The 144,179-nt window shown below is 36.3% G+C and overlaps 1 protein-coding gene across 7 annotated transcripts; it reads left to right on the top strand.

Moving 5' to 3' along the window:
* Positions 1-39,113: 39,113 nt before the first annotated feature.
* On the top strand, positions 39,114-113,300 carry USP25 (ubiquitin specific peptidase 25). Of its 7 annotated transcripts, none has more exons than XM_088144590.1 (26): positions 39,114-39,343; positions 58,732-58,825; positions 60,609-60,753; positions 64,479-64,602; positions 66,969-67,131; positions 71,913-71,999; positions 75,883-76,020; positions 79,703-79,779; positions 80,469-80,542; positions 81,218-81,366; positions 86,238-86,365; positions 91,449-91,544; positions 93,571-93,732; positions 94,248-94,453; positions 95,252-95,322; positions 96,181-96,409; positions 97,138-97,332; positions 97,644-97,774; positions 100,138-100,251; positions 102,418-102,513; positions 104,951-105,129; positions 108,795-108,873; positions 109,314-109,393; positions 110,651-110,774; positions 112,032-112,227; positions 112,984-113,300. In XM_088144590.1, exons 1-26 carry the CDS (start codon positions 39,315-39,317, stop codon positions 113,154-113,156), a joined length of 3,339 nt encoding a protein of 1,112 aa, XP_088000716.1. In that variant the 5' UTR covers positions 39,114-39,314; the 3' UTR covers positions 113,157-113,300. The 7 variants fall into 7 exon arrangements, with proteins under 7 accessions (XP_088000716.1, XP_015744305.1, XP_088000717.1 ...); XM_015888819.3 differs by having other exon boundaries at positions 58,748-58,825; XM_015888821.3 differs by having other exon boundaries at positions 39,118-39,343; positions 58,748-58,825; positions 97,647-97,774.
* Positions 113,301-144,179: the final 30,879 nt, after the last annotated feature.

The raw sequence follows: 144,179 nt of genomic DNA on the forward strand, positions 1-144,179 counted from the left end.
TTTTCAAATATTGATACAGATATTCAAAATACTGTTTCTTGTTGTGCTAGAAAGAACCTTATCTATTCGGTTTATGTTACAGGATGATAGATTTTGATGGAACATTAGGAGAAACTTGGAAATAGATTATTCTTGGATAGAGGTCTTCAAACAAGGATTGGAGAGTCATCTTTTGCAGCCTGAAAGAAGCTGGACAAAGTGATCTATAATATTCCCTCCAACTCTTACAATTCTATTCTATGGTTACCTTTATTCATCTACGCACTTCAGCCATGTTAAAATAGTTCACGGTGCCAATCTGTGTAGAGTAAACTATTAATCTTCTTTGCTTTGCTCAGCCCAGGGGGGTGGGGAATGGCCATCTTGCTTTTATTTATACCAGGGTCCACAAACTCCTCAGCTCTTCAACCCCTTCATGAAGTTTCAGATTGTTTATTGAGTCCCAAACATTTGTTATACGAAAAAAATGTAGTAAATACTACTTTAATAGTATTATGAATAATTATAATAGATAATAGATAATAATGACTTCATAAAAATAGGTAATATTTAAAATATGAAAAATATAAGATTTAACATACTTTTTACTGAAATTATTGATATTATTAATGGGAAGGATGCATCTTATGGGCATCAAGGGCACTGATCTTTGGCTGGAGATTGGTGAGTTTCAGTTGTAAGTCACCACACTCTTCCAGGTTCAGTCTGTTCCTATTGACCCCCAGACTTTACTGACCCCCTTTTGACCCCATTTATTGATCCCTTGGATAGTCCCACTGACCCTTGGGGATCAATATTGACCACTTTGGTGAACCCTGATTACACTAAATTAGGAGCTCCAGTGATGCTACTTTTAGAATAGAATGTTGCTTCACTGTGGAAAGAGAAGTAGTGTAGTTTGGAACTGTTGAAATCACCTTTTCCAAGCAGCCCAGAGAATAAAGATCAAGTACTCTTTTATTATTGTAGAATAATCTAATGCTAATGTGCTGATCAAGTAGGGTGTAAAGCAAAGTAGCAGTAAAGTATCAGGGAAATGCATTTTTAATATTTACTTTTTAACACAATTTCTCTTACATAGTAGATGTTGTTATGAGTACCCATATCATCAGACATCTGGCTTTTCTTTTTTCCATTTCCAACTTCTTATTTGATAATATTTGCTGAAAATCTCCTGAAGTTTTCTTAATCTCTAAACATTTCCTTTAAATTATTTGCTAGTAATAGAATTATCAAATTTGAAAAGAAAAGCTTCTTGGCTTCTTACTGTTGATATCTACTGTGTCTGTGTCAGCTGAACAACAAACCTTTTAGAGGTGTGCAAGTGATTATAAAGGGTTCAGCATAATCTTAAAGCCAATATTACCTCAGATCATGGTTTGGCAGGGAAGTCAATTTTTTTTTTCTTCCTAGCATTTTTCCTGCACGTGTAGGGTCCACTTTTTTTTTTTCCCCCAGATCAACCAAATGTTGACCTCTTGGTTGTTACAGGATTTGACTGACTGGCTTGTTGCCCAAGCCTCACCTAGGGGCTGAGAGAGAGTGGCTGACCCAAAGTCACTCAGCTAGCTTTCATGCCTAAGGTGGGATTAGAACTCAGAGTCTCCTGGTTTCTAGCCTGGAGCCTTAACCACTAGATCAAACTGGTTCTCTTTTGGCAGGGAAGTCAAATATGAAATTAGACTTCTTGGTACTAAAAATACTTTCCCACCTTTTGATAAGACCAAGCAAAAGATTTCTAGTCATATTAGACATCCTACATTCCCATTAATATTTGTGCTAGATAGTACAAAGTGGATGCTACCTTTTTCATTTTAATTGCTTAATAATGTGTTTTAAACCTGGTGTTCTTAGCCAGAATTGCACAGTCTCTTGCATCAGACAATAAGCTTGCAACCTTGCAGAAAATACTGGTAACTGGCCTTACCAAAATACAGGTTTATTTCTGAGACGGAATAGACACATGGAAAGAAGAAGGTTTGTTTGTTTGTTTGTTTATGTCAGTGTCAATTCATTCAAAATAATTACAATTGGCAAAAAGCAGGAGAATAATTTAATATCTTGAGTAGCTAACCATTATGAAAAGTTAAAAGGATATGCAGCAACAGCTCATAGGGTGAAAGTTAAGAAGTCTCAGCCCTTCTTTCCCCAAAGCCCATTGGTTTTCAGATTCCCTGGCCTGCCTTCCTCCTTTGTATAGCTGCTTTGTAACTGCCATCACCAATCTTCTTGAGGAATACTTTACTTAGTGTTCTCTCTCTTAATCTTGGTGTATGAGAGAGCTATAATTCCCATAGCCTACATTCTTTCTTGTGAGGAAAAAGGAAAATAAAAGGATGGTTAAAAAAAAAAAATAATAACTCTAGGTAGACTCGTGTAAGAAATAATCAGTGGGGATATAAAAATACAGAATTGCTCCAAATCACAGCAATTTTAAAAAGAATTTCCCATATAAACATATAAAGAACAATATAAGATGCTAAAGAAACCCTGAGATTATGCTGGTTTTCTCCTCTGTGAAAGCACTCTGGTGTAAAAATGTTTAATTTGCATAAATCATGCAAGGATTCAGCATGTACAGAGAACATCAGAGACAAGAAATTAACCTTAAACATATAGAGAACCAAAGAATAACCTCAGTGGAATGTTAACTAGACATTTATCTCTGCCTAGCCAAGTAGTAGTTCCTGGAATCTGAACTCCCTTTCTGATTCAGTTTTATCTACACTTGCTTTCTGGAAATTTAAAGCTAGAATCTGAGGTTAGAGAAGTATCTTGTCTCTCTGTCTTTCTCCCCCACCTCAGCACTCAGCTTCTTCCCTCTTTCTCCAAGTTATCTCTTTGTAAGGCTTGAGTTTAAAAGGACCAAAAACCTATTTACCTAGAGAGGGGTGTAAGGGATCTTCCTGTAGAGGCACAGCAGAGCAAGCATCCTCTTTTCCTCTCAATGATGTACATTCAAGCCTAGTGGGTGAATGTGGATTTCCTATCTGGGATGCAACTGTTAATCTTGTGATTGCCAGGTGTCATTATACCAGTTGATTTTTTTTAAAAGAAAGAAAGGAAAAATAGGTATCTTGTGTGTCTGCTCTATCTGCTATGCAGCTGTGAAGAATTGATGCATAACTTCAAAGCCTCTACTCTCCTTCCAGAAATCTTTTACATTTAAATTTGATTGGACTAGACAAATTTTGCAATACAGGAATATCCTCTGATCTCATTTAAAATAAAGTACTATTTTTATAGAGCAAGTCATCATAATGAGAGCTAGACAAGCTATTAAATTAAAAGTTGTAACTTTTATGGCATAGAGAATAATGGACACGTACTTTTTGATCATTTTTATTAAAGAAGTTTTCAACAGAATAAAAACAATACAAATTTTGAACTGAAGAAAAGAATAAAAAAAGAGAAAAATAATACAAAAGTGAAAAAGGAATAAAGCAAAAGAAATAGAAAAGAAAGAAAAAGAAAAAAAAAGAAAAAATAATAAAGGAGTGGCTTCCAATCTTCTAACAGCAATTATAATATTTACATTTACATTTTACTCTTTTTCTCTAAGGTTACATCATAATTACCGTATTTTTCCGACTATAAGACGATACTTTTTTCTAAAATCCTTACCCTAAAAATTGAAGGGCGTCTTATTGAAGGAAGTCAGCCAAGAATCGCGCGGTTCCAAACTGCCCGTACTTTGTTTCTGCAGAGAGGCTTCCTCCTATTGCTAGCCTCCAATCACGAGTGAAATAGCTTGTCTCCCAAACAGACTTCCTCCAATCACGAGCCTGATGTAATTGACGTCAGCTGATGCTGAACAAACCAATTAGGGGAAGGCTGTTTGCAGAGACAAGCTATCTGCAGTTTCACTCGTGCTTGAATGTAATCAGTTATGCAAAAGAGCCTGGAAATAGAGCTGCAGAGAGATGGTTTGGGCCTCCTCCCACCGAGTGTATCAGGTAAATGTTAACTAATTACTAAATAAAAATGTGTTCTGCACTATCTTTAAAATATTGATTTCTTAATTTTGGGCTGGAAAAGTGGGGGTCATCTTGTACATGGGGGCGTCTTATTGTCGGAAAAATACGGTACCTTCTTTCTATAATCTACCCTTTTTAATCATCAGATCCATAAATCACCAGTTCATTTTTTTTCTCCCTTTTTTTCAGCAAAAAGTCCATAAGGGGTTTCCAATCACATGATACTTTTTTAAGGAATTCACAAAATGATTCTCAATATCTGACCTACAGTTCCTGCAAAAGCTACAAGATCTCAGGTAACATATTTCCATAAACAGTACCAGGGGGATAAATGTATGGATATATGGATTTCTAGGTCTAATCTAAAATTTATAAATTTTATATTCTATTTATAACTTTTCAAACTATAAATATTCCAAATTATTTATAAATTTTCTATCATTAGAGGAGATGCAGAGGAGGAGATGCAGAGCCATTGTTTAAAAATGAGTTGAGACCAAGATTATCAAGCAGCTATGTGTATTTTTGGATAAGGAAATAGAAGTTTCAATTAATTTCAGTAGAGATTTTATACCAGATATGAAGATATCTGGTTAGGCTATGAAAGTTAAACATGTTTGTCAGTTTGTCTATAATACATAGATCTACTATTAAAAGTTCTTAGGTTGGTACAATTCAATACTGCATACTTCTGTATGCAAACATTGGTGACATACAATGAAGAATTTTTAATTAAATTACATTATTACTGTTATTGTTAATCAGGTTTTATTCACTGTATTAGGATGCCTTCAGAAGTTGCAACACACTAGAGATTACTGTGACTCATACTTTTATTTTTGTATTTCTAACTGAATCTAAATAAATAAATAAATAAATAAATAAATAAATAAATAAATAATCCTCACATCTGTAGTGCTCCCATGAAAATAGCTTGTACATCTCCATTTATAATATAACATAGTCCAATGTAATTTTATGTAATACAAAGCAGAGGACTAACTGTCACAACATTCTGGGAGTTTTTGTCAGCCCATTTCACAGAAATGAAACAAAATCCAGAGTGTTTTGCCTATTTCAAACTTGAGCAGAAATAAAAGCCTGAAATCATTTTGAAGGTTTCAGCCATGTTTTTATTTTCCAAGCCTCTATACTATTTCAGTACCTCAGTTTTCTGCTTTAGAAGAGGTTTTATTTTCCAACTCTTATTGTTGTACTATCTGTAAATAGAAACCCAAGCAAAAATATTTTGAAACTCATTCTGCTCCTCAGATCCTGCAGAGGCAGGTGTAAAAAGAAAATACAACACATATGCCTGCCCATGGGAAATTAATAATGCAAACACAGGACAAATATGGAAAATCAGGAGAGTTTAAATTCCTTCTGATTGCTCATGAGCTGTTAATCCAATTTGCACATGACTATGACAATGTAATGAATGCACAATTACTTTTTTTCCAGATCTGCACTGCAGCAGAGTTTGCAATTTTTGATGACTGAAAGTTTCAGTAAATTGGCAGTTACTTCTCACTGGTTATTTGGACGTATTTCTTTGTTGGCTTTATAGAAACACTTGTTTCCATAATGGGTAACACTGCCTTAGATTCTATTATTCATGTCTTCCTCTGAGGGAACTCTTCTCTCAGTGCCTGAAAGAGAGAATGTATGGAATGTATGCAAGGGAGGATAAATAAATAATAAAGTGTGTACCACATGAAGAACTGCTGCATGATCAGAATGTGCTGGTGTACGTAGAGGCCACTAATAATTTCTCAAGTCTAGGAACATATGACATCATCCTCTACCCATCCCCGGCCTACTTGGAAGGCAATTTCTGCCTATTTGTTATTGCCACAGATCAAAAGTTGTGTTTTCTGGCTAGTGCTGACTATAAGCAGTGCTGTTTGGCTGTGGTCTACTGCACTATTTCACCATAGGCAGAGATCTCTTCAGTTAACTATAGTGCACTGTGGCAGGAATCATCTCCAATCATTGATTGCTGTCTTCTGTGGTCATTTCATTCTGTGGCTGGGCTGCCTGCCTCATTCTGAAGGGATCTTGACTGGTGAACCTTTTCCCCTCCCTCCCACCATCTTTTTTTTCAAGTTTCCTGATGGAACAATAAAAGGTTGTTCTGATTAAAAAAAACAAAACAAAACAGGTAAAATTGACAGGAGCTCTGTTAGTTTCCCTCCTCTCTAGCTCAAGTGATATGAAGAATAGTGGTATATCTTTCTTTTTTGGTCTACCAGTGAACCAAAAGTCATAAGTTTAAGGGAGAGTTAATGAAAAAGGATTATACAAAAAGTCAGTCAGTGGAAACCATGTGTCCTCAAAGACCTGTTCAGAGAAAGAGAAGTGATTAGTGCTTGCGTTGCCAGCATGGATGGAGTTTTTAAAGCTATCTTTATTTCCAGACAGTTTACATATGGGAGTCAAGCAGTTTAAAGTTGCAGTGCATAAAAAGCCATAGTTTGATATATTGAATAAATCACAGGATTGACAAATTATAGCAGCAATCCATAATAGTAACCAAACACCAAAATCATAAATAGCTCATTGTAGTGCTGCATGCAAGTCAAATAGCAATAGAAGAGCTGGCTTTCTAAGCAGGTGTTGTAGCATTTTATCCTAGCACTAATTTTGAGTTGATTAAGAATTTAAAAACCCTATAAGAAGATGAATTTCCCAAGCCCACTTAATTACAAAAATGCTTGGGATTAAAGAACCTATGGCCATACTTTGATCACTTTTGGGCAAGCATATGTCCTACAACTCTTGAAGTTATTGGAGATGCCCTTATTGATTGAAAATTAACCTTATGAAGGATAATCAAATCAAATAATGTATGCTGGGCCACTTTGCAATGAGCAGAAGATTTGGGTGACATGATCAGATGGATTGCTGTTACAGCTACTTCTTGACATACTGTAAGGGATGAACCCAGTGTTCTTCTGTGTCTTTGGATCTTTGAAGCCTGCAGGTTCCCCTGTAGCTCCCGCTTCCCCATACTATTATGCGTGTTAAAGGGAAAAAAGGTTCTTTCAGTTTGGGATTGCTTTTATTGGACTGGAACAATAATTGTGAGAGAATGCAGCATTTTAAATTTTACTTGTCTAGTCGCCTAAATAGCAGTGTTACATACACAGAGTGCATTTAAGAACGCCACAATTCCTTACAAGAGTATATTTCATAATTAAGTGACATTCAGGTTTAATTTGAAAGCTAATCTCTATATAGCTAAATTAGAAGAACTGCTGTTAGGCATAGTAAAAAAATTAGAGTTGATTATATACCTCACTGATATCTGATTAACATTTGCTTTCTGTGAATGGCAAATATTGCATATTTCAATTGCTATGAATTTTTTATTCATTTCATAAGTGTTCCTGCTTTTTCTTATATAAGTCTTATTTCCTACACAAAATTGAGGTGTTAACTGTGTTCTCAAATAGTACAGAGGTGAAACATACTTTGTTTAAAACATTATAATGACATCACAAAAATAGTATTTCTTTATAGATCATTTTAATTTTATTTTTCCAGTTTCATCCATTGCCTTGCCATAATGAGGCATTCGAAAGCAAATAATTAAGTACAATAATAACACAAAATATATTAAGGAAGAATGAATGGATCAAGAGAAAGGGAAAGATTGAGAAAATCATGGTTGCTTAGAGTTAATAAGATCCCCAAAAAGAGAAAAGTGAAACATTTTGAAGAACAAAAAATAATGTATGAAATGGTATATGGACATGGTGAAAGCAAGGATAGAAAGGTATGGAGAGGTACAGTGAATAGTATTGATATAAATTATTTGTAACTATGCTTCATTTTCTCTTTCTTAAGCCTTTAATTTCTCTGGCTTAGTGTGTTCTACATATTTTCTGTACTCTGCAGAAACTTGCTTATTCTGAAGGGAAACCGTAGAATCAGTATGTCTGTGTGTGAGTCAACTGCAAAATATTAATTAATTGGATCATCATCATCATTATTTTCTAATTTGCAAAATGTACTTTAAAAAAAGATAAACATTTGGTGTTTTTTTAAAAAAATAGTGCTGTGCAAAAAAAAAACAAAAAAAAAACCCTATTGCTTTTTTCCAAAGTAGTTGTCATTCAATTAGGGAAAAGATAATTTGTTTCAAAATGTTTCAAAAAAGAACAGAGAATCACTGTGGACTACAATGTTCTTGCATTTATTTAATTGTAAAGTGGGCAAGAGGTGCATGTCTTCTTATCCACAGCAGAATTATCTTGTGAGCAGTCCGCAGTCTCCTTGATTTTTCATACTTCTGCTTAGTCCTGCAGAAAGACATCGTACAGTAAAGAACCCCTCTCACTGGGCTTTGTCTGTCTAAGAAGTGTGAGTAGCCACTGACTTAAATGTGATCAAAAGATGTTCAACACAAAACAATAGCAGCAGAAGTGTTTTCTGCCATCTCTAACAATAATATAAATTCAAGGCTACCACAAAGAGAAATAAACTGTCAGGCACATTTCCCAAAAGACTTTTTCACATGAGGCGGGGGGAAAGGGTAGATTTTGACACAGCATTGAAAAGAATTAGTGCATTGTAGGAGAAATGTTTAATTTTGTTAAAACCTGCAATTAATAATTCATTATATCTTTAGGAAATTTGGATTTTTTTTCGCCAGACGTTCCAAAATGTGGTCTGCATTCATACAGTTTTGTAAAGGGATTCATATTTCATTCGTAACAGGGAAATCACATATATGAAGAATTAGAATATAATGAGAGCTATAGCAAATTGCTTTGCTCTATCTTTTAGCAATGAAAGATAAAAGAAAATGGGGAGGATGGTAGATGGTCAGCAAGACACCACTTTGGCATGAAACAGGAGACATGAGTCTACAGAATCACTGGGCCATTCCAGCGTGGCTCAAGCTTTGTGTGTTCCCATGATATCAGCTTATTTCATATCAGCTGAGTTACCATTTTTCTGGCTCGGTGCTGGTTTATCTAAAATCACTGCAGTGAAGCTTGTAGGCAGTTTGTTTTTCTATTGGCTTTGTTTTTGCTTTGCGGTATCTCCCAGCTCCTGGGTGCAGTCCAACTCTTGGTCAGTGTCGGCTGCAACCTAACAATGTTAGGGAAGGAATACAAGAAACCCTGTTGCCAAACCTGATCTTAATTCATCTAGTCAGTTTCATTATCTATGTAAAAACTGCTGGGTTGGATTTTCACTGCTAATATAAGCAGCATTTATCAACAAACTCAACCTTAATCCTCTTAGTAAATTTCTAATAGGTCAGTGCAAACCATTACAGGAGCGACTTTACTTCAGCAATAATGCTGGTAGAAGTGTGTTCTGTGCATGCACACACATACAGTGTGTGAAAGCACTTATGGGTGCCATGCTGAGTCTTTGAAAGGATGTGACATCTCAGTATGTTTAGTAGTGGATTGGGAGTGCTGCTTTTTTTGCTTCATAAAGCACCCCTCTGAATGCCTTGAACAGCATTAAGTTCTAGTCAGTTTCATAATGCCTATAATAACACCTGCCTTGCTTGATTTTCCTACTTATATAAACACCATATACCAAAAATTTGCCTCACCGCACCTTCCAGCTTCAATGAACTGTTACTCTTCTCCCCACTGCATTGCAGCCTAGAACTACTGGTTACAGCTATTGTGAAAATGTTGCAAGAATATTGCCACACTACCATTCCAGCATCATAGCTAGTAGAAGCTTCTCCAGAGAAACAAATGAAAGGCACCCTCAAGGCAGGTTAACTTTCCCTTGTAACATCTATTATTGAAATTTTGTTTCACTTTGTTTTTGCAACTGGACAGATTCATACATACCATACAATCTGAAAATGATATGTATGGATAATGAAGGCTAAGAATAAATTAAGAATTAGGGACTTGTGTTACTTCATGAACTGTGTTGGCTCAAGTGGTAGACCACTGTTTGGTGTTCTAAATGTTCATCAGTTGGAAGGAGAACTGATCAGCAGATGCTGTTTCCTTCCTGATCTCAGTGTTTTGAGACCAACAGAAATAAAGATAATTGAAAACTGGTTTGTGAGATATGGGGATAATGGTGGAACAAGTAAAAACTGTGTCATGTGTAAGAGATTCCAGTTCATTAATCTAATGCCAAAATAGGTACTCCTACCTGAAAAACCAGCCTTGAGTGAGTAACACTCAGGGATTGCATTTGGCTTTATTCCCTAAATAAAGGCTTTATTCCCTAAAATACCTCAAAAGAAAAATACCCAGTCTACACAAATCAAGATGGAGTGATAACCATATTTTAACCCTGCTAGTTTCTACAAGAAAATTTATCAGTTTGCGAGGTAAACCTACTCTCACAATTAGACAAAAATGCTTACTCAGATCAGGGACTTCTTTTACCTTATGCTTTTTCTTGAGTTATTTCTACTAAGTATATATGAGCTGAACTTTTCAAAAATATATATTTCCACTAAATGGTCAAGAGGATAAACATGTTCATACAAGCATAAGATTTTGTTTCTGAGATTTCTCTAGAGATAGAGAATACTCCTTGGCTGATTATCATATATTTCAGATGTTGCCTCAATAGCATATCCTTTTCTTTGTCGTGTGACAAATGCTGGATCCAGATGTGTTGCTTGCAGAGGAGAAAACGGTGGCATTACTGGTACCCATTTTGCCTTGCAAAAACCCAAATCAGATTAGCAATTCAGTCTCCAGCACTGGCAGCATGATGCATGAAAGACCACAGGGCTAGTGTTGGCAATGTCAGCTGGCACACAGAACCCTCCAAAACACTTTACGCTGCCCCTAAATCTGCTGTCTGCAGCAGGCACTTCACTCTAGGTAATGAAAGAGACTGGCTGCTTTTGCAGATTACTGTCTATTGTACAATTAGAACTCCTGCATTAGTCCACTGGACAGAATGGATTAAGTACTGAGATTATTTGCTGGTAGTGTGTGCCAATGTATTCTAACAAACTGAATAAACAAATCTTGGTGAATAAGTGAGAGTTCCAGATAAGTAATACGAGGTTACGACACAGTGCTAATGTAGCATTGTTCTTAAAGTATACTCTGTCCCTCTCCCTCCCTCTCTCTCCATACACAGATACAAACACCAACCTGTGGTCAGATTCAAATTTATGGAGGAAAAGTCATCTGAAGCCGCATTTTTACAATATTCTGGCAAGAGGAAGATAGTTTTCCTTTAAAATATTGAATTATAGTGACACCAATGATCTATTTTTAAAATACCATTTATTTTGGATGCAGCTCCATTTAAAAATCCATATGGAAAAGTATTTTTTTTAAAGTATTTACTGGAATATATTGAAGAATATAAAAATATTTGAACTATTCTCTTTTATAAACGCTTCCAGTTCTGTAATCAGGAAATGCAGTAGGAATGTTTTATTATTGGCTAGATTTGCTGGAGATCTCTATTTAAGGTTCATGTATGAACAAGAATTGTTGTGTTCCAAATATTTATTATATGTGTCCTGATAAGAATCAGTAATTCACATAAGTGACTGAAATGATGTTTGTCCACTCACGAGTAGGTTACTTTTTATATCTACCTTTATCAAAGACATTGCCTTGAAACTGAACAGCCCAAAATTTAGAGCATGAGTTGGGCAAAGCAGACTATGTGATAACATTTAAATGTCTTTGATAAAGGTAGATATAAAAACTTACACACTCATAACAGAGGTGTAAGTCCTGTTCCCAAAAGTCCAAACCAGAATGGCTAATGGTGGTGGAAGCTGGGATCTGAAGTTCAACAGCCTGTGGGTCACAGGCCTGCTCTCTGCTATAAAAGCCTTGAAGTTAAGGTTTTTCTTTACCCTAGGTTCCTTATTCCTTTGCACAAACAAGATTTGGGCAATGGGTTTTTGTGCCCAATGAGTAGAGGAGGTCATCAAATAAAGAGAAAAGTCCATTCAGCAACAATTGTTGGATCTTTCCTGTAGAGTAGATACCAGGATTGAAATGGTTATAACAGACAAGCAGAACACAATAGGCCTATTTCTTATTGGCTTACACTAAGCTTATGCCTTATGTGGTTAAACTTTACATTTTTTTTGCACATACAAAGGTTATTTGTTCCCTATATGGTCTTTTAAAATATTGATGTCACCCATCCTAGAATGTCCTGCATATTGATTTATGCCTTGGTGCCCTTCTATGTGACCTACCCAGTGACCTACCAACTTCCAGATCCCAGTGAAGAGGGGCCTTTATTTGTCCATACAGCTTTCAGCTTCAGTTTGACCTCCCTGGGTGTGGAAGGAAATTCATGGCTACTATGGCAACCAAGAACCTGACTAAAATCATCAAGGGCCTGATATACAGTGGAAGTCATGGGTTGGATGTCATTTTTGTCTCTAGGCACTGGCAAGGTGATCTGGAGTTAGAGGAATAAGTTTATTTGTCCCTTGTCATGCACAGACCATTGGAATGAGAAGGTGGCTCCAGCCTTGGATCAGATTGTGCCTGTGCAGATTCTCATGGTATACAGATCCCAGAAAGTCACCTGGTTTTCAGAGGAACTTTGAGAGATAAACTGCAGAAGAAACATATATAGCACCACTGGAGGAAGGTAAAGAGTGAATCTGGCTAAACATTATACCATAATGTAGGTATTTTTCTGCTCTTATTGTATCCATGAACTGTTATCTTGTAGCCCTGCTTAAGGGTACCTATTCCCTTCCAGGGATAAATGAGTCAAGAGGGTCTTTTGAAGGACCTGCTGTGAGAATTTTCCAAGGCATCTGTTGGATAAAATCCTTTTTATTTGCTTTGAGTTGGACTCTAGGTATTTGGGTCCTTTTGAGCTGAATGCAGCATGATCTGGCCTAGTTATTTGGGTAGAGTTTGACCTTGACCCTGTTGGACCAGAGGAAGTATACATGGTCCTTGGTTCTGTAAGCATGACCACCTGTTTATTAGATCCAGGTCTATATTGGCTGGTTATGGCTTCCAAGGAATGAAGTTGGGGGGGGGGGCGCAGTGGCGTAAGGGCTTAATGACGCTGGAGCTTGCCAGCCAGAAATGGTCGGCACTCCAGCGGTTCGAGCCCAACTCCACATGACAGTGTAAGCTCCCGTCATTTGTCCCTAGCTCCTGCCCACCTAGCAGTTCGAAAGCATACCATCTGCGAGTAGATAAATAGGTACTCCCATTTCGGTGGGAGGAAACGCTGGTGGCACTTTACTCAGGGAGCAGAAACCAGTGCTGGACCCAGCCAGATGCTGGATGCAACTGATGCAATTGGCAGAAAAGATCAACAGAGGAAGAAAAGCCCAGATGTGCCGACCCCCTTGCGACTGCTGCTGGCCATATAGAATAGGTTGTAAAATGTTAGATAGTTAAATGTTGTGAACTGTTAAGTTGTAAAATGTTAGAATGTTGTACTATGTGAGCCACCCAGAGTCCCCCATCAGGGGAGATGGGCAGAGATAAATCTAATGTAATAATAATAATAATAATAATAATAATAATAATAATAATAACAACAACAACAACAACAACAACAACAACAATAATAATAAGTAGTGTGGCTGGGTCCATGTAGTGGTGAATTCATCCTTGAGAGAGGGAGTAGTTCCATATGCACTTAAGGAAGCAGTCCATCATCTCCTCAAAAAGGCATCACTGGACCTGACAGTGTTAGATAATTTCTAACCTGGTCCAACCTTCTCTTTCAGGGGAAGTTTGTGGAGAATATTGTGGATAAGGGAGTTGGACTGCAGCTTTAGAGGGTTTGGAAAAAATGAATAACTCCAATCCTTTCAATAAGGTTTTAGGCCTGCGCCTAAAGACTTAAGGTCTTAAGGGCCTAAAAGCCAAGACAGAATTGATTGTGCTTATGAATGATTTGTGACAGGACAGGTATTAGGGTGGTGCATCCACCCTAGCTATGTTTGGCAGCTTTTGATACCAGCAATCATGGTATTTTTCTAGATCAGCTCAAGGGTGGAAATGGGAGGTATGGTGTTGTAGCAGTTCTTCTCCTTCTTCTAGGGCCAGTTCTAGTAGTTATTGATAGTATGGGAGAGATCCAAACCTTTGCTTTGTGGGGGCCTCAGAGCTTAATTTTCTCCCTGTCCCTGTTTAACATTTCTATAAGGCCATTGAGTGAAGTCTGTTTTCAGCACAGGGTTTGTATCATCAACCCTTATGATGTAAAATGTATCATCAACCCTTATCATCAACACTTATATATCTCATCCCGGGCTGCCCAAGCAATCTGTCAAAGTTCTGATTCTATGTCTTGAAGTTGTGGGGATCTAGATATGGGGGAACAGACTCAGTGTCAATCTTAGCAAGACTGAGTGGCTGTTGATTTTGAGACCTCCTGGATACAGTGATATTCCATCTTTGGTTCTGAATGGAGTTGCCTTCCCCCAGACAAATCCAATGCACAATTTGGAGGTTCTCCTATAGTTATAACTCCTGCTTGAAAAGCAGGTAGCAGCCATGGCTCAGAATAGCCTTTGCACGAATCTATCTTGTGGGCTAATTACATTCCTGGTTTGAGAGGCCCTAGTCACAGTCACTCATGCCTTGGTCATATATCATTGGAATTACTGCAATGAGCTCTACATGGGGCTGCCCATGAAGACAATTCCAAAGCACTGGTCCAGAATCCAATGAAGGTAATTATGGCCACTACTTGGAATGCCCATGTAACACCACTACTTTGTGAACTTTTGCATGCAGTTCAAGATGCTGGTTACCCCTTTAAAGCATACACAGGGACTGATGATTTGGAGGGCTACCTGTTTCTGATTATCTCTATCCAATTGATAATATCTGACATGTTGGCATACTCCAGGTATCATCACTCTGCAGTGTCATGTGGTGGGATCAGAAGAGGTGTCTTCTCATTGCTGTCTATGTCTGCTGTTTACTCTCCTATGGATTAGTATTCCCCTGGTATTTGGATGGCCTGACTCTGCCTGTGTCTCTTAAGGTTTTGAAGACCTGGCTGTTTCTCCAGGCATTCAGCCAGGAGATCTTGTGAACCTATCTGGATTTATTGTTTTTGGTTGTTGAATTGTTTCTGGAATAATATGCATTATGTCTTCTTACATGTTATGATATTTTATTTTTTATATTCTTATATGCTGTTTTAATTGTATGTCACCCTGAGTAATACATCAAGTGGGTGGATATATAAACTGACTAAATAAATAAATCTGACTACAGTACTAAAAAGAGAGTTTTCAGGAGCAATTTCTAGCAATCATTTCCTTTCTTTTAATGCATTCTCTTATAATGAGTTTTATCACATTCTTTTTTTAACAAGATTATTTTAGGTCTTATCTCATTGCCACCTCTTTGTTTGACATGTCTACTAATAAATGTGATAATGAGTGAGAGCATCTATTCGAGGTATGTGTGAAAGTAGGTCTGAAATGACATTATTTCTATCTGGAAAATGTGCCTTAGCACAGAGTCATACTCAATAACAACAACAACAACAACAAACCTACCCAAATCTTATAAACAGAAAATCTCTCTCTTTTCTTGATAATCTATTCCTATCCTGAACATAGCTGGCTGTGCATTCTAAGTGAAGATGCTAGAACGAAAAACTAAGGCAGAAGAGTCAAATATCCAGAGACATATTTGGTCCATTACTGGCAGGGCAAAGTATGGAAAGGTGATGTTTTTCCACTTTTGAAAACCAGCTATTTCTTCATTCTAGGGCTTACATACTCTCCCTGTCCCATTGTGGGAACTTACCAGGTAAATGGAAGCATTTGGAATCTTTCATTCCTAAGATAGGTACCAGTCCCTGATCCAAGAGCCACATAAGTATGCCCTGTTTTTGTCTGTCAGAGCACCTGGTAGCCTAGAAATTTCAGTATCCCCCAACCAAGTATCTTGGGAACTGTAATTCACAATATATCTGGAGGGCTCTAGATTGGACATGTGTTGCTTGCCTCAGAGACACCTTTCCAGAGACCTGTGGGTTTAGTGGCTAGACTGGCGGCTGCTGAACTGGTGTGACTCAGGAGATGAAGAAAAAATGGCAAGCAGCAGCTGAGGCATGGCCTTGGAGTGCAGCTGTGCTGTCAGGAGGGTAGATGAGCTGTCCTGGCAGCTGGCCAAGCCTGTTGGGGCATGGATGGAGGCAGCATTTTGATTGGCCAAACCTAGTATATAGATATTGGGGTCTTAATCTGCCATATTTAACTCTTCCTCCCAGAAAGAGGTTCATGAATAAAAAGAAACACTGCAATGAGACTGCTTAGTAAATGCTTCCTGGTGCTCTAGTGCATGACCTTCACAAAGGCAAAAAAGACAAAGTATGTGGTTATCCAAGGGCAAACATTTGCTCTTGCATTGTTGGCATTTCCAAAGTGGGAGCCTTAGAATCATCAGGCTGAAAGCCAAATGCTTGAAACAGGAGGATAAAGTGTCCTGACAAACAATTCTGAGGAGTTGTGAAAACGAGAGAGGTTGAAACAAGATTTAAAAAAAGAAAAATAAAGAGTTTTAATAAAGCAGAAAGACAGTCAGCTTATGAGTCAATGCACCAATGCTGCGGAAGTGGAAAATAAACTGAAGGGGGTTGCCAGGAGCTGTACTTAGTTGTATAATATTTGTAGAGGGGGAAGGGCTCCCACAAAATAATCATAATCCTGAAGCTGTAGTGCCTATTTCAGTTGAAGTTCTGACTGCACATTCATAAAAGGTGAACATACATGAAATTATTTTTCCTTAGTTAAAAAGGTGGATTTATTAAATGCCTACCATGTCTGTCAATATTTATGGATTCAGTTCACAACTCTCTTAAAACTACCTTGACTCTGATGGTGTTTTGAGTATCTGGTGGAGAAATTGATATTTTTCTTTTTCAGTCAAACACTGAAAGGCAAGCTTTCTCTGGAATTCCTCTCTAGTACTAGATAATTTTACCTTTGAAATAAACTTTTCATTAGTCATCTTAGAACCTTTTCACTATATGTCATCTGATTATTTTAGGCTTCTCTTCTTTTTCGCTTAAATTGTTGGATAAGGCACAAATACTTTAGAGATAGTGTGGGATGGCAAGTGCAAAGGCTCTGCTTACATTCATGTTGCTAGTTCTTTGCTCTGCAGAGCAAAGCCAAGAGCACTAGATTTTGAAATGAATACCCCTTCCCTTGGGCAAGCATGATCTAATAGTTGATCTTTTAGATAGCTGTATCCAAGACTAAAACAGATAGCACAAAAACATATGGCATAGACACAGATGGTCTCAATTCCATTAGTCAAGAAGTACGATTGTGTCCTCTGGCTTGTAGTTCCTGTTCTCTGCTTTCCAAGTAAAGATAGAGTGTTCTGTTCTTTAGACAAATATTTTGTATGCTACTTCAAAAAGATACAATTATATGAACATTCATCTAAACAAGAAATCTTTCTGTACTCTGAAACAGCACAATTTGAATGAACTATTAGTTGAGCCTTCCCCAAACTGAAACCCTTCAGATATGTTGGGACTACAGTTCCTGGAACTGCAAGCCAGCATGTTGGCCAGGAGTTATAGTTCCATCATATTTAGATGGTAACAAGCGTAGTCTATTTTATAGTAAACCATATTATTTTTGGTTGCATAGTCAGCCAGATGTTTAGACTAGATTTGGCGTTTTTATCCACTTATCAAGTCCTTCCCAAGGATCTGAGATAGGCAGATGTTGTTGTTTGACAGCGTTAAAGGTATTGTTGTAGGATGTAAGCTGTTCCAAGTAAAGCTGCCTTTTGCAATTGACTGATGGTGATTTTGTCAATGCTGATGGTGTTCAAGTGGTGCTCCAAATGTTTTGGAATTGCACCCAAGGTGCCTATTCATTATTATTATTAGTAGTATTATCACTAAGATTTATTATAGCCTTCCCATTCATCCCAGATTTTGTTGCTGGCAAAAAGATTTTGTAATTCCTTCCACCCTGTTATCATATTTAGTTTATTTTGCCAAGTTAAAAGAACACACACACATCTGCCAACCAAATATTTTAACCTGATCCTACGATATTTGCCACAAAGAAAGATAAACAAATGACAAATTACTGATATGTGCATCACAATATTATACCACTCTTTGCTATTACTGTCTTATAAAATCATTACTTTCTACATTTCATTACTCATCTGATATTCTGAGCCATTCTAATTTTTATATTTCCTTTCTGAAGGTTTACATACAGTACATAATTTTATCACATTTAAAGCCCTATATGGCAGGGGGCCAGGTTATTTGCAGGACATGACTTTCCCTGATGGTGTCTGCCCAACCCACTAGGTCAGATAGGGTGGACACACCCCTTCCCTTAATATTGTCATTGTGCAGGACCTAGGGAGTGTGACTTCTCTGCCCTCTTGAGATCCAGTAGGTCCTATCTTTCAACCTTCTGGAAAGCTTTAAAGATCTGGCTCTTCCACCAAGCAATGGGCTAAAGTGAAGTTAGAGCCAGTAAATGTAAATATTCAGGTATGGGGGAGTCTTGTTTTGGGGTGCCAAGAGTTGTTTTTACATTGATTGTATGGGTATGTTTTATGTTTCATTGTGTCCTTGTGAACCATCCAGGTTTACTCTGTATAAGATGGGCAATCATATAAGTCTTTCAAAACAAACAAACAAACAAACAAACAAACAAACAAACTGAACAATATATTCTAACATATAGGGAAAATGCCCATTTTATCAGACATTTTCTTTCTCTCACACTGTTGTTTTGCTTATAGTAGCTAATAAGGGTTATATTTATGGCTGTGTAGAACAGCATAAGAATCAAATCACTTTCCTTCATTAATATCCATGTTACACTGATGATGAGAAATAAAATCTTACTTCTTAGCAAGCCTTCACATTCAGAAAAATCAGCTTCTAGAAATGATTAGTGGAACAATGTTACCTCCGGCGGGGGAGGGGGGGACTGTAGTATAATATAAGAAAAGAGGTAAGGGACCATCAGTGAAGTTGTAATCCTATTCTCCCCATGTGTTGAACTTCCTTCTCCAATAAAACAAACAAACATATAAAAGAGGGATTGTTGATTAAAAATAAGCCATTAACGTGAGTGCATAAACAGTGCATATAGAAAAGCAGAGAGAAAAAAGTTCATATCTCATGTAATTCTCTAATGAAAGTTTTTTGCCTGCTTATTTAAGTATCTCAAGACTGCAGGGCACTCCAGTACCTATTACCATTCCCTGGAACATGTTGTGTTGTTTCTTAGAGAGTTCTTAGCATAGACTCCAAAGTAAGTTGCAAATTAGAACTCTTTATTATAAAATAAAATTAGACATAACACTTTCACAGTTCTTCATTTTTGACTGACACTCCATTCCTCTCCTAAATCCTTCCTCTTATCATCTGCTTCAATCTCTCCTAAGACTTGTAATCCTACACTACACTATATAATAGCTTAACTAACACATATATGTAGCTCCATATATATTTGTAGAACATTTTCATTCAATTACTGTATTGCTGCGAGAATATAATGTGTGCTTACCTATATTGAACTAGAATAACAACAAAAAAATTGGTTCTACAAATAAAGTACAGTGATACCTTTAGTTACGAACTTAATCCGTTCCATGACTCTGGTTGCAACTCAAGTTGGTCTCAAGTCGAGGTAAAGTTTCCCATAAGGTTCAATGTAAATACGGTTAATCCGTTCCGCCCTCCGAATTTGGTCGCACCATGAGGCAAATTTCCCCATAAGGTTCAGTGTAAATACGGCCAATCCGCCCTCTGAATTTGGTCGCACCCCGAGGTAAATTTCCCCTATAAGGTTCAATGTAAATACGGCTAAACAGTTCTGAAACATACGCATTTTATTTTTAAACCTCAAAAACCTTCCAAACGCCACAAAAACCTTCCAAACGCCACAAAACGCACCACAAGCCTCACCGAATGTCTCTTTGCTACCGCGATCTCGCCCACAGGAAGCCGTGACCGCGTGGCAGCAGGGAAAATGGCCATGGATCCGGTTCGTAAGTAGAGGCGGAGTTCGCAAGTAGAGGTAAATTTTTGGGGCTGGAGCTGGTCGTATCTTGAAAAATTCGTAAGGAGGGGCGTTCGTAACTAGAGGTACCACTGTACTACTAAAGTTTCTATAGTTAAAATCTGACCAAATTTATTATCAGTAATAGTTATTAATTGTTGTTTCAGACTTTCTTTTAAACTGCTATCTAGTGCCAATAAAATTAAAATGAAACTCCAGATAGACAAAGCTTTAACAACTATTATGAGAAATGAGCGTTTGAATGAAGAAGCCAGAATAACCCTAAAGTTAATTTCTTACAGTATTTTCTGTGTAATTCAATCTTGCCACATTCAACTTTTTTTTTTTAAAGTAACATTATCAGTGCATAAATGTTTGGTAATACAGATTAGTTAATTCAACCAGAAACACCCACGTTCAAATTCATTAAGAAATGCATTAATTCAGATCTGCCCATATTTAAATGGTTTAACATACCTTTTTTCTTTCCACAACAGTTTTGAAATTGTTTTAAATACCTAACATTTCTTCCTAAAAATCTTGTTTTTCTTTTACTCTTTTAAGATGAGGGGGACATCTAGTGGTGAATTGCATATGTATTTTTGATATGTGGGAAAAATATAAATAAAAGATAATTGGATTAGTTTCATGTCAGAGTTATTTATCTTTGCTAATTGTAGTTTTAATAGTTCCTTTAATTTCAGTGAATATAGAGTCATACATTTTGGAGCTGAAGAGCTAGTCCTGGACTTCGTTTTCCATAATAAAATTCCATATACTTTTAAGAACTTCTTTCAAATTTGTATGACTTCATTTTTTAGTAAAAGATATGCCGTATCATTATACCATATTATTGTTATGTCTACTGTTTCTGTAATGTTCGGTGGTGAACAAAAGGATTTTTGAACCTCTATTTTTTTCAAATCACATAGAGGCCATACTATTGCTGAATGTCCAGAAGATGTCAGCATTCACCTAAAAACAGACCTTTTAATATTTAATCATGCCATGCTAATGATTTTGTTTTGTTGTGTTTTTTTTTTTTTTGAGCAAAAGTCTTTGTTTGCCAATCTATCCTAACCTGATGCTTCCAAAAGATCTGAGACTGCAAGTCTGAGGATTTCTAGCTAATGTGCTGGAAGTCCTAACACATGTGAAAAATGCCAAGGTGGGGAAGACTACATACCAAAAACAATTTCTCAATTTTGCTCTTGCACTTTAAAATTGCTCCTTATAGCATCCCATGGAAGATAGTTTAAAAAACAACAACACAACAACAACAGTGTGTTTGTGGGTCCTGAAAAGATCTTAGGTGGCATTCAGCCTTGGTAGCACTGCTCACCTTAGTCAAAAGACAAAATTTCAGGGACACAGGATTCTCAATAACATGAAACGGGAAAAGCAAGATTGGGAAAGCTATAGCTTTCAAAACTTTCCTAAACTACAATTTTTCTGAGCATCATGATTAATAGTGACAAAATGTGTAGACCATAGCTTTCTCCCCTGTTATAGCTATTAAGGCTACCCAGATAGTTTGTTTACCGGCTTGATGTATCAGATTTTCTTTCTCTATGTTAAAGTATCTTTCTATCTTTTCACTCCCCTTTCTCATCCACCCACTCTCTCTTACCTCCCACAACTGGACCTGAAAATGTCTGGTTCAAGTAGGATGTCCTTAGAAAATTCAGTTTTAGAAGATGGCTTCAAACATAGTTTTACTGATATTTCAATAGATTTTCCTTATACCTAATTATTTCTGTAAACAATAGAATCTTGCTGATTTTGCCATTGAATGTCATTTACTGAAAAGTCCTCTTCCTGGATTACATATATAATTAACAGTTTGAAAATGTTCCATTGTCTTACAATTATGGAATTACAAAATAACACCAACTTTATAGTGTAGTAAGCATATTTAATTGTACAAATGTTTACAAACTCTAAATGCAAATGCTTCAGAATATTATCTTACTAGCTTGATGAGCAGGAACTCCAGCATATCTTTTCAACTGGTTGTGAAATCACACATTGCTTTTAATCTAAGAATAGCTGGGGTTGTAAATACTGCTGAAACCCAATAACCATAATATGTCAGCCCTCTATAACAACTTTGCCAAGTAATCTGTCTCCTCTAAGCTTCCTAGACTAAGGAACAAATCACCAATGATAAACTAACAAAAGCAGAGAAAAATATTAAACAATATTAATTAAATAATAAAACTTCAAACTTAATAATAGTTATAAATAAAATTTCAAACCACAATAATAGTTTTAAGTGAGGAGAGATATAAAAGGAAAAAGATCAGGAAAATTATGTTATAAACAGAACTCCGAAATCATATGTTTGAAAGTCTCCTTCCTTGATCCTTTGCCAAAAACACATAACAGTCCTTTGCTGAAAATCAGATTTTTTTAAATAAGAAGTTTATTATATTATATTAGGAATACAATTAAAACCAAAAAAGAGAATAAGTAAAGATAGAAAATAGAACTAAAAGAAAAAAGACAAACTAAAATAGTGAAGGTAGATAGAATAGAATGGAAAGCAACTTCTGACTATCTCCCATACAGATATAAATACAAATTTTAAAAAAGTTAATCTCTTACCATAATTAGTCCAAATTCACATTATTTCTATCAACACAAACCACCTAATTATTAAAACCCACAATCAACACTTTCATTCCCCCCCACACACACACACAAGCATGTAATCTAAGAAGGGCTGCTATAAGGAGACAAATTTAAAAAACAATATCTCTTATTAATACTATTAATTGTGTCATTGAAGCCAAGTCCATTAGTTTAATAATCCATTCGTCTGCTGTGGGTATTTGTGGGACCTTCCATCTTTCTTGGCTTGTTCATCTTCCAGATTCATCTATAACAACATATTATACATTTTAACAATAACATATTCATCATTTATACAAAACCATTTAAACAGTTGCATTTAAGTAGATCACTAAGATATAAAGCCTTCTAACTCCAACTATTATAGTTGCAAATAGAAGTTGAACAATTATGGCAAAAGAAATCAAAGATAGTACCAATAGTTATAGGTGGCTTAGGTACAATCCCAAAACATCTGGAGCACCACTTGAACACCATCAGCATTGATAAAATCACCATCAATCAATTGTAAAAGGCAGCTTTATCTGGAACAGCTTATATCCTGCGACAATACCTTTAACACCATCAAACAGCATCTGCCTATCCCAGGTCCTTAGTAAGGACTCAACAGGTGGAAAAAAATGCCAAATCCAGTCTAAACATTTGGCTGACTGCGCGACCAACAATAATAATACCAGCAACTTGAATTACAGAGCTCTTCACATGTTAAAGGTGAAAAGATGGAAATAAGGCTAACCATGGAAGAATTTCTTCTATTTGGGAAATGAAAGGGAAGAGATCAAGTTATAGGCATTATGGGAAATTTGGGTCTGAAGGAAGCAGAAGTAACTACCTTATAAACCCCAAAAGAAAATAGTTTGAGAAGAAAGGGTATAACCATGACATGGGCAGCAAGAATTCAATCAGTCTCATGAAGAATACTGTTTGTAAGATATATAAAGGGATCTACATCATGAATCATTTTAAAAATAAAGATGAAGTATTTGTGCTGTATATGGAAATGGTCCAGAAGGCAGGGCTTTAAGAGGTAAAAGGACTGAAATAGTCTGAATATCCTCATGAAAGGAAATTGGCACATTGTGGTAAAAGGAAAACACTAGCCTTTGCAGGGACTAAGCCTCATAATCAAGGACTGAATATTTTCAGATTTGGTTCCTGAAGGCTGTGAGAAGAGGACTTTTGAGAAGTGCTATGCTGGTCTTTGACTGTAATAAAGATTTGATTGATTGATTTTGAAAAGTGGGAAAAGGAAGGACAAAGGTGGTCGCAAATACAAGCTGATAGTAGAGAAAGCAAAAGATAGAAGAAACTCCTGCTAGACCTTGCTACTTAGGCTTGTAAAACTCCCCCAACCCTTCCAAGAAAACTGAGCTTTTACTTAAGGGAGAATTGAACAGTTCCTTCTAAGAGGAGTGCCATGTGGGAAGTAAAGGAGCTAGTCACAGTAAAGGAAAAGGTCTGTCTACAGTACATTTCCTCAGCTGAGGCTGGTAATCCAGATTTGCCTGTGGGACAGGGAAAGATAACAGAATATAAATTGCTGCTGCCAAGACAGCTTATCTTTTTAGTTGGACATGATACTAGCTTGAGAGACTGAAGCATCAAAGGAGACTGTATTTGTTTTATAGGCTTGTCCCTGGGACCTTAAAGAGACAGGTGTAAATAAATTAATTAGTCGCCCTATTCCTTTGGCATCCAGTCTTTGCCTTCTGACACTGCAAGACTGTCTGCACTCTACTTTTTTTCATAAAAGCGTCACTCCCATACTGATTCAAGAAAAGAGTGTGTTTATTGTTGTTTCTGTGTATCTTTGTCCTTTGGAAAGTTTGCTCAGCCCAGTCTGCTTGGGCACTTAAAGAGCTAAATAACTTTTTATTTTGCAATGGCTTTCCTTCACAGCCTTTAAATTCTTTCTCAATTGTATATTTATATTCCATCTTAATGTGTGTACATGTGCATGTAGGTATGATTTTTGTGTGCTTTTCACATTTTATTATTTCCGAGGACCAGGATTGTGTTGAAAAGCCAGACTTGGAATTTAAAAATAAAGGCTATTTGAAACAGATGAAAGCTATCAAAACTGACAAAACATTGTGTTTTCAGAAAACTTTGTAAAGTACAACATTCATAAAAACAGATTCTTAGTAATGAATTAGAAATAACAGTTAAGAATAGTTTAGCTTTATTGCAAAATATTAAATGCTATGAACATTATCAACCCTTCATTGATTAAATCCTTGACCACCTAGTTTTACATTCTGAGGGAAGACATATTACATTTGCTTAAATTATAAATTACATTGTAAAACAAATATGATTGAACAGCTGTGGAAAACATTTCAAATGTGTTGGCTTCTACTAAAGAAATTATTTGCTTCTAAAGAAGTTATGGATGTACCTATGTGCATGTAACCAATCTTGAGAAATAATACTGTTAGCATAGAAATATCAGAAAATGTCTAGACATAATCTAAATAATTCAGAATACTGCTATATATTTTTGCAAATGAGAATGTATGACCGTAATGTTTCAAAAAGTTCTTTGGTGGGCAAAAAAAGGATATTATTTATAGTATAAATGAATTTTAAAATGCATTTCTAGGCCCTAGAGTTATTGAGCAATAAACTTCCTGACACTTTCCTTTGACATCTTTTCTCAGGATGCCATAAGTTTGGATGTTGCTATTTTTGTCTGAAATTATATTCTCCAGCCTTGCTAATTGTGCAAATAGCCAGGATTAACCTCGAAAATCCAAGGGCCAGTGGTAGCAGTGTCCTAGAAATTAAAATTGAAGGCAAAAGAATTATGCATGCTTGTGTACATGTGGAGATAAAGGGAGAAAAGACTTAAAAAGAAATCAGAAGAAAGTTCTATGAAAGCTACATTCTAGATTTTAGTGTTACATTTATTTTATTTGGGAAAAATATGGGTATGTTAAGCAGCATTTCTTAATGGGATATCCTAGATTCCAATTACTGGAACTCTCCATTTTGAAGCAGTGCCTTCATGAAAAAGAACAAGGTGCTTTGCTTTGAAATCTGAATTTGGAAGCAACTGACCTTTCTACAACTGAAATGTCTTCTGTACATCCATACAAGCCTAAAAGTGAAATTGTGTTTGTTTTGCAGAGCAGCATCAAAGGTGCACTTCATCAAAGCTTCATTAAGGCTTCAAGGATTTGCACAAGCCTAATTATTATACCATAAGGATATGCTAGTCTGAAAGGAGGAATAAATGCTCAGGAAGAGGATTTCAGCAAGACACAGATAGGTTTCTAGTAGGTGCATCTTCAGATGGCTACTGGCTTTAAACTGGAAAGCATAATCAGTCGATTCAAGAGCCAGAACTTTTATTGTCCAATCATGTTCACCATTTTGAATTCAGTGACCATTGTTGCAGCCTCCTGGTTGACGGGAATCTTGTGTGAGTGAAAAATGAAGAAAAACTCTATCCACATCTTCAAGATGGAAAGAAACCTATGAAAGTACAGAAGTGTGACATAGCATTCCTGTGACCAGATGTGTATATTGTATGAAATGTTGCTAAAGATGATAAATAAAAGTTGTGTATATATGTTCATACCAGTATGTGTGTTTATACTCACATACTTTGGGGGTAGAGTCAGGTTTGAATTATATAGGATTTTTTTCGGAGTATATCTTTATATAGGATTAGGAAGTTAACATCCAATCAGATACTGCACCTTATCCACAAGAATGTGACCTGACACCATTGCATATATTTGCACAAGCCAGGAACAATTTCCCCACAGAAAATCCTATATTCAATTATCTCACCCATTGCTTAATAAAATATAATGAAAATTTGCTCCATTTTAATGTAAGCATAGCTTTTCTCCCTGAGTCAGAGGGCAGAAATACCCAATGCAAAATGCTTAAGTGAGCTCTCATTTGAAATCCAAGGGAAAAGATGATTAATTAAGCTAAGGGTATAAATAGACCTCTCTTTTTCATACACCTATTACTGTTAATTTAACTTTTCTAGGAAATTAATATCAAGCTTAAGAATGCAATTGTTAATGAACGGGGAAAGATTTTCACTCCAAAGATGTGTTAAAAAATACATACATCCTGAGTCTCTAACATAGGGCTAATGTACTGAATAACACTCTTCTTGGTACACACCATGCCCAGCTTTTTTAAAAGCATAAATAAATTAAATAGGATGATAGAATGTGAAAAGCAAAAGAGAATGCTCAACTATTATATTTATTTCCAGGAGAGCTTCTGGACTCCTGATTGTATTTGGGGGGGAAATGGTAAAGGCTCTAACTCAATGTTTTCTTTGGAACTATGTCCACTTAATCAGAAAAAAAAAAAGATAATCTTCAGATGAGGTAATAAAAGAGTAGGGATGTGCAACATTCTTTGGATGCTTAGTGAATGGGGTGGAAAGTTTGAGAACAAAATGTAAGAATTCATTCTGGGTCTGGGTCTGTTGTTAGTGAGATACTGAACAAAGACCAGGAATGATGCACCTAAGACACAACCGTTGCTGTTTAGTATATACCTGGCTGCCTGCAAAGAAGATTGCATATTTATTTAGTGAGTGTTTTATGCCTATGTATGCCCATATGTCTTCTTGATTTTGACTTTAAGGATGCATGAACGAAACTACATAACCTATATGTGTTGATTTGGATACTGGTGGTACCCATTTGCTTATTATTATTTTTTTAATCAACTGGTGTATTGTTGACAGAAGCTGTCAAAATAGTAACAGTGATGGTAGGTGTTTTTGATTTTTGTTCTATTGTAATGTAAATTATTGCTTCATGCAATTGATCAATGCCAGCCACTTTTTATAACCAGCACAAACAACATTATATAAGACTTGGAAGTATTTAAAGAACTCCATAATGTAATAGCAGATGGAACATTCAAGCTTGGAAGTGCTTGAATTCCTAATTAAAGAACAGTGATAAAAAGACTAGTTGTTGTGACCAGCATTTCAGGCTAAGAATAGAGGTTGTTTGTTTTGTCAATTAAAGGTGTCTGTCATTGAATAATAAATATTCACCATTTGCCAATTTTTTCTAAGTTAGCTGGCTGGTAGCTGTCACTCTTCACTGCCACCCTATCTACTCTTATATGTAGTGTTGGGATGAAAAATAAGAGTAAAGAACTGATACCAGTGCCTATTGTTTCCTAAGGCCAAAAAGTCAGAATATGTTAGTTTCGACAGAACATGTACTACTTGAACTATTTGCTCCATTGCAATGTAGCCCGTGGAAAATTCTAGATGGGGGTACATTATTCTAAGCTCAAAATAAAACACTTCTATTTTTATCATTCATGAACAAACATCGCAAAGAATACTTTGGGAGATTGAAGGGAAATAATGTTAGCAGTTTGCGTTCCAGTAAATTAGGGCAAATTAGAGTAAATTAGGTCACAAAAATCTGGGCAACCATTACATGACAGCAAAGAGATGTGGCAGCCCAGATTTGATGGCCCTAAGTAAAGAGCGTTTTGTGAGTAACAAGATCTTCTATGGTAATTAATTTGTGTATCTGTCTCCAAACTTTGTGACTCCTGACAATTAATATTGGTTTTATGCCAGATTTTATCTCTGTATCATAAGGATAAAAAGCCAGTTTGGTGCAGTGGTTAAGGCATCAGGCTAGAATCCAGAAGACCATGAGTTCTAGCCCTGTCTAAGGCACAAAGCCAGCTGGGTGACCTTGGGCGAGTCATTCTCTGTCAGGCTTAGGAAGAAGGCAATGGGAAACCACTTCTGAAATCTTGCCAAGAACAGTGCAGGGACATGTCCAGGCAGTTGTCAGGAGTCAACACTGACTCAAAGGCAAATAATAATAATAATAATAATAACAACAACAACAACGACAAAAAAGTCTGGATACTGGACATTGCAATACCTGGAGATAGCAGAATAGAAGAGAAATAACTAAAGGAAATCACAATTTATAAAGACCTGCAAATAGAAGTAGAATAGTACCAATAGTAATAGGTGCCTTGAGTGCAATCCTAAAACATCTGGAGCACTACTTAAAGACCATCAGCATTGACAAAATCACCATCAGTCAATTGCAAAAGGCAGTTTTACTTGGATACTTTACAGCAAACAACAACATCTGCCTATCCCAGTTCCTTGGTCAGGACTCGTTAGGTGGATAAAAATGCCAAATCCAGTCTAAACATCTGGATGACTGTGTGACCAACCATAATAATAATACATATAGTACATATGATAACTCCTGATCTCATATGGTGAGACATAATTTATAGAAACCTATACTGGTTTGGTCATTGCCCGGGTCAACAAGGACTGTGGTAGGTGTTCTGGTTCATGGACATCTAGTGATAAATGGGCTACAGGACTTAGGACTGTTGGCTGAGCAACCAGGGCCAGCAGCTGCAGGACTACTGGAAGAAAACTTGTTTACCTGTCACAAATATACAAAGACTGAAAACAAAGAAACAATGATCTGCTACTATAAATCAAGTCTAACAAGAAGAGAATATCTAAAAAGAATGCACCAGTTCTGGAAAGAACAACATCCAGAATCAGAAATAACAGAACAGAAGCTAGTAGATCAATGTTGATTTACAATACGAAATAAAGTATTTACAGAAGTAGAATTGGAAGGACTGCAAAGGTCTACCCAGGGCAAAGAAATCAAAGCCTTGCCAGAAGTAGCTCAGACTGTAGAGGCAAACCAGGGGTAGTTGGCAATAGAGGAAGCCAGCATATCTATTGAATCATTTTCATTCCCAAATCAAGCACTCTCTCCTCTGTTTTCTCCTCAGAAAGAACAAAGCCCTCTTACTAAAAAACAAGAGGAATCAAAACAAAGAATAACTGAGCATCTAGAAGAACAGAAAAAGAATAGAATAAGGTTGCTTGCATTGAAGCTTCTTACAAAGAAACAGCTACCCAAGTATTAAAAGATGCCAATACTGTAATATCAAATATAAGCACCAGCTCACTGCAAGAAGCAAACCAACTAATGTACGGCATGGCTACAGTTATAATTGAATACCTTGGATGCAAAATCAACAAACAAGAAAAAAAGCCAAACAGTGAATTACCAAAATGGAAGATCAGATTGGAAAATAAGATTAGTGTGCTAAGATCATACGCAAGCAAGCTAGAACAAATGAAAAAAGAAAAAGCTTAAGAACAAGAAGACCAAAGAATACCTCACAAAGAAATATCACTTAGAAACAAGGAATATCAAGGAAGCACTTGAAATGATAAAGTAGCAAATAACAGCCATAGCCAAAAAGATCAGCACATACAAAACTCAAATTGCACACTATTGGCAGAATCTCCAATTTCAGTCAAATCAGAAACATTTTTACCAATCCATCAATGGCAAGACTGCAATGAACCAGTCAACAACTGACAAAGAAGAAACAGTGCAGTTCTGGATGCAGCTATGGGACAATCCAAAGAACTACAACAAGAATGCAGCTTGGATAAAGGAGGTTGATAAGAATACAAAAGAAGCTGAAATGAAAGAACTTGTAATAACAGCAGAAATGATGGAGAAAAGGGCAAGGAAGATCAAGAACTGGTCAGCATCAGGTGAAGATGAACTGCATGGTTTTTGGTTGAAATGTCTGATTGTTCTGCACCCACTCCTTGCCAAGCAGTTTATCAACATACTGCAAGGAGATGAAATTGAAGATTGGTTAACATCCAGCAAAACCTGCCTGATAATGAAAGATCCAACAAAAGGGGCAGCACCAGCAACTACATGCCAATTATCTGCTTACCAACAACTTTCAAATTGCTAACTAGTGTAATGGTTGATGCAGTCCAACAGCATCTAGTTGAAAACAAGCTCTTTCCATCTGAGCAGAAAGGAAACCACCCAAACAGCAAAGGAACAAAAGATCAGCTCCTAGCTGACAAGATGATTCTGGAAAACTGCAAGAGAAGGGAGACCGATTTGAATGTGGCTTGGATTGATTGCAAGAAGGTATTCAATTCCTTTCCACATGACTGGATAATCAAGTTCCTAGAATAAACAGGAGTCAGTAGAAACATCAGAAGCTTTGTGCAAACATCAATGGCACAATGGAAGACACAGTTGCTGGCCAATGGTGATAGACTGGGAGAGGTTTATATGAAGAGAGGAATCTTTCAAGAAGACTCACTATCACCACTACTATTTGTCGTGGCATTGATTCCTCTGTCAATTAATACTGAAAAAGTCAGGCCATGGCTATCAAACATAAAAAATATCTGACAGCTATCCTACCTCCTTTACATGGACAACCTGAAGCTGTATGGAAAAACACCATCTGAAATAGAAGTGCTACTCAACACTGTCCAAGTATACAGTCAAGATATTGCAATGGAGTTTGGACTGGACAAATGTGCCACCATTACCATCAACAGGGGAAAAATAGTGAAAACTGAAGGAATCAAGATGCCCAATGAAAATAACATCAGGAGTCTGGATGAAGAAGATCACAACAAATACCTGGGCATCCTTCAGGCTGACAACATCAAGCACACTGAAGTCAAGAAAAAGGTTAGTAGTGAATACATCAGAAGAGTGAAGATCTTAAAGTCCAAACTCAGTGGAAGAAATACCATCAAGGCAATTAACACCTGGACAATTCCAGTCATTAGATGCACAGCTGGAATAGTGGACTGGACTCAAGCAGAACTAGAAGCCCTGGATTGGAAGAGCAGGAAAAATAACAACAATGACTCATACCCTTCATCCACACAGTGACGTTGACAGACTCTACTTACCAAGGAGCATAGGTGGGTGTGGAATGTTGCAAGTACACCAGACAATTGAAGAAGAAAAAAGAGCAGTAGAAGAATATTTGAAGGACATTAAAGAAGATGCACTGAAGCTAGTATACTATGAAGGCTTACTGAATACTGAAGAGACCAAACTGTCCTATAAGAAACACCAAATGTAGAATAGAAAAGTGATGTGGCAAGGCAAAGTAGTACATGGCCAGTACACAGACACACACACACAAACCAGCAAGCAAAGCAGATAATAACAAGACCTGGCAATGGCAGAAAAGTTGAAGAAAGATACAGAGGGGCTAATTGTGGCTGTACAAGACCAAGCCCTAAAAACAAATGCATACAAAACCAGAATTGAGAATAGAGCACCAGACAGCAAATGCATCCTCTGCAAACAAGCTGAAGAAATAGTGGATCACCTAGTTATCTGCTACAAGAAGATTGCACAGACTGACTACAAATAATGGCATGACAAAGTAGCAACAATGGGACACTGGGATATCTGCAAGAAATACCATTTGCCTGCAAGCAAGAACTGGTGGGGCCACAAAACAGACTAAGTAACAGAAAATGAAGAAGCTAAAGTGCTCTGGGACTTTAGAATTCAAACAAACAAGCACCTGCCACACAACACCCTAGACTTAACAATTGTTGATAAGAAAGACAAAAAAGTCTGGATAGTGGACATTGCAATACCTGGAAACAGCAGAAGAGAAGAGAAAGAACTGGAGAAAATCACAAAATACAAATACCTGCAAATATAAATAGACCAACTGTGGCAAAGGAAAGCTAGTACCAATAGTTATGGGAGCCTTATAGGTGCAATCCCAAAACATCTGGAGCACCACTTGAAGACCATTGGCATTGACAAAATCACCCTCAGTCAATTGCAAATGGCAGCTTTACTGGAAACAGCTTACATCCTGTGATGATACCTTTAACACCATCAAAGAACATTTGCCTATCCACTTCCTTGGGAAGGAGTTGATAGATAAAAATGCCAAATCTAGTCTAAACATCTGGCTGGCTGTGAGGCTAACAATAATACATACAGTGCATGTGATAACTCCTGATCTTATAATGAAACATTCCTATCCTAGTCTTCAGTATTTTGTACCAAAGTTTTACCTGACTCTGCTGGTTCAGCCATCACACTAAGCCATCACTTAGCTAGTCTGTTTTTGGTTAGTGTGAAGTATTAGTTGTGGTTTATATACTATGGTTTTATGTTCATATTGTGTGAATATACCTACAGTAACTGGGTATATTAAATAAATTGTGCTCAGCCAACCATGACTTTGTGTGAAAGGGAAGTCAACTACAGAGCTGACTGATATGATGATATGATAGATTATATATTTGTAGTGTGACATTGAATGATATGGCATAGATTATATATCTGTAGTGTTATCATTTAACAAACACTCAGATTTTTGTTTTGTTTATTTATAAATAAATAGTATCCATGAAAGTGTGTCTGATTTATTTTCCCTTCACATAGTTTTTCCACTGAAAATTATTATTATTGAAATTCTATTTGCCCTCCAAATGTCATTGCAACAAATTACAAATTTTATTTCTATTTAAGTAATCTTACAACTACAGCCATAAAATCATTATTTAATAAAGTGATTGCAATTAATACTTCGATGAAGAAGTTCCTGACTTGGCATCTTGAGAAAGCTATTAACCAGTATATTATTTAACTGTATAGTTAGTGGAGCATGAAACAGAAGATGACGTGTTACTGCATCTGACACTTTGACACATTATTTGGAATTAATTATCATTAAAATGTCCTTAGTAGGGAATTCCAGTAGAGTCCGTGGGAGTACCATTTGTCAAGTTACTATCACATTATGAGCCTTCAATAAGTGATTTCAAATTTGCTCTGGCAGGTTTTGCATGGAAATTCTAGTCATTTTGAAGATACAAAGGAACAGATAAAAGCTACAGATATATGCACACTTATTAAGAGTAGGGTCCTTTGAACATAGTCAAATTGCTTGCGATTAAATATGCAAACTATTGTTTGACAAAAGTATCAATATTAGAACTGTGTAAAAATCGGTGAAGAAAGTGCTTTGCAAATATATTACAAATAAAGCACCTCATTAAGGCAGCTGCATCTCTTACAAGTCATTTGTTTTGCTGGCAGATGCATTCTGTGTGCACGCATGCTGGGGTTACATTTTGAAGGAACCGTGTGACCTTGCAAAAGATACGGTTGTTTTATTATTTCAGAGAAAGATGATTTTTGTGGAAAAAGTACAAGTAAAGTCTTTAACTCCTACTGACCTAATGGGAATATCCACAGTTTTCTTAGCATCAGTATGGAAGTAGTTTGCCATTGCATTCTACCATTTTATTTTTTTGTTTCACTTCTCAGTCTGGTGGAGATACGTCCATGGTTTATGTGTGTATGTATTCAAATGACAATTGCATTGTGCTGCTGTTGTACAGGCTCCTCTCCTCTTTACATATGTTGCAATGCTGCACATATATACAAAAAGAGTAGAATTTGCTTTGCAATGTTGCAATACTTCTGGAATTCCCAGCACTCTCCCACCCATGTACTAAGCAGGCCTAACACCGCTTATCTTCTAAGACAGGTGCCATCATATGCAGCAGATGGTCTAATTAACAACCTGAAGTATTCATGCAAATACATGTTGCCAAGCACCTATTTTGATAAGTTTGCACAGTCATAATTAAGATGTTATTAATATTTTATTATGATACTAGTTTGGGGGCCTTAAAAAAACCACAAAGTGGTACATAAGACACATAAAGAAAATTACCGAAAAACTCACCATCCATTGGAAAAGCTGCCATTAATCACACATACAGAACCTGTATTAGTGTTTGTATTTTTCATGAGCTCCAGCCATCATCATATCCACCTCCTCCTTCTCCTCCTGCTCTTCTCCTTCTTCTCCTTCTCCCAGAGTTACCAATGTATTGACCACTACATGGAAGCAAACAGTTAGAATTTTCTGTTACTCTTGGCTGCCATCTAGTGGACATCCGTATCTGTGTAGCCTAGATACAGCCACTAGTAATTGTTACTGAACAGCAATGGTTGGAGAAAGGAGTTTTGGTCCCTGTGAAAGACATGTTAATTTCTATGCTCTCAGATATGTCAGCTCCACTCTCAATGGCACCTATTCTGTAGGAAGTTGATATTCTATCAAAACACAGCAAATAAAGCAACTGCAGAAGCTGGGGTATTAGTCTCTCTCACAGCCAAAACATCATTGCAGAATAGGAACATTGCCCAGAAACCAGACAGGAGGGCATTTTCCCATAACCAACCTGCAGAGCCATCTGGAGATGAGCAAATTGCTGCTCATCACAAGGATTTTCCTCCATATCCCTAGATCATCTACAAAGGAAGCCTTGAGCTAGCATAAGAGGGAAAAGAACACTTCCAAACCAGATCAGGTAAAGATGACTTAGAGCTATCTCACTGGTTGGGGAGCAAAATATGGAGACAACATTGTAAGGCTATTTCCTCTACAAATGGTTAGCAGGCATCTTCATGCCACACACAGGGTGTATGGATTAGCCTATAAAGATCACAACAAAATTAATAGTCTTTGCTGACTAATAAAGAAAAGATGGAAGTATACCTTGCAAAAAGAAAAAAAAAACATTCAGAACTTGGAGCTAACAGCTGACATTCTTAATGCTCTCCAAATGGTTTGCTTACCTTGGCACAAACAAACACTACTAACTTTTTGTAGAGGACTTGTCTTCTCAATATTGCCCATTTTGTCACTAGCTCACCAGGCAGCTTGAAGTTGGCTTTAGGTGTTTCAGTTTAAAAGTGGTATTTTCCCTCTTATAAAATTTCCCGAGAAGAAAATATAGTGCAATGAATGAAATACCCTGGGATGAGAGGATCACTAATCCACTCAGCTAAAATTAGCCTATCCTACTGCTGGGCACTGACCTCCATAGTTATTTGGCTATTGTTGAACCTGTGAGAAAACCCACCCATCCCCACCTGCTCAGCCTATTTCTCCTCATTGGTGGTGGGGTGGGTTGGAAGAGAGGTGGTGGTAGACATAGGAATTTAATTGAATGTGGGTCTACCCTTGGGGTGTGTGTATGTGTGTTTGATTCAGGTGTTTTGATCTTCTGTTTTAATGGCAGGCCTATCAGTACCCCAGGAGACTGATAGTCCTATGAAAGCTTTCACAGATGCTGCCATCTATTGATCACCCAGATTACTGCAAATTATAATCAGAACTCAGAATTCCAAAGGTCAGAATCTGGCCGTCAGAGGCAGCACACAGTAAATAATACAAATTACAGCTAAATCAATAAACAATTGAACCAAGGCTTGACTCCCCAACCTCAACACAGGAAAGTTATTGGTGGCTGGTTCCCACTAGTATTTCAAATTGAATGGGAGGAGTAAGTTGGAAGGAAATCTACGAATCACTGCCTTGAAACTGCCCTACATTAAATTGGGCGAGAGCAGCAACTCTACTTTGCCTCATGGCCGAGGCATTGTAAAGGTTAAGCTATAGGGACAGTGCAATTTATGTTGATATATTATCCTCTTGACCCAAAGACAGAAGGAAAGCACATTAACATGGTGGTGGAGAAAAGAAGCTAACCTAAAGACCTTGAGAAGTGAGCAGTATTATATAAAAATAAGCAATCCTTATGGTAGGAAAGGAAAAAAGGTCAGTGGATTGAGGCTTCCTTTGTATGCCACCCCCCCCCCCCAGGAAATTTGTCAAGTTTCATAAATTTGGAAAGGAACTGTTACACCTGATGACTTCATCTACTGCTGCCAAAACAATAACATTATAGTTATCTGTTCATGTTGTTCTTGTAACAAATCATAGTGATAGCTAAGGATTCAGAAAACAAAACAAAACAAAAAATTCTTTCTCACATGCTTGTGAACAGAGTTGTATCATTACCAGATCCCAGGAGGCAGAATTCCACAATTATTCTTTTTCTTGTACATTTCTACTGAGCAATGGCATCTTATGTTTTTAGGATGTGTGCAGATGTTATATCCACACATACATGTAACTTTCATAAATCCTAAAAGAAAAAAAAGCAAATGGGCTTAAAGATGCTGAGAATGGTCCTGCAACTATTGCATGGGAAGGTGTATTGTGATTACACAAACAGACGAAAACAAACAAAACGTCAACTCTCAAAGCACTTATTCAAATAATTTCTCTCATTATAAGAGACTTCTTTTGGGTTTTGGTATCTTAAGTGTGTCAGTACACTTCATGTGTCTTCTACTTGGTGGGACATGGGCAACAGTTTGTTAGTTTGCAATCTAATCTCTTGTTTAGAGATCCTACCTAGCAGAGAATAGCGTGAACATGCTTGGGGTAAAATTGGGCATTGATTGCACTTATGGCACACTAGCCAAAAGAAACATGTATGGTCTTTACTTTTAAAAAGGAATGGTGATGTGGCATGGGTATTACTGAGGCTGGAAACCCAGTCTCATTTTTTTCTTTCTTGCTTTAAAAAAGTATTGCAGGTAGTCCTCCATTAACAACGGTAATTGGGACCAGAATTTCCTTTGCTAAGTGATGTGGTCATAAACTGTATCATCACGTGACTGCATCACTCAGTGATGGCAATCCTGGCGTGCCTGGTTGCCATTGTTAAGCAAGGATGTCCTTGCAACTTCCTGGTGGCTTGTAAGTCGGCTGGCGGGCAGGTAAGTAGGTGCTGCCGGGTGCTGGAGAGGCTGGCATGGTATGGCACTTGCATGGCGGGACTTGGAGTGGCTGCTGCAGGCTGCAGAAGGGTGAAGGAAAGCCAGTGCAGTGCGAGCACAGCAGGGCTTAGGGTGGCTGCTGCAGGGTGCACAAAGGTGTGTGACGGGCTGGTGAGGTATGGTGCAAATGCAGTAGGGCTGGGGGTGGCTGCTGTAGTTTGGGGAGACTTACCTGAGCGATTTGCGACCTTCCCTGCTGGCTTTCCCATTGACTTTGCTTGTGGAAAGCTGTCAGGGAAGGTCGCAAATGGCGATCTTGTGACTGCAGGATGCTGCAAGCATTGTAAGTGCAAGCTGGTTGCCAAGCACCCAGATTATCATGTGACCACAGCTCACTGCAATGGCTGGAACTTCAAATGGTTGCTGAACAAGTGGTCATTAACTGAGGACCACTTGAATATGAAAAACCTGAGGGGCAGCATTGGTCAATGTTTATAGCCCATCTTGTGATGACTTTGGCATATGGAGATTGCCTGCCTTCTTTCTCTCTCTCCCACAATTTCACTTATTTATTTATTTTCAGGACTTATATGGCCACCTGTCTGATATGATGACTCTAGGTGGCTCACAACAGTGCACAGAAAACATAGTTAAAAGCAAAAGTACTTCCGCTTGTAGTACCGTATTCCTGTTTGTATTACTGCTACTTTGTTTACTACTGCTTATTTCTTTTCTGTACATTTCATAGCACTGCTAACTAGAAAAGGAATAGACTGATAGGTGTGCATGTTTTGTAAGTCTTGGTCCATTCCTTACACATTCAGGATTACAACAGAACTTTTAATGGCCCTTTTAATAAATTTCTCTCTAGGTAGTGCAGCATTGCTGGCCACTCATACAAAGCAGAACTCTTGCTCCTCATCCACTTATGCTTCTCCTTAGGATGATAAAATGGTATGTAGTGATTTGGGCCCTTATGCTTAGGTTTGGGGGTGCAGTAATAGAGGCTGGGCCCTATCCTCCTTACAGTGCCTTTCATGGAGAGAACGTAACACTTTGTACATGAGTTTGCATAGTACTGAGGTTGGCTAGTTTGTAGCTCAGCGTGGCACATCAATCCAGCCAATTTGCTAAGTTCATGGTTTAATGTGTTGTACAAAACCAGGCAACCGCATTAATTCAGCAGACCATTGTTCAGTTCATCATATGTATCAAGTACAGCAGCTTTTCTTAGCAGCAAGGACTAAGCAAGTTACGGCTGCATCTTCTGATTGCTTTCAATGGGTGGCTGTATCTGCTTGCACAGGATGGTTCAATCGGAAATCCTCCAGAAAGCAGAATTAATCAGAACAAGTCTTCTTCTGGAGGAACAGCACCACCTCCATACAGTCACTCGTCAGCTTCTTTCTCTGGCCATGTTTGCATGGCACAAAAAAATCCTGCCCTCTGATCAATTTCTTTCGCTTTGAGCACCTGAAGCACATGATCACCTCCGATGTTTATTAGATGAAAGAGGAACTTGTTCTCTTAACATTCAAGGAAAAGGTTGACTAGCCATTTCCTTATTTAAAAAAAGTGGGCATGCACTTCTAAGAACTTGAAGATGGATGAGAGGAAAGAGCTCATAGCTCGGTCGAGTAAAAAGAACAGGGAAAAAAGGAGATAACCACTATATTCAATACCAGAAAAAGAAAAGGGGGGGAGGGTAACCTGCTACAAACAGAGGAATTTTGATACATCCTTTTTAAAGGAAACTACTCATCACATCTTATGCTATCTGTTCATGCAATGGTACTTTTAAATAACGTTCCAATTATTCATTATCCGAGTAGCTCTGTGCAGAACCGCGCTCTAAGACGCAAGGAAGAGACTCAGCGGAGAAAGGGGCGGAGCCGAAACTACCATTGCAGGGCCGGGCAGGTTTGGTTGAGGCCGCGGCGCCGTGGGCGCGTCTACCGCTCCGCAGACATAGGGCCGGCCGGAGCGCGCCCTGCTCTTCCCCGGGGTTGTTGCTGCTTGCTTGGGCGGCGCGTCACGTCACGTCACGTCACGTCACGGCTGCGTTGACTCAGCGGCAGCCTCCTCGCCCGCCTCCTTTTCCTCCTGGGTCCGCTCAGGCCTGGCGCTCGCTCTGGTTCTCTTAGCCTCCCCTCGCCAGCGCCCCGTCTTCTTCTTCGTCACTCCCTTAGGCCGGCGGGGAGGGAAGCCGAAGCTGGGAGAGGGCCATGACTGTGGAGCAGAATGTGCTGCAGCAGAGCAACTCCCAGAAGGTAAGGGAAGAGCCAGCCGAGTAGGAGGAGAGCGGCAGGGGCGGAGAGACCCCGCTTCGCTCAGGCCGCTGCAGCGGGCCCTTTAGCTGCGCGAGGGCCTGCTTTTTGGAGCCTCCACCAAGGCGGATCTGCGCCCTTCCTTTTCTTCTTCCTCCGTGACCTTTGCATATGGAGGGGAAGCCGTCGTGGGCTGGGTTGTTCTTTCCGACTTGGTTAGAGAAGGGGAAGGTTAGTTGGAGCTTTTGGATAAATTGTTTTGGGCGGAGCTCCCTTCTACAGCGATTACTTTTTTCTTCCTCTTCGTCATCCTCTTTGGGTGCTGTGAAGCACTGCTTGTCCCTTATTTGTTTCGTTTCCCCACTCCCGTTTAACCTTGTCAGAAGTGCCTATGGGTGTCTTCCAGTGTATTGATTAATTGAGCATTTATGTCCCGTCTTTGCGCTCGCTATGCTATCTCCTGTCTCCAAAGTGACACTATTTCTAAAGAGAATAATTGACATCCATCCACATCCTCCACCAGTTCTTGTATCCTGAGACATCCCTCCTGCATGTTCTGTAATATTTACAGATGTGTGGTAAACATGACAGAGATATGTAGTCCAAGTTTTTATTTGGGCTCTGAAAGGTACCAGTAATGTGTGTGTTGAGTGAAGATAGTATTAAAGCAATCTTTCTCTTTTTCTTATTTCTTAGCTGGAGGATCAAGTTGTTAGATGAAAGTGAAAGTTGGATAAACTCAGGGCTTCTGTCAGGAATTTGCCAAGAGAGCATAGTTTAAGATGAAGCTTTTTGTTAGTAAGTAAAAAATGTCCTAATTAATTTCAGTTCCATCCTGGTTCATTTTTGGTGAAGATTCTTTCAGTGTATGTGTGTACAATGACTTGATTTCAGGATCAAAGGTATTGGAAACAAAATTGTCTCACAGCTGTCTATGTGCAAGAATAATTCTTTGTGATTGACAGGAATTTTTGGGTGTAAACAAAGGTAAAGGTCTATCTTTGAATGTTATTCTTCTTAAAAGATGTAGGACAGTTTATATGATCTTGTTGCTACTTAAACTTCCATTTCATTCTTATAAAATCCTTGTGAAGTAGATCAGGTTGTGAAAGAGTAGCTCTCTCAAGCTAACTCCATTTGTACATAGATTTGAACCTGACCTTGATCAAAGCTTGGGAATTCTCTGATTTATTATACTTAATATGATAGAGAATAGGTCATTGTACCATGTATGTATATACATATGTTTACACTCAGAAGTCTATCATGATTTGGACTTGTTATAAGGACAGACTGTTGGATCGTGTATGATTATTTGGTAATGGTATGGAATTGGCTGAGCCATTGTATGTTATAGTGATCAGTAAAATGTGTACTGAGCATTTTTTAAAGTAATGTGAAGAATATAGGGAAGTTCATGATCCAGCTAGCTTTATAAATAGTGTGTTCCCACACTATAAATTAGGCTACTAACAATGCATTCCCCTTATATTTACTTCTACTGTCACAATTCTTTGTTTTATACTTTGTTTCCTTTTTGTATATATCTTTAATTCCAAAAATGCTGCATCAAAATAAAATACTTACATTAAAGTGAAGAGTAATTCTTAAAACAGGTTTAGAAAGATTTTTTTTAAAAAAACTTTAATAGCTTGATCAAAATCCACTTTTGTAATGTTCACACTTTATTATTCTAGGCAGAATTTAATTATTGTCACCCATTTTTGCCTCTTTTGTATCAGTGATGTTTGTATGATATCATAGGCCTATGTATTAGAAATAGGGCATGCTTTATTTTTAGGACCTGAATTATCTCTTTACCAGTTTTTACAGAAATGTCCAGAACATTTAGACATTTACTTAACATTCTACTACTATCTGGGAATTGGATTCTCACAATCATTACTCTGTTTAGAAGCAGAAATAATCCCCCTCCCCCATGCAGGGGGTTGGTTTTTGATTAAGGCAAGAGTAGAGTTAGACACATTTACACTCAGTGCTTTCTTTGCATGCCATTGTTGATGGTAATTCTTGTCTCCTGCAATATTACTGGCTTCCACATTGGGCCTTTACTGGGAGTGTTTCATATGCAGTTACAGAAAGCTTTCACCAAGAGTTTTTGTTCCCTCTTTCATATGGTTTCCCAGAGACCAACAGTCTTGTCTTTCTGGGTGTCAGATGTGCCATTGCGACTAGGGCTGCTGCATGCTGGTGGGCTAAGGAAGCTGAGGTTCCCTTCAGTTGGTCCTGGAGTGGGATAGAAAGTCTGATGTCTCACTGTAATGTACTGCTACATTGTTCATAGTTTAAGGAGAGAAGGCTTTGAATGAAATTGCATATCTGGAAGAAAGTTAAGAGGCTGCAGGGAGATTTTTACAATCTCTTTTCTAAGCATGAGGGAGGCTGCCACTCATATGTAAGTGCTCTTGAAAAAGTTATGGGTAGCTGATGAAAGATCACATTGGAGGGATATAGCTTGGTTGGTATGTATTCCTCTCTACCCCACTCTCCACAGGCAAGGGTTGGTTTCCAAGGTTATATAGCAGTGGGCAACTGCTGTCTGTGGGGAAACCTAGCCCATGTTCTGTGCTTCAGGTCAAACAGCTCTGCTTCTCCTTCTGTTTGCTAACAAATCCCTGTCTGTATTGATGCCCACATGGCAGGAGGGTGCAGCGGTCCTGCAAATTGGACAGTGAGACTTCTGGTACAGCACAAGGGGAGGTTTTAATGGTCTCTTCCTGATTTCTTCCCCTGCATGTTTATCTGACACACTGCAGTCCACTCACAACAGAAGCTCAGTGTGGTCTTGATCTCCCTTTTGGTAATGGAACAGATTGTCATGTAGTTGGCAGACAGGTTCCATAATTATATTGGGCCACAAAACTGACAGCTTTTCTTTTATCCACATACAGAGCAGCTTAAAGAATAGCAGCTGTCACCACTCTACCACAGCCAGGAGTCAACAGGTACCTGGACACTGGGACGGTGCCTTGTTGCCATGTAGTTCTGCAGCTGCATATCGGGCTGCAGGAATTAATACTGGACTCTAACAGTGCTATCCTACAATTCCTGGCCAGGTGATGCAGCTAGACCCATTAATGGCAGCCTTAAAACATTTAGAAGGTCACAAAGTCCTGATAAGTTTGGAAAAGATATTCAGGGATTTCCTGGCATTTTAAATGTTTTATGGCTGAGCTGACAGTTTATTTTCCTTGGGAAAGTGTATTTGGGTTAGGGGATTTTAGCTGGATCCCCCAAATTCTCCTTCAGATTCATTTGGAGATCTCAAAGAGACTCGCATGGGTCATCCTGAAGCTTGTCAGCCAGCATTCATCATCCATCTGTCATCCATCCACTGAATATGTGTAGGGTACAACCGCCTCTGTCGAGGCCTGGGGACTGCCTTGTGAATTGACTCTAGTCTCCTGGTGAGCTTGATTCTCTGAGTAGCTGGCTAATAAACCTGCAACTGTAGCATCCACATCTGTTTCCTCTTCCATTGCAGCAGCAATTGCAGCCAGCACATTGAGAACTAAGGCCACAGTGGATTAGTCATTGCAAGTGGCATTTCTCTCCTGTATATTGCTTGTTTTGCAGATCCTGCTATGTTAGAAGCTGGAAGTACTATAGCATGAATGAGGAATTGCGTGGCCAAGCATATCACACCCCACACAAAAGAGAAGATGTGAAAGCCTAGCTGCTTTACCTTGTACTGTAATTCTTCTAGTACATTAATTGCCATCCACTCACTGCTGGATGGTGTAATGTTGGTGCCTCTTGTATCTGTTCCAGTTTCCTTTTCCTCTATATTCATGTAAGGCTGTCCATGGGTTGTGCACTCAGCTGCATGGTAGAATGTGGAGGGAGCAAAGGCCATCTAGATGATGTCCAAGTGGGTTTCTTCCTTTAGGTGGGGCAGTCATGATGAGTGCTAATCCAAGCACCCTGTTTTTCTGTGCTTTCTTCCCCTCTTCTCTCTTTGTTTAAGCAGACCCCTGCAGTTCTGTTGTGTGCCTGACAGTGTTTCCTATATGTTCTGATTTTCAAGCCAATACATGATGTGTTTCTTAATGTATAAGAAGTGATAGAGTCCCCCCACACATTCCCCCCCCCCCCATAGTTTCCCATTCCCATGAGGTTTGAAAGTTATGCCCCTTGTGTCTCTTCTGGGACCAAACCAAGGAAAGAAAAATGCTGTGAGAAGCATAACTGTATGAATGGAAATCAGAAACAAAATGCAGTGTGAAATACCTTACCTGTTCAGGTACCAGAATACCACATTTGGAAGTAAATATTAAAGAGTTCCTGGGGTTTGCAAGGAACCTTGCAGTACCTGCTGATGCATTCTGCCCCAGTGCAAAGGAACACTTTTCCCAGAATGAAGTTTTCGATTATATACTTGGTGGTTTACCCTTGCACCTTGAGCAACCCTAGACAACATAATGGGGAACCAGGTTTCCAGTGGTGTTCCTGGGAATTGCTAGTGTGTGGCATTGTAATCAAGTACGTGAAAAGCTTCAATAAATTCCCATTTTTGTAATCTGATTTTTAGACCCAATGTGGAAGTTATAGTGTAGTGTAAATTGCCAGAGACTACATTATAACCAGAGATCAGGCATGTACTTAAAGTAGCCTACAAGGTTCCAGATATTGAAGAGGAGAGTACTGCTCAGATACAGCTCTATGTGCAAGGACTGTAAAGTGTTAGAACACAATATGTCTCTGGTTGTGCCCCCCATTTCTTTGCATGAACCCTCCAGTAGCATATATAAGTAGTAATTGCTGAATACAGTGCTGCAGATATTACTGCTCTCAACCCAACAGCTAGGAACAAAAGAGACAGTAGATATCAAGAATTTGAGAAGCTATACTCACAAACTTTTTTTACAGTCTGGTATTGGACTCAGGCAGGTGCAGGCCAATGCTGGCTCCATTGCCAGGCTTACAAATGCAAACAGTGATTCAGTCTACAGTATGCATTATGAGTCAGGGCTAAAGAGAACCTGTGACCCTACTGTGCTTGGGGCCTGCACCAAGAAGGCTGCAGTGTGCCTGTGTTACACACACTGTTCCCAGATTCGGCTTATGGTCACTCACTCACACACTCACAGCCTGTTGAGCCACATGGATCTTGTCAGCCCCCCTTGCTTTCTACCTGGGTTTTCTAGATAGGTGTGGCTGGAGCAGACAGACACACAGCCCTGGTTAACAGCGGGGAAATAATTGGGGATACACACAAATCACTTCCAACTGAACACTGAGGCACAAGAGGTTCTTTGTAATACACGGAGACCCAGTGAATTTAAAGTAACAGCAAAACTTTACTGGTTGCAAGGTACATTTGGTTTTTCTCATACACACACACACTCACACACACTCATCCACACTTACCCAGGTCCTTCCCAACTAAGCTGCCAGGCACTAGCTAGAGGGAGGGAAGCCACCAAGTGACTGGATCCAAAGGTGACTCAGATGTCTAAGACTACTCAGAGTGGGCGGGCTTTGGGACCCCTTTTGTCCCCAAAAGTCCTTGCTGGGTTGATTTACAAGTTGATGGGATTGGGGTGAGGGTTTCCATGTGCTCAGCCCCAACTTCCTTTTTCTGGTTCAGGTCCTTTGTTTTTTCCTTAACGACTTGCTTCCTTCTTATCTACCTCCCTGAAGGGATCTCATAGATAAGTTTCCTGGCTTTTGTCCTCTCTGCTTACATGCCTGCTTCATCTTTAGGTTATGGCAGCTTCAGCCTAGTCTCACACCTGCAAGTAATAATGGACAATAGTACTGTGGATGTATTTACCATCAGATGGTCTCTGGTCAGTCTGGAAAAGAGGCAAGGAAACATTTTTTTAGTTGTAGGTATACTGACATACATGGGAGTTGGGTGGAGGGGTGCTTGGGATCTGCATCATATCCTGAGGTTCCCTACATTGATGGCCGAAATTTTGGTTCTGTCATCATGAAACTTTGAAGCTGAAAGCAGGATAGATGTGGCAGCAGGCTGATCCATGGTTGATGGCTTTTCAAGATCCTTGAAGCTCTTGCAGCAGAGAAATGTGTGGGTGGATAATATGGGCCTGGTTGTAGAGGCAAGACCTATGCACGGTGCTCCTGGAGACCATCAAGGACATGTTCTTTCCAGTCATCCTCTCTTCTGCTCCCATTGATCCACCATGTGATCCACAGGTGTCTGGCCAATGCACCTAGAAACCTTGCTCTGGTCCCCACTTCATCTGCAGCCTTGATGCACTGCTTCCAGACTTGGTTCATGTTCCTTTTCCATCTCTCATGTCTCCCACTATACTGGAAAGCACTCTTTTAGACTAGAGCTTCAACAACTTGATGGAACAGTTGTTGGATGAGCCTAAGGAGTGCAACTCCAAGGATAATCAGCACAGTGATCAGGAACTAGATGAGGTGCCCAGGTTAGATATGGGTGCAACATGATGGGCAAGCTGGTGCTTATCTGTCTGTCTGTCTGTCTGTCAAATTTATATCACCGCCCAACTCCCCCACAAGGAGAGACTTTGGGAGGTTCACAACCAAACAGATTAACACCAATAAAAACATAAATAATACAGTATAAAATACAATTATTAAATATAATAAAATCCAAGCGATGGTGGTATTATTTCAGCCTGTGACCAGATAATATTGGTCAAAGGTAACACTAGGGAACCAGCCATCCCCAAAACTGACTATTCCCATCCCCACCCCATGCATAATGACAAAATCAGGTCTTCAGTTTTTTTCTGAAGTCTAAAAGGGAGGGGGCCAATCTCACTTCTGGGGGGAGGATGTTTCAGAGGGCAACCACTAACATCACTATTGCATCCCCTCTTGCAGCTGGAGCATCTGCTGAGATTAGGTGGGACTATTGGGACACTGAGGAGAAAATGAAGCTCATAAAGCTAGGACACTGAGGAGACAATGCCACCCATAAAGGGCTAGTAGTCACCTGTCAAAAACTATGGCACGCAGCTCCAGGGTTTAGTGCAGCCATGCCTGGGGCATTCTCTACTTCTGTCCTTTCTTGACCACAATGGAAGGTCCCCATGAACTTCTTTGTTCTTGCCTTTTCTCCAAGTTCCCCCAATAGGCTCCATCACAACTTACATGCAGAACGTCATGTGTGTGTCCTCACCATTGCAGTTGGCAATGCTGCACACAAGGAAGTGGCCAGATACCTGTGGATTACGTGGTGGATCACTGGGAGCAGAAGAGAGGATGATTGGAAACAACATGTCCTTGATGGTCTTCAGAAGTCATTAACACTGAACATTTCAAGGCTGAAACAACTGATGATCACTGCTTCCTCACCCAGCTATAGATTTGTGATATCCAATGTCCTTGCTGCCTCTGGTGATTTCATAAAGCAATGTACTGTTGACCTTGCAATCTGTTCAGTCAACACCCCTTGATGCAAAGGGCTTCTATCTGGCTGTGCAATCATAGGAATGCTAGGTAAGGCAAAGGAATAGGAAGAGAAGGTGATACCATAGACCATGGGTAATACTGATGGGAGAGACAGGAGGAATCACATAATTTTGACATTCCCCTTCAGTGGACCATTCATCATCTACATAACACAGTCTCAAGTGGGTCACCACTTCTGCAGAGGATAAGAATCCATCTTGGCAGTGGTTCTGTAGTAGACAACCTCTAGAATAAGTAAGGAGCTTTGTGGACACATGCTCCTAAAATGGAAAATAAATATGAGATGTGCTTACAGCAGGTGAGGTAATTTCATGGATTAGTCTTAAGTTTGATATGTTTTGTATTATGATTGTTCCACTTCAAGGAGTTTTTTCCACAGCTTAATTTTTTTTTTTTTAAAGTGTCTGCCTTGCTGTTATTGATAACTTTAGCAGTTGGGAGCTGAACAATTGGACTTTAGAGGGCACTAAAGTCCTCTGAAGGGATTGGTAGGTAGTGGGATTAAACTGGGATTTCTGTATGGGAGCTTGTTTTGGTGGTTGTTGAATACTTTGAATGCATTAGTCCTAAACAACAATACCATCTTGTTTTTAGCAGTTTTTGTAGGAAAATGACAGGAAATCAGATGTGTTTAGATTTTTAAAGATTTTTTTAATCCCACCCTTGTTATTTTTTTATAAATAACTCAAGGTGGCGAACATACCTAATACTCCTTCCCCATCCTATTTTCCCCACAACAACAACCTTGAAGGTGAGTTGGGCTGAGAGAGAGTGACTAGCCCAAAGTTACCCAGCCAGCTTTCATGCCTAAGGCGGGACTAGAACTCACAGTCTCCTGGTTTCTATCTTGATGCTTTAATGACTAGACCAAACTGTTTCTTAATAGCAGGCTGTCAAAGTTTGGTGGAACAATTTCTGGGAGGTTCAAAAAAGATTGTAGGTGTCAGAGATAGAAGACATAGGACCATATGTCTCAAGCCTTCCAAAAGTTTTGGACTTCAGCTTGATTCATTGCTCACCAGTTAGTCATTTTATTTTGGTCATTAATCAGTAAAACAAATCTTTGCATTGCTCACTATTCACCATCTATATACTACTAAAACTCTCACATCTGTAACCTTCAACTGGGCAAAATGGTGTGTCATAAAGCAACAATTTTTGAAGAAAGTTACCTCAAATGGGCTAACTTACAGAAAGTTTCCAAACTCTGGAACCCATGACTCCCGTGGGATTGAAATCTGGGAAATTTGTGGCTACCTGAAGTGCTGCCATGATCAGCCCAGGTCACATGATCATCATGGGTATATCTCTGACCTCTCTCCTGCTTCCCTCTGGCCCCTGCACCTAATCAGCTTACGGCAAGGCCTGACGGGCAAGTGGTGATTGGCTGCTTTGGAAACAAGGCAGACATTTGAAATCTCTTAACAGCTGTGGGTGTTGAGGGGAGGAGGTAGTGACTTGGATGCCTGCTGGTAAGGTAGGGCTGGATGGGGGATACCAATGGTCGACAGGTGAGTCCTCTTCCTCCCTCGAGCTAGGGGGCCCTTGACATACCAGAATGGGGAGCAGGGTGCAATTTTCCTCATGGTCCATGGCTCCCTTTGTTCTACCTCCACCCAGCAAAGTAGCAGGCAGTTCCTCTGGTCAGCTGAGGTGGAGAGGAGGCAGTGGCGGCTTCACCAAGGCTCTCCTGTGGGTTGTGAGAGGAGAGCAAATGGTGCAAGCCTATGTTGTGGGTGGGTGGGTGAGAGGAAGGATGGACGGACGGAATATTTCTCATGCTCCCTGCTAGCTTCCCACAAGAAAAGTCAGTGGGGATGCCGGCAGCAAGTTGAAAGTTGTTCACACTCCCACTGCTTTTTTGCCCTTGGTCATTCTGTTTCTCTGTTTGGGTAAGGAAATATCTCTGAAACGATGACCCAACAGGTCATAGATTGTCTAGTGTTAACCAAAGTTGATGTGAATTGAGATTCAATAGTATCTAAAAGGCCACATATAAGTAGATAGACACAGATTACATAGTTCTTCCATATAGTGATATCTGTTTTGCAAAATAAAAGTGAACATTACTTTATCAAATTATTAATATTTCTAGTCACTGCAGTTTGTTCAGTGTCCATCCTCACTGTGAGAATACTGTATAAACGTGTTCTGACAAGATGCTTTTCTGGCTGGACTAATTTTTTCTCAGTTAACTTGAAGAAGAATGTTGTCAGGTAGGCATTGCTAACAGTGTTTATCTGTACATTGCTTTATAGACATTAGTCAGCAAGGAAAGAGCAGTTGATTAGATGGGGTATCATCATGACAATTGCAAGTTAATAGGATAGGACTTCCCTATTTAAATGTAAAAGGCTTGATCTGCAAATCTGTATTACAGACAACAGTACTATACGTCTACATATGGGTCATTCATTCATTTACATATGGGTCAAAGCTGAGAAAATACTTCATGCATATAAAATTGAGTCTATGAAACATTCAGTACATTAACTATGACTGTTTAATACAATTTTGTAATGTCAGTGCTTCATCAGCTGTACTGTCTACAAGTCGTCTTCTTCTTTTAACTAGGACCAATAAAGCCTTGGAAGACTTGGCCCATAATATCTAAAGCAGCACTCAAAAATTTGATTTATTAAATTCATAGATCATCTGACTCCCAACAACTCTGGGTGGTTTACAAAATGTAGATGATGATGATGATGATGTAAGAAAATAACATAAAACAAAAAAGCAAGGATGGCAAGACAACCCAAATGGGAACAAAGAAAAAGAAGAAAAGGGGGCTTCAGTTATATTTGCCAAAGGCCTTGGAATAATTTGTGGCTTTTTGAAAGTTCTGGATGATTACTCAATTGTTCATTATTGCCACATTAACTACTGCTGATGTGAGTTGAAATTTAACAATATCTGAAGGACCACATATTGTCCATCTCTGATAAATAACTAAATATAAGGAGGTATCTTCTCCCATGCATATTTTCTGTAGGTTGACTCTGGAAACAGTTCTCCAAGTATGTTTGTCAGATGAATTTAGGATGGTGACTGCAAGAGTGAGTTTCTAACTTATGAAGTACCCTCTTCAAGGAGGGTTGCCTGAAACCTATATAGTTATATTTTTTGATGCCAGGTAAATAAATTCCCTTTATACAGGGGCATATTAGGTTGGTTAGATTTCATTGCATTAACGAGCTACAGTAAAACCTTGATTTAGTGGACCTTTCTGGGGAAAGAAGGGTAATTGGTTACATACAAATTTACGCTATAGTTATAAATTACAATTTATATAATTATGTGATTTATGTTTTATGTTATTTACATAGTGATGTAGTTATGCAAACAGCATTAATTAACATAAGCTATATTGCTTGCCAGACTATTTTGGAAACAACAGACTCTGCCTATTATTTGGGAGTAAAATCTGAAATAAAGTTTTCCAAAGTTTGCTGAATGGAGATCCAGAAAATTGAGGTTCTATTCTATTTTTCTTTTGCATATAATCTTATTACACGTAAATGTATAAATACAAAATCAAACATTTTTCCAACTATTTTTTCTGATGGATAGCAATAATAAGTAGTAATAAGTCTGGTGTTTGAATTAGTGTTGTTTATTGCCTTATGTCTAGGAATCTAGAATTATTACTTTCTTAAGTGTAAAGATCTTTTATGAAAGAATCTTTAATGTGCAGCTGAAGCAAGATATTAAATTAGAAGAATAATTCATTTAGTTTGTAACTTAATAATGTAGTGAGGATTTTAAAATACCGAATCCTGTCAGGTGTAATCAGAATTTCTGCACCAAAGTACGCTTCAGCTGCAGTGTTGGTTTCAGGATTGGAAACATACCATAATTAGAGTCATTAGAAAGTAAAACAAAAATAAAACTGCTGATATAATATTATGATTATATAAATATACAGTTCTGGGCACCAATCATCATAAATTATATTGTAAGCTTGGAAAAAGTAAATAAGATCCTCAAGTGTTTTGAGATCAGAAAAAAATGTAGATAAAAGAATAAAATCATGGATGGTATGGAAAAAGTAAATAGAGAAAAGTTTTGGTTTTCATAAATACAGGGAGATGCAGATCCAATAAAATTAACATCTTTATTTTTATTTATTTAGTTGTATATCAAATTTGTCACTGCCCATCTGGTTGAAAAGCATTTATACAATTCATAGTTAAGTTATAATGCATATGCCTTAAATGCTATCTGATTGTGAGCAGTATGCAAATGGTTGCTATCATTCTGTCTATGGTTGTGAGATTCCTTTGTGAACCAGATATAATAATGGATATATATGGCCTTGGCATGAACCAGCAGGACTCTTCCTATACTCTTACAGTATTTTCTATATTATGTAATGCATCAAATAGTTGTTCTGTTAGTTATATTATATTGTTTTTGATATATACCAACTATGACTAATTGCATATGAATGATTTTATTTCATATTGTTAACAATTTTTTCTATTTTCCAGTGCATAAAACACAGTTTGAAGCTTGTTAATAACAGATAAGCTGCATGCAGAAGTTTAGTCAAAATGTTTTAACTGTTTCAGTACTTTAAAAGTTGTATTTTCTAAAGTAAAAAAAAAACAACTTACTTGAACTAGCTTAACTGGTAAAATGTGTTGCTTTGCTTCCATTACTAGCAGAAATGAAAGCATGTCTTGATGGGTAATAATACTATCATATGGCTTTAGAACTCCTTTGACCTCTTACTTCTGGAAGGACAGACTTCCTTTCGGTATCTACCTTTTTTTTTCCCCTTAGATCTCAGGTCCAGCAAGTGCTCATTGATTACTCCCAACTGGCTCTTTCTGCTTCCTATACTAGTGTGGTGTAATAGTTAAGCTGTTACGTATAATTAAGGATGCTCAGGTCTCTGGGTGAAAGCACAACTTTCCTCATGGGATGGCTGTTTTGGGATTAAAATGGAAGATTTCAACATAAACTACCTTGCGCTCTTGAAAAAAAGACATTATATACATCTAATAATAATAGCAAGCTATTATTTATAGTTAACTGCTAGAGCCAGCCTTGTTTCAAATTCAGTGCTAAGCTTTTCAACTCTAGTAAGTTGTGGGTGGCTTGGCCATTGCTATTTTTGGGATGGTCCAGGAGCAATTGGGTAGCATATTAGCCTAAATTAGGTTAATTTCCTTCAAGATTCTGTAGTTTAGCATGTTGTATGTAGATCTACATATTTATCTAGCTTGCTTCATTCCTGGGATTCAGATATCCTTGAACTATCAGTTAGTTTTTAGCAATTGCGGGAAAAGTTGCCCAGAGCGCATACGTCTTGTAAAAATATACATACATAATACATATATGAAACATTAGATTTGCAAAAAATATATAACAAATATTGCAGTATTAAAAGAAACAATAGTAGTATGCTTGGTGGTCTCTAGCCCTTTGGATAAATTCAGTTGGGAAAATGGAACCTGGGATAAAACACTGCTTAAACACATATAATTTCTAGTAGCTTGAGAGAGAAAACAGTGGAGTCTTTGGGGTTCTCTGAGCTTGGTTCTTTTCTTGCAAACGTTTCATTACCCAGCTAGGTAACATCTTCAGTGCTAAAAATGGGATGGGGTTTGCTCTCTATCTATATACTGTGGCATGCCTTGGCAGTGCTGGTGGGGGTGTTATTTATCTTTTGGTAGAGGGAGAACAGTTGAGTAATTCTATTAGGTGAGGATTTACTGCAGTAAATTCTCTTCTTTGTTCTAATTAATTTAGAAGCCTTTTTTTCCTTCTGTCCACCTCATATAAGCACTATTACAAGAATGTTTTCTTTGTCAGTATGGAGTTATTCTTCAATATTTTGTTGTTACAGCCAACTTTGTTTCTGGTATTGAAATTTTCCTAAAATAATCAATAAAAACCAAACAAGTTTGCTTTCGATCTTTCCCCCATTAAATCTTAAATAATCAATTGATTTTGTCTTTTGAAACCATTCTTAAAAATAAAAGAATGGCTTGATTAGAATTAAACTAGATGCTTTTTATTTTTGTCCAGCGTATACATCTTATTTACCTATACTAATGTATCATGATGACAAATTCTTACCATCTTTTCTGCCTCAGTCAGATTAGGGGAAACATCCTCCTCTTTTGTAAAATATACACTTTTACATTACATTTATCAAGAAGGCAGTGTAGCATTTTGTGTATTTTCAGTTTACTCTCACATTTCTTCATGTGAAGCTGTTGTGATCACTGAGGACAAATAGAGAATAGTAGAAGACCTTTCATCATCATCTTCTTATTATCTGTACCAATAATGGGCTTTTTTTGAGGTTTATTATTTGCTTGTCACACTGTTCTTTTCATTAACATAGCCTTCAGAAAGTTTATATTTTCTGTTGCTGTATGGTTGTTACTATTGCTGGGAAAGAACAGATAATTTGCCATTGTTGATGCTTTGAGTATAACAGAATAAAGAGGTCTTTTGAGTTTGCATTTGGAAGTAAAGAGATTAAATTTGCAAGCTGTCAATAATTCCTAGTGCATAGGAAATATTTTGTTTCCTTTCTTTTTAAAATGTTGTTTTAAAAGGGAAAGAAAGAAGGACAAATACTTATTCAGTTATTTGCTAATTTTTCTCCCTATTCTTCATTTTCTTGGCTGGTCTGTGTTGGGTATCATACATTAGCGCATATTTTGTATTTTAATGTCAGAATTTCTGGCTTAAAGTGACGTAAGTATAGCCATTATCTTGAAGAGCCATATTAGATAATATCAGAAAATTCATTTAGTCTTACCTTCTGTTCCCACAGAGGTCTGCAAGATTGCAATTTGATACATAGTGTTCAGGGATCTCAGTGTATATGGGACAGTGGTGCCAGATGAAGGGTTTTTAGATTTGTTAGGCCCTGGGACGCTTTTGGAGAGGCCAATTCTGAACATGTCAGATGGGTTCCACTTAACCCAAAATGAAACTAGGCTGCAGTGGCATAAGATCAAAACCTTTTAAACAGATCTGTGTGGGAAAGCTGCCAGGTGCTGGGCAGCATCCATTTCAGAAATATTTACATGCTTTAGAAAATACTGTAATGGTTAGGGCCAATGCTGAAAGTAGATTAATGGGTGTGCCTAACAGAAGACAAAATGTTTATCTCAACAATAGTTGCAAAGTAAGCAAGGTACACAGATGTTTTTTATGCCTGCTCTAGATGTCAGGAGATTGGACAGCCTGAGTATTTGGGTGCAAATGAGTATATAGATAGAGAAGGTATGATAGAATGAAGAGAATCAGTAGGATGTAGTCATTCCTAGATACAAATTTCATACAAAACACAGAGAAGTCTGGATTTTTCAGCAGAAATACTATTAGGGATAACTTTCAGTGACATATGTAATTCGATCTAGGATATGGTATTACCCATCTGATCAACATGCTGTTCTTGAAATGGTGGAAGAAATCAAGGAGGCTGCATAGTAAAAGTAGTTATCTTATATGTAGTATTAATCTAATGTTGCTTTGAAAATGCTTGTTCACTTTTACACAGCTGGGGAAGACAGAATTTTTATTTCTCTTTACTTTCCCCTTTGTTTCTTATTTTTTCTTGGTTGAGCTTTAAAATATCTGATAAAATAAAATGATAAAAAACAAAGGCATCAATCTGAGTCTGAGGAACTCAGCAGTTTGGATGCTTGGTTCATGAGTTGAGATTGTGGGCCTGAAATGGATTGGCAATTAACTTTCCAATCTGTCATCCTGGAATGGCTATCCCCCAACTTCTCAATGCTTTACCTGCCTGTTACTATCTTTTGTCCCTAGTGCCTCTCTGTAAATGTTCCTGTTTATTATTATATATTTTAAATGAATTTGGTAGTCATTTTACTTGGTCTTTTGTATTTTACTTTTTGTGGATTGTAACTTACCAGAAAATCTCTGGATAGGGTGGGTCATTTATAAATATTATAAACATTTAAACAGAATGTTTTGGCAGTCCCAGTTTCTATAGTCCATACTATACTCATCATGTATTGTCCAGAAAGCTCACACTGCTTAGTCTAAAGTCAGCATTCTTTGTTGCCTCTCATATTGGATTTTCCAAATCAAGAGAGAATACTTACTTGTCAGAGGTTTTATTTTATGGAGGGATTGTGACATGTCCTTTGGTTAGTCTTGCCAACTTTTGTCTATAGGTGCCTTGAGACATTGGATTTGAACATGCACAACATCTTTGCATTCTGATATGAGCCCTATACAGAACTACTAACTATATATCATAAAGATAAATATGATAAATAATAAATATGATTGAATCCTGTATCCGGGAGATTTGTTTGGGCTACAATCTGGAATTTAATTGTGGGACTTGGTATGTCCCAAATTTTTTTTATTGTAAATAACAAGATATTAAGGACCTTGACTGGAAGGATTTTTTTAAAATCATAATTTTGTTGTTCCTCTGAACTCATTATAGTATAGAAACAGTTGTAATCACAGTGTCACCAACTAACTTCAGTACTAGAACAAGATCAGTTTATCCATATGAAAACAGTGACAGCCCTAGATAAAAGTATTTAACTTGGATTCACCTGTAATTAGTTTAATGAGTTTAATACCATGTATCTATTGTTAACAGTTGCTGTAAGAACAGACCTGTTTTGGTTAATAGACTGCTGCTCCAATGTAGTAAATAGAAACACTGCAGAAAAGATTTTAATATATTGAATTTCAAGTATATTTATTTTGTGTATGTCATGGCCAATTAGGCTAGAGCTAAGTTATAAATAGCTCAGGATCAAAACTCAGCAGCAGTGGTACTGGATCCTATTCCAATCCATGTTCAAATGAAGAAGCTTGCTTCCTTGCTTCCTTGCTTCCTTGCTTCCTTGCTTCCTTGCTTCCTTCCTTCCTTCCTTCCTTCCTTCCTTCCTTCCTTCCTTCCTTCCTTCCTTCCTTCCTTCCTTCCTTCCTTCCTTCCTTCCTTTCTTTCTTTCTTTCTTTCTTTCTTTCTTTCTTTCTTTCTTTTTTGACAATCAGGTTTTAAAGGGCAGACCAATGTTATTGTCATACCAGGCAAGTGTTGATATTTCCAGTGGGGCTAACACAAACTGGAGACATAATCAGCATCTTGCAAATGCAAGAAGATCCCATCTTCATTTGAGGATATTCAGTCAACTGATTATAGGAGCCAGGCTATAATCAGGCACATAGCCTACTATTAAGTGGACCTTCCTGTGCAAGAGCACTTGTCAGACTGATAGAAAATTCTGGGAGCTATAGTCCAACAGATCTGAGGGTACATACTGGGAAAAGCTTTCTTAAAGGCCCTTTCAGAAGTCCCATGATTTAGTAGTTTTTTGTTCCTGTACTTCAGGGTTAGGTAACCTGATTTCCTCTACATGTTTTGGATTTCAGGTGTTGTGGGAACTTGTAATTAAAAACACCTTGTGGGCATGAAGATGCTGTGTCACTCTTTCAATAATATTTAAAATGAGTAAAATAATGTCTAAAAGATAGAAATATTGCTATGGAAACATATTTAATTTGAACAAAAGGAAATAATGTAGTTGATATTTACTACCTACAAATTAAATATTAAGCAATAATAACTATACATTTAAAGCCATAGCATTCAATTTTCTATAATTTTAATTTTTTAAGTATTTTCTAAAAGATGGAATTTGAAAAATTCTATAACAATGTAATAACCATTTATTAATTAAAATAATGATTTTTTAAAAGAATCTACTACAATAAACATCTAAAACTTATTTTGAATCTTATAAAAACACTGCTAGCCCTGTCTTGTCCGGTATCCAGTTTCTTACAGTTGTTATGCAAAAGTCAAAGTGGGTCTATGAAGGCAATAGTTCTGGATTCCCAGCAAGTAGTATTCAAACACAGCTGTTAGGCAGGGGCTAGATGGGTTGTTGTTGTTATGATTATGATTATGACAATGGAGACAGTGTAATGTTCCTATCTTTGCTCTGAATTTGCTTCATGCAGTTGCTGAATGAATAATGTTAGCACCCACTGATTCTCTTTTGGCAACATATGTGGGAAAGTTTGATGTTTCATATTACACAGGCAGCACACAGTTACAAAGTTAGTAAAGTTTTGACTGAGTCTGGAGAATGAAACTCTACATGATACCTTCATGCTGGGTTGGCATTTTACCTGGTTACTGCCCATTTAAACTATCTGTTTGTCTATGCTTAATATTTAGTATATATAAACAGGAGGGCTCAGTTTATGCAAAATAGAGTTAGCCATAACTAGATGGATTTTTTTTTTTAATTAGTTGATAAAGCTAGATGTTACATCAAGAAAATGAGAAGCTGCAAAATTAGTGATATGTACTACATAATTTTCTATCTATGCAAACCTATATTTAAAGGAAATAACTATTTCTGAGGAACTAATAATTGTAAACAAGGTACAGGATACAGTTACATAAACAGAGCAGAATTAGATATGACAGAAACAAAATACCTGCTGTTTTTTAACAAGCTTTTGTTTCTGTTACAATATTGTAGTTTAATGCCCTCAAATACCTCCTGGGGATTGCTCCCATGGAATTTTCTTGGCCATAATACCAAAGTGGCTTGCTATTTCTTTGTTTTGGGATGTTTTTCAACTTCCTAGTTTAGCAGCCCTGGAATTTTCAAGAGAAATCACCATTCAATTACTAACCAGGGCTGAAAACATCCAGGCTTGATACCTAGTTAAATGTTAATGCAATTAAGACTGGAAGAAAATAATTCTTCTAAAGATTAAGATTACATATTGAAATGTAGATTTTGTAGAAATCTATGGATATGTAACTCAGTTTAATAAGGTACTTTACAGGTAGTCCTTGGTTAACGACTGTCCTGTTCAGCAACTGTTCAGACTTACAACAGCACTGAAAAAGTAGGTTTATGACTGATACTCAGACTTATGATGGGAGCAGTGTCCCACAGTCATGTGATTGCAGTTTGCAATTATCACAGCCAGCTTCTGACAAAGTCAATGGGGAAGCTGGTAGTAAGTTGCAGGTCACGGTCTTATGATTTTGCACTTAACAACCATGGGTGATTTGCTTAATGACCACAGTGGAACTGACGTAAGTTGGGTGTGATCATGTGATGTTGCAGGTCCCAACTGCGGTTAAGTGAGGACTACCTGAATTATGAAATAAATTTTATACTTATACTTCAGTCAAGATATATAGAGTCTAGGTCTCAGATCACTCAAAGAAGGCAATAGTGTACTGTCTTTTACCTTTACCTGTCTCTATATAGCAAGCTGCTTTTGAAATCCTTTACAGGGGCAGCCAAAAGTATTGGTACCCCTTTACTTTTTCCCAAAGAATCAGAATTAGCCATGAAATAAGTTGAAACTGACACAAGTAAATGGCATCTGCTGTTCTTTATTCCATAGAGCAGAAACTCTGTTCATTTTACTTAGTAGTTTAATACAGATACTAGTTCAAATATTGGTTGTATACTCCCCTGACAAAAGTTATATTTTGAAAAGTGACTTATAAATCTAAAACAAAGCAAAACAAAAGGCTTTTTGGGACCAGTCTTTTTCTCAAGCTGTTTTGTGATCCTTTATGGTTCTTTGGCAACTTCAGTTCATTTTTAGCGTGCTGATGATTTAGAATTTTGGAAAGGCAATTTTAAAACATCGGATTTGTTTTTGATTCTAAAAGTATATATAGATACTATCTATGGTGTGGAAGTTTATGCAGATATAGCAGCATTCACAGTAGTTTATTGTGTTGTACTTTATCATGGGTATGTTGTCTGGAGATAATGGAAGTTGTAGCAGCTTCTCTAAACTAACCTTCCTGTGCTCCCAGTTTCAAACTGTACACCTTGATGTTGTTAGACACATTGCTTTAAAGAGGAGAAAAAAACCAAGTATTTTCTTCTTCCACTAACTAGCTTTTTTTGTTTGTTTGTTTGCTTTAATTTGTCTTCTATGCTGACCAGCTCTTTAATTCTTCAGCACCAGCAGACGTTTCTGAATCAACTGAGAGAAATCACTGGTATCAATGACACTCAAGTACTGCAGCAAGCCTTGAAGGTACAGTGGTTTTCAAAGATAACCATATTAAATGACTACATTTCTAAGTTGAAACTTTTTAAAGTATTTTTTTTAAATAGCAAAGCTTAATACAATACAATTCAGTACAAGATCATAAGGTGGATTTGAATAGGATGAATTGCAGGTGAATTGAGGGAATATATCTCATTTTTTCTTTTCTTCAGTTTGTAGTCTGATCCAGCTCATTTTTAATTTTTTTTTGTTTTTTTGTTTTTTTTGTCTCCCCATACCAAATTGGGTCCTGTGAGGTTCTGTTTTCAGAGAGACTACTGAAAAACAGATGGGGAAACAGATAAGAGCCTTAACTCCCCTTACCTAATTTCTTTCACACACTCTGTTGGGTTAGAAAGTAACAGATCTGAAATGATGGGTAGGGTGTATCTTTCTCTTCTTCACCCATGTTTATATATACTTCAAGGCTCTGCAACCACTTGCTGTTCAGATGTAGAAACTATAAGCTTTTATTACTATCTATATTAAACCTCAGAATGGAAAAAAGAAAATCTCAGAATCATGTCTTGGGCCTTGACGAATTTAATGTGCTTTGTCTATACTTAGACAATACTTATACTAATAATGCTAAGACTGAAACAATCCATGAACATTGTCTATATTTAAAAAGCTGTTAAAGAAGGACTAACGTAAAGAAGGATTCAGAGAACATGAAACAGGTCCAGGGATAGGCAACAGGGATGATCAAAAGACTACAAGCTAAGATCGCTGAAGAGGGATTGAAGGCACTGAGCATGCTTAGCCTTGAGAAAAGTCCATTTGAGTAGGGATTATGATAACACTCTTCAAATATCTTAAAAGAAGTTACCTAGTCCTCTACTCTGCTCCACACTACAGGATACAAAGTAATGATTTTAAGTGATAGGAAGGCAGTTTCTGATAAATAATAGAAAAATGGTCCTAAGAGTAAAAGCAGTATAACAATGGAACTAGGTACCCACTGAGGTGGTGTATTCCCCTTTGTTGAATGTGTTCAGAAGGCTAAACAATTGTCTGTATGGGGTGCATTAATACAGCTTCCTGCCTGGGCAGAAAGTTGAACTTGCTGATGTAAATAATACCTTCATACTCTAGGGTTCTATCATAATAGAACTAGATATATATAATATGCATACTTTATTTATTTGTTGTTCACACCTTTCCTTGACATATGTTACATACCTTTTTTCTTCACCAAACAAAACTTTCTGAGGTAGGTTGGGCTGAGAGAGAGAGAGGCTGGTCCAGAATCATTCATTGAGCTTCCATGGTTAAGCATGGGCTAGAACCTGGATTTCCCCATTCCTAATTCAGCATCTTAACCACTACACAACATTGGCTTTATATTTAAAAATATAAGATACATAGGTCATTTTAATCATGCTTAACTGATTGTTTATTCAAATTCATGTTCAACACTGAAGTTGCAAGATTGATTTCAAACCTCCTTGCTAATGTTTTATTTAGGAAACATGTATACTACGGGCAGCATCTAACTTGGGCATTAAACAGTTTCATTTGGGCATTGTAGAATATGGATATATTAAATCAGTGGATCTTTGGATTAAAGTTTGGCTTTCATTGCATTCTGTCTTAAACTTGTTTATCTTCTTTCATATTATTCATTCATCACAGTTATTTTTAAGCTGATTAGGTTTCTAATCATAACATGATATTCATGACGAAGTGTAAACTTTAAATGTACCTGGAGTTGATGTTAGAAGCTGGTCATAAAATGGCATACTGATAATTTATTCTTATGCATTTAAAGGATAGCAATGGGAACCTAGAATTAGCAGTAACCCTCCTAACTGCAAAGAATGCCAAGATTCCTCAGCAAGAAGAAACAACATACTATCAAACAGCGCTTCCTGGCAATGACAGATATATAAGTGTAGGAAGTCAGGCAGATACAAGTAAGTGTTTTTTCTTACCATATAACTACACAACTGAAGAAACTAGAAAAACGTGCTGCCAAATCAGTTTGTACTGCACATTAATGGACTGTATATGTCTACAGAGTTCAGAGTTTTATTTGATAATACAGTTTGATTCCTTCTATGCTTAAACTTGTCTTTTTATTTATTTTGCTAACATTCCAAAAAATAGCACTACATTTCTGAGACTGTTTCGGGTTTATATTACTGAATATATTTTACTTACCAGTTTATTTTATGTGTACTTTAGATTCTGTATAATTTCTAAAGTGAGAAGAGTCTTAGCTGTTTGGCGTTTTTAAGTAAAAAAGAAAAATGGAAATGGGAGAATATTTATTTATTTATTTTATTTATTTGTTTATTTATTAAATTTGTATGCAGCCCATCTCCCCCAGAGGGTGACTCTGGGTGACTCACAATTAAAATCAACCAGTAAAAACAGTAAAAATATAACTATCTATATTAAAATTAGCTAAAAAATAATATTATATAAGAGAATATATACATAAAGAGACTATAAAATTCAAGATGATGGGGGAGGGGGTAGAATCAGTTACCTCACAAGCCAAGTTCAACAGTGCAGGGCCCCAGGCCATCTGGCATAGCCAAGATTTCACACTCTTTCTAAAGGCCATGAGAGTGGGGGTGCACCACACGTCAGGTGATAAGTTGTCCAGGGTGGGGACCACGGTTCTCTTCCTAGACCCCACCAGCCAAAATTCCTTGACTGGTGGGGTCTGCAACATGCCCCTACTGCCGGACCGAGTGGAGCGGGCTCCTCAGATAACCTGGTCCTGTGCCATGAAGGGCTTTAAAGGTAATAACCAACACCTTGAATTGGACCCAGAAACAAACTGGCAACCAATGCAGCTCACATAACAGAGGTGTTATATATGCCCCCCTGGGGGCATTGAAAACTGTCCACGCTGCTGCATTTTGTGCCAGCTGTAGCTTCCAGATACTCTTAAGGGGTAGCCCCATGTAGAGCACATTGCAGTAATCTAACCAGGAGGTGACCAGGCCATGAATGACCGTGCAGAGGGCCTCCTGATCCAGGAAGGGGCATAACTGACACACAACATGAAGTTGCAGAAAGGCTCTCCTAGCCACAACTGCCACCTGCTCTTCGAATAGGAGTCATGAGTCTAGGAGGACCCCCAGATTACACACCAGGTCTCTCTGGGATAGTAGAACCCCATCAAGAACCAAGGATGATGAGCTCCTAGATCTTGAGTCTCCCCGTACCCACAGCCACTCCGTCTTAGCAGGGTTCAATTGAAGCCTGTTGTCCCCTATTCAAGTCCCTACAGCCTCCGGCATTGCGAAAGGGTAGCCACAGCATCACTTAGATCACCTGGGATGGAGATACATAGTTGAGTATCATCAGCATACTGATGACACTTCATCCAGTGGTGCCGGATGATCTCACCCAACAGTTTCATAGTGGGAGTAATTAATTGATTTTTCCTGGCTAATGATTGATATAAAGATCTAGTTTTTAAGATTTCATTGAAAATTTCACTAGAAAATGTATGATTCTCAGTAACTAGAAGTCATTGAAATATATAGGTATGTTACATTCTAAGGTCCTATTCGCACATGGCACTTTTTCTCTGTATGGTTTTTATTTTATTTTATTTTTATTTTATTTTGAAGAAGGAAGGAAAAAAATTGCAACTGTTTGCTGCCCGTATCCAGGCAGCTAATAAATTTTTATTTATGTGCAGATGTAGTTAAAATCGCTGAATTGCAACCAATGTTCATCATTATTACAGTGAAATATAAACATACTGTTATTTGTTTCTGGATAGCAAACACATTTAAATTTTATTTAAACATTTTTATATTATGTATTTTCAACGTTACAATATAATGCAATATAAAACTGAAGGTTTGCTTGCATAATGTTGCAAAGCTAATTTATTCTATGGTTTTAAAACCCTTTCATGTTTAATGATATTGATGCAAACCATTTTTGTTTGATGTATAGCATTCAGTGCTAACTTTGAATCTTACAAGCACTCCATACATTTATAAGTAAACCTTTGTTTATCTAGAATTTCATTTCAAGTATGTGTGATCAGTAAAATGAAACAGTTGTGAGAAATCTTTTTTTTTTTTAATTTTTTGGTTGGCAGTAATATTTGTTCAGAAAGGACAGTAAATACACACACACACACACACACACACACTTACATACATACATACATACATACGTATACATTCATTGGATAGACTTACAAAGTTTGACCTTGATATACCGTATTTTTCCATCAATAAGATGCCCCCATGTACAAGATGACCCCCACTTTTCCAACCCAAAATTAAGAAATCAATATTTTAAAGATAGTGCAGAACACATTTTTATTTAATAATTAGGTAACATTTACTGATACATTCAGTGGGAGGAGGTCCAAACCGTCTCTCTGCAGCTCGATTTCCATGCTCTTTTGCATAACTAATTACATTCAATCACAAGTGAAACTGCCGATAGCTTGTCTCTGCAAACAGACTTCCTCCAATTGGTTTGTTCAGCATCAGCTGACGTCAGTTACATAAGGCTCATGATTGGAGGAAATCTGTTTGCAGAGACAGTATGGGCAGTTTTACTTATGATTGGAGGCTCGTGATTGGAGAAAGCCTGTTTGCAGAGACAAGCTATTTCACTCATGATTGGAGGCTAGGAATAGGAGGAAGCCTGTTTGCAGAGACAAAGTATGAGCAGTTTTGCAACCACGCGGTTCTCTCCTCAGCTTACATCCTTGCATAAGACGCCATTCAATTTTTAGCGTAAGGATTTTAGAAAAAAGTATCATCTGATAGTTGTAAAAATACAGTATATTGGCAGATTCTGCATATTTGACAATAGATAGCATTGTCTGGTTCGTTGAGGTAGAAGTCTTTCTAAACTAAATGAAATGGGGAAAAAACTGCAAGGAATACTTAGTTTAGACAAAAATAACTTTGTGATAACAATTACTTTTAAAGTGTGTTTTTTTAAAGAAATGTGTTATCTGATTGTATGAAAAGTTGTTTGTCTCTGTTTCTGGGTTTGTTTGAGAATCAGCTGTTCTCACAGTTTCCTAAATTTCTGAGGACATCCAGAAGCTTTGCAAGGAATGATACTGTTTAGATCTTTAAAAGATTCTTCATGATAAATAGGTTAAAAATACCAGACCAGTATAGTACCCATGTTGAAACTGATCACTTAATGAGAATTTACCTGATGATATGGTGGCCTGAAGTTTCCTATTCATAGTTGTTTATGTACACTTCTTGTTCTTCATTTCTAGTCTTCCTTCAATTGCATATTGCTTTATTGTAGATGTCCTAGCCAGAATTCTGTATTACTGATTATTTATTTATTTAAAGTTAAAATATTTTTTAAAGTTAAAATATTTCAAGGTGACAGACATCTTTGGCTTAATGCAGATCAGAGTTTTCATGAGCAAACACATTTATGACAGTGGAGAGGTAAAGTGATAGTAAGTACAATCATTGATGAAGTCTCAGTTGGTAGTTCTAATTTAGTTAATGACTCGATATGCAAATGAATGATACTACAGTGCTAGGGGTAAGTAAACTGTTGAGGGAATAAAGAATCCAGTGGAGGCAAGTCTAAACCAGTTGTTAATCATTGCTAATATAGTTGAGTTTTCATTCTGTGCATTTTTAATGTTGAGGAACATAGCTTTGCTTTCCAGATGTAATTGACCTCACAGGGGATGACAAAGATGATCTACAGAGAGCTATTGCCCTCAGTTTGGAGGAATCAAACAGGACATTCAGGGAGACTGGAATAACAGATGAGGAGCAGGCCATTAGCAGGTAACGTACATGAAAAAAGGGGTATTTTTTAAAAGAAAACAAATGCTTTGTTGTTTTACGCAGTCATGATAACTTTCACTTATCTGCTCTTTGGTCTTTTTTTTTAAAATTTGTTTTATTTGCATTCTGCTCTAAATTCTGAAAATTCTAAAAATTATTCTCTAATATTTAAATAGAAGTTGAAGTAAGCTCAGCTATATTGGCATTCTGGTTTTTCTATCTCATTAGCTATTGATTTCTCTTCTGAAATCCTTGTATTTAGCTTGGACTTACCTTAATGTGGAGTTTTATGGGCTTATGCTTTCTGAAAAAGGTAACTGTCTGACATCACACATTGCACTAAGCCTGGTTTGTCAATGAAGCATAGTAGTTAGATTCATGTTAGGCAAATCTGTAAACTGTGGTTTACAAATCACAATTCATGGCCTTAAGATTTCCCAAAATCAAACCTAAACAATCCACATTGTGGCTCGCAACAATAGAATAATATTCAAGAGAAGTCAAGTAAAAGGGAAAAGGATGGAGAGTTTACTCTGTAGATATAAGAGGTTTCTTCTGTAATGTGAAGAACATATGCCAAAGTATCCCTGCACATTTCTACTAGTTTGCTTTTAAAATCACAGCAGATCAGATAGCAAAACTGCATTCAGTTTTCTTTCAAAATTCTTTAGGGGTATGTAAAATTTGCTAACCCCAGAATGAACTCTCCTAGTGAAATCTGAAATATTCCATTTCTGTCCAGACCATGACTTACTTCCTTTGGACTATCCCATTCTGGGATTGATTTGGCAGTTTCCAGAAGTAAATCCTTTGAACTGGGAATGGTATTAGGTAGCCAGGGATAGTCCTGACTCAAAACAGGCCTGTTTCAACCAGAATCATACATTCAGAACATGTCAAACTGTTTCTGGTTTAGAAGATTTACTTCCAGAAATTGCTGTGCCATCCATCTAGAATGACATGGTCCAGAGAGAGAGAATGTTCTAGAGTTCTTCAGAAAAGTACATTCTTGGATCAACAAATTTTGTACATTTTTAGTCTTCTATTGACATTTTTATGGATATGTACAGCAAAATATGTAATAACTATTAGGGGAAAGTTTTATGCTAGAGAAGGGATCACTTCAAATTTGATATTCTGATTGATTTCCCACAGTGATTTGTATATACAGTGATGCTTAAAAGTTTGTGAACCCTTTTGAATTTTTGATATTTCTGCATAAATATAACCTAAAACATGATCTATTTTCATGTTTTCCACACAAGTCCAAAAACTAGATAAAGAGAACCCAGTTAAACAAATGAGTCAAAAACGTTATACAGTCATGTGAAAAAGAAACTACACCCACTTTGAATTCTATGATTTTACAGATCGGGACATAATAAAAATCATCTGGTCCTTAGCAATTAAGGACTGCTAAGGGTGTACTTAGTTTTTCACAGATGGCTTTTCCATTTTGGCTTTCTTTTTGTAAAATAAATGATGACATGGTGTAATATGTCATGTGTTGTTCATCTGAGGTTGTATTTACCTACTTTTGAGAACTGCTAAGGACCAGATGATTTTTATTATATCCTGATATATAAAAACATAGAACTCAAAGAGGATGTACTTTCTTTTTCACATGACTGTACTTGTTCATTTATTCATTGAGGAAAATGATTCAAAGCTATGTAAGTGGTAGTTTTATACCATTATATATTACGCATCATGGTTATAACAAGTGTTTGTGCCATTATGCTGGATGACTTTGGGCCAGTCACACTCTCTCAGCCCAACTCACCTTACAGAGTTGTTGTGGGGAAAATAGGAGGAAGGAGGATTAGGTATGTTCACTGCCTTGAGTTATTTATAAAAATAATAAAGGTGGGATAAAAAAAACCCAGCGACCGCCAGCTGGGCTCCGCCCTAGGAAGAATGGCAAAAACGCTTGCCAGGAAAACTGCAGGGACTCATCCAGGCAGTCTCCGTAGAATTGGTCATGATTGAAAGCGGATTAAAAAAAAAAATCTAATCTAATAATACCCTTTCTCTTTATAAACCTACTAAATGATGCTTTGCGGTAGCTCTATATACTTTTATCCATTGTTTGACAATAGGCAAAACAACACACTATTATTTTTCAGAAGACCAGATTTGATTTTAGGGTCTTTTTACATACATATACGTAATGGTGTAATGTAGGTAATTATTAAATAAACTCTTGCTCAAGTTAATCTATAATTTAGTGTGGGGGAAAATCAGGAGCAGTCTGATTTTTCTGATTAACAGATTTTATTAAAAGGCATAAACATGTTAAAGATCTGCGCAGATATAGATCCAAGTTGTTAGACTGTTTTTTCTAATTATTTCATTTATTTTCTAAGAGTTCTAGAAGCCAGTATAGCAGAAAACAAAGCAAGTCTGAAAAGAACCCATCCAGAAGTCTGGAGTGATTCTCCAAATCCATATGATAGAAAACGTCAAGATATTTGTCCAGTGGGATTAAAAAATGTTGGCAATACGTGCTGGTTCAGTGCCGTTATACAGGTAATATATGTATTCACTTTTTATTGTTAAGCTGTTGTGTTTATCATAATGAAGAGTAAGTGCTTGAAATGCACAAAGATACTGATATGCAGAAATGAATATAAAAAGCCCCCCACAAAGTAGCTTTATGTACACCTGGTTTTATTTTTTTAAGATGGTGAAGAATTGGATAATTAAATCAAAATTATTTGATAATAGTGAGTCAATACATTCAACTTAGGAAGATTCATCTTGCTGGGGACAGGATCAGTCAGAAACTATATTAAGGCTTTGCTTCAATAATCAATTTAGAGTTTACATGCATCATTATCATGCTAAACTGAACAACTTTGATGCCATAGCCATTTATTTTGGACATGTATCAAAGGTTTTGGTGTTTGGGAGTAAACATGAGATCACTGGAAATAATAACTTTGGTATCTCCTGTTTTTGAGCTCTAGGCTACTGGAAAATAAAATAGTAAAATATATATATATTGTTTTAGAGCAATATTATCATGGTTTATAATTGCTATAAGCTTTTTTGAGAGCATCCTTTAAAATGTAATACATAGTAAAATAATAAACATAATTTGCATGATTACAACCAGACTGTAAATTTGTGGCTTTCTGTAGGTTATTCCTGACTATATAAATGGTTGCTCTGTGAAATATATTTGAAAGTCTTGTCTGAATTCAAGAAAGAGTAGCAGTTCCTCAGTCATTTTGTGATACAAATACAGCATGACAGCTGAAATATACTCTTGGCTATAAATAAAGGTGTGCTCATTTTCTCCATATAAAGTCCAAACTTTTTTCATATGATAGTATTATCTTTTATTTATTTATTTATTCAAATTCAAATTTTTTATAGTTGCCCAACTCCAATGGATTTGTCATTTTAATGACTGTTATCATTTTGTTTAAAGTACAAGGCACAATATTGTTTTTTTAATAATATTTTATTGAAAAATTTTAAAGTTACAAAGTTAAAAGTTAGAAATGAAAAAGAAAATTGAAAATACAGACTAATATTTAACTTATACCTGGTAGAAACTTTATAGCAGCTACTGTCCGGCACCATATGTTAAAAAGTGGAATCATAGTTATAATCTCAAAAGTTGATACTTTAAAAAAGTATATTAGTATTGCAATTTTGTGGTAATAAAAATACATACCCATAGGTTTGTTTCTTCATTTTTATTTGCCAAGCAGAGTGGGCTAATGTTTTAGCTACCTATCCTAATTTACTTCATGTGTGATAAATTTGGACATTACCTACTACAGCATTTATTTAACCACAGGATTGATAGGCTTCTTAGGTTGCATCAACTGTGTAACGATATTTCATGTTTTCCTTGGGAGTCTCTTGATATCTGACACATTCTAATAGAGGTCAGCAATGTGTAACATTACCTTTATTAATCAGTGACTTGCTATGTGGAACAGTACTAAAATTAAAACAAAAACAAATCACATTCTACTGATGCAGATTTCCCTTAGGAAACATGGCTTAATGGAATATTAGTTGCGTTGGTATGTGCTTTTATGAATCATGTCCTTTGTTTTTCACCATTGTAACATGAGTCAAACATTTATTTTTGTTCAACACTAGGTTCATGTGTGCCAGATAACCAAAGTTGCTTTCAACATTCTGTTAATACCATGTGGCAGCACAAATCTGTGAATCTGTATCTCTCACTGAAGACTTAATTCCATGTGATTCTATGCAAATTTTATAGATGAGTAAAGCTTAGAACTTAGGTATCTATATCTAACTTTATCTAATTTTGCTATATATTTGTAAGTAATCAGATTATAAGTGAGTTATGGATAATCTGAAGATCTCCTTAATATTTTTTTCAAAGGTTATATTAAAATCTCTTTTAAATTCTCATCTTTGTCAGTTTCTAACTACATTTTTTGTCCTTCATAATTATACCGCCAACAACAACAACTCTTCTTTCTTGACAACAGATAACATTTGACATCAATATCAGTTTCTTGGCTTTTTTCCCCCTTTCACTCCTCCATTTAATGTAGGAAAATGTTGTAAAGAACATTTTTAAAAGTACCAGAGCATTTTTTTGGTAAAAAGCATATTGATCAACAGTTTAAAGTGCAAATATGCTCATTATATTGTCACATGTCCTTTTTAAATGCCTTCCTCTGCAGTTTGGTTTTAATTGGTTAAGTCCAATCTAGAGAACACATTCTTTAGTAAGCAGATGTATGTGCAGAAAAATATTACAGTGACAAAAATGGATTCCTAATTCGTTGTTACATCCAGGATTTTTTACGGGCAAATTGCTTATCTGATTGATATAAATACAATAATTAAATGAATTATTTTCATGTATCTGGATATCAGTTTATTTGGATTCTATATTTAGATATATATCTATATTCCGTGTATATAATCAAGCAAGGTTAGCATACTGGATTTTGTGTGCATTATCCTTCTGAATCTACTCATTTATTTCTTTCCTCAAAAAACAGGAAAAAGCAGAACCATGGATGACACATAATTTTTCTTTGTCTGCTGTTTCTGAAATACCAGCTATAGCTTTCATGTAGACCCCAGTTAGCTCATAAAAAGTTGGAAGTTCACATTTAGTATTACATTAGAAGAGTAGAAACAATAAATGTAGCTCTAAAATTGAAGTGGTTTTTAATATCTTGGCCACTTCATTCTAGTGCATTTTTGCATGACCAGAGTTGAATTTAATGAATCTTGCTTCCAAGTAAAACATGCAGAGTTGTTACCTATTTGTCAGTATGTTTCCTATCCCCCAAATAATGGGCTTTGCTTTCAACTCACAGTACTCCAATTAGTGAATTGCTAGGAAGGTGGTATTCTCCCCCCCCCCTTTGTTTTTTGTTTTGTTTTGTTTTTGCATGGCTGGCTACTGTGTTTATTTATGTCAGTATATACTTGGTAAAAAACAAAAAATTCTTAACTAGACAAGGCAGATATAATATATAATTCTTTTTTTTAATCTGCGCTCAGTCGTTACCGACTCTGCAGTGACTGCTTGGACGAGTCCTTTGCAGTTTTCAAGGCAAGGTGTTTCGGAAGTGGTTTGCCAGAGCCTCCTTCCTAGAGCAGAGCCCAGCTGGCGAGCGCAGGAGGCGGGGTTTCCGTTGCTTCACGCCCTTTTTGGGCGCACACGGTTTTTTGCGCTTACCGGCAACTGCTCCCGACTCCTTTTTGCAAGGCGCTGCCAGCATTTTTCCTCCCACCGGAGTGAGAGTACCCATTTATCTACTCACATGAGTTTTCGAACTGTTGGGTTTACAGGAACTGGGGAGGAAACAGGAGCTTACCCTGCTAACGCGAAGGCTGGACTCGAACCGCTGAAGCGTCGACCATTTCTGGCCAGCAAGTTTCAGTGTCATTAAGCCGCTACGCCACCACGTCCCCTAATATATAATGCGTAACTGAAAAAGTTGTATTTGTATGTCCAGAAAGAAGTACCCCTACTAAATAATCTCTCAAGTCCCATGTGTTGAATATAATTTAGAAAAACTTGTTCATATTTGGAATATGGTCAATCAATTAATAAAGTCTCCTTTGAGTTGATGAACATATTCCCTAATTTCCTTGTCAATGACAGGGAAGTGATTATTTATTGCCTTTTCTCGGTTTTTTTTTTTTTTTAAATCAAGCTTTCAGTCACAGAATTTCCTGATGGGTTCCACTCTAAGTACCAATCAGATTCTACCTTGTTTAGTTTTTTGAAATTAGTTAAGGTAAGCTAAGTGCTGCTTATAATGCAGTCCTATAGTTATGCTTATACGTAGTGTAGCTTTAAATATGTCTTCTCACTTTAATTCAATGGGACTTACTTCCAAATAATTGCAGCTATCTATTCATTGGAGTTTATAGGCAATCTCCATCAGAAGGACTCTGAGCATCTTACATTCCATTTTCTCTGTAAGAGGATTAAAATAGTAAAACAGTGTAACAAAAGAGTAAATTAATACAGTAGAGTTTCGCTTATCCGACATAAACAGGCCGGCAGAACGTCAGATAAGCGAAAGTGTCGGATAACACAGTAATGGTTGAGTGCGATAAAAAAAAAAAACGATCCGCTGCGCCTGTTGCAATCAATTTTTGCATTGCGGTGCTGCACCGTCAGGAGCAACAAGAAAGAGTACACTCACGCTCGCAAACAAGTGGCACACTTTTCTCGTCGCCGATTTATGCGTGTTGTGTTTTTTTTAGGGGCATCGGATAAGACGGAATGTCAGATAAGCGAAGGTCAGTTAAACGAGACTCTACTGTAATAATAAAAAATATTTAATGACTACTAAGGAATCATAAACATCCAAACAGAATTCAGGGTAGGGCTTTCCAACTCATACAAGATCCCATCCCATGATTAAAATAATTCTGTTGGCTAAGATTTTAAAAAATAAAAATATGTTTGAATAGTGAATAGATTTATGATAAATTTTAATGGGCTTCCAAGCAAGCATAAAATACATCTGTTTAGTCTTTTGTCTTGGACTTTAGAGCATACATGGGCATCCATGTAGCACCTGTTGGAAACTTCAGCATCTTGTGCTGGGATCATATAGTTGCCTTTTGAACTACAGTGTGAATAAATACTAAGCAATTCTTTGTTCAGTTTCAATTTTTCAGATTATTTTTTTAATAAAAAGCATCATGTATGGGCTTGTGAACCTGTGAACCAATTATTTGCTTCTCAGTCAACTTTTTGCAGATTATGTCCAACACATTTTCTATGTATTTTATCCCTAAGAGGTAATACTAAATTTATATTTCCTTTTTTTCAGTCATTATTTAACTTGCTGGAATTTCGAAGGCTAGTCTTGAATTACAATCTACCGGCAAGTGTTCAAGATCTGCCCCGAAACCAAAAGGTATAATTAAAAGATACAGATTGACAATTGAATAACATACAGTGTAGAAGTAGGCAGTTGCAATGTATTGTCAGATTTATTGAATAGTATTGATAAGAAAAGTAATGCCCTAGAGTAGTCTTCTGATATATTTATATACAGTGGTACCTCGGGTCACGAACGCTTCTGTTCACGAACAATTCGGGTCACAAACAGCTCGTTCGCAAAATTTTGCTTCCGTTCGCAAACTCTGCATCAGGTGACGAACAGGATCCGTGGCCATTTTCCCTGCTGACACGTGGTTGTGGGTTCCTGTAGGCGAGATTGCGGTAGCAAACAGACGTCCTGTGAAGCTTTTTGGTGTGCGTGTTAGCATGGCTCCAAAGAAAGTGCAGAGCAAGCATGGTAAGAATAAGGTTTTGAAGAAAATAACCATTGAAGAAGAAGGAAATTGTAGAAAAGCACGATTGTGGTATTTGTGTGACTGATCTGGGCTCGGAGTACAAGATGGCGAAGTCGACAATCTCGACTATTTTGAAGACTAAAGATGCCATCAAAGGAGCTGATGTGACAAAAGGAGTAACGATGTTAACCAAGCAGAGGACGCACGTGCTGGAAGAGGTGGAAAAACTTTTGTTAGTGTGGCTGAATGAGAAACGGCTGGCAGGTGATAGCGTTAGTGAAGCTATGATCTGTGAAAAAGCCAGGAAATTGCACAGGGATTTACTGCAAAAAAAAACCTCTACAAGCGCAGCAAGTGAAGAATTTAAAGCCAGCAGAGGCTGGTTTGATAAATTCCACAAGAGAAGTGGGAACCACAGTGTGACAAGACATGGTGAGGCTTCCAGTTCTGACAAGGCTGCTGCAGAAGCCTACAAGAAAGAATTTGAGGAATTCATGAAGGTGGAAGGATACGTCGCTCAGCAAGTGTTCAACTGTGATGAAACAGGGCTCTTCTGGAAGAAGATGCCAAAGAGAACCTATATCACACAGGAGGAAAAGGCACTGCCAGGGCACAAGCCCATGAAGGACAGATTGACCCTTTTGCTGTGTGCGAACGCAAGCGGCGAGCTGAAGATTAAGCCACTACTGGTGTACCATTCCCAGACCCCTCGTGCATTCAAGGAACACAATGTGAACAAGGCCAGATTGCCTGTCATGCGAGAGCTTGGGTCACAAGACAATTGTTCATGGAATGGCTGCATGAGGTGTTCACACCCACCATTAAAAAATATCTTTCTGACAACCAACTGCCTGAAAGGTGCCTTCTTCTGATGGACAATGCCCGGGCACACCCTCCAGCCATGGTGGATGATATGGACGCTGAGTATGACTTTATAAAGGTCAAGTTCCTCCCCCCCCAACACGACACCTCTTCTGCAGCCCATGGACCAGCAAGTGATCTGCAACTTTAAGAAGCTGTACACAAAGGCACTTTTCACCAGGTGTTTCAGTGTCACTGAAGAAACATCCTTGACTCTGAAAGAATTCTGGAAGAAACATTTCAGTGTCCTCCACTGCATCAGCCTCATTGACAAAGCCTGGAAAGATGTCACCTACCGGACCTTAAACTCAGCCTGGAGGAAACTGTGGCCAGAATGTGTCACTGAACGTGACTTTGAAGGGTCTGATGCAGACGTAGTGGAGGAGATTGTGTCCATGTGCAAGAGTATGGGTCTGGTTGTCGATGGCGCAGACATAGAGGAGCTTGTTGAGGACCATAAGGAGGAGTTGACCACGGAAGAACTTGCTGAACTCCAGAGTGAGCAGCAGAAAGCGCTTGGTGAGGAGCATTCTACTGAGGAAGAGGAAGACAGGGAGGAGGTTAGCAGCGATGTGATTAAATCCATTATGGAAAAATGGAATGAGTGGCAGGATTTCTTGGAGAAGCACCACCCCAACATAACTGTAACAAACAGAGTGTTGCATCTGATGAACGATAACGTAGTCTCTCATTTCCGGAGGGTTATGCAGTGCAGGAAAAAACAACTGATTTTAGACAGATTTTTCCCCAGAACTGAGCCTGCAGCTAAGAGGCAAAGAAGAGAAGAAACCCCTGAAGGAGATCTCCCCGATGTCCTTTTGGAGGGGGATCTCCCTCCAAACAATAACCGCCTCCCCACCCGCCTTCCTGTCCTCCACGCCAGAAGTCGCCTCGAGCAAGGTCAACGTTCTCTCTCTTCATACTGTATTGTACTGTACTTTGTTTCATGTTTTTGTGGTTTTAAAAACCACAAAACTTAATTTGTAAAACCAATTTACATATGGTTCAGAATGGATTAACCGTATTTCCATTGAACCTTATGGGAAAATTAGATTCGGGTCGCGACCAAAATCGGTTGGCGACCAAATTCGTAGGGGTCAGAACGGATTAACCGTATTTACATTGAACCTTATGGGAAAATTTGATTCGGGTCGCGACCAATTCAGGTCGTGACCAGAGTCGCGGAACGAATTAAGTTCGTGAACCGAGGTACCACTGTATATTTATATATAGGTACGTACATGCATACAGGTATATGTATATGTAAATAATATTTTGAAGAGTTAGGTGGAGGTGATCATGTGCTAGTGGGAAGTTTACAAAAGAATTTTACAGCACATTAAAGGCTAATGCAGTAGCACTACAGGTAGTTTTCTTAGGGTTTTGCATAATTAGGGTAGCTTAACAACCCTAATTATGACTGGAATTTCCTTCACTAAGGAAGTGGGTGTTAGGCAAAACATCATGTGACTTCACCGCTTAGCAACAGCATTCTAGTAGTCCCAGTTGTGGTCATTAGGTGAGGACCTCATAGTTCTCCTGCCCTGCTCCACTCACTTCCACTTCAACTACCCCCCCATCTTTGACCTTTTGACTGCCCTGCACTCTGCTGCCACCTACTCCTGCTGCCTCCCCACTGTTCCTAGCTGACTTTTTCCATCTTATTCCCCATGCTGATGAGGCTTCTGTGCAGGGCCAGCAGCTGTCTCAGGCACACCTTATCAGCAGTGTGAGGAAGAAGACAGCAGCAGTCAGCTGGGGAGACAGCAGGGGTAGTTGGTGGAGTGCAAGGCAGCAAATAGGTCAGAGATGGGAGATAGGCAGGTGGGGTGAGTTGAAGTATATACTGCGGTTGTAAATGTGGGTGGGCTGCCAAGCGCCCAAATTTTGATCACAGTGGGCACTGCAGTGGCTATAACTTCAAGGACCAGTTGTAACTACCATTTGTTCAGCACTGTTGTAACTTCTAATAGTTGCTGAACAATTTTTTGTTAAGCAAGGACTACCTGAATCTCAGTTGGGACCATCTGCAGCATCCCAGATACCATGAATGTATTTCAGTATTAGTTTTGTAATTGTCTATTTAGAGTTACACTAGTGAGAGGAACAATTTGTTTCCATTTTTTCCAGAGATTTCCAATGTGAAATTACTGCTGATCTAAAAAAAAAAAAAAAAAAAAGTAAGATGATAGTAGATGCATAATTAGCAAGCTTTTAAAATGGTAGTTCAGAAGTAATTAATGGAAACATGAAGGTTACTGTAAAGCAAGGGACTACAACTTTGAATTAATCTGCAATATGAAACTTGCTGATTTTGGGTGTTGTTTTTGCTGGCTGATAACTATTAGCTTTTGTGAGTGATCTGTAATACAAAGGCAGGGAATAAGGAGAAATAATAAATTAATAATAGTTCATACCATTGCTGATCCATAAGCTCATCAAATTTGTTGATTTTTTTTTCTGTGGAAAAGAAATAGTGGTTTACTCTAAAATATATAACTGTATTGGATTTTGGTAATATTCATTATTGTGTTAGTTATTTAGCCTTTTTGAAGAGGGTGGAGTAACTAATTTATAGCAGTACTTCTTACAGTTTCATAAAAATACAAAATTCATTGTTTATAACTATTTCAAATGCAGGAACATAGAAATTTACCTTTTATGCGTGAATTAAGATACCTATTTGCCCTTCTTGTTGGCTCGAAAAGAAAATACGTTGACCCATCAAGAGCTGTTGAAATTCTTAAAGATGCATTTAAATCAAATGATTCTCAGCAGGTAATTTAAGTGCTTTCTACCTTACTTTCATTAAAATAGCAATCAAAAATATAATTGAGAAAATTATACAAATAAAAAATTACCAAAAATGTTTTAGCTGATGAAAGTCTCAGACTGTGTATTTGTTTAGAAATATTGTATCAGTTAATTATTAATACAACTAATGAGGGATCTAGCTGAGATAATTGTAAATTTGTCCAGAAATTAGTACACTTGTAATGTGTTCATTTTCATTTTGTGGGGTTATTTTCTTCTTTCCTATTAGATAGAACCACAGAGGTGGAATGCTATATAGGTTGTCAAGTCCACCATCCTATTCCTTACAGGAATCTAAGTTCAAATTAAAACATCCATAACAGCATCCAATAAATGAGAGAAGAGTATCTGTCTCAAATATTGAGTAGCTTCAACATTTTTACTTTTATTCTGTATTGTAGGATATTATCTATACTGTTAAATTTATCAAATCTACAGATTCAATAAATTTTCCTCTATCATTTTCCAAGTCATTAATAGAAGTGTTGATGCGTATGGAAAGTACTCATCTAGGACTGAACTTTGTGGCACCCAACTAGTTACATGTCTCAAATTTGATAAAGAACCATTGATGAACATTTTCTAAGTGTGATTTGAGCCACTTATATTGTCATGCCAACCAGCCACATTTAAATATTTATTTTATTTTTTATTTATTTAATAGACTTGTCCCCGCCCATCTCCCCACACCGGGAGCTTTGTAATCAGAATATTGTGGGGTACTTTATTATACGCTTTGCTGAAATCAATATATATTAAAACTATAGCATTCCTATAATCTGTTAAGAACTTGCCCAGTTAAAAAGAGAGCATTTTACTTGAACAAGTTAATGCTTTGTTTTCATGGTGCTTACAGATCTATATCTTCTCAGGGATCAATGTCTTTCCTTGAAGATAGACAAAATATTTGGTTTCCAGTCATTGAGCACTTTGCTTTTCCCCCAGATTTCTCAAAGATGATAAATCCATTTTCAATCATATCAACAGCACTTTCCTTCAGTACTTGGATGCAGCTGTATATTATCTCTCTTTATTTTAAAGCTGCCTGAAAATGTAATTTTGGTTGTTCTTAGCATTCTTTGTGGACTTTAGCTTGGCAACCATTGGAAACGTTAGCTTTTTTCATGCTCTAGGTTTTCCAGGACTATTGGAAAATTGTGAGCTACCTGGTGTATTCTTTCTTGATAATCTACTTCATTCTACCTCCTGAATTCCTGAATGTTTCCTGTCTTGTTTTTTATCTTCACTTAACTTTTTTGATTAATCACATTTAATTCTGCTACTATCTTCTTTTTTCCCCCTCCTCATTGGAACTGTTTGTAATTGTGCTTTTAATACCTCCTGTTTTAGGAACTTCCACCTACATTCAGTGTTGTTTCTTGTTAACTACTCTTGATATGGAATCTTATTTAAAGGCTGATTAAAATACGATTTCCTGAAATCCACAATATGAGTTCAACTATACTAGACTTTAGCTTCCTTTAGAATTTTAGCATTTCATTCTAGCAGTCCTATTATTTGCAATGAACTTGGCTTTTCATATGGTTACTGTCAAGTGAAGAATAGCTAACCTTCTTGTGCCTTTTTCCATCTCTGTGAGAGAAAATTGTTTGCATTTTCTGGAATGCAATACTCGAAGATATTAGATACATCCCCCATCACTATTATTTTATGTCTTTTTGAAAAATGTGTAGTTGCTTATGAAAGACTATAGATTTCCTTAGTTGATGAGTGTTACTAAATTCTATCAAGTCATTCACTTTATTTATTCTTCCATTTTTAAAAAAATTGAGATGTATCTACAAAGTAATCCATATAGTTTTCTCAGCATACATGGATATTTTTTAGAATTCAGGCAACTCCTCCCTTTCTCTTGTTTCTGTTCCTTTTAACAAATTGTGTTCTTCAGTTGCTGTAACCCATAGAAATCTTCCAACCAGTTTTCTGTACTGCCTTTCTGTACTATGAGCTCATGTTCATCTTGCTTATATCCCAGACTCTGGGCAATTAGTATATATTCAACAAAAGCTATGAATTTTGTAGGCCAATATTTTTCCTGATTTTTGGTTTAATAGATTTGTCCTAATGGAAGGGCATAAATCTTTGGCCTTATTGCACGGGATAGTCTCCAATGTAATAACAAGACACAGTTTAGATTTCCATCTTTCTGCAAAGAACCATTTTACCAATCCTTGTGAGGTATAATCCATTTTATGCCAACTATCTGTCATATGGATTTCTTTGGATGATAGGCAATGATTCAAGAACCAAATCTCTCTCATCTACATCCTTTCTGAAGGTAGTAGTTATATTCTTATTTCCATTTCCAGTCCTTTTCATGGACTTAAATTATGGAGGAGAATTATAGGTGAGGCTTCAGGGTTTTACTTGCTAGATATTTCAGGTTTCTGTGATGTGAATGTGGCTGCTTTTGACAGTATGTAATGGTCTGTGAGAATATCCCTAAGAGACAGGAGGAGGAGGAGGAACTGCAGATTAGGCAATGGTCAGATAAGAGGCAGCTTAGCCCACAGAAAGAATGAGGTGTGGCAAATGTCTCAGAAGGGACCCTCCCTAGATTCTTGGACTGTTAAAGGCGATGGGAGAGAGAGGTACTTTCAAACTTGCAAGATTCTGTTACTTGCAACCTTACAATAAAAAAGCACTCATGGTTGGTGCTTCTTGTCTGTATGACCTTAAAGGTCTGACTTCAGCAGTATCATTCCTTCTGTTGCCTCTTATCTGACTGTCGCTGCTGCTGCTGCTGCTGCTCCTCCTGTCTCTCAAAGACATTCTCACAGACCATTACATGGTGTCATTTTTACCCACATGTATTTGCAACAATGACAGTCATCAGTTGATTTAATAATTCTGTCACTTCCCTCATATTTGCTTTTGATAGAGAGATCCCTTCACAAGCTGATGGGACTAACCACCTCTCATTTTCTGCTCCTCATACCAGTGAGTCGCCAGTCATCATAACTTTTTTATTCATTCAGGGTACAGCTACATTCTCCGTTTTGCAAATTCTACTCTCTGTCTCCGTAATTTTTATTTTTTCTCTTAAAAGCTTGAAGTCTTTTTTTTTTCTGTGAGGTACAGAGTATCTTATTTTCTTGTTTCTGATTGTTGCTCTTGTCTCCTGGGCTTCTTCTTTCACTTGATTCTTTTCCTTGTAGAGATTTGCTTCATCTTTCAGCTTCTGTTACTCTAGTAAAATATAGTCCACTTTAATGAGTTGGCCACTTAGCGCTCCACTCATTGTACTTTTTTCTTTAAGTAGTGTGCTTGTTACAAATATTTGCTGAGCTATTTTGGGACGGATACAGAAATGGCATGAACATTGCATATCATGACTGTAGTCATTTTTTATTCATCTGAATTTCTGTTTCTTACTTCATCACCACCAATGGAAACACTTATTTAGACTTCAATAATCCAATTTCAGGCTAGGAAATATGTTAGGAACTTCCTCAATGAATTCCAATGCCAAACCCTTGCTAGTTCTCCAATGGCAAAGTCCTGTTAGTTTTTCATGTTTGTTTACTATAGTGCCTTTTGCACTTCCAAGTCTTGCACATTCTTTCCAAGGATTTTTCCTTTATTTATTCTTCTGTGTCTGTGTTTGTTCTTTCTTTCTCGACAGCAAGATGTCAGTGAATTCACACATAAGTTGTTGGATTGGTTGGAAGATGCCTTTCAAATCCAAGCTGAAGAGGAACAGTAAGGAATTCTTGTAGTAACCTAAAGATTAATTTATGATTGAGTGTCTTTTAATGTGTCATCCACTCAATGTGTAATGTCAGAAATCTCATGTTGTCTTTGTAATCCTGTTATGACACTGAAATACAATACAATACAATACAACACAACACCTTTTTAAATAAGGGTAGCTTAGATGAGAAATGTTATTGGTACAGTCATGTAAGATCAACTGTGAGAAGAGTGAAGTAGGCAGATGTACCATCATATTCTTGTCCTAGATTACCTGGATTGCTCTCTCCTCTCCCAGAATATTCTGAAAGGAGTAGATGATACCACATGCAGTTATTTCTTGCTTCGCTTTATCAAATTTATCATAAATATCACTTTCCATATGTAGGGAAATCATTTAGCCTACTTGAAGTGAAATATTTTAAAGAAATTAATATTAATATTTGAATACAGTTGGAACCACTTCATGGATTCTGGTTGAAAATTTGGATACCAGTTTCATTATGTTGATAAAGATAATGAAATTAACCTCAAATTAATTAAAATTGGCTGCAATAAGTTATGAGTATAATAGATTGGAGATAGTTCCATTGAATGCAAATGTTCATGTGTAACCATATGATTAACATATCTGGAAAATATGCTTACTTTAAGGCAAAATTTGTACTTACTTTTTAACAAAAATATTGTGTCTTTAGGAATGGAGAGAAACCAAAGAACCCAATGGTAGAGCTGTTTTATGGACGATTTTTAGCAGCTGGATTTCTTGAAGGTACTACTCTTGAGTAGGCATATATTTGTAATTCAATTCTCTTCTTAACATTTTACTTAACATTCCATACTCTTTGCATGGAAAAATGTCTTTTAGCCCATAGCTCAACTGCACAAAACATAAGAAATCATCTGTATGAGACCCAGTTATTCAAGAGCAAAAGAACATTATTGGATAGTTTAAGAGTTAGATCTAGAGTGGGCAATCTGCCATTCCATGTCCCTCAAGCCTCCTCTGATCATGTTACCAAATTTTATCAATCCAGTTGCTAAAGAACTGGCAGTAGAGTGTTTGTCATTGGTAAGCAGGAAGCACCTAAAAACTTAGCCCTAAAGTAGACTTAATGTGGTGTTAAAAAGGATTTTCCCCCCACCCACCCAATAAGGGTCCCACTTAACTTTTTATTATAGACTGTGCAGAAACATACATTTTCCCAGCTTGTGCAATCTCATCTCTTCTCTCTGAGAAGACTTTTTTTTTTTTGGAAGGGAGGATGGGGTCCAACATTTAGTTACAGTTTCCACATATCACATATTGTGGTTTATTTGCAGCAGACATTTGAAATCATGTTTGATAGATCAGTTATGTCAGTTTAAACAACATCTTTATAATTCAGTAGTAGTGTTGACTGTGTATGTTTCCTGTTGAAATCTTACACCTTCCTCTTCTGATAAGGAAAGAAATTTGAAAATACAGAGATGTTTGGCCAGTATCCACTTCAAGTTAATGGCTTCAAAGATCTCCATGAGTGCCTAGAAGCTGCCATGGTTGAGGGGGAAATTGAATCCTTACACTCAGAAAATTCTGGGAAATCTGGCCAAGAGGTGAGTGATATTAGATATTTGGCAATATCAATAACCCTTTCCAAGATGCTAACCAAATTTAAAATATAGATGACACCAATGCAAAATACTTTGCCAAGTCATTTATTTATCTAAGCAAAGAAGAGCTTAATATGATTTCTGTTTATTTGGACTACAACCAATTCTGAAATTTCTGTTTGGAGAATGTAGTCTGTAACATAAAATGTGAAAGCAGGGCTCTTTTATCTCCTTTATCCTCAGTTGTTCCAGCAAGCTGATAGAAGGTGATCACTGAATTAAAATTTCACGAAAATAAAATAAAAACAGTATCTGAACAACAAGCATACTGATGACATCAGAGAAAAACACTGAAATCATGATATAAAACCATTCATACAATTCATAATAAATCATAATATTAAAAAATCAGATGAAACAGTTTTATAAATTTAATGATTAAATTCAAATAAATGGTCAATCAAACTAGTCAAAGCATAATCAGTGGCAAAGTCAGATTAATTTATATGATACCATATTTAAAGTGCATAAAAATTTATTCTTCCCATTCCCAGTGTCAGCATGCTTATTTTTTTCTTGTACCTTCAAATCACTTTTAACAACTACCTCGACAAGTCCATGCAGTTTTCAGCCCTAGGAAGAAGGCAACAAGTGGTTTACCGTTGCCTTCTTCCTAGGGCCGAGATAGGGAGCCTGGCCCAAAGTTACCCAGCTGGTTTTATTCCTAAGGCAGGACTGGAACTCATGTCTTCTGGTTTCTAACCTGATGCCTTTAGCCACTATATCCAACTTGCTCTTATATAAGCATACATTATAAATAAACATAAAGGAAAATTTTTTCCACTGTTGTGGTGGTTGAAAACTCCTAGATGGCTTTCAGATTTAGAGAAAGGTACACAGAAAAGTTAAGAAAGGTAAGACATTCTAAAGAGGAAAATTATTTTATCAGCTAAGGAAAATCAAAGAAGAGAATGATCTGACATTTCGGAACAGAGACTAAAGACCTAATGTTATAACGAATTCAGCAGCTTGGTCCCCTCCACATTTTTCTGGATCAGCATTTGTCTGTCTGCCTATATTTTATATTCTGGCCACTCTGCTTCTTATGTCACTCCCAATTTTCATTGGTTGCTGTTTGTTTGGATTCTCATTATCTGTTCATTACAGCACTGGTTTTACTGATTAAAATTGGTATTCCTTTGGTGGATTGTTAAACCAATTTTTTTATTCTGTTCTTGTTAATGGGATTGCTTGCATTGTGACTCTCCCATCAGTAACCAAATAATAAATTAGTTCATTCAAAATGTTCTGTTCTTGGTTCCCAAAACTACCTTATTCTTCTGTTCATCCAGAGCTTCAGAAACCTTCTTTTTAAGTGATCGGTTTTATTATGGCATTTAGCCAGCAAATCTATTACGATTAAAAATTAGAAAATAAAGCAGAAATAATTCCATATAATTTCCATATTTTATTTGCAAATTAGAAATAAAACAAAAATAATCTATTCATAAAGCAAAATATAATTGTGTAAATTTACATATATTGATTGTAGCAATAGATAGTAATATTAATAAAAGCTAGTAACAAACTTACTTTAAGTGAATTAAGCTAGATTAAATCTCACTTCTGTATCTGTTTCTATTAAAATAAATCTTTGTTTTCCATATCAGATTGCTATTCCATTATAACATAGGTATCTATATATTATGTTTCACAACAGTTACATCAAAATTAAAGTATTTAAGAAATTCTTAACATTATTTATATATTTTTTAGTTTTATAAATTTCAGTAGTTCTGTATTCCATAATCAAATGGACCAAGATACATTTAATTGTTATTATGAGGAACCACAAGTATACTACTTTTACTTTTTCAGATTTGAAGTAGTTTCTCACAATGTGTAGTATCTTTGTGATTTATTGTTCCTTAAACTGTACCATGAATTTTGGTTGTATGTAAGTCTCAGCTGACTTGAGAGAAAAGCCCAGTAAATACTTTATATAACAGTGCTTGATTCAGTTCATAGATCTTCAGAGGAAGTTTTTCAGATCACTTAAACAATATTTAGTGCAAGCCATGGCTTCAAGCAATCTTATCTAGTCCAGGGTTGGCCTTGTTCAGGTTTTATCATCCATTATATCTGATTCCTTGCACACATTTGCATAAGTGTGGTATGGCTTCATTTGACCTATATCTGAATACACCCTATCGTTGTTCCATGTGTGTTCTTCACAGCAGCAAAACAAAACAAACAAACAAAAAAACAAATTAACAAGAAACTTATAATTGTTAGGGTTTTTTTTAAAAAAATATTATTTTTAATGCCTCATTTAATTAAAAAATTATTTATTTATTTATTTTTGCTTGTAATGTTTATGCACAGTCTTCTTCAGGCTATTATGAAGTGGGTAAAATAATAATCTCAAGAAGAACAAATGGTAAGAGGTTATATTAAGCTTATAGCAATTGCCCCTTAGCCTTCCTTAAAGCTTTTTTTAAATTTCAACAGGATGAATTGATAAAAATTAATTATATCCTCCTATTTTGAGTGTTCTGTTTTTCAGATTTATCATTAAGTATTGATGGTCCATTACATAAGGTTCACTCAAAAAGATATTAAGCAAGCAAGCTAGCCTTCAATACATTAATGCAGGGTATTCCCCACAATCTTCTTTACAATAAATTTCCATGTCCTTTAGGTTGTTGGCCTAAATATTTACAGTGGTGCTTAAAAATTTGTGAACCCCATTGAATGTTCTATATTTCTGCATAAATAGGACCTATGATTTGTCCTCCACACAAGAGCATTATACTTGATCATTTATTTATTGAGGAAAATACGTACAAATATGTAGCTTTGGATCATTTTTCTCAATAAATAAACTAGTATAAGTATAAGATTTTTGACTCATTTGTTTAATTGGGTTCTCTTTATGTAATTTTAGGAATTGTGTGGAAAACAGATAATATTTTAGATCATATTTATGCAGAAATATTGAAAATTATGTTGGAGCAATAATAACCTCATGGCAATTTATTGAAAAATCTAGTGAGGTGCCATATTTTCAACTACATAGACCAAGAATAGTAAAAAAAAAAAAAAAAAAAAAAAAGGAAACCTGAGAGCTGAGCATAATGTACATAGATAGCGATGTTCTAGAAATTCTTGTAATTTATTATATCACTCTGAGTAATGCAAATTTTCAAGTTTTAAGTGTATCCACTAAGTCAGAATGTTTTCTTGTTCTTCACTGTTTATGTAGATAGTGTCTTAGAGTGTCATCTTCAGGACAGGGTTGTTACTAGAACCAACATAAAAAGCCAGGTTGCTCAGGTAGGAACGCATTAATAATATGAATAATATTGGACTTAAGAAGACTCCCCACTGTTTACTGTCACATTTAAGAATTGTATGAAAACATAGATCGAGGTCTGTTTGGTTGGAATTTAAAGTTTTCAACCATTTTTGTTTGGAAGTTGATGGATTCATGTCCTTGTCTGTATGTGAGTGATCATTATGTGCACTTTTGTAATATATGGAACATAATGTCAGAATCTTAAAAATACGGATTTTTGTCTTAACAAATTGGCAGTTGTGTCATGAGGAAAAAATTCATGTCTGAACAGATACAGAAATGCCTCCTACCTGTAATATCCAAAACCAATGTTTTGGATCTTTCAACTAGGACAAGTGAAAATGTTCACTTTTTAATAACAGGTTAGAATCTTTTAGGGGCCACCTTTCCATTATGCCTTAGCTACCTAGAGGAAATATCTGCATAAATTTGTTAGCGAGTTTCATTTTTAATAGGAATTAGTTTCTCAAATGTGTCTAAAGATCTCTCCACAACTATTGGGCTTTCTTTGTAGATAACATTTTTCCCATTTTTTTTTTTTTTCGTCCTGGTCTTCTCTAAGGTTCTAGGACAACACCTTTACTAAAGAGTTTCTCAGTGCAATTACTCCATCCAAAATTCAGCCTAGTGAGTTGGAATAAAGAGAACAGATCTGTTCATTTTCTAGAAAAGCAGACACTGCAAAATTGAAATTTGTATGCATCTGACACATTTTGATATAATGTTCCAAGGTCAGTAAATTGGATTAAATATATGTCTAAAAGAAAGAAAAAGTATGGAGTGCTGTTTCCGATTTTAACATGTTATTTTAGCACTTTAATCAATTTTTAACTTTGAACACAAGTCAGATTGCATAGTATCAATTCACCGAGCTATCACTAGGGAGTGAATAAACAAACTGATTTGTTGGTCATTATATAAAAATAGATTGCTGTACAACCATCAATTATTAGCATAGACAAGGTGCAGTCTTTTTTTTTTTTAAAATAAAACCAGTTTGATTAAATAAGAATATTAATGTAGTTACTAATAGCACCAGTATGTTTGTAAAGTGATTGTATTAATATTTAAGTTGAAAGTTTATTAGAAGGAAACCTAAAAACAGATTTTGGTTTCAGAAAGTTGTGGAAGGTGAAATAACATATGTTAATAGTACAATCTTTAATGTAAGTGCAGTTTCAACATAGTACTTTGTATGAACTTCCTAAATAACATTGTTCAAACATGTTTACTGGACCGGAATTTATATTAAGACCTGGATCTCGTTAACAGTAGAAGCATCATTTGAAAGCAAATACATTATTTTCCCCACTTTTTTTTTTTTTAATGTACCATGGAAAACGTGTATGTATTGCCTGAGGATGTCAGTTGTAGTCCAACACATCTGAAGGTGCCAAGTTGTGGAAGACTGGATTGTACTGATCTATACTCCAGAATATGTTGGGTCTAAGGTGATAGTTAATTTTTTTTTAATTTGATGTGATTAAAATTCATTTTTTCCTCTTATTTCTCCCAGCACTGGTTTACTGAGCTACCTCCTGTCTTGACCTTTGAGCTCTCAAGATTTGAATTCAATCAAGCTTTGGGAAGGCCAGAAAAGATACACAACAAATTAGAATTCCCTCCAGTTTTATACCTGGACAGGTACAACACTTTATAGAATTTGATAGCAGGGTAATATAATCTGGGATGTAATACAGTATTCAGAGAATAATAATCTGATCATCAGCTTTTTTAGTTGCTACATTTTAATATAATATTGTGCCAAAATATATTTTGCATTGTTTTTCATTCATTCCCATTCACTCTTAGGAAAAAGTGAATTTTTAAAAAATAGAGCTTGAATGTCTGGCTTCTCTTTTTCCATGTAGGGCTCTAATCTGTGTTGGATTATCCTAAACATTATTTTGCTAGTCTATGAAATTAAGGATATTGTACAATAGTTTGCACACTCTGTTAAGTCTCCTTTTTTTTTTTTTAGTATTGGAATATAGATTGATCTCTTCCAATCACTTTCCATTGTGTCATTCTCCAGATTTGCTGGCATAGCTTGGTTAGAATCTTGATTGATTCTTCTTCTGTTGCTTGACATATTTCAATGGCATTCCATCAGTTCCTGTAGCCTTCCAAATTCGTAATGACAGAGTGCTAATTAACTTCATCTAGTACTAGAGGTTCTTGCAAGTAGGGAATATCTTCTACAGTATCTTGGATGTTGACATCTCTACTGTACAGTGTTTCAGTATACTCCTTCCATCTTAGTTTGATCTCCTTTAAATAGGTTACTATATGTACATTTGTGTCATTTAGCATACCAATTTGAGGTTGGAACCTACTTCTCAGTTCAGAGATCTTTTGAAATACTTTCCGTGTTATTTCATGTCTGTTTTTATCTTCAGTGTCTTTATAGATGTTTTGTAATACTGCTTCTCATTTTGTCTAACAGCTCTCTGAAACTCTTTGTTAAATTCATTTCTGAGATTTTTGCCCTTTCTTGGCTTTGGCTTCTCTTCTGTTCTTGGCAATTTCCATGGTTTGTTCTGACATCCAGTTTGCTTCTCTTTTTTCATTTTTAGCAGTCACTTTTCACATCCATCCTTAATGACTTATTTAAGTTCATTCCATAATTCCTATGGTTCTTTATCATTGAGGTTCAGGACTTTGAAACAATTCCTCATGTTTTCCTTGAAAATGGTAGCTCTATGTTCAAGATCATATTGTGAAAACTGACTGGCTTTTTTTTTCTTCTTAACTTAACTTAGAATTTGCACATGAGCAGTTTGCAATCTGTTCCATAGGCAACCCTGGCAATCAATGGAGTGACAGATGTTGTAGCCAGATTGCCCTCACTTTCTTAGTCAGCACCTCTCCATGTCTTTGTTGCTGTAACTGAGCTCCTCAGCCCCCTTTTAGCAATAATATAGTCAATTTGTTTTCTGCATACTCCATCTGGTGATGTCCATGTATAGAGGCGTTGTTTTGGTTGTTTGAAGACAGTGTTAGCTATGAAGAAATTATTGAAGTGGCAGAAATTGATAACTTGCTTTCCTGCTTCATTTCAGTTTCCTAAGCCATACAATCCAACTACACTTTGATCTTTAACATTTCCAACTTCAACATTCCAGTCTCCATTCACAAGCAGTATATCTTGCTTGTGTGTTCTCTTGATTTCAAATTGAACTTGATCATAAAACTCCTCAACTTCCTCTTCTTCTGTATCAGTGGTTGGACCATAAACTTGAATGATCATCGTATTAAAGGATTGTCCACAAAGTCTAATTTTGGTCATTGATTTCACTGTAGGCCGAGTACTGTTCTTGCTATACCTTTCCTAACTATAAAAACAACACCCATTCCGTCTTTGTTTTTCATGTCCTGAGCAATAAATAGTGTGATCTTCTGACTGAAAGTGACCAGTCCCAGTCCATCTTATTTTCTATCCACGTTTGTCAATTTGTAATTGTTTCATTTCATCTTTCGCTGTTTGCACTTTCCATGTTCATGCTTTTTACATTCCATGTTCCTACTGTAATTCTATCTTTGCAGCTTTGGGTTTTCTTTTCCTATATGGCAACATCCTGAAGGCTTTAATCTAGCCCCATCATAAACACCATTAGTTTTCCAAAAAATTCTCAGCTCTTCCTCAGTTGCATGTTGATTACCATCCAACCTGAGGAGCCCATCATCCAAGACTATATTGTCAGTCATTCTATATTTTCTGTCCACGTGGCTTTCTTGGTAAAAATACAGGTATGGTTTACCATTACCTTCTCCTGTACAGTATGAATTTATGCCTTTGCCATTATCACTAAAGTGATCACCTGCCTCCATCTTCCTATATCACTGCTGTCCAGTATAGGTGTCTGCTAGCTTTAGCTGGGCAGCTGGGATGACCTCCACACCTTGGGTGACCCTGCTGGGAATATATACTCTTGGCATCCCAACATCCTTTGCTCATCCTTCCCAGGAATACCACCACCAGCCCCACCATGATGAGGCAGCACAGCAGGACTTTGGGGGTGTTGCCTTTATGGAGAACATATAATCGAACACTGGTTAATGCCCTCCTTTACTGTATCTTTTATAAGGATTTTCACAGTACTTTCTCATATCCTATGATTGATTCGTAAAATATCTTGTTGTTCAAGAGAGTTTTATATTCTCTACTCATGGACAAAATTCTAGAATTACATGATAAGTTGCAAAATTCTGTCTAGCTGCTCATCAGACAAAGTATCAAAGATTATAGAAGAATGAAATGTAGCTACATAGAATAAGACTTGGTATGCTTTTGAAGATTTATGCTACTGAACTCTATAAAGTTTTTTATTGCTCTGTGTTTTCTGTTAAGGATATGAACTTGAATGTTAGTCAATAATAATTATTATTATTTTGTGGCAGGTTGAATTTTAATTGAGGCAAAGGATTTTAAGAAGAAAACTAGATAAATTATGACTCTTACATTAATTGCAAAAGAACTAGAGCTTTTGTTCATCCAGTCTTTGCTATGGCTTCTAACTGTATTTTAAGCAAAGTTAATTTCACTGTTGGGAATATGCATGCACTCTTGTACAGCAGAACTGTAAATCAAATTACATTAAATTACAGTGGGGCAAAAAAGTATTTAGTCAGCCACCAATTGTGCAGGTTCTCCCACTTAAAAAGATGAGAGAGGCCTGTAATTTTCATCATAGGTATACCTCAACTATGAGAGACAAAATGAGAAAAAAAAATCCAGAAAAATCACATTGTCTAATTTTTAAAGAATTTATTTGCAAATCATGGTGGAAAATAAGTATTTGGTCACCTACAAACAAGCAGGATGTCTGGCTCTCACAGACCTGTAACTACTTCTTTAAGAGGCTCCTCTGTCCTCCACTCGTTATCTGTAGTAATGCACCTGTTTGACCTTGTTATCAGTATAAAAGACACCTGTCCACAACCTCAAACAGTCACACTCCAAACTCCACTATGGCCAAGACCAAAGAGCTGTCAAAGGACACCAGAAACAAAATTGTAGACCTGCACCAGGCTGGGAAGACTGAATCTGCAATAGGCAAGCAGCTTGGTGTGAAGAAATCAACTGTGGGAGCAATAATTAGAAAATGGAAGACATACAAGACCACTGATAATCTCCCTTGATCTGGGGCTCCACGTAAGATCTCACCCCATGGGGTCAAAATAATCACAAGAATGGTGAGCAAAAATCCCAGAACCACATGGGGGGACCTAGTGAATGACCTGCAGAGAGCTGGGACCAAAGTAACAAAGGCTACCGTCAGTAACACACTACGCCGCCAGGGACTCAAATCCTGCAGTGCCAGATGCTTAATCCAGCAGTCCCCCTGCTTAAGCCAGTGCATGTCTGGGCCTGTCTGAAGTTTGCTAGAGAGCATTTGGATGATCCAGAAGAGAATTGGGAGAATGTCATATGGTCAGATGAAACCAAAGTAGAATGTTTTGGTCTAAACTCAACTCGTTGTGTTTGGAGGAGAGAGAATGCTGAATTGCATCCAAAGAACACCATACCTACTGTGAAGCATGGGGGTGGAAACATCATGCTTTGGGGCTGTTTTTCTGTAAAGGGACCAGGACGACTGATCCATGTAAAGGAAAGAATGAATGGGGCCATGTATCGTGAGATTTTGAGTGAACATCTCCTTCCATCAGCAAGGGCATTGAAGATGAAATGTGGCTGGGTCTTTCAGCATGACAATGATCCCAAACACACCGCCCGGGCAATGAAGGAGTGGCTTTGTAAGAAGCATTTCAAGGTCCTGGAGTGGCCTAGCCAGTCTCCAGATCTCAACCACATGGAAAACCTTTGGAGGGAGTTGAAAGTCCGTGTTGCCCAGCGACAGCCCCAAAACATCACTGCTCTAGAGGAGATCTGCATGGAGGAATGGGCCAAAATACCAGCAACAGTGTGTGAAAACCTTGTGAAGACTTACAGAAAACGTTTGACCTCTGTCATTGCCAACAAAGGATATATAACAAAGTATTGAGATGAACTTTTGATATTGACCAAATACTTATTTTCCACCATGATTTGCAAATAAATTCTTTAAAAATCAGACAATGTGATTTTCTGGATTTTTCCCATTTTGTCTCTCATAGTTGAGGTATACCTATGATGAAAATTACAGGCCTCTCTCATCTTTTTAAGTGGGAGAACTTGCACAATTGGTGGCTGACTAAATACTTTTTTGCCCCACTGTAAATTAAATATAAATCTTACAAAATCTTACAAACTTTTGTAAAATTTTGTAAAAAAAGTAAATAAAAAATTGAAAATACTAAAAATTTAGTATTTGTAATTCTTTCAGATCAATAATAGCTGTGTGTTTCAGAAGAGCAAATATATTGGAGATGAGACTATAAATACAGTAAAAGCTTTGAGTGTGGATAAAGGTGAAACGATAAAAAAATATGAGCTTTTCTACTAGTTTTACCACCTCTTTGCCATACATTTAGAAGGCTATTCAGAAGCAGTTGCTTTATGTTTTAAGATATGCTTCAATTTTGAGCATGTGATGGCCATCCATGTATCCATAAAAAAATATTTGATCAATTGGAAAGCAAAGAACAGACTTGAACTTCTTCATCTCTTTGAATTAAGCAGAGAATTCCAGAATTAATCAGTGTCAGTAGTTATAAGCAGAAGTACTAAGTGCTCTCATTGCTAAACCACACTGAAGATAAATCATAATTGTTTTTGTTCTAACAGGTATATGCACAAAAACAGAGAAACAACACGAATAAAACGAGATGAAATCAAGAGACTGAAAGAATACCTCACAGTACTGCAGCAGCGATTAGAAAGGTGAAATAAAATGTTGTACAGTAGAAAAAAATTTCTGTAGCTCAGGGCTGATCTGTGGAATTCTTGGTGCTGTCTGAGCTTGGTTGTTTGTTTGCAGATGTTTCATTACCCAACTAGGTAAAAACATCATCATTACACTGATGATGTTACCTAGTTGAGTAAAGAAATGTCTGCAACAAACAACCAAGCTCAAAGAGCACCAAGAACTCCATAGAACACTAGAAAACCCATGACCCGTTGGGTCATCTTTTCAGAGATGTTTCCTTACCTAAACAGAGAAAGAGAATGACCAAGGGCAAAAAAGCAGTGGGAGTATGAACCACTTGCAACTAGCTGCTAGCTTCCCCGTTGACTTTGCTTGTGGGAAGCTGGCAGGGAGCATCAGAAATCCCTCCCTCCCTCCCTCCCTCCCTCCCTCCCTCCCTCCCTCCCTCCCTCTCTTTCTTTCTTTCTTTCTTTCTTTCTTTCTTTCTTTCTTTTCACATATTTTTTTATTTTATTTATTTTTTATTTATATTTCAAATGTAGTCACCACCCATCTCAAGAGGAAGTGACTCTGGGCAGTATATAGGCTTGTACCACCCTCACGACTCTCGGGAGAGCTCTGGTGAAGCTTCCTCCTACTCCTTAGCTCACCCGCAGAACTGCCTGCCAGTTTGCTGGGGGGAAGTGGAACAAAGGGAGCCGTGGACGATGAGGAAAACTGCACCCCCATTCCTCATTCCAGTGTGTCCCCAAGGGCCCCCTCAAGGGAGGAAGAGGGCTCATCCATCAACCACCTGCACCCCTAGCCAGCCGTATCTTGCCAGCAGGCTCCAAGTCACTCACTCATCCTTTCCTCAAACCCCACAGCCATTAAGAGATTTCAGATTTCTGCCTCGTTTCCAAAGCAGCCAATTGTCGCTCACCCATTGGGCCATGGCCGCCAGCCAACTGGGCACACAGGACAGAAGGAGGTGGGAAAGAGGTCGGGGATGTGCCCGTGACGACTATGTGACCTGGCCTGATCATGGCAACACAGTAGCATAGCAGTGCTGAAACAGCCACAAATTTCCTAAATTTCAATCCCATAGGAGTAATGGGTCCCAGATTTTGGATGCATTCTGTAAATTATCCCATTTGAGGTACCTTGGTTCAAAAATTGTTGCCCTATGACACACCATTTCTCCCAGTTGAAGGTTACAGACACGAGAGTTTTTGTAGTGTATAGATTCTTGCAGTATAAAAGACATAATAATTTTCTACATTTTATTCTATTTCGCTATATTTCTTTTGCTGTATCTCTTTTGCCAGGCACATAACCAATAAAAAACAGCTGATACCCCCTCTATGCTGGATGTGTCCGTGTATTGCTTGCAAATTGCTGGTTTTTAATTCTTGCATTAAGAGCATTGTAACAGCAGAAAGAAAGGAAAAGGCACATTACTGTATTTCTATTTGCCAAGCTCTTCCAACCCCCAAACCTGCATTTTTCTTCAGTGAGGGAAAAAAGCCACAACTCAGTAAACCAGGATAAAACGGGAAAAAATTCCTATGAATTGAAATGGACTCCTGGTGACTTTATGGACATGTTCACTTAAATGACTGTTTAGTATTTTGCAAATATAAACTAGCTGTGGTTTGCCTTGTGATAAGAGTTTACTCCAGCATTGCTTGGTGATGATATGCAAAATGTATTTTGTCACTGAATGAAAGTTAGTTGACATATTAATGGAAGTTAGCTTATAGATTTTTTAAAATTTAAATTTCATATAGGTAGCTTTCTCTGCCAGAAGTTATTTATGTATATTGTCTCATGGGTTCAGGCCAATTTTGATTGATGTTTCTTGGCATTAAAATAATCCAGGAAGAACTAAGTAGCAGCTGTTTATCTCAAAGACTTTACTTGGCTGAAAGGCATCTATCCTGTTTGTGTTCTTTTGTACATCTGTAGTTCCTGGTCTTATAAATCACAACTATATGTGCTGTTTATAAAATGTGTGTGTTTAGAACACTTTTAATGAGGAAATTTGATATATTTTGGCAGATATTTAAGCTATGGTTCTGGTCCTAAACGATTCCCATTGGTAGATGTCCTACAGTATGCATTGGAGTTTGCATCAAGTAAGCCGGTATGCACGTCTCCTATTGAGGATCTTAATACTAGTGCTCTTCCTAGTGGTACTCTGTCAACACAGGCAATACCAAGGTAAAACTGCCTCAGATGTGTTGAATATTTCTTGTTAAATTTGCTGAAATCAGTTAACTAGTCACTTACTAAATGATTAAGTAATATAGATATTTCTTCATCTGTTCGTAAAAGAGATCCTTGAAAAATGTTTCTGATATGTACAGCCTTATGCAGTTGGCACCACCAATGGATTGGAGTTACATAGAGTATCATACTCAGAAAAGTCCTGATAATATATTTTTTAAAATGCAACAAAAAGAGGTATTACATTAGAGAAGATTTAATAAAACTGTTCACAATTAAAAATAATAAATGTGTACTTTAACTTTCCAATTTTGTGAAAATTAGTAATTTTTATAGTTGGGACTGAAAGGATTCCCAAAACTGGATTAGTAAATTTTGAGAAAAATGAAAGGATGGGGATTGCACCTTAGAGTTTCTGTAACTATTTTCTATAAATATATAGAATATTTGGAAATATATATTGTTTTTGTTTACTTACATTGAATTTTTCATATTCTTAACAAATGTAGCACAGCAGAACAACAGGGGCCTTCTACAGAAACACAAAGCACATCACCTGCACAACGATCAGTTATACACAAGCCATTCACACAATCACGGATTCCTCCAGACCTGCCCATGCATCCAGCACCAAGGCACATAACTGAAGAGGAGCTTTCAGTACTAGAGGGCTGTTTACACCGTTGGAGGAAAGAGGTGGAAAATGATACTAGAGGTACAAGTTGGAAGTCTGGGGTCTTGACCAGAAATCTGTAGAAATGCTGAAGTGTGTACTGCTACTGGCTTACAAAAGCTGTTACCCTTTATCTTTCAGCTGGGAGAAAAAACTATAACTGATTCTAACTTCTCACTGACTTTGGATTATGGTCAAGTTGAGAAATTTAACATAACTACTCCCCGATTCCATTTGAAATGTAGATGAGCTTAAGCTCCACAAATCCCTATTAATTCTCAACTGATAATGTTTTTCAGTTTCATTTTTAGTGAATATTATGATAGTCGAAGAATGCCACTTTGTAGGGCAGGAGGAAGAATAGATATTTTTTTCCATAAATTGGGACTAAGTGTTTATATAGCAGTTCAGTTTTGCCTTAATCAAAACTGTATCCAAGGGAAGACAAGAGGGAAACGTTTTATAACAGAGGAAACATTGAAGAGAAAGATTCCTACTGTTTTCTAGAAAATGTAATGTAAAATTGCATACAGAGACTTTGAGAATCAACACTGTGTAATGATGATGTAATGAAAAACAATAGTATTTGAATAAATTAAATATATATTTAAATAACTTCATATAGGCGCCCAGAGTTCCCTGGGTAAATGGGTGGCACCTATAAAAATTAGATGGATCAATGGAGAGATAGATAGATAGAGGTACTTGATGAAATAATATTTCATGCTAATTTGACATTGAACAAGCCAGGGTAAGTATACAATTTATTTATAAAAAATAATTTTAGATAATTCACAGTAATTGTTTTAGAAGATGACAGTTCTTCTCCTGTTACTTTAGACTTGCAAGAAAGCATAGCTAGAATACAGAGAACAATTGAACTAATGTACTCTGACAAATCAATGTTGCAAGTAAGTATTCTTTCCATATGACAGATAATTTATTAGTGGTGCATTTTGTATATGTCAAGAGTCTAAATAATTTTATATGCATTTGTATTACTATCAGCATGCTCGTAATGTAAAATGCTTGTAATTTTGGAGATTTAGATATGAACCTCCAGCACAAGCAACTCCTATTCGTGCATTTTCCAGTCCCATTTTTCAGGAAATATTTAAAAAATAAAAATGGTTCTCCTAGTTTCAGTTTGCTTAGTTGTAGTTATATGATTTCTTTAAAGTATCCATTTTTGTTCACCATAGGTGCTTTTAATATAAAAGCTTTTTCAAATTAGCTTGAACTTAAGCATGTGTTTGTATAAAACAGTGCTGAGCCATTGCATAAAGAAAACACTAGCATCCAGTTACCAACAAACGTACAGAATGTATCATCTGTTGTCCAAGAATCATACTGCATATAGGCAGTCTGCTAAATTCTCATGCAAATTCAAACTGGAACAGAAAGAAAGTATAAATACCCTGTTTAAACATGAGCATGGTAAAATATCTGAAATACTTCAGGTATTGCTGAGAGAAAGAAGATGCACGAGACATTTTTTATCTGATAGTTAATACCTCATTCATATTTCTTTTATTTTGCCTGTTTCAGCCATTCATAATCTGTTAGTATATAAGTTCATAGGGATAAGCAATGTTGTCTATGGCAGGACCCTAACAAAATTTACCTAGAAAGTCTGCAGTAGAAACATAACTGTTTGGCAGAATCTAGTTGCACAGCTTTCCTTGAGCAGGAAAATAAAAACATTATTGTGTTTTTATTAATTTTGACAAAGTTGCTGATCCATTATATCTTGATTTTATTTGACTTAGGTTCCTTATCGGTTACATGCGGTGTTAGTCCATGAAGGCCAGGCTAACGCAGGACACTACTGGGCATATATTTATGACAGTTATCAACAGAGGTGGATGAAATACAATGATATTTCAGTGACAAAATCTACTTGGGAAGAACTTGAGCGTGACTCATTTGGTGGTTATAGGAATGCAAGTGCTTATTGTTTAATGTATATTAATGATAAAGAACCACTTTTGATACAAGGTAATATGCAACATGTTGGTCCCTGTATGTGAATAGTTTCATGTATTACAAATCTATATTATTAAACAAATCACATTATAATTCTTAATATTTCTTGAGGCCTAAAGAGGCAAGAAAACTATAGTGAATTTGGACATACCTGTCTAACTTTTTTGTTGTGTTTCAGTTTTTGTGCTGCTTGATTGTAAAAAAAGGCCTCTGTAAAAGAAGGTGAAATTTAGTGAGTTTTTTCATTGAAAACTGAACTCTGTAAAACAGAAATGTACATGTACAATACACAGTGAACTGTAGGGGAAGGCAGGAGAACAAATGCACTGTTCGTTGCTTCCATTTTCTTCACTCCCTTTCCCTACAATTCACTATGTTGCCCACATATCCTTAAGAATCTACACCAGAATATTTCCAATGTTCTGCATAAGTATTTAAGTCCACCCTGTGGGCTAAGGTTCTTGCTGAAAATGTGGAAATTTGTTCACCCAAAATCTTTCAAAGCATTAATAGTGATGAATAAGAAGGGCATGTGACCCTTTCCACAACAATTGACTAACCTACTCACAAACCATGGCATAGATGGAAGGAAGGTAAATAAGACCCAAGTTGTTTTTTTTAAATCTAGATAAAGCTTTAGTCTCCCCTTTACTTATAAAGTCTGAACTGTCTCCTGTGAGTGAAATTCATGAAGGTATTTTGATATTCTTCATGACATACATGCATTTATATTGTTACAGAGGAATTCAACAAGGAAACTGGGCATATGATTGTTGGATTGGATACGTTACCTCCTGATTTAAGAGATTTTGTTAAAGAAGACAATAAACGTTTTGAAAAAGAATTAGAAGAATGGGATGCACAGGTTTCTCTGAAAACCCAACAAGAAAAAACATCCCATATACCCAGGGTACCTTTGCCTTCTACTGCCCAAGGTTAGTAATTTTATAATTCTTTTTCTATTACTTCTCATATCAGTATTATGATCAATAATATCAAGCAATAAAAGCAAACATAACCTGCTATGCCATGAGTTCCCAGAACAAGAGTGCTCCAACTACATTTGATATCTAAATGTACACGCCATACGTTTACTTTCTACCAATAGCAGCTGATACTTCCAATAGAACATGCAAGCATATTTCTGTTTGTTGATAGCTACGTCAAGTCCCTAATAGATATCATACTAACATATTTATAATAAAAAGACAATGTTTTTTCCCTTTTTTTCTTATTATTCATGGAGAAGAACCAGAGTATTTGGAACAACCTTCAACAGCTGATATCTCAAAACAGTTGAAAGAAGACTCTATACGAGCAATCACAAAAGCATTTACTGAACAAGAAGATAAGAATCCTGAAACTATTATGCACATGGTGAGATCCTTAATATACATGTTCTTTAATTTTTGCTTGCATTCTGAAATATCACTAGCTCTGTTTTAGTGCACTGTACCTAACAAAGCTTCCATTCATCTTTTCTGTCCCCTGCATATTGTTATCAGAGAGTTGTTTCCTTCCCTACTTGACTGCTAGAAACCATTGAACAAGCTTCTGAACAATTATTATTTTAGATTAGCTATTATTAGCTTGATTACGTCACATAAAGTTAAAAACACTATGGCAAACCTTGAAGTTACTTATTTTTTGCTTTCCTTCATCATGTACAAAGAAAAAATTGTAAGTTTCCTTAGCAAAATTTTCCTGATGAGAACAGGACCTAGTATCTTATTAATGTGTAAAATAATTGCCCTTTTTGTCAGATGAAATTGAAACTGGTTTGAATTATGTTTTCAGCAAATGTTTTAAATTTCCTGTCCTTGCACATAGGTGAAGGAATCAGGAAGAATATGAAGTTAATTTGTTCTACAATGTATTCTTATGTTGCATTACCTGATACTAAGTTACTCCTGCTGTTTAAGATCATAGGAAAAGAACTAGAAAAGTGATGATTTTATTATATGTACCAACAGAGAAAGCTATCTTTCCATCTGTCTGTAGCTGTATAGGGATAATTTGTGTGAAATAATTTTCATGGGAAGAGATCCGACAAGTAGATATAATTTAGTCCAGTCAATGAATTTCAAAGATAAGAAAAAAATAAATGATAAAATCATGTCCTTGGATGTTATATCCAGAAACAAACAGTTTTACTGTTGGTCAGCTGCAAAGTAACATAGTGCTGACAGAAAAGAATCTTGCCATCTTCATTATCTCAGAGCTGTAGTTCAACAGAAGTAGGAGGTTCTACCAGGTAATTAATTAGGAGAGGGTACAAGGTCTGTGCCAAGGTTAGAGAAAAGGGACTGTAGAACAGCATATGCGTCACCAACTTTGTTTCTCCACAAGAACATCGGGCACTTTACCATGGTTTCTCTCCAAAAGCACTGAGTATAGGCATTGAATTGGCCCAGAGAGAAGGTTTTTTGATATAGCACATTAGTAAGATGACACAAGTACCTCGCAGGAGTGAAAAGAAACATTAAACTTATTTTCTCATAAGAAGGAAAAATGCTCTATAGAATCACCTCTGTGTAATTGACTATTTTTCTGAAGTAGCCAAATCATAGGATTTATGTTACAGTTTTAACTTTTTCATTAAATTTTGCTGTCAGAGATGTTTCTTAACTTTCTTCCTTCAAGAGTATTCATTTAAGAATGCCTAGGCTCTGAGCATCTTACAAAGTATCAGCATAATAGGAGTAAGAATAAAAATTAATTAATTAATTTATTAATATATTTATTAATATATATTAATATTATTTATATAATAATATATAAATATATAAATATATAAATAATTTATAATATTAATATTAATTAATTAATTAATATAGTCAACTAAAACTCCATGCTGATTTTCATTCATTTACATTTTCATTTTCATTCATTTTCATTTAATTATTTTATCATTTCTTATTTGAAAATACATTTAAGCTTTCCCTATGATACTGAATCTAGTTAAATAATGCTACCCCTATTTATTTTTTATTTCATTGTTATTTTATCTGTTCTTATCTATAATTCCTGAATACCTTCCCTTTCAGTATAGCTTCCTCCAGTACTTCCTCTAAAGTATCAAATTGGTTGTAATATGAAGCAATTTTAAATGGAAATTTCAAGTGAACTACTATATTGCCATTTAGGCATTTACATCTATTTTAAAATAAGACTATCAATCCAAGAACATAGCATCTTTCTGTTTCAACAGCTAGACATATAGGATTTTGACTTCAAGTGCATCAGTATCTGTAGCAAGGCCATGTCAGTTCCTTTAGTCTTTTGGCTCGGTATACTTTTCCAAAGGCAAGTTATTCTCAAACTTTTTGTGGTCTCTTATGGTTTCTTGTCATTTTGAGGAAGGAAACACAACTGTGAAATAAACCCATAACCCTTTAAAAAAAAAAAAAAGACCAAAACCTACAACCAACCAACTTAACCCACCTCTGCCTTTAAAATCCACATGCATGAAATCTTCCCACTACTTCTTTGGTAAGTAAAATTAATTTTTTCCCCAAAAATTTTGTGTGGCCTTTTGGTTGGTTGTGATTTTTTTTTTTAATGTTTTAGACATTCACAACTCCCTTATAAAAATAAATAGTTGACATTAAGGATACATATAAAAATAGAGTAAGATTGATAATATTCTCACTGCAATTGCAATTTATCTGATAATTTGATACATCTGCTATCAAATTGATTTTTGTTCTCATTTATTTTTATTTTTTTTTAATCTACAGAACTCTCATAGTGCCCCAATTGGAACAGCTCCAAACCAAAAAGTTATAGAGGTGACGATTCCTGATATAGGGACTTACATGGTTGAGTCAGAGGAAGGGGGGTATGATGATGAGGTATCGCCTTCAACTTGGTCACAAACTATTACACTTTTCATGTGCTGTACATAGGTGCCTGATAAGCCTTTGGCATGCTTGCACATGATAGAGCTTAACTAGCTTTTGCTTTTTAACAAACTTAACTTGAGTTCATTTATTGAAATTGGCCAAAACAGAAACCACTGCTGCTTTTTTTCTAATAGCACATTTATTTGCATGGTATAAAATTAAACTTAGATCATCCATATATATAAATTTAGAATTTGCACATTGTGTTTGTGATACTATAAACCTGCTAATTAGGTGTGTCCTCACAACATTTAAATATACAAATCACAAATTCACAGTTGGATATTATTATTATCATCAAAACATTTCACACCTACATTTTTTTAAGATACAAAGAATAAAAACTATAAAGAACTAAGGAAGGCTAAATATAGCACATGCAAAGTTAAGGCTTTACTCACTAAAGCTAAAAAGTGCATAGACGCTTTTGATACCAAAATGAAATCAAGAGTTCAGCCTAGGCTTCAAGAATCATACTTGGTTACTGTATACAAGAAGGGCCAATCCCATGTCTCCAAATGATATAACAGTCACAGTAGAATATGCCAAAAAAGTGACCTCTTTGTCAAATAATAAGTTACCCCACAAAAAAGATATAGTCAGTCCTGATAAAAAGAATGAATATTGGAGTCTTTACATACACCAGCTATGGCTGCCATGTAGTTACTGGTAGAATTTTCTAAAATTACTGTCCCCTTTATCTGTTTAAAACTTTCTTAAATCATAATCTTATTAAGCTTTTTGCTTTTAAGTCAAAATTCTTTAAGATAGTTTTCTGTTTTTAATTCCAAAAAGAAGGAGACTCACCAAGTGTCATTATTCTTTCCTGCCATTTAGATCTCTCTTAAGTTGTACATTAATTGTATCCAAAAGTCTTTAAGAAAGTGAGGCTTTTGCAGGTCAGGTGTCCATAAACTCTACATAGCAGTTTTGAGGGTGGTGGTGATCCCTTGGCCTCCAAGCCACTCAACCCATGGTCGACTGTGAGAAATTCAATTCCTGCAGTCTCCTCATGAGGACCAGCTATCCAGAGCACAAGTGGGCAATCTCCTGATCTCTCCTTTTCTGGAGAAAATTTTGTCAGCCAGAACTTGCCACCTGGCCACCAGTCTTCACCATGGTGCTGTTCCCACTTGTGAAGACACTCACGACTTCTAACCTACCATAGGTTCTCACCCGGAAGCTCATATAGTTACTAGTAGAGTGATGTAGAGTTAGTGTAGTGCAGTGATTAAAGACTAGGGGTGGAGCAACCCACATTCATGTCTACACTCAGCTGTGGAAAGTCTGTGGGTACCTTTAGGTCAGTTACTTTCACTTAGCTGAGCTTCCTTTGGAGGGTTGTGCATGTGGCAATACAATAAAGGGAGATAGTCTGGTATGCCACCTTGCACTCCTGGAGTAAAACAAGGGAAACATCCAACAAATAAATAAAAATATTCCAGAAATATGACCTAAACAGAAACTACTGTGATGCTTTGGATTGCAGATGCGAAGTTAGTTTTTTCATTGGAAGCCTTGAGAGGAGAAAATGAGAGGCAGCTACACATCTGAAGTGCATAAATAGAACAACCACACATTCCAAAGGGAGGGGAAAAAAAGATTTATTATGCATGTAGAATATGTGTATATAACAGCCCTCATTATATTCTGTAGCTTATTTTATGACATTTTGGGGAAGGCTTGAACATCTTAGGCATTTAGTAGTTCCATTTTTGATATCTTATTTTTTAGAAATAAATATTTAAATGTCCATTTGTAACAAAATCTGTTTGTAGTTCTGAATGCAGTGCTATATCTCATTGCTCCCTGATACCTAGTAAAATGGCAGTCCCATTTTACTTACTTTTAGAAGCCAATTTGCATGCGTGTGAAGTGTTAAAACACCTTTTTAAATGCCTGAGGTTCATTCAGACATAAATTTAGATCAGGTAATGAAGGTGATAGAACCTGCGATTTTGAAACCACTGAAGAAAACTAAACATTTGTCCCTGCAGTTTGTGCATGCAGTTGCTATATGACATGAGTATATGAAGGCACATGCTGACTTGAATTTATATTTTTCATTGCTCAGTATATATGCATATATATATATATATGAATCTCCTATGACAGGTTATGCTGACCCCGAACATGCAAGGTATTATAATGGCTATAGGTAAAGCCACGCATATATATGACAGGTGTGGGCCAGAAGCAGGGTTCTTTCAGGTACAATCAATACTTTCAATTTTTCCTTTTCTGTTTTTGTACTTTAATTTGTTCTTTTAATTTTTAGTTGTTTCACATTTAAATGTGTTTTGTTGAAATTTGATCATCCAAACCTGGTCGTATTTTTAGAACTATAAATGCAATTTTTAGTTTCCCTTGAGGTTCGTAAAACTGGAAACTTCAGTAAAAATTCAGTAATGATTCAAAGTGGAATAAATGATACTGCTTAAAAATTGGTCCCCAGATTCAGGTATTAGGCACTGATAATAATGGTTTAAGTAACAGGTAATATGTTTTTAATACAATTATTTTAATACTATTTTTAAGCCTTCAGAGCCATTAAGAAAGTAGGTTGCATATGCATTACTAAATGAGAAAGGAAGAGGGGCTTGGTGGTTGTCCAGTAACCCATGCACAGAAAATTGCAGAAATTACATAGGTATCAGTGCACTACTCACTAGCTAAAGCAATTAGCTAGTGGCTATCAAGTTAAGGTCCTTAAAACTAAACAGAACCACACCCAGGCTTGCTTCCTATTACAATTGCCTAAACCTGCCTCTTGCAATAAATTTACTGTAACATTAAAATCCAGCAGCTGAATTTTTCACTCACATTTCTTTTCTAGATTTTTTTTTTTAAACTAGGCACATAGATCTGCTGATAGAAAAACAGATATATCAGTCTTTATTGCTTGGATTAGATTGTGATTTACACACCTGTCCTAGCACAAGTAACAACTGATAGATTTTCTTCTTTCCATCCTCTTCTTTCTGCCAATAGCAAGCATAAAAACATATCTTTGTAAAGTGCAAAATATATGAATTAGAGCCCAAACCAGATATTGCTGTTTCAATCATTATGGCTGATAAACCACTTTTGTTTTAATCCTGAATCACTTGTGTTATGGTCCCAGTTTCAAAACTGTTCGAAACTCAAAATTTGGCCTTTCAAATTCAAAACATTTTTAATTTGACACATTTTACACAATTTTTAAATGTAAAGTAGATCAACTAATTCAACAGTCTTAATAACATGGCAGAATTTATATTCTTTCTGTGATAATGGAACCTAAATAAATAAATTTGTATGGAGATAGCTAAAGAAATTAATAAAAGGAAAGATTCCTAATCCTTAAGACTTCTATGACTTCTAAAAAGCTAAATTTCTATATAAAGTGATAATGGAGGCCGTTTTTTTGGGGGGGAGGAAATATGGATTTATTCCTATTATAAACTAAGAATCTAATGCAAGAAATGTTCTTTATCTGCATATTTCTGCTGTGTTAGAAGATACTGTATGATATAATGATAAATATTTCTTAAGCATTTTGCTGCTTTTCCACTCACACTTTCATTTTATATTATTACATACAGTATACTTTTACTAAATTCTGGGTCACATTTAACCCAAAATATATTAAATGGATACTTTATATCCTGTGTAGTTCTAAGCTGTTAACAGTTGTTTCCTGGTTCAGTTTTAATGTGAAACTAGATAATTAAGATATTCATTGCTGTTTGCATAACTGCACAAAGGGATGGATGAAACAATTATATGCATAGCATAGCCAGAGACTTGCTCATAGCCCACCATATAAATCTAAAACACGTTTACTTCACACTGTATTGTTCAATTTTTCAGTTAAAAGATAGCAATCCTGCTTAGAAATAATCACATTATTTTATTCTAAATATTTATGTTCTAAAACTGATCTACATTCGTAAACAAACAAATAAGATTCCACATGCATATTTCAAAAGTTATATTGATTCAGTGATACGTTCTTTGTGTTTCTTTTATGTGTGTGTAGTATTTTTTAACTTTTTAGCTTTCTATATGGCTTTAGATCTGTATAAGAAACAGTGATAATACATTCTTTTGAATTCTGTTTATTTTTTAGGAACATTTTTTATTTCTTTAAAAAAATACTTCAGTTCTTTTCTATGCCTTCTGTATAAAGATTGTATTTGTTGTCAATTGTTAGTTGTAGTCTAGCATATGCATATTTATTAAATATTGTTGGGTTTAATAAATAGTCCACTGCTAATGTGGAAGTAAATTTGTTTTAATGGTTAAGAGTGTACAATACAGTACAAAACATTGGTCTGACATTGTGCTTTCCTATTTAAAAATATTTCCCATTTTTCTTAGAAATAAAAAAGTTTATATTTAAATTGAGAAACAGAGATTTTTGTTGTAGATGAGCACAAAAAGTCTTAACAAAATTTGCAACCCAAACATTATTTCTAAAGAAATGCTAAATATCAAGCTGTACTTTAAAGAATGTACAATCATACAGTTGAACCTGTTTGCTATTTGTGATATTTATGTATAATTTTAATCTGCATAGGGCCCATATCTTTTAATGTGGTATAATCTTTACTTTTGAAAGTGGACAGTTCAGTAGTATCTAATGAGTTCATTATTTTGTATTTAGGCAATAAAATTTGAATATGCAAGATTGCTCAAACTGGCCCAAGAAGACACGCCTCCTGAGCGTGATTACCGTTTGCATCATGCAATTGTATACTTCATCCAGAATCAGGCCCCAAAGAAAATAATTGAGCGAACATTGTTGGAGCAGTTTGCAGATCACAATTTGAGTTTTGACGAAAGGTAATTATGTAAGCAGCCTTGTATCAAAACATTTTAAACAAAGATTCTTAAGTAGAATAGAACTATTTTGAAATGTCATTGGTGTAAATGATTCAGCTTTTTTTTATAAAGAACATTTTGTAAAAATAGTTACTTTTTTTCTCTTCCATAGTGATCCAGACTATATTCCATTACCACATTTGAATATAGTTAATGCCTGACTTACTTTTTGTCTTGCTTCTTCTTGAATAAAATAGTAATAGGGAATCTTCCTGGCAAGGGATAGATGCTACAGAGGGCAAGGGAATAAGTGTGGTATCTACTAAGTTCTAATTTCTTGTTACTCGTTCAGTTTACATTGCCACCAGTCTCTTGTTTGTCTGATAATGGTAGAGGCAACAGTATTAAATTTACAAACCTTAGTAGCTTAATCATACCCCCCCTTAGCAAACCCTTTCTTAAGTCTAGCATAAGCCTACCTTCTAGTAGTTTGAACTCACTGGTTCTGGTCCTGCCCTCCGGGGCAATAGAAGATAAGTTCACTCTCTCTTCTATGTGACAACTGTTCTGTTATTTGAAGATTGCTACCATATCTCCCTTCAGTCATCTTAAGTTAAGCATATTAGGATCCTTTAACCATTTGTCATGGGGTTTCCACACTTCCCACCATCTTGATAGCCCTTCTCCAATTTCATTCCAATTTGTCACTACATTTTTAACTGTACCACCCAGACCTGTACACAATATTTCAGGTGGGTCTGACCAGGGCAGAGTTCAGTGGAACAATTACTTTTCTGTATTCTGGAGTTGATGCTCCTATTAATGCACCCCAAGATAGCATTTGCCTTTTTAGCAGCTATATCACACTGCTGGCTGGTATGTAACTTGTCATCAAAGATACCCAAATTCCTTTCATCTGCACCACTGCCAAGCCAGGTTTCCCCATCCTATACTTGTACCTTATATTTCTTCTGCCAAGGTGCAGAACTTTATATTTTCCCTGTTAAATTCTACCTATACATTTCTCTTTCATCTATGTATTAGCCACCACCCCAGCTTTGGATCATATGCAGATTTTATTTATTCCCTCATGGCTAATTGATAAAAATGCTGAACAGCAGAGATGCCATCACAGAATCCTATGATGTTTTCCTTCAAGCTGAAGCAGAGCTGTTAAGGAGAACTCTTTAGGTGTGGTCATTCAGCCAACTAAGTTGTCCATCTAACAGCAGTATTATGTCACCACAAATTCTACCGTTATATTAAGACTATCATGAGGCACTCCATTGAAGGTTTTGTTGAGATCCAGGTACACAATATCTGTGACATTCCTCTGATATACAAATCTAATAACGCTATCACAGAAAGAGGTAAGGTTAGTCTGGCATGGTTTGTTCAGTACAGTTCCATCTGGCTCTTATTAATTGTAGCATTCCTATCCAGATGCTCATAAACATACTGTTTAATAATTTGTTTGAAGACCTTACCCAGAATAGGCATCAAGTTGACAGGTCTGCAGTTTCCTGTATCCTCTTCCTTCTCCTCTTTTTGAAGATGGGTGTGATACTTGCTCACCCAGTCTTCTTGGACCACACCAATCTCCAGGAATTCTCAAAGAGTAACAAAAGTGGTTCTGCAATCACTTCTGCTAGTTCCTTAGTATTCTAGGATGTAATCTAGAGGGACTGCCATTTGTTTGGATTAGCTAAATTCTCTTTTTCCTTCTTGTTTTCTTAAGTAGAAGTGCTCCCCTTCCTTCAGTAGTATAATGGTGGCACGTAGAGTTCCATTTATCTTCTGAGAGAAGGCAGACACAAAATAGAAGTTGAGATGTTTTGCCTTTTCACATCATCCATTAGTAGTTCACCATTTTCTTCTTGTAACAGATTTAAACAATCTTTGGCTTTTGTTGTTGTTTCTTATCTATCAAAATGATCCTTTTGTAGTTGTCTTTTATCTCTCTCTCAAGCCTCAGCTCATTCCGAGTTTTGGCCTTTCTGACAGAGTTTCTACAGTTACTGGAGACTACTTGTATTCTTTTCTTACATCTTTTCTGGCTGTGCCATTAGTCCCCATGTGAATTAAGAGAAAATATAGTTGTTAGTGGTACCTAGTGGTACCAAATATAGTTGGTCACCTCTCCATCATGCCCTGCATATGGGTACCTGGAAGACTACACACATGTTGCAGTCTCTTATTGGGACTGCACAAAGCTGCCTTGGTCCTTTCAGTAGAGAATCATCCACACTCTGACATTTTTCCTCTTTCTCAATATGATCCTTAGGTTTCTTACATCCATGGGAACCTAAATGTCTTCCACAGTGTTCTGTGGCAGGTTTTCTCAGATGAATGTGGATTGCCTTCTAGAGGGAAAATCTAGTACTGGTTCTTAAACACCAGTGGCACTAAGTTCCTCTTGATCACATTGCTTGTTATACTAAATGTTAGTGCAATAAAGAGTATTATTAATATATTTTATTTGAATATTTCTCTCCCCCCTCTATAACTTCTAACTTAACAAAAAAGTAGGCTGTTGCATTTTTAATTAGAGTTATCTTTTCTAAATCAAGCAGAGAAAAGTGTGTGTTGTTTATTTGCTCATTGGTGACTGAAATATTTTATAAGTTGTGTTTATATAGAAAAACACTGTAGAATGAAGGTTCCTAAATGAGGGATAGATAATAAAAATGAATAATTACACACATGTAGGGGAAATCAAAGGATAAAAATTAAGACTGATGATATAGAAAATAAAATAGTACAGAATCAAGCAATTTTGGAGACAGTGAAAATCAAATACAACCTGAATGTTTGTGCATCTCTTATATATAATTACAAGGTCTGGAGGATTACCAAACAGGTAATCATGTCCAAGCCTAGGATTTTATACCCAGTTGTATATTTTAAATGTTTTATTTCTCTAAAAAATGTGTCATTTTTTAAAAGAAATAAAACAAGGACACTTCATTCCCACTATAGAAGGGGAAAAAAAGAGATGTTTGTCTGAAACATTGCTGACTTTAGAGCAGTACTTTCAGTTAATATTTTAATATAGGTTACAATGTCAGCATTACTGAAAAACAGTCATCTTTAATTCAAAGTTGCCAAATAAATGTCTAAACAGCCAGTTCCTAACCTAGCCTTGTACTAAAACAGACATGAAAAATCAACATTGAAATATGACTTCTTTTTCTACAATGCATGTTTTTACAAGAAAAAGGACATTAATTTATCTTAAGAGAGACAGTTTAGTGTAGTGGTTAAATGCATTGGGCTGGAAGTTAGAAGACTGTAACTTTTAGTCCTGCGCTAGACACAAAAAAACAATTGGGTAAATTTGGTTTTTCATTCTCTCTCAGCCGTAGGAAGAAGGCAGTGGTAAACCACTCCCAATATTTTTGCCGGAAAATTGTGTGGACTTGTCTGTATAGCTGCCAGAAGTCAAGCTGACTTGAATCCCCCCCTGCCCTCCAAAATAAACACCAACTTTATGCAGTTTTCCATCTGAAGCCTTGAAGTGGTGCAAAATCAATTTGACCTTATTTTAAAATAAATGTAGGGAATATCAGGGCTATCTTGACACCAAAGCTATCAATTATTTCCTGGAATAATGTTACTCTCATGCTTGTTGCTCTGAAGCATTGGTAATATGATCTTCATTAATGCATTTTGTTTTACTCCCTAAGGTGCCGTAATATAATGAAAGTGGCTCAAGCCAAAATTCAGATGATAAAGCCAGATGAAGTCAATATGGAAGATTATGAGGTTAGGATTCTGTTTTGAAACTTGTTTAGTAAATTGTAACAAAAAGTTGTATTTTAAAATCCTGCAGAAAAGGCAAACTCCCCAATACAGCTACAATTATTTTATAATCAGTTGTTGGACATTTTCAGAAAACTAGTGGCTGTTACAAACTTGCTTGCAGTCAGATTTATCTGTTAAACAGGAGTGGAAAAAACAGATGAAAATCCAAATCAGTAAAGTGTGTTGTACTTAAAAAAAACTATTGGTTATAAGACATTTTCTCATTGATGTGAATGGCTATAAAGATTTTGTAGATCTATATTAAATAAGTGATACAAAAGGAGAGCAATTGTGAATTTAATTGTGAATTTAATCTTTCTTTCTTTCTTTCTTTCTTTCTTTCTTTCTTTCTTTCTTTCTTTCTTTCTTTCTTTCTTTCTTTCTTTCTAATTTCTGTGCAGTGGTGGCACCAAGAGTACAGAAATTTCAGAGATACGACGATATATCTCATGGTGGGATTGGAATTTTTCCAAAAAAGGAAGTAAGAGAATCCACAAACTTTTTATTTTTAAAAAAATATATAATATACTTAAGCTATTCTCTATTCTAAAAAAAAAAGAAAGAAAAGATTGCTAGATTGAAACATAATAGTACAAAATTATATAGTATATAGTATATTGTACAAAATTCTCCAGTTATTTTCTTCACTACAATATTGTAGACACAGTGTATCAGTTATACACCTTTTTATAGAAGGATGAGGATATACGTGAGCAGTAGTATCAGAGCTTGCAAACTTTGTTTTCTTCTATTATCAGTGACCAAGAAATGCTTTTTCTTCTTTTCCTTTTTTGTTTTCTTAAAATATGAGGATTTTTTTTAACTGAAAAAATTCAAAAACTATTTTTGTTTTTAAGAGTACATGAAATGCTTATGAAAGAAATTGCTTTATATTTGGAACAAAACCAGATCAAGAGATAAATTAATCTGTAAAAGGATAGAGAAGCTTGTGACAATACAGGCTAATCTTCAGTTTTCATCCATGAAAATGGTAAAATGATAAAAAATAAAACACATTTTAGGTCATCCTTATGCAGAAATATTGAAAATTCAAAAGGGTTCATAAGCTTTTAAGCACCACTGTATCATACTGTTTCTATGAGCCCTACACTGGTTATTGGTTGGTTTCCAAGAACAATTTTAGGTGCTGATATCAATTTACAAGCCCGTTATGTTTTGGTAACTGGATACCTAGAAGTCTTCTCCGAACAGTATTGGACCAACCTTTTAGAACAGATAGGGAGAAACTACATATAATCCTTATTTTTTAGAAGTTCAGGGAACTGAAGCTAGAAGGTGCTGCTTTTCTGTGTAGCATCAGTATCTCTGTGACAGCCTTCCAGCAGCAATCAGGCTGGGCCCTCCTTGCAGGTTTTCTGAAAAATGTTAAAAACTGAATTGTTTTAGAGAGCCTTTTCTTAAATTTATACCTGATGCCATATTGTTTTCTTGTTGCTTTTCATGCTTGATGTTTATATGAAGAGGTTGGATGTGGTTATTGTTACAGTTGTTATTATGATGATGATTGGTTTTAACCTAACTTTAGTATATACTGTAAGCTGCCAAGAATTATCCTGATTATAGAAGAGTATTTAAGCAATCTTATTGCTTTATTCCAATGTTTTGTATACAAATCTAAATATTGATTATCTGGTGGTATACACCAAATATATACATCATTATTAAAATGGTTTTGATGACATTTGAAAATATTTTATTTTTTAAATTTGTGTTCTAGTTTTAAAGAAGCTTTGTTATATCTTATATGTGCATATCACAAGAACAAAGAACTGTCATCAAATGGTTTGTATAGGGGGCATGATGAAGAACTGTTATCCCATTACAGAAGAGAATGCTTGCTAGTAAGTAAAATTCTTACTTGAGATTGCCATGATTTCAGTAATGCAGAATGTTTTGTTTTATTAATAAAATCATAAACAGTTTTAAAAAAATTCTCAATAATTTATGTCAAACCATTTAAATGGTTTAATGCCAGCCTTGTACCATATTAATATGAGAGAATTGAGCAGACTTTAGGCTTTTGGAGTTTAGTTTGTTTTTTATTAATATGCCAAGTTCCCCTTTCAAAGCAGAGTCAAGTAAGATCTGTTATGCACATATATCACAATTCTATGAATGTTTGTTTAGAGTTCTCAATAAGTGATCTTCTTGCTGTTTGCACAAAGGAACAAGAGTGCTTCTGAGGCAATGTTCTAGAAATATTTTTCAGTATCAAAAATAAGCTTGTCATCTTCTTACTGTGTTCCAGCAACCTTTTCAGTGGGCAGAATTAATTTAAGAATAAGAAATTAAAATTAAAATAAGAATTAATTCTTATTTTTATGGGAAGTGAAGAAGTTCTTTTGAGCTGTTGGTATTGAGATTAGATTGAAAATTTGAGATTAGACATTTTTCAAAATCTATTGAAAGTTACCTTAAGATCTACCTCTAAATCCCAATATAAATTCTGAAATTTTGCCTATTCATGCTAAATGCCTTGATTAAATCAGTTTTCAGAGTTTTCAGCTTCTTGTTGTTACTGTCATCATCATCAGTGATAGTAAATTGAAGCAATCTGTATCAAGAATAAGAATGTTACAGTGGTATGACATTTGCAGTCTTGTTGCTATTGGCCAAACATAGCGAGGCAGACCTGACAGTTGTTCTACCTCAACACATTTCAGGGCTGCTTGCAATAGCCCAAGTGCCATTGTTTAAATTCCCCCACTAACTTGAGTTATTTGAGTATTCCTTCTGCCTCTTCTTGTACCTGATAGATATTGAGCTAGTTTCCAATAGATCACTGCTTCCATTAAATAATGGAAGATAAAGACAAACCAGCAGAGCCAGAAGTTTTATGGAAGAGGGAATTTAGTTAGAGCATGTTCGAACAGTTTTATTCATAGGGATGGGGATTACATAAATTATTTTAGGAGATCATTGCATTCTTTGTTACAATGGGGTTGCTACTTAGTTATAAAAACTATTCTGAAGTTTTTATATCTATACCTTCTAACTTTGCGTGGAGAAAAATCTAGTTGAAAACTGAATCTCTCTGGAAGTAGTGTGAATATTTACTGTTTTGTGGTTTGTTTGTTTTTTTTTAATGTTGCATGAAGAAATTAAATGAGTGTGCTGCTGCACAATTTGAATCTGGAGATGATCAACAAGTAAATAAGGGCCTGGAAATTATGAATGAGCTTATTGTTCCTTGTCTACCATTGTTGCTGGTGGATGAAACAGAGGAAAAGGATATTGTTGCTGTGGAAGATATGAGGAACAGGTGGTGTTCATATCTTGGACAAGAAATGGAGCGTAAGTTATTTCTAGATTTTTTTTAGACGTAGTAATGAAATGATTTTTTTAGATATATAGTAATGAAATGATTTATAACTAGCCTGAATAAATTGCATTTCCTGGATTTGCACATATCAGTTGAAGTGCAAAGCAAAATATCTTGAATTGAAGTTGAGGATTTGGATGTATCATTAAAGTTACTGTATGGGAAATGGGGACAGAAATTGGGCTGTTACGGTGAAAGCAGTGCAATTATTAACACATTTTGCCATTGACAGGCACAATCTATCAGATTGACCATAAAGCGGAACACTGCTCATTACTGTACATTTAGTGTGTTAATCATAAAATCATATTATTTACATTTGTATATACAGTATACAAAGTATGTATAGTAATACATAGACACTGTGTATTACTGTTAAGTATTTCATGCTAGGTTGTCATATGAGCTAGTCCATTGAATGATCTATCAGTTTCAGTGGACCAGCTGATACTAGAAAGTGATAAGAAATATGTTCTTATTCATTATTCTGCATTATAATGCATAATTCTCTTCATCCCAGAGGTGCCCATAGGAAAGCAGCTTTATAACTACAGCTAGAATCAGTCATCAGTCAGAGGTTTCATAAAGTGTTTTGCTTGTTTCTTGATGATAGCAGTGAAAACAGAGTAAAAAATACTGTCCACGTTCCAAAAACTATTTGCAGACTACTCAGAAATACAAAATACTTGCAAGATAAAGGATAAATGCATACATCTTTGTCTTTACAGCTAACTTACAAGAAAAATTGACGGATTTTCTGCCAAAATTGCTGGATTGTTCTACAGAAATTAAAGGCTTCAATGACTCACCAAAAGTACCTTCTTATTCCACCCATGAACTGTGTGAGCGTTTTGCCCGAATCATGTTGTCACTCAGTCGAACTCCAGCTGATGGAAGATAAACTCTGAAGACCTTCCTTAAGCACACTGTATAAACTGTTTTTTTATTCTTTAACCCTTGCCTTCCTGTCACAGGATTCGCTTGTTGCTGCTATAGTTTTTAACTCTTTCATTTTAATAACTGTAAGAAAAGAAAGAGGACTTTACAGATATTAGCCAGACTGCAGGCAATATTGCTGAGAATCGCATGGTATTCAGTTCCTAGTCAGCCAGAATTCGTGCAACATTACAAGTCTGATTTATTTTGGCAAACCTGCTTTTTTGCCACTTACCTGTTACAGTATTATTTTACATTTAACTTAAGAACCTTTACTTCATGAACAGTTTTCTGTTCGGTCTGGGCTATTCTGTGACTACATCAATTTTAAAGTGACCAGTGTAAAATACATGGTACCTGGTAGCTTGTAAATTACATCAAAGAATAAAAAGGTTTTATTTATGGCTACTTTGGTTGCAAATGAATTATATTTTTTTTAATAAGAAAGGTATATTTGTGAATTATACACCTCTATTTTATATATGATATATAGCATAATTGATATGATATGGAGTGCAGGCAGGCATATGATCCTTGGAGAATTGTTGGTATTTAAATTATATATTGAATACTTAGCATGCTGAAAGTTTCAGGCCTTTGGACTCCATTGCCCTGAGCCTATCAAGGTGTAATTCTCTGGTGGTGTCATTTGGCTGCCATTTCCAGAACCAGGTAGCTGTGTAAGCTAATAGATGACTCTGGTAGTGCTCCTACCTGCCTACCTAGCTTATCTGTATCACAGAGATTTTGCAGGAGACGTGTTCTCAGTTCCTTAAATTAGAAGAATACCCATTTCACAAAGAATCCAGATTGCAACTTTGACAGCAGACTCAAGGCAGAAGAAGGGCAATAGGAATTATTCCAGTTTTCCATAATGTAGCTTCTGTGTCCTTTGTGTAGAATTATGAGGAAATTTGCATTTAAAGGTAATTTACATTATTTCTCATCTGTTGCTAGAAATATATGGCTGACTTACTAGAAAAACAGAAATTGATGGAGATTTTTAAGATTTGAATTTGCAAATATCAGTATAGCTGAAAAAAACACTTTTCTATTATCAGTCATAATTTAAGACTTTAAATTGCACAACATGCATAACTGCAATTGTTGCCAATTTTTCCTGTACAAAGAAATGCTTATTTACATTAAATAACACTAACAGAAAAAAGCAGTGTATTGCTTTAATTTAGATTGATTTATGTTGTCAAGAGATAACATTTTTTATATTTTCCAGTAAGAAAATACTGGAGAGAGTCTCAAGACCCCTTTGCAAATATTTTCTGCATTGAATGTGTTATTATCAAATACATGCAAATGAAACAAATTGAAAATGCTTCAGTAACCACCTAAACATTAATATTTTCAATGTTAAGTCAATAAGCAAGCCAACACTAAACATCTCTCTTTTATAAGGAGCAATGCAGAAGTGTTTTGACAATGTATATCTGTCCAAGACAACAACATGGTAACTTCTACTTTGAGGAATGGAAACATCTGAATATGCATGATCATGCTTTCTTCATTTTTGCTGATAACTTGTTTAATTTCTAGGTGTCAATTTTATTTTATCAAATATGTATTAAATTCCAAGATTTTTAGGGATTTGATAATATGAAGAGAAAGGTATATTATAATAAATCAGCAAAATATTATATATACCTTTGTAAATTACTCCATTCTGGGTGATATACAAAGGGAAATTACATAAAATCAATAAAATGTAAAAGAGATTGTATAGGTCTAATGAATAAGACGCAGGATCATTCTGTATAGCTGAATAATCTGTCTTTCCATGGAAATAAACGTAGCAGTATGCAGAAATTTATTTTATCTACACCCTGCCTTCTCTCCATAATGGAGCCCAAGGCAGCATATAACTTTATCAAGATAAATCAAGAAATTGACCTGCTTACTTTTCATAAGCTTGCTTATATCATGTGACTTAAGATAAAGTCCTAGATCTGGAGTTCTTTAGATCCTTTATACTATTTTGTACTTGCAGTTTTGTAGTTCTGTTTCAGAAATGTATTATTGCTATGCTAATTCAAGTCATCAGTAACAAGTTCTTCATAGAAGAGGATAAAAATAGATTTTTTAAAAAAATTAGGCACAATGTTATCTCGACATTTGACTTTTCTTCTGGAATTACCAGTGCTTTATTTGTTAAATATCTATTTAAAAAAATTGCATGATAGACAAACTGAACCAAAATATTTTCTTTACTGCTCTGTTGTTCCCCATCCCCATCTGTTGTGATTTCTTAAAATTTAAAATGCAAAAATCCATTTTAATGGACAGTAAAAGTGATACTGAGGCATTTTGCTGGTGTTCTACTTTTGAATTAAATAATTCTTCCTATTTGCTTTTGTTTCGCAAGTGTAAGATTACTGAATAATAACCTGAGTTGTCCTTTATTAGATTATATTAATTATCCATTATTTTCTGTTTTGTTTCTGTGGAAGATCCTGTTTCTTTATATAGAGTAAAACAATTTCTTGACTATTGGAAAGAGCCTTTACTGCCTAGGTTTTACCAATCTTGGTTATAGGGGTGAACAATCTTGGATAATACATATGTATACAGTCGGTTTAGCGGTTATGATGGTATAAAAGAAAATAACCTTGCAATCAGTCCTCGCATTTATGACTTTCACAGCATTGTTCAGTCATGTGATCGCCATTTCTGTGCTTTACAACTGACTTGTGACAAGCAGAGTTAATAGAAGGCAGAGGTAAAAGCATAGAAGGCAGAATAAAATTATAAGTTGTGGTCACATGATGTTTCACTTAATGACCATGACACTTCACTTAACAACCGAAGGGAAAGTGAGGTCATAAACCTGTCGCAGTCACATGATTTACCGCTTAGCAACAGAATTGCTGGTCCCAATTGTGGTCGCTAAGCAAGGACTGCCTGTAGTAGTATGTTGTGCTGAGGGGAACTGTTTAATCTCACTTTCAGTTGATCATGGAAAATAATACTTGGCAATCTTAAAGTAGAAACAAGTATGGCTATTATTTGAAGCTCAAAGGAAACTGGCCATTTCTGAGTGAAAGTGATATGACCCTTACATTAAAAAGTTATCTTGTGTGGATTTAGAACATTGGGCTCTCTAGTTAAGGGATGTGTTCATTGTGACAGCAGGTCTTCTGGATTTCTAGCAGGTTCCCCACCCTCCACCCCCACTAGACCTATCTGAAAATACTTTGGATGAAAGCTGGCACCTTTGTGCAAAGTCTGTGTTGTCCCACTATCACCCTTTCTTTTAGAAACAGTTGGAATTAATATATTCATAAGGAAAGACTATATGTAGTCAATCTCACAAATATTTTAAAAAATCTTACTATAATAAATATAATAACATAAAGATAATGAAAGGACAATTATTAAAATATTCAATTACAATTCCCTAAGTTTTCTCTTTCTTTTGAAATGAGAGCCTTTTTGTTATAAATAAACCACCCAATAATGAAAGTAAGATTAACTGTTCCTTAGCCGCCGCCTTTGCAACCAAATGATACTAATAGGTAAAGACCAAAGCTTCAGTTACTGACATCCTACTGTCTTGAGTTACTACTTTTCAGAACACAATATGTACTTGGACTCTTAGTTTTACCATTCCTCACCTTTCCCACCAGATAAGTAAACTAGAAAAAGTTATTAGAGGTTATTGGAGGATAGAATGGGAAGAAGAGACAGGAACTTTCTAGATATGCAGACACAGTTCTCTATTTATAGCAATATTTAATATATGCAATGGCCTTAGCTTAACAAGCTATACATAAAAGTTCTATGCAGATCATTTCAAATGGAACGTTCTACAGTGTCTTTATCTGTTTCACTCCTTCCCTCCCTCCCTCACGCAGCTTCTTTCTGACTTTCACTGCTGGCATTGTTTCTATCCTATGGAAGAGAGCCAGAAAATGGAAAAGTAACTTTCCTGGGCTTCTTGGATTTCATCGCCTTTGTCAAACTGTCTTCACCGACCTCTAGTCTGTTGTCTGAAAACTGCAATCCTTTCCACCAGCTACTTCACTCAGCAGATTACTCAGGGGTCCAGCTTGGTCCTGCTAAATCTCGAACTACAGATTCCCCCTAGATACAGTTTCACAAGTCCATACTATACAGAAACAACTCCAAGAATACCCAACAACCTCCTGCTCCATTATTTAATGCTTTTTCCATTTTAAATGTTTAAAGTTAGATGTGCCTATATTCAGCTGTTATAATATGGCAAGAAGTTTCTCAGGGTCTATGACACTGAGCCTAATTTGGGTCCACAGGTAAAAAAAATACTTTAACATTGAAACCATTGAATCATCTCAACCCATCAGAGAAGCTCACCCTGGCACAGAGGTGTAGCTTCAAAACATTTGGAAGACCATATTTTCCAACAGCTTCCTTCACACACCACTTCTCAGGAAGAAATACAGTGGTACCTCGGGTCACGAGCGCTTCTGTTCATGACCAATTCGGGTCACGAACAGCTTCGTTCGCAAAATTTTGCTTCAGTTCGCGAATGCCGGATCGGGTGACGAACAGGATCCGCGGCCATTTTCCCTCCCGTGACACGTGGTCGTGGCTTCCTGTAGGGAGGGGGACTCTCCCTCCAAGCAATAACCGCCTCCCCACCCGCCTTCCTGTCCTCCACGCCAGAAGTCGCGTTGACCAAGGTTAGCGTTCTCTCTCTTCGTACCATACTTTGTGTCATATTTTTGTGGTTTAAAAAAAAAAACCATGGTTCAGAACGGATTAACCGTAATTACATTGAACCTTATGGGAAAATTTGATTCGGGTCGCGACCAATTCGGGTCATGACCAGAGTCGCGGAACGAATTAAGTTCATGAACTGAGGTACCACTGTAGATTGGCAAAATCCCTAGAAGTGCCACTTAAAAAGCCTTGAAGCAACAGCTGATGAGTTGGATTGCTTTCCCTGTCCTGTCAAGAGGAAATAGGGTCCCACAGGCCCAGAATGTGGAAGTGCACAATCAATTTCAAACCATTGCAAGCATGAGGAAAGCTATTTCAACCTTATCTCAAATATTCTATCAATCTACTTTGAGATTAGAAAACTTCCAGTGAAATCTGAACAACCTATTCTATATACTGAATCAGAAAACTAGTTTCAGTGCACTGGGTGGCTTCAAGTAACCATTCCACAGAAAGGGGGAGTTTCTCTAGGTGGGTTGAAATCAGCTTATCAAAATCCCCACCCTTTGTGCATGAAATAATGAAAACAATTTTAAAGCTGGAGCATGTATCAAAAACACCAGTGATTCTCGGTGATCTAGGTGCAATTTTCTGGAGGTTGAGTCATGGCAACTGGACTTCTTTTCTTTGGTTTGATACGTTTCGCTGCTTGTCCAGCAAAGCTGCTTGTCCAGTTGAAGAAGCTGCCTGGACAAGCAGCAAAAAGTATCAAACCAAAAGAAAAGTCCAGTTGTCATGACTCAACCTCCAGATGATAAATACATTAAAATCCGGGATAACCATTCTAACACTATAAAGTCATAAAGTCTATAATTGTCTTAACTGCTGGCTTTAATAAACCCCATGCATATTAAAAGTTATGTCCCATAGTCCCAAAGAAAATCTTTCATGAAACAGTGTTCATAAAAGAAAATCTTTCATGAAACATTACTGAAAAGACCTGTTACTGGCCATCCACCACCGGTTTTAACCTGAGAAGTTAGTAAGCAAATGGCTTTCAGTGCATATATAGACAAGAATCCCAAACTGTAGGCTTTAAAAGTAAAAACTAAAGCTTTAAACTTCAAAAGTACAAAAAGGCCACCGCAAAGCACTTCATAGACTCTAATAATTCACCCATGGGTTATGCCCCTGCACAAGGCTTTTGAGCTTGTTTGGTAGGATCTGTGCCTATTTCCATGAAAACTGTATGACTAGTGACTCCCACTGAACCCGTTCACTTTCTTCCAGCTACTGCACCATTAGGACATTTGTCTTTCAGTTCCAGTTCTTAAATACAGTCTTAATGGACATTTAGAAATAACAAGCATATGCCTATAAATGGAACAATTAAAGCTGTAACAGGATGAAGCATTTTGTTTTATGATCACAAAATGATTAGCAAAATTCTGTAGTTGTTCTTGGTTTCACCTCTGAATAGCTAATGGCCCAAAAGGCCTAGAGAAGCATACAAAAATCCTTAGGTTTTGAACTACACATAATTGTACATTCTTATGTTTTCTTTCACATTTTTTCTCTGCTTGCAAACAGATATTAAGATTCTGCAAAGAATCCAAAAAGCTTGCTTTATAGAATGCATTGGTGTAACTGAATTGCCTTGCGTTGAAATTCTGAATTAGCTGTGTCCTCCAGAAGGTTTCCAGGTTGTGACTGCAGGCATGGTAACATACAATATAAAACTTAAGTGACAGGCCAAATAGAAGTATTGTCTTTGAATACACACCATGGGAAAGCTCTGAATGGAGGTAGTGTACGATTTTGAAGCTACCTCAACACTTTGAGGAGGGGGTGTTTTGTTCATGACAATGCTTCACAAATTGCCCTTTGAATTCTTTTCAATAATTCTATAACTGATATGCATTTAGATCACATCTTATTTTCCATGATTGTTCCCATATAGCAAATATGTCTCATTCTAAAAATATATTGGCTGAGATACGTTGAGCAACTGTTGGCTTATATTTAGTGGTGAAGACATGCTTCAAGTCTTTTCACTGGAACAAGAGTGACATCCAGTGGCCATACACATAGTTTCTAACAATAGGACTTCAAGAAAATAGTAATACATATGTGTTTGCACATCAAGGAGTGATACAAGAACAACAATAAAATCAGTGAAGTGCAGATCCTGGTTCTGGTGGGCTACATTTTACTCATCAGCTAGTCTTGACGTCTTATGATACAGAAGTAACTTGGACATTTACTTTCAACACTTCTCATTACCACTTGAGGATTTGCATATCTTTTTATAATAACCAATAAAATGGAAAGAGGGTGTGTGAATAACCACCACCTATTACATGCAATATTGCAAATACATTGAAATATCACCAGAATGTCTTTTAGATAGGCTTTTATTAATTAAAAACTAGAATATTTTGAAGTTGTGGGTCCTTATAGATGTGCAAGCATATATGAATGTATTGAAGGACTTACATAGTTCATGCAAAAAATTAGGCACTCTGGTCTCTAAATTGTATGTTTTAACCATTACATGAAGAAAAACTGACACAATCTCTACAGATTTCATATGGAAACTTTTGAATCCTTAGCTAGAAAACATTAATAATTATTCTTGGTACAAAGATCAGTCTTCTGTAAGCAGTGGTACTCTATCCATTAAGTCAGATTGTTGCACCACTGTTATCAGTGGATGACACCACCACACTTCAGAATGTTGTACTATCTTTCAGAACTGTGAACTGGTGCAGTTTCTTAAATTTTCATCTATCTCCAGCATGGCTATTCATTTTCTGGATCTAGATTTATTGCATAAAACCCAGGAAGAATGTGCTAACTTTACTCTAGCCCCAGCACTCTACAGTCAGCTTCCTCATACCCAGCCCTATTCTGTCCCAGATTCAATCCCAATTCTTGTTACAGTCTCTATTTCAAATAGGATTGTTATCTGCCTTGTGAATTTATGGCTTTTATAATTATTTCAGTAGCTCTCTTCGCTTGCTTAAATACCAACATTTTAGTTGAAGCTGATCTATTTTAGAGCTATCTTGAGTATCTGCTTGTGCAATTCCAGGCAGTTACTATATCTGAAAGTAGACAGATGGCTCACTACAGCTGCTTTGATTTCATGGCCTGTTCAATTGAAGTAAATAATTGATAAATTCATGTGCTATTAACACCCATTTGTGAAAGTGAATTAAAATTTATTTAAATATCTCACAATATATCATGGGATAGTGATATCTATATCAGTAAGTTGTCACATTCCCACTGAATTAAGAGTGTTGTTTCAGAGCTATATCATTAGTGGAAATTACAATTCAGCCTTAATATGTATAAAACTGGGGCACTTCCTTCTAGTCCCTGTGGCCCATTTACTTCTGTGTCATTGTCATCAGAGAGTGTGATACAAAGCTTTTGTTGTTGTTCAGTCGTTAAGTCGTGTCTGACTCTTCGTGACCCCATGAACCATATTGCACCAGGCCTTCCTGTCCTTCACTGCCTCCCTGAGTTTGCTCAGTTTCATGCTCATTGCTTCAGTGTTGCTATCTAACCATCTCATCCTCTGCCGTCCTCTTCTCCTTTTGCCTTCAATGATACAAAGCTTGGGCATTAGCAGAAATGTATTATTTAACTCCTAAGGTATTTAATGCCTATTTATAAAATGATGGCTGTTCAGTGAAAGAGACAATCAATGGTATACAGGAAAAGGCAAAAAGCTTTAGAAGACTCTTGATATTTTTAGCATTATCACATAGCTGTGGCTTGCCCTGTCAGTGTAACTGACTGTAAAAGTTTTGTTGTATTATTTTGAGCTTCTATCTTGGGCTGTTGAAGCTTAATAGAGTAGTGAAAAACATAAAAACAAAACACCAGATGAATGGAAGAAAGCACTCCCTGAGATAGAAGGCTCACTTATTCTTTTATTAATTTAACATTTTTATTAATTTATTTTCATTATTTATTTATTTTGGTTGTATGAGGCCTAGGCTAACAATGTCAACATAAAATAATAAACCCCAAGTCCCAAGTACAAAAATATAATAATAACAACAACAAAAGCAAAAACAACTGGAGTCTACAAACTTCATGCACCCTCAAACTCCCCCTTTATTTATAACAAATTCTTGTGCAAGACAGAACAGATAATTCCAAAAAGTGGAGGCAGGTACTGAAAACATCTCGTTCCGAGGCTCTGCCAGATGGTAATCTGGTAGGGCTGGGTCCTGGAGGGATTGACCTTATCTGAGAAGACAGTCCCTCAGATAATCAGATCCAGAACTAAGTAGGGCCTTAAATATGGCAACCAGCACCTTGAATCACAGCTGGAAGTCAATTGGCAACCAGTGCCACTCACAGAGCAGTGGTGTCACATGGGCATAAGGTAGCCTGCCCATTACTGCCCACATTGCTGCATTCTGGACCAACTCTAGCTTCCCAGTGATTTTCAATGGTAGCCCCAGGTAGAGCACATTGGATTAATGTAACTAGGGCATGAGTGACTATCTGAGACAGTCAATACTCAGTAGCCATTGATCATGAAAAGGCACGAAAAGAACTGAGTCACTCCCAGCTCCAGCTCAAATCCACCTTCTAAAAAGTTATACATGCCAGATTCTCTCCTGCAACAACTACTAACTTCCTAATAATATTTTTTAAATGGTAAGCAAAATGCTTTGAATTTCAGTAGCCTGTAGAGAAACTTATTTCAGACTAGCACCTACGGATTTGCCTTTCAGTTCTAGTCTGATTCAGACCATCATTTTGGTTCAGATTCTTGATGCAGTTCAATTGCATTTGAAAATATGTCTGAAGTCAACTCCATTTTTTATATTTTCAGAAAAACCCTTCCAAGCCATCAATGTAATGAGAGGCATCCAGGTTTATTCAACAATTTAATCTTATTTGGAAAATATACTTTATTCAGAGATTTTACTGAATCATCTAAAGAATCAAACCTCAGAATCAAAGATTCACAGTTGTATGACTACCCCCATACCACATCATACAATATGAACACTTCCCTAGTTACATATGGACCAGTCCTCCAGAAGTTTTGTACTTCAGCTTCCATCAGCTTAGCCACCATAGTAAAAAGCAATGGACTGTGGGTGTTGTCTATGTCCCTGGAGTCTTATCACAGTATGAGAAATTGAAAATGCTGTGAAAATGCATTAGAAAATGATTTCACAGCTGACTGCTATATATCCCTGTTCTCAACCCAAATAAAATGAGGCAAGGCAGCACAATATGGCAAAACCAACAAAAACTATGGATCAACTGAATATGGTCATAAAAGTAGGAATTTCACTTTTGTACCATTTCTCTGAAAATACTAGAGAACTGAAAGGACAAATAAGATAAGTTTAAATCCACGTTAATTTTGGAAATGAGGAGACCCTGAAGAATACCATTATAAGAAGCTTTTGTGCTGCTTCGTTGGAAACCTTTACTTATATAAGACAGCCCAAAATAGTTTTCTGAATGGTATTTAATAGTATTTGACCTGTAATCAATGTACATTCATTCTTCATGTAGAAACTGGCCATTAATATGAAGATTTTAGGATAACATATAATTACAATGGTTGCATACAGTGTATGTGTGCTATGCTTTGAATTAACTTTTTAAAGTCCAAAAATAAGACTTAATTTTACCTTCACTACAAAATTCTGTTCATTGCTAATTGTTCTTAATTTCAGCAGTATATTTGGATTATTTGTAAATGTATTGAAAGAACTATATCTAGTTTGAAATCATATGAAATATATTGTTATACAAATCTAACTTGAAAGAAGACAGTAATTTATGTCAACCTATTCGAATTCAAAAATATATTCATTACAAAAATCTCCCTACAGTTTAATGGAAGTGTCCATTTTAATAACTGCAGATTTCACTGCCAATGTTTTATTGCTCTGTAATACATTTAAATATTGATTTTCTTTAGCAATGGGCACTTATGAAATTGAAGGTGAAGCTTCATATGTCTTGTTAAATATTGACAAGTTAAGGGCACTGTGCCTTTAAGAATGCGTAGAATGTTCACAGATTCTGTCATAAGGTTGCAATCTGAAATACTGATGAAGAATCTAGTTTTTCCAAAAATCTGTACATTCACTTTTTTGACGTGGTTTAACTTTTCTACTATTTTATCAGGTATTCACAATGCCAATAACTTTTTTCAAATAACTTTTTTCAAAATTCAATATTCCAATATTTAATTGGGCTTGCATAGTAGATTAAGAGCAGTCTTAATTTTGGGTGGCCTGCAAACTACCTGGAGACTTTTCCATATATTCAAAACATACTTTCCAGTGAGAGACAGGGACTTCAGTGGGAGAGGAAGTTAGATGTTTCTTTGTTCTCTGTGTGGGTTTTGGCTGGATGCCTCAAAGGAAGCTGGCAACTTTAAAAAACAGATTGTATACAACTGTTCAGAGGATTTAGGTACAATGTCCAAAACTCTAGGAGAATTTGATCCAGTATTGTAAAATTAATAAGGAAAATTCACATTAATCCCATGTAGGATTTTTTAGCTTTGTTCAGTACCGCTCACTTATTTTTTTGCAATTTTACATCTGCTCCAATTTTCTTTCTCTCTTTTCTGCTCTGTTTACAGATTACTGAGTGCTAGTTCTAATTTCTTGTCTAAGTAAGTTGTGGCAGTGAAATTATTCTTTCAATCCTTACTTTAATAGCATCTATTAAAATAAACATCCTGTGTTCCTTACTTTCTCCAGTGCTGGGTTTATAATCTAGCACCATTCTAAAATGGCTTGGCCTTGGTAATTTTGGTTAGAAAGAAAAAGCAGGGCCCATCATTTAAAAGCTTTTTCCAGGAGAAGTTCTATCCAAATTCCAAATGAAATGGGCACTGCCCATTCAAGAACAGGTAGTGGCAGGATAATACCTTTCTGACTGGAATGTTTGCATGCCACACACATACACTGTAAAACTCAGGGGTGAATATTGGTGAGAAACAGCCCCTGGCTCCTGTCTGCTACAATTAATTTTACAGTTATGTCCTTGTAAATTAGGAAGGGGGCATAACTTAATTGTAAATACGTGTTTGCATATAAAAGAATTTAAAATTATTTTTTTAATTATTATTCAAAAAGACAGGACTGCTGTCTGAAACTAATACCTCAAAGATCTGTTGCCAGTCAGCATCAGCTTTAGGTAAGGTCTATATCCATATTTACTTTTATTCATTTTATTTTCAAATACTCAAATATTAATGTGATAATATAATTATAAAATAATTCAAAATCAGAAATACACCACAGGATGAAGACAAAACTTGCTAATTAAGTTTAAGAAAACCTTTATAACTAGAAAGGAAATTTTAAAAAAAGATTGTGTAATATAATTTATAGAAAAGAGGGCTGAAAGGTTTGGTGCCACTGTTGAATCAATCCTGTTCCAACTTCACCTTTCTAAGCTAAACCCAACAGAGGTTATTTGTTCTTGTTCTAAAATTATATATATACACATATACATATACATATACATATAATTTTATTAAACATAATTAAAAGGATAAAACTAATACAACTACAAAAAATAAAAGAATAAAAATAAAAAAATAGAAAATGCAGGAAAAAAAAGTAGAAATAGAAAAAATAGAAAAAATAAGAATATAGTAAAGAAAAAGAAAAGAAATATATAAAGACATGACTTACCCTTTCATCACAACAAGTATCAATAATTTTAGTAACTTATCACCCTTTCTTACAACAAACAATCTCTTCTTCCTTAAAGCCTCATCATTCAGTCCCAGTCAGCAAAAGTCCATTAAGGGTTACCAGAGATAACAATGTATCTATTTTAACTTTGATCAAATAAACCAACTTTATATTCCTTCCTTTTATTTTTCACAATCTTGATCTTTTATCCCTTCAAGTAATGTCCTAGAACTTTATTTCTTTTCATTTTTTCTTTGTCCTTTTTCACAAAATCCTTCAAAACTTTAACAGGTCTCTTTTGTAAATCCAGTATAAGACAGTTAGCAAGGTTACTCTTTTGATTTGTTATTTGTATATCCCTTAAGTGATATACAACAATTAAGGGATATACAATTAAGATGTCAGCCAATTTCATTTGTATATCCAGTGTAGTATCTTTTTCCATATCATTCTTGTAGCCTGTCATTTTTAAATCCACTTTCAAATTGGTCTCAGTCTTGTCCGGTAAAACTTGTTCCTCTTCCATAACATCTTTTAAACATAGTCTATCTATAATGGCAGAGACTCTTAAAATTAACTTCTGAGTCAGTTCTTCACAAATATCCTTTAATACATCCATTGTTAAAGTATTTTTGCTCCATTCTGTATTAGTAAGTCAAATTTAAGCGTCTTAAAATGGTGATCTCTGCCATAATGCCATCTCTGCTTCTTCAGGGATATCTGGTTTGCCATGAATCTCACTGGAAATCAGGATATGTGTTCCTGTGATTAAGAACCAGCAGACTCACAAGATCAAGCCATATTTCTATTTCAACCATTGTTCATGTCAGACTTTAGCTTCAATTTGTTCTCCATTATCCATAACTAGTTCAGACACTGGTAGAACAGACTGACTATGCCACCTCAGTCAAAATAAACCAATGGATGAATTACTGATTTTAAGGCTATTGTTTAAAGTACAACAACCTTGCTGAATATAGGAATTTTATATCCATGAAACTGGCTGGATCAAAACAAATTGTTCAATGAGCCTTTCCCCCTGAAAGGTTCACTTCCCCCTGAATGGGCTCATTCATGCTGAGTTTAGCAAGCTTAATTCAGCACATACACATACACATGCACACACACACATACACTGTGTATGTTAAGCTCTCCCTCTGATTGGTAAATTTGTCCAGTTTGCTTTCTTCTTATGCTTTTTTTGAAAGAAAAGAATCTTAAGACTGTACTCTCAACCTCCCAAAAAGGATTTGATGATCAATCTTACCAAAAGCTGCTGAGAGAATCAAAAGCATAAACAATTTGATGCTTTTGCAATCTCTGTCTAGACATAAATTGTTGACCAGGATTGCTTAGACAGTCTCTGATCTAAAGTCTAGTCTGAATGCTGATGGGCTGGTTGTTCCTTGTTGTTTTGGTTCCATATTAATACAATATGCTTGAGACTAAAGTAAAATGCTGGGCCTTTCAGTTTGAATGAGATTTAACTTCATTATTGGAGTCTGGAGTAATTATTTAGAAACTGAAATTCAATTTAATCTAAAGGATGGCTATTCTAATGCTTTACCTCACCTATAGCTTTCCAAGGCTTTTAGCCTGTTGACAAGCCATCTGTCAAGGAGGAATGTTGAGTGCATTAATTTTTGACTTCCATTCTTCTCTTACAGCAGCTACAGGGATTCCAGTCGAACTCTGGCATTTATCACAGATAAATTAGGTCAGCAGAGAACATAGAGGTACATAGCCGAAAGAGGGGATATATTTGTCCTATAAAGAAAAATAGACAGAGGTCCTCAGGTGGTTGTTTAATCCATGTGTTCCCAAGGTAAGTATTCTTTCCAAGTGGATTTACCATATGTGCTCTTCTAAAGTCAGTTAAAAGCTTATATAAAAAAAAGGAGGATCAGCATGATTTGTAGCAAAGTTTCTAACATGTATGTCTAAATTGGAGGGGGATTTTTTTCCCCATACGTATTGTACAGTAAGTGTATGAATTCCTAGAGATATTTTAAAATATGTTTTGTCTGAAAGTCATAATTTCTCCATTGTATTTTAAGTGTCAAGAAATAATAGGAACAGTTAAAAATATTGCTAATAAGCAGATTAACATTCATGCAATGTAACAGGTTTAAATGTTAGCATGTTTTATAGTTGTATTAGTCCCACATTCACTCATTTTTGATTTGGTGATTATTATCACATTTCCAGTAGGGAGCACCAATGGCAGTATATATTTTAAAGCATGTATCCCTATATTTTTATCCTTGAAAATTGGAGCAGTAGAATAATGAGGCTGTTCCCATACTGGTCCAGAAGTTGGGAGTGTAAATTAAATTATAATGAATACTTTTTTATCCAGTTTGAAATTCATCTTGGCAGAAAAATAACAGCCTAACAGCTTTAAAATATAACTTTAAACATGTAAACTGTACCGAGTATTTCTTTAGTTTTGTTCATGAAAATATATCAGCCATAAATGTATTATGACTGTGGATATTGCTGACCTAAGGTAAGCACCTTAAGTTTTCTATTCCATTCACAGGTAGTAAAAATGTCATTTCATCCATTTTTGGAGAGTCCACCAAAAGAGCATTGGCAGATTTCTGGCATCTGTAAACCTCAAGAGTATCATTTTACTCCCATCCATTAATGCTCTAAATGCCACATTGTTACATTGTGTATTTCAAGGGGATTTCTTAGAAGTAAATATTAGCCCTGAGCAGATAGCCATTGTTTCCATACAGAAAACAACTTAAATTATTCTATATCACAATGACATATTATTCTATGTCACGTCCAGGACTGCATTATGGTATCTGGAGCCATTTAGTTGTTGCTAAGTTGTAATCCTAGCATCCTTTATCATTGGTGATGCTAGTTGGTATAACTTGGAGTTGTAGTTTGGCAAGATTTGGAAGGTCATAGGTTGTTTATTTCTGATAGGGGAAACAATGCTCTGAGAATTCCAGGAAGAGTTCTGGTGCTAACACATGTCACGACAATAATATATTTTGTTTGAAAAGGCAAAATGAGAAAGGAATGATTGCAGTCAAAGATAGAAAGGGGGCTTTAAAAGTTTGTATTAATTTTGCCTGACCATTAAGTGTAATTTCCTGGATGACAAACCAAGAGTTGCTTTTCAGTGCTATTTGACAATAGTTAAAAAGTGGAAATGCTACATGTATCTAATTTCAAAATATTTACAATTATGAAATGCATATGAACCCAATCTTTCCCTTCAAATCAGTTTTATAAGGGTAAATTGTTTGCATGTGTTCCTACTTAATATGCAGAATCACAACTATATAACAAAAATGTAACTCATACTGAAAATGCCTTCTTCAATCATAAATAATCTAGTATGTGTTAGATCTTTTCTTCCTAAAGAACCATAGGCCAGTTATTAGTGATCATAGCACTCAACAAACCATATTGAAGAACAAAATTTGAGAACCTCTGTATTAAACACTGTGAAAATTTGTTTCTATGTCAAAAAGCCAGCCTCTGGGGAAAATCCTTAGAGAACATTTGTAGCATCTGAAGATTACCTGATGGTTAAGGATCTTCTTGCTATTTAAACTAGCTTTTATTCCTCAGTCACAAATTAAACTTCTAGAACTTTTGCAGAAGTTGGTCTTGATTGATTATGTCCAGTTTGAAAATAGAATCCTTATTTTCGCTATCTTTCTCATGCCACATTAATTTTCTTATAAAAATGAATGACATATATTTGAAGTGGCTTCATAATCAGTGGAGAAGGCAGACAAATATTAGGGATAAAGTTGGATCCAGCTTTTAATAGCTGAAGGTAAAAATAGGGATCTAATTAGCAGATAATTGGCCAACATCCTTCCCCTTCCCCACCCTTCCCCCTCCCCCATGTCTCTTATTTGTTATGAGAACAATCACAATTTAAAATGTTATTTTAATACCTCTGATGGAAAACAGAATGCGAAGTTTGGGCCTGTGATGTTATACCGTATGTGTAATATATACATTCAGAAAAAAATCTAGGCTAAATCTCTCCTGCGCCTATCTGTCCAGATAATTACATTTGCAGCATATAGTGGAACATTTACTATCTAACCTTCAATGCTGTGCACATTTGGCCTATAGTTTCTTGGATTCCCACAGGATAATTAGAACCTTGGTATTATAACAGAATAGAGATTCCTGGAAGTTTAACCAATTTACAAATTCACATAATCCAATGATGTGCAAGCAACATTCTTCAGCAGTATATGTCTACAGACTCCAACATTGAGACACTGTCTGTACTATTCTGGAAAATGGGTGTTTTGATGCCTATTATATAAAAGGTAGACTCATGAAATGAATTCCTTAAGGAGAAAAGGAAAAAAAAACCCTTCAAGAATGTATTACTATAGAGGAGCTTCCAGTGAGGATCAGGGCTAAATAGATGTCTCTGAAGGAGCGGGGATGACATTGTGGTAGAGAATGGAAGCCATATGGTGAATGCTGGCCGGCAAAAGTCTCTCTGGATAAAGGAGAGGTCATGATATCTCCCACTTGCAGTCCAGACAGCTGCTCCTCATAAGTAAATGTCAGGAACTGAAGTTTTTGCATATGGCTCATGAGTTGAGCAGCTGGGAGTTGAGGGATTCCATCTGAGCTCATAGCTGTAATTATATAGACACAAAGTTCAGCCAAACCTCATTTCTTAATCACTTTTGGATCTAATTAATGTACAGCTAAAGAGAGATTTTCTGAGTAGCAGGATAAAATTCCACTTGGTGAGATATCATTTTTTCTGGATTACAAAGCAATAAAGGGGGATGGGGGGAAGGCTTTAAGAAGAACTTTTGGCAAGAAGCTTAACAAGGAGTTGATGTACAAAAGTTTAAAACAGATAAACGGGACAGTTATTTTGAAATATTGTTTTTTAGTGAAAGTGCTTATGAATAAATTGGAATTAAATTAGACAAACAAATTGGACTTTTATAGATTTTGTTGTTGTTTATTGCTAAAGAGTGCAGACAATTGGTGGATTATACAAAATGAAAGGTAAGGGTAATAAGAGCCAATCTGTGATGCTGACCATAACTATGGAGATGTAGATTGTGATGTTGACTGTAACTATGGAGTGCCAGTAGAGACAAAATTATTAAAGGCACAGGACAACAAAAGAGGGGGAAAGGGGGGACCTTGCTTCCCCTCCCCCCCCCCTTATTTAGACACTTTCATTTTTGGATTATATCATAATGGCAACTATTCAAAAAGTGGCATGAATGGAGGGGAAGAGAGAATCTCAAGAAAAACCTGCAGAGAGAGGAATTACACAAGATTTGCTTCAGAACATGTTCAGAAAACACAAAAAAGTAAGCTAGCTGAATCACTTGGTACTAAATTGACAGTTTTTGAAAAAAGAATGGATGAAAGAATTGTAAAGATGAAAGAGATGAAAGAAGAAGTTAAGAAGATGGAAAGGTCTGTAAAACAAATGTCTGGCATGTTAAAACAAATTAATGACAAAGTGGAAATTTTAGAGAGTAAGATAGAAGTTATAGATAGGGAGCTGGAAAGAGAACTAGATAATCTAGCTCTGTTAGAACTGAGAGAGAAGGAATTTTGTTTGAGATGTAGGGCAATCCCAGAGGTTTCTGATGAAGATATTGGAAAAAAGATTATTAAAGTTTTGGCAATTTTTTTTTTTTTTTTGGATTAAGAAGAGGAAGATACAGAGGCATAAATTGATAACGTTTATAGAATAAATTCAAGATTTGTGAGACCAAGGAATGTCCCAAGGGATGTTTTGGTGCACTTTGTCAGGAAGAAGACAAAGGATCAAGTTTTGCAGTAGCATTTTAATACAAGACTGAATATCAATAATACAAATATTATTGTCCTTAAAGAAATTCCTATCAGAATTTTATGTAAGAGAAAAGAATCCCTTTTTTTTAAACTGAAAAATTAAAGTAGAAAAAGATCCCATTTCAATGAGAAAAACTGGAAGGTGTGATTTTCACTTTTAAACAGCTAATGTTTAAATTCAATTGAATTCTGTCCAAAAGTAAGAGAATTTCTAGAAAAATTCAAAGAATTGGAGGAGTTTCAAATGGAGGTGTCAAAGGAGACTACACAAAGACTCTAACACATGCAACAGGAAACTGAAAGGTATGATACTGAACTAGGCACTACAGGTATAGATTTTTCTAAATGTTTGGCCTGATTATGGATTACAAATGTTTAACATAGAATATAAATACTTCTCAAAATAAAATAAAAAATCATTATTTGAGAAAATTAGAACAAGATATAATTTGCCTACAAAAGACACATATTAGGGGGAAAAAAGGACATAAAATATTTGATCTATAAAAAATTGAGTGAAGAATTTATTTAAGCTTAAAGAAAAAGAAAGAAATTGAGTTCTTTTATTATATTAATCCCCTACTAAAACCAGAACTTGTACTGACTGATGAACATGGTAGATTTGTTGGGTTGGAAGTCAATGTGCATGGGACTAAGACTTTGGATCTGACTTGAAATTGTATTTTGCAGCATGCTATTTGGTTTGGATGAAGGAATGGGTGTTGCCAAGAAATAGAAGACTTTTGGAGTTTGAAGGACACGACCTGAGATTTGGGTGGCATGAATATTTGTGGTACAGTAAAGTTAAGGCTAATGTGGATTTTAAAAATCATTATGTTAGACATGCTATACTGAGAATACGGAATAGATACAAACCCAGTTGTGCCTGAAAATACCTTTGTGGCTCCCAGGACAAGAAGCATAGGACAGATAAGAAATAATAGGCAAACACAAATGGCTAACATATTGTGACATATTAGAATTTTGTCAAGAGGAATGTAAAATAAAATCAAGAGAAGAACTAGTGGCAAAGGGATGTAGTTGTCAATGGTTCTTTTATTTACAATTATCAGAAAGATTTAAAGCAGACAAAAGGATTTATGATTCTGAACATTGTAAGACTGAGTTTGAAACAGAATTGTGTACAAATGATAAACATGTAATTGCTAAAACTTTTATTGAAATGTGAAACAGAAGAACAAGTTAAGGAATGTACAATAAAGTGGGCTAAAATTTCTGGTTATAATATACAGATGGGACAATGAGAAAATATGTGCCTGAAAGAACTGAAATTTATATGTTATAATCGTAAAGAGAATTTTTATACAATAATATACCATTGGTATATGTCACCAGAGAAATTGTCTACAATGTATGAAGGCACTTCATATGTAATGCTGTAAATGTGAATAACAAGAAGGGATATTTTATCATGTTTGGTGGACATGTAAAAAAGCTACAAAATTCTGGATTCAAATACATATATTGATTCAGAAGATTTTAAAGATCAATATACAACTGAAACCAGAGGGTTTTTGTTGTTGTTGTTGTTCTTTTGGGATTGATGGACAAACAGTTGGAAAGAAGTCATGGAACTATGTTTTTAACACAATAACTGCAGCAAGATTATTGTATGCACAAAGATGGAAAGATACAGCACTACCCAAAATGGAGGAATGGTTGGTGAAGATGATGGAACTGGCTGAGATGGCTAAATTGACTTCTTTGATCAGAGAAAAGAGAATATCTATGTTTACTGCTGACTGGAAACCCGTTATGGACTTTTTGCGGGAAACAAAAAAAAATGAACTTATGATTTATGGTTTTGATGATTAGACAGAATAGATTATAGAAAGAATGAGAGTTATGCTATAACCATAGAGTAAGAAGAAAATTTATAATTGTACTTATAACTACTGTAAAGAAAATCAGAAGCTATTTCTTTGTATCTTTTTTCTTTCTTTTCTATTTTTCTTTTACTTCTTTCCCTTTCTTATACTTTTAGCTTTTTCTTTGATATCCTACTTCTTCTCTTTTTCTTACTTTATATTAGTTTGTATTAGTTTGTATTCTTTTTTTAAAAAAATTATTAATAAAATTATGCAAAAAAAAGTATTATTATATGAACTTCAGTACTGTTAATCCCTGGAATGAACCAGCTGCTTATACACAATCTTCTTTATCATGTCACAGTTTGAAGGACAAATACTTGCAAAAGATTTTTCACTGTTAGCCCTTCTGAAATGACTTAGTGAAATTTATTATTTTGAGTGCAAATTAGGTTTTTGTTTTAGGGTTTGGACTGTATGTGTGTGGTTGTGCTTGTTGTTAAATTATTTTTCAGTACATAGTAAAATCTGTCTTTATATGATAAATACTCTACATTATTATACTGCAGACTTGTTTTAAAAATGAAATTTGAAATAAGAAGATAAATATTTCAGGTTCACTGTAAATAAAATTGATGACAAACCTTTAGCTCTAAAAGTAGAATTGTACTTCTGATTGGCAAAGGATATGATTACACATGCATGCACACACAGAGAGAGATGCATACACACTGTTCCAAATTCAAATCTCTACTCTTAAGAAGCATCAGGTTGCAGGGGCTAAGACTGTCTGAATCTTTCAAGAATTGCACTCAGTTAAAATAGATAGTTCTGAGCCAAAAGATGTTTCAGCTGATGCAATTTTCAGGAAGAAATGGCATGCTGAGATTCTTAAGTCCTTTCTCATTCCTGTTTTACATTGCAGTATCTCCCAGTTCTTTTGTGCTACTTAATGTAGCATATATTTGCTTGCAGAAAAAAACACTATAGAGGGGAAATAATAATCAACAACCAAGGAAAAAAGTAACAGAGACATCTTTTTTTGCAGCTTCTACCCTGAAAAACTTATCCAATGTTACCTTGAGACTAAAAAAAAAAAAAAGTGGTAAGTATGGATTCAGAATTGATAAGAAATGTATGTTTGGCCAAAAATATGAAGCTGAATAGTTTTAAATACTTTTTTTTTATTTTAATTTTTTATTAAATATTTTAAATACAATAGTAAAAGCAAATACAAATTAAGCTCAGAAAAAGAAAAAGAGATAAAAAGAATAAAAAGTGCAAAGAAGGAAAAAAGAAAAAAAGAAAAAAAGAAAAGTAGATAAAAGAAAAAGAAAAGAAATATGTAAGAAAGTGACTTCCAATCTTCATCACAAGTAAAAACAAATTTGATAACTCATCACTCCCTATAAAGTTACAAACAAATATTTCTTCTTCCCATAACTTAACCATTGACTGACAATAAAGATTGACTGACATAACTTAACCCTTCTATATGCAAAATCATAAATCATTAACTTTTCAGTCAGTTAATGGTGTCAGCAAAAAGTCTGTAAAAGATTACTAGAGCTTTATAAAAACATGTCTTGTTTTAAACTTGATCAAACAAACCAACCTTCTTTTTCTTTCTTTTACTACTATTGATCTTGATTTTTAATTCATTCAGATGTTGTCTTTCTTTTTCCCATCGCAAAGACTTCTTTGAGGCTTTAACAGATCTCTTTTGTAAATCCAATGGAAATCTACATATTTGATCAACAAACTTTCACTAATACTACAATTTGATGAGAATAAAGTCCAGTTCCACATGTCAGTAGGGTCTGTGCAGTAGGGCCTGCTATCATAACAAAATGATCCATATCATTCTTGGTGGGAGGGTGTGGAGGATAAAAAAATCAAAATATTTATTAAGGCATTTCTCTTAATTGGCCAAATGAAGCTTTTCAAATAATGTGCATGGTTTTGAATTTACTAGAACCCTTTATTATATACGATTATTAAAAACAGCACAAATGTTGCTTAAATACCAGCTACGTCTTCATCCCTCTATTACACACTTTTTTTTTTTTTTGCAGTAACATGTTACATCGACTATTTGAATCCACTAAATATATGAATAACATGTTTGCAGGACACCTATACACAGTGATCCAAACCTTTCCTAATCTGTTGCTAACCAGATGTGTTGGCAATAATAAATCCCAGAACTCCTTTTCATTCTCCTGAACATTCTGGGTACTGTAGTTCCAAAATCATTGGAGAGGCCCAGATTGGAGTAGGCTACTAGATACAGCAAATAACTTTTATTGATTTAGGAACATTTTCTTAAGTCTTTTTAGGCTAGCCATATGGAACACTGAACATCAAACTATATAAGAATTAAAGGTATAAGAGCCCTCTCTTCTTTTCTGTCTAGCTTTACTAGGTGTTTTAGTGTATTTATTTATTTAAGGCAAGTTTCAATTTTGTTGCTGACTCTCAACTGTATATTAGATGTTTATTTAGTTTTGAGAAGGATTGCTTGAAAAGTAGTAGCTAAATTAATTACTTCAATTTACTTTGATAAATGTGGATTCATTTATTTCCTATGCAATGTTTTATACTATACATATCCAGTTGAAAAGTAGGTCTCACTAAATTCAGTGGAAGATATTCCAGATAACTGTTCATAGCATCATAATCTCATATTTATAAAATAAGGAAATTAGGAAGTAAATGCAGATACAAATAAAAATACATTGTAATTTTTAAAATTTAATTTGCAGTTTTTAAAATAATATTTAAAGTTGGTGAAAACTAATTTCTAATGCTGCTAAAAATATATGCTAGAATTGTCATATTAATTATCTTAATCTTTCTTAAACTCTTATGGTAATTATGTGTCCCACTTTAAAGAATATTCTTCTCTTTAGGATTGTCAAGAGTTTGAGGTGGTTAACTCTATTTGAAGGCATCCTTTCTCAGAAGTGTTGACCTATCTAAAATTCAGTTTAAAAATAATGGACCTTAAGGGGAAAAAAAAATCAGGGACCTTGAAACTAGCTACTAGCACCTGGATAGCAAATTAAGCAGGTGCACTTTGCATCTGATTCACTGTGATGAGATGTACTGTTATTTCTAGTTAATTATTTTAAATTTTGCTTATATTCATGTGCATTACCACATGGAAACTGATGCAAATCAAAACAGAGATAGATTGACTGGTGCTTTCTTGATTTGGACTACAAATCACGGAACTGTACATTGTTGGCTGAGGCTAATGGTTCTTGAGGTTCCAAGCTGGGTGGACTACATTGCCTGTTCTGCTTTAAAATGTATTATTACCTTGCTCTTAACAAGCTATAGATATTATTTTTAAACAATCAAATATTTTTATGTGCTCAGCATCTAACAGTTAACAGTTACCCCATTAGCAAAATACACTTTTCCCTTATCAAAACCTTTAAGCGTGAACAGTGCTTTGATTAGTTTTGTTAACCAAAACTTTTCTAAGTGGTGGTTTATTATACTATTTTCCTTCCATGAGTATGCTCTAGAGGGTAAGCGTGTGCATGACGTTTTTGCTAGATATGATGATGATTAATTTATTTAAATTTAATATAGCTGCCCATTCCCAAAAATACTAGGTGGCTTACAAATACAAATATAAACAACAAAATGAGAAAAAACCGTTGAAAGCACACAACCCCACAGGCAGCCCAGACTAAAACAACCAAACAGTAACAAATCAAACCAGACCAGGAGCCTCACAAACACATAACCCCAGGCCTGAGACCAAAGCCAGGTCTTAAGTGCTTTTTGGAACCATAGGAGAGACAGCACTGTCCACATCTCGGGGTCAGGGGATGTTATTCCAGAGGGCAGGGGCCACAACAGAGAAGATTGTGATTACTATACTTGATATGTGTGAATTAAGTTTTTTGTTTGATTGTGTATATGATGCTTGGAAATGGTTCCTAACCAATGTGTGTATGTGATAAAGAAGTCAGGAACAATATTTATTCATGATGCAGTCATCTGAACTGTTTTTATTCCTGCATTATCTGCATATACCTTCTGCATATTCATCAGCTACAGGCAGTGGTGTACTGGAGCCAGCTTGTACCTGCTTGTGAGAGCCAATTGTTAAATTTTAGGGAATGCAAGTAGGTTGAAAGCAGAGCTAGGTGCCTAGTGCATTAATCACCTGTTCTGCAGCTAGTGGTGTGGTGGTGGCAATGGAAGCAGCAGAGACAGTTCTTAAATATTTACCAGCACACCACTGGCTACAGGCCATGAGTCTTCTGTTCCCCTTGTCTTATTATTATTTTTTTTTTTTAGAACCTCACCTTCCCTAGCTTTTATCAAGTAGCACTGAACAACTTCAGTCTGTGGCCTCTTCTTGAACTCTGTGAAATTGTGACTTTTCTTTGAACTCTCTGCTTTCAGTTGCTCTGACCTTGTTGCTTACTTATAATTTATGTGCCATTTATCATTCCCAGATTTACAAATATAGTTAGGGAGAAAGACCGGAGTGCTATCATTCATACTAAAGCCTTTTTGTACTTGAGCTTCATGGCTTCCATATCATGTAACCGATAGGGAGAGATTAGTTAGAAAGCTGTAATTCTTTTGAGGGATTGTGATGATACGATACTGTAAACTGTGAAATGATGCTCTAGAGGTTTAAGATCATCAAGGCTGTGCGATTATATTACAGCATCTACAATCCTTCTCTGTCACGATCCATTGTATAATAGTTTTTCTGCAAGCTTAGGTGTGAAATATTGGTTATTCTATAAGCTATCAAACTCCCAGTTGTATCAAACATTTCACTCCCATGCCTGTCACCCGGGATATGATAGAACCAAATGTGGCATAAATGGGGATGAATGCGTGTGCAACAATACTGAATGGAAATCTCATGTTTTTTCAACCACATATAGATACACTGCTTGAAAAACAATACTGATAAATATTTAAGCAAATCAGAAGGTAAGAATGTTTGATAAAACTTCCATGTCAACAATGTACAGAAACCATTTGTGAAGAAAACATGTAGAAATCAAAATTATGACCTTCCATGCATAATATCTCTCATGTTTGAATATCAGATTCTAAACTTTTCTGCAATAAGGAAAAAGCTTAGTTCATTAGTACAACATAAGTGTTGAGTTCTCATATTCAATCCTAGCAATCCTAAATTCTTGTATTCTCGTATTCAGTCCTAACATTTTTGACAAATCTGCTGCCAGTCACTTTGACAATATTGGGTAAATTAACCAATAATCCAATTCAGTGTATTGTCAAAGGCTTTCACGGCCGGAATACGATGGCTGGCGTGGGTCTTCCGGGCTGTGTGGCTGTGTTCTGGAAGTTTTGTTTCCTAACATTTCACCAGCATCTGTGCCCGGCATCTTCAGAGAGCAGGAGCACAGACAGGAGCAGTTCTCTCTGTGCCCAGGATGAGGTGACCCTTTTGTGGGTATTTATAGAGATCTGAGTGGGGGGATTGGGGGTGTGTGGTGGGGGGGTTAGGGGTGTGTGTGGGGGGGGTGGGGTTCGGGTTAATGAGTGGCTGCTTGTTTTGGTGTCAGAATACGTGTGTATCTTCCTGGGGATTAGGCAGGGTTTTTTCTTCTATTGAGTTGTTAACGAGTGGCTGCTGGGGGTGATTAGTATGTTCATTGTGTGAGCTGCTCACACGTCCTGGTGGTTGAGCTGAGTTCATTGACCTGCTCCTGTCTGTGCTCCTGCTCTCTGAAGATGCCGGTCACAGATGCTGGCGAAATGTTAGGAAACAAAACTTCCAGAACACGGCCACACAGCCCGGAAGACCCACACCAGCAATCCAATTCAGTATTCGGCATTTTGGTAATGGAAGAGCAAGTGAGATCGATATTTGGATGAGTGCATTTAGAATCTTTCTGCAGATTTTCACATTGAAAACATAAATATCAGAAATAGAATGAATAGCAGCTGGGGACTTGCGGTAGGTCTGCTATGTGTGGACCTGCTCTTCTTTGACATGCATGCATGTGAGGTTTTTGTTTTTGTTTTACATGTGAGTAAAAATAACACTTGATTAGAACTCATATTGCACCATTAGATAATCCGCTTAGATTTGATTATCTGATCATCATAAAATGTGCTTTGCATAATATGTGATATGAAAAGACATCATCCACATAACTATCTTGATCCAACTAATAGGGCAGTGCAAAGCATTTAAAAGAAATATTTCACCAAGCACATTACTGAAAATGAATATCTCTTTTTGAAGCATTTAAGCAGCCATACATTTTGTAAAGTTCACATAGGTATTTCAAAAGCTGCCAATCAATGCATGTGAATGAACAGCCAATTTACTTTTCTAGCAGTCCTAGTAGAAATATTTTCTGTGTCTTCCCATAATATTAGGTTTTCTAGAAGCTCTGGAACTCCAACTATCATCAACCTTTGTAAACATGAGCAATGATTGTGGAGAGTAGAAGTTGCAATCCAACATTACTTTAAAGGCTACTTGTTATTTATCTTTTTCTTAGAAAATTACAGCATATGCTACCATTGCAAATTTAGTGAAATTACAAAGGGGATCAAAAAATGAAGTTAGTATATAATGTTATCTTGGGCTCAAGAATAAATAACCTTTTTACTAAAAAAGTAAAGAGTAGATTAATTGTGAAAAGATTGCAATAACAAATTTAAACAAGATTATGATGGATTAGGACATCTCAATGACAGTGAAAATCAAAAGAGTTAAAGTAATGGTTTTCCAGTAGTAATATATGGCTATGAAAACTGGACATTGAGAAAGAACAGGAGAAAAAAATATAGGCACCATTAAATTATGGATTTAGAGGCAATTACAAAGTGTACCATAGGCTGCAAGAATCAGTCATGAATGAAAGAAAGAGTGACCACCTTGAGGTGATGATCAGCATGGAGAAACTCACATATTTTGGGCACATGATGTGCATAGCTGATGAACTAGGAAATGTTATTATCAATAGAAGAGAATATGTGTAGCTCAGGGTTGAACTGTGGAGTCCTTGGGGTTCTCTGAGCTTGGTTGTTTTCTTGGAAACTTTTCATTAGGTAGCATCTTCAGTGCCGGAATGGAGTGGCGTTTGCTCTCTGTTTATATACTGTGGCATGCCCTGCCAGTGTTGGTGGTTTTTTGTTTGCTTGGTTGGTTGGTTGGTTCCCCCCCCCCCCCCGGTAGTTCCTTGATTAGGATATTGTTTACTGCTTGATTATATGTCTGGTGATAATATTGGTGTTAATCTGCTTATCTGGGTAATGACTGCTGGTGAGGAGATGTTCTGGTCTTTTGTTTCCTTTTTATTGTCTCTTTTGAATAGTGTGTAGATGTTGTTTATCTCTATGTGCCAGTTGATGGCTACCTTGTCCAAATACCAAACTTCCAGGAATCCTCTCACATTTATGAATTTAGCTTGGTCTCAGAAGTTGACAGTTTCCCAGTTGAAACTATGGTTATGTCTGTCCATGTGTTGTGACATTAAGGAGTTTTCATTGTGTCTTCTGACTGCTAGTTGGTATTCATGGATGTGCTCTGCTAGTCTCCTGTCTGCCCTACATAGTGGTTGTTACAGTCCTTACACTGTACGTTGTAGATGATTCCTGTTTTTCCTTCCTGGGCTACTGGGTCTTTTGGTTTGCTTAAGATGTTTGGAGGGCTTTAGTTGATTTGTGTGCTATAGAGATGCCATGTGGTTGGAATAGTTTTTTTGGTAGTTACTGAGACATTTCTGATGTGTGACAGTATTATCCTTTTCATAACTTATATTGGTTGTGTTGTAGTTGGTTGAGTGCTCAGGCACTTTTTGATAAAGTTGCGTGGATAACCATTTTGTTGGAAGATGTTGTATAGGTGGTATGTTTCCTTTTTCTGCTATTCTGGGTTGCTGCAGTGCATTTGTGCTCGCTTGAATAATGTTCTTACACAGCTCCTCTTGTGGGAGGTTGGGTTGTTACTTTGGTAATGGAGTACTTGGTTAGCATGGCTTGTTTTCTGATAGACTTGGGTTTCTAACTTGCTGTTGTTTCCTCTGCTGATGAGGATATCTAGGAAGGGTAGCATGTTGTTGTTTTCTTCCTCTCTGGTGAATTTTATTCCTTCAAAGATATTTTAAAAAGGCAATAAAAAGGAAACAAAAGACCAGAACAGCTCCTCACCAGCAATCATCACCCAGATAAGAAGAGATTAACACCAAGATTATTACCTAGCATACAATCAAGCAGTAAACAATACCCTAATCAAGGAACTACCAGTAAAAAAAAAAAAACCACCAACACAGGCAGGTCAAGCCACTGAATATAAACAGAGAGCAAACTCCACTCAATTCTAGCACTGAAGATGTTACCTAGCCAGCTAATGAAACATTTGCAAGAAAACAACCAAGCTGAGAGAACCCCAAGAACTCCACAAAAATTATTATGCTTGGCAAAACTTAGGAAGATTGAAGAAGGGAAAAACAACAGATAAGGTGCATGGGTGGAATCGAAGAAATGACTAGAATGTCCTTGGCATAGTTATGAGTTCTTGTTATAGATTGTTTGAGAAGGATAACATTTGTCTGTACAATTACACTTGACTCAGTGGCATGTAACTATCATTACTATCTATGTAACAAATATGTCCATAATCACATATATACAGTAGTTTAGTGTAGGGTACTGAATGAATCTGAATCATACTTTGTATGCTTTCCTGTTGACACAATTGCATGTCATTGATGCAGACTAGCAGAGAGACACATGTATTATCCTTGTTAACACCTACATGAAATCACTGGGTGAGGTTATTCATCAGTTTAGCATTCAGTATCATCAATATGCTGATGAAACCCAATTTGCATCTTAACCCCAGGATGTACATATGCAGTTGTCAATGTACTGATCTAGTGTCTGGAAACTGTTCATGTCTGGATACGGGGCCCCAAAGTTCAGTTTAATCTTGAAAGACTGAGTGTCTGTGGCTGTTTGGGTCACCTGGGTCAGGGACATTTTCACCTTTGGTCTTTCAGTTTCACTTCTCCATCCAAGACTATTACCAAATTTGGGCATTCTCCTGGACATGTAGCTACTGTTTGAAGAACAGGTGGCAGCTGTGGCCAGGAGGGTCTTTGCACAGGTTAATCTTGTGCACCCATGAGCCCTTTCATCAACCAGGAAAACCTTCAGTCACTCATGCCCTACTTACTATTAGACTATTGCAATATCCTCTAAATGGGGCTGCCGTTGAAGACCATCTGAAAGCTACATCTGGTCAAAAATGCAGGGGTTCAGGCAACAATGGGTGCTCCTTGGTATGCCCAGTGCCATCACTGCTGCATGAGCTGCAATGATTACCAGATGACTTCTGGGTGCAATTCAAAGTGCCCCATTTCTCTTCTCAGCCCAGGTTCCCAACTACTATTTTTGTTTCTAAAAGAAACACTGTTTTTTCCATCTGGAAAAGAGAGAGAGAGGGAGAAAGAGAGAAGGTAATCTAACTTTGCACATGAGCCAGAGCATACGATTGTCACTTGTAGAAACATAGAGGGGAGGGGAAAAGATGGCAGGGAATCTACTGATCATTACTCAGAAGTCTTCTGCATTACACATTGTAGATAAATTGCTTACTTACCCCATAGTATTAGTATTCATTTTTATGCCTGCTCTAAAGAGGCTGTTGGACTTGGTGGCTTAAATGCTCCCTTTCAACTGTACAATTATATGATAGTGAGCATTAATACATTGTAATAAGCATTTGATCAAAATCCCATTTACAGTGGAAAGTTTTTGTTTATAAGCTAGTCTATGGTATCCGTTTTCATCATATTTATATCCATTTTTATTCTATGGATGTCAAAATGGCATATGTGGAGTTACCCCTTATCTTTATCTTCACAACAAAAATTCTATGAGGCAGAAAGATAATAACTAGGCCAGAGTTCACTGGTAAATGTCATAGCAGAAGAGGGATTTAAATTTGAATCCAGGAACATAATGGCTACATTGGTCCTGCCCATACAAACATATGTTCAGATAAAAAAGAGACACTTGTATGCAAACAATTTCATTCCTATCTGTATGGAAAGAAGTTTATAGTTAAAGCTTATCACAAACCTCTGATGACTCTACTGAAGAGAGAACTAATTAACACTCCACACAAAAACACTTGTGCCAAACCAGAGCAAATTTTGACAGATAGCTAAATTTGCTGGTTTGGCCATCTGACAAATTTGCCTCTTGTCCCAACCCTAGTCCCTAGACCCAGTCCATGTAAAGGTGAATGACTGGTAGACAATTTTCTGTTGACTGCTGATCTTTGCTGAGAGCAAAAGGAAACATAATGGGTGGCATTTATCAATGCCTATAATTAAATGGGCGATACACTATTAAAAAGGACAGAATCATTTCCCAGCATTGTGCCTATTGGGGAAAGCAAATTTTATGCCACTATAGTCAAACATGTCAAGCTGCAGAATGTCCTTAGGAAAACAGGAATCCAGAAGGTTTCATTGTATTCATACAAAACCTATACACAGGACAGGAAGCCATGAACCAGATGAAACATGGCAAAACAGACTGGGTTTTAGTCAGAAAAGGGTTGTATTCTGTCTCCTTACTAATTAAACTTATATTTTGAATATATATTGAGGGAAACTGGATTGGAAGAAGAATGTATTTTTAAATTATTAAATCACCAATAATTTGGGCTATGCTTATGACACTACCCTGATAGTTGAAAATGCAAATTATCTGAAAGGGCTATTGAAAGGCAAGAAGCACAGTGAAAAAATGGGTCTAAGATTAAAACATAATAAGACCAAACTACAGGCAACAGGTACACCAACCAACCTTAGAACTAATAATGAAGATAGTGAAGTGGTTGATAGCTTCTGCCTTGTAGGATTGACTATCATTAGAAAAAGTATCAGGAGTTAAGAAATATGCTGTATATTAGCACTTGATAGG

The sequence above is a fragment of the Python bivittatus genome, unplaced genomic scaffold (genome assembly GCF_059951505.1).
Source record: "Python bivittatus isolate LINGU-HERP-01145 unplaced genomic scaffold, Pbiv_v1 ctg000350_np1212, whole genome shotgun sequence".
NCBI lineage: Eukaryota > Metazoa > Chordata > Lepidosauria > Squamata > Pythonidae > Python > Python bivittatus.

Excerpts from the sequence above, each read along its gene's own strand:
- USP25 (XM_088144590.1), top strand. The coding sequence starts at position 39,315 with ATGTGCTGCAGCAGAGCAACTCCCAGAAG. Across the intron at positions 96,410-97,137 it reads AGAACCACTTTTGATACAAG|AGGAATTCAACAAGGAAACT; the intron begins GTAATATGCAAC and ends ATATTGTTACAG. Across the intron at positions 112,228-112,983 it reads TCTTGGACAAGAAATGGAGC|CTAACTTACAAGAAAAATTG; the intron begins GTAAGTTATTTC and ends TTGTCTTTACAG.